Here is a 120,089-nt window from a genome sequence, read left to right as displayed (position 1 = left end):
CATCAATTAACAATAAATATGTTTTTTGCTACAAAAATTCTCATTATTTGCAAAAGTGCTCAGAAGCTCAGAACTATATTCCATTCATTTGTTGGGAGGTTTTACTAGAATGAGAAGTATTAAAATGGCCAATCCTGGTTGAAGAGTTACTCTGTCTATATCTAGCAGCACACACCAATTCTCCATGCCTCTCAGTTGCTCTGCTTTTTGGGGGACAGTCCTACATTTCAGAGCACAGTCTGCTGTCCTGGATTGTAGGTTAAATGTCCTGCATTTGGTTTTTCCATGTCGACCCAGAATACAATTTTTGCCTAATATAAGAAAACAAAATTCAAAGCAACTTTGTCATATTTACATTCATTACTTGTAATAGTTTTTGAGTTATTTGTATATATAATTGATAATAAAAGCAGTGTTTGCCAGTACTTTTTTCTATTCCCTGCACTGGGGGCTCTGACTGAAACCATGCAACACGAGGCAGCAGAGTGACAGACCTGACTCACTGGAGGAGACAGACCTTTGCAACATTGTTTAAAAAGTAACAAGCAGGAGTTCAGCAAATGCTGCTTTCAATTCCTTTTACAAATAACTTTTAAATCACTACATAAATAAATAAATTCATATGGGAAAGTTGCTTATTAGGCAAAAATGTATATTTGGGGTTGACATGTCCTTTAAGCCAGGCAATGGGAGGGAGAGAGCGTTTAGGGGTTGTTGAAGAGTATCTCAATTAATTACAAATTAGACTTGCATTTTATAGTGTGTATATATGCTGTATAGTGTGTATAAATGCTGTATATTGTGAGTTGGCCTCAGGTACAGTGACAGCACCCAGGGTGATTAGCAGAAAAGAAGATGGGGGGCTACTGGGGCATATTCAGGGGCACGGACCTTCCCTGCAGGAGCATATGCATGGAGCAAAACCCCAAGATGTACGGTATAACATCTAGACTAATCCTTTGCTGAGCTTTAGGTCTCTTTACTGTTATACTAAAGGATTGGGAGACACCTAGTGGCCTGATCCTGATATTATCAGAGCCATGGACTAAAAATGAGCGCTTTATCCATTACTCTCTTGTGATATTGATCAGAACTAGCGCCCTGAGAGCCCCAAAGAAACTGCTATTAAACTCTGTATGAAGGGGAAAAGGATTTCCCACCACAGCACTGATACAGAGAACTGAAGAGATTTAATGGCTAAAGGTGGCCATACACGCACCGATAATATCGTACGAAACCTCGTTATACATTGGATGATACAAAAGTGACCTTTTTATGACTTCTGAATATCTGTTTTCATTCTACAGCATCTTCTGTATCATGTGTCGTTAGGTGCAAATATAGAAACATTAATGTGAATGCCAGGGGTCTTCTGACGAGTGTGATGCCAAGTATGCATCTAGCATGCAGAGTAGGTATCTAGCATGCAGGCTCTAGCATGTAGATTGGGTATTTCTAGAAAGTTCACATTCTTCCCAATCCAAAATGGGTACATATGTATTTTTACCCCAAAACTACCAAACTGCAAAGCTTTGTTTTAGATGCAGGTACATTAGAGGGTTTCAAGATAACGCTGGATGGCTTTTAGCAAGTTAGAAAACACAGGGCTACTAAACCAGGGGCCGGCCTGTTTTTTTTTTTTTTTTTAAAAGATAGAGAGGACGTTTTTCCTCTTGGCAAATTAGACGGATAAGACTAGTGTCGGACTGGCCCACCAAGATAGCAGGAAAACTCCCGGAGGGCCCAGGTGTCAGTGAGCCCTCCTGCTCCTGATCATTCGACCTACTTCATGGTCATTTCCTATTTCTGAATGGGAATAAAGAGGAGAAATAGATGGAAGAATAGATGTTAGCATGTAAATAAAAGAGACTAGGAGAATAAAGAGGTTGGGTGAAGAAAGGGGGGAAAATAGTTTGGAGAGTGGGCCTATAGTCTAATGTTTTCTGGTGGCCCCTGGGGTCCCAGCCGACACTGGATAAGACAAATAAAAATTTCCACCTTCCCATCCCCTGGATCAGTTAGAAGTTAGGAAGAATTTCAAAAGGTTGAACTTGATGGAAGTGTGGATTTTATCATCCTTAGTTACTATATAAGTACCTCCCACCTCAGAGATATGATTTGTGACCTGTAGGAGGCCATTACACTGTATGTTCTCTTTTACAGGATATACCAAAGGAAAAAAAACTATGGCTAAAAATGTTTTTTGTTTTTTAATAGAAATTATATGCAATTTTTTCTGTCCCCAAAATGCTAGAAAAGAACCACAAACTTTTCATTTCAGTCTTTTTTTATTACTACAGATTTCTATGAAAATATAAAATACAAAATACTTATGCAGCTACAGTCCCAATAAAAAAATACTTATTTTACATTTATATACAAATATACAAATAATTATTTTTGTCGAAAAAGCATATATATTATTATTATCATTAAAATCAAATATCTTAAAGAGAAAAACTGATGAACAGAAGGTAGAGTATTTGTTAATCTGCTTATTTTACATATATACACACAAACAAGGGGGGGGGGGCATTTACAATGCCCCCCGGGCAGAAGTGAAAGAGTGCTAAGGGGTGCAGAAGCATAGAGACCTGCAGCAATTCAGGGAGAGAGAAGTGCCTGTTATTTGCACTTTACACACCACATTGCTTGTTGTAAATGACCCCTATATTCAGGATATTATCAGTTTTTACACTGCTTATATAATAAATTTGAAAGAGCAGCACCTACTGTTCCTGTTGTCCAACTGACTACAGTTAGCTGAAAATTAAGTTATTGAGAAAATGAAAGTCTTGTGATGCTGTTCTGCTTAGAAATGACCAATGAAACGTCAGAGGAGTCTTCTCTGCTCACTAACTTCATTTTCTGAGCAGAGCGACATCATAAGACTTTCCTATTCTCACGTAATTAATTTCCAGCTGATGATAGCCAGTTGCATGAAATGACCAGCAGGTGGTGCTGCCGTTTCGAATTCCTTATTTTAGTGTATACATTGATAATATCTTGAAAACTTTTTTGGGATGCCGCAGAGGAATGCATTTCCAGCCAACATGAGGAACTATGGGAAAGCAAGCAGGATCACAGTACCTTAAAATGATGCAGTAATGAAAAATAAATAAGGATTATTCAAGCTAGAGGGTAGAGGAGTTTAACCAAGATGTACACATTACTATGCAAAAGCAATAACTTATTTTGGGCAAGTAAAAAGTTGCTTACAGTATTACAAGGCGCTATGGGGGTAATGTAATAGAAAAATGAATATAATGTTTTGTTGGGAAATCAAGACACACTTGACTGTAGGTAGTAAAAAAAAAAAAATCACACAAAAGTTAAGTTTCCCTTTACAGCTTAACAGGTTTGCACACATTGGGAACAAATGAATGCTTTCCTATATGGGAGGGGCTCCTCATAGCCACTCACAGCGCAGTGTACAACTCGTTACAAACAATTAAACATGGAACAGTCATGGAATATAAATATAGTATTTACAATTTCATTGCGGAGACAAAGGCAGCCATTAAAGGAACAGTAACACCAAAAAATGAAAGTGTATAAAAGTAACTAAAATATAATGTGCTGCTGCCCTGCACTGGTAAAAGTTGTGTGTTTACTTCAGAAAGTCTACTATAATTTATATAAATAAGCTGCTGTGTAGCCATGGAGGCAGCCATTCAAAGGAGAAAAGGCACAGGCACATAGCAGATAACAGATAAAACACTATTGTATTCTACAGAGCTTATCTGTTATCTGCTATGTAACCTGTGCCTTTTCTCCTTTTTTCCAGCTTGAATGGCTGCCCCCGTGGCTACACAGCAGCTTATTATATAAATTATAGTAGTGTTACTGTAGCAAACACACCAGTTTTACCAGTGCAGGGCAACAGTGCATTATATTTTTATTACTTTAAAGCTCTTTCATTTTTTGGTGTTACTGTTCCTTTAAATGGGTTGTTCACCTTTGGGTTAACTTTTAGTATGATGTACAAAAGTTCTATTCTGAGATACTTTGCAATTGGTCTTCATTTTTTATTATTGGTGGTTTGAATTATATCACTTTTTCTGGTTGCTAGGTTCCAAATGACATTAGCAACCAGGGAGTAGTTTGAATGAGAGACTGATATATGACTAGGAGAGGGTCTGAATAAAAAGATAAGTAACAATAAAATTGTAGCCTCAAAGAGCAATTGTTTTTGGCTGCCGGGGTCAGTGACCCCCATTTGAATGCTGGAAAGAAGAGTCAGAAGATAAAAGCAAATAATTAAAAAATTATAAAATATAAAGATTAATTTTAAAGTTGCTTAGAATTGGCCATTCTATAACATACTAAAAGTTAACTAAAAGATGAACTACCCCTTTGAATGGTATTATCTAACAATAACCAACAATAAATTTAGAGAAACCTTACAATGTAATGCAAGGGGGGCCGCCGGCACAGCTACAGGCAAGGGGGGCCGCCGGCACAGCTACAGGCAAGGGGGGCCGCCGGCACAACTACAGGCAAGGGGGGCCGCCGGCACAGCTACAGGCAAGGGGGGCCGCCGGCACAGCTACAGGCAAGGGGGGCCGCCGGCACAGCTACAGGCAAGGGGGGCCGCCGGCACAACTACAGGCAAGGGGGGCCGCCGGCACAGCTACATCCAAGGGGGGCCGCCGGCACAGCTACAGGCAAGGGGGGCCGCCGGCACAGCTACAGGCAAGGGGGGCCGCCGGCACAACTACAGGCAAGGGGGGCCGCCGGCACAGCTACATCCAAGGGGGGCCGCCGGCACAGCTACAGGCAAGGGGGGCCGCCGGCACAGCTACAGGCAAGGGGGGCCGCCGGCACAGCTACAGGCAAGGGGGGCCGCCGGCACAGCTACAGGCAAGGGGGGCCGCAGCAGGGAGGAATGAATGCAGGGATATTAAGGAGCAGTCCTAATTGATGTATCTGGCACACAAAGCCACATCCTTCACCCCTTCTCTATGAATCACATGCCCCAGATGCACCAATAGGTTCTGCTACCCCTGCACATACATACTATAAATTACATTTTTGTTTACCGATAGATTGTTGACTTATTAAAACAGCCCTTTACAGAGACACTTGACTCATTCCCATAAGTGCCAGACCTCCAGTGGAGATTACAGTCTACAATTTCAAAGCCACACAAAAGTTCTAGTTTCATCAGGGTCCAAGCACTATATTTGCTTCTCTGCATGGAACCCTGGTCGGAACTAATCCCAGCGCTGCTCCGGTCACAGTGAAGTATATCAGTTAAAGAAGTACTGATTTGTTGATATACACACAGCGCCCCTTAGTGTTCTGGGTCGGAAACACCTCATTGGGAGGACAATTCCTCTCTTTGGTTTCCAACCAGTCCAAGACCTGATTTGTTCTATAAGGTTCTGCCCATTCTGAGCTGCACTTATAACACCAAGGCCCAACCCACAGTCAATAAGACTTTACAGAACCTATAAATGTAAATTGGTGTTCAGGCCAGGAAACCTTGCGTTATCCACCTGCAGCAGGCTGGCGTCCCGTGGGCAGTTGTAATGGCACACACACGTACTGACCACCATGACTGGTTTCTTAATGATCCGTTTCTGAGGGCACTCAAACTCCACGTGCATGGTCTTGGTGGTGTGAGGAGTGCAGCAGCGGCCGTCGCTACACTGCCCGCAGAACTTGGGCTTATACGGCTGGACGCTGCTGCAGTTCTTGTAGTGAAGGTGGATGGGTTTGGTCGTCTTTCTCATTCGCACACATCTCTTCCCTTTCTGAAGCCAAATAACAAGGATAATAAATAGTTTGTTCCTTTGCTTGGAATCATAAAGTCTTATATTTCTGAGACCTAACTGGGTGCATAAAGGGTGAAGTGGCCAACGAGGGTCGGGAGTAGGTATCACGTTATACATGGAGCAGCAGAAATGGGTCAGCAGGGGACAAGTAAGGATAAGTAAACCCTTAAAATAAGCCAATGGCAAATTGATAACGGTGCTATTCTAAGCACTTTTGCCATTTATGTTTATAATTTTTTATGAAGATATTAAGAGAATGTGCATTGATAATATGAATGAATGTTGTTACAACAGCGCCACCTACTGGCCTGTTTCCAACCATGATGTAGTTGAGGAAATTGTCAGGTTCTTCTGGTTGGAAAAAAACATTAGAAACCTCAGATAACTTTTCCCGCATCTTTTCTAACCAGAAGAACATCATCCCAACAGACCAGCAGGTGGCGCTGTTGTAGAGCTTGATAGTCTGAGCCAGTTTGCAATTGGTCTTTACTTTTTATTTTGAGTGGTTTTTATACTTATTTAGCAGCTATATGGCTGCTAAGGTCCTATTTACCCTAGCAACCAGGCTGTTGTTTGAATGAGAGACAGGAATATGAATGAAGGGGGGAAAGAAATAGAAAGCTAAGGAATAAAAAGGAGCAACAGGGTCAGTGACTCCCATTTGAAAGCTGGAAAGAGTCAGAAGAAGGCAAATGATTCAAAAACTATAAGAAATAAAAAATGAAGGCCAGTTGAAAGGTATTGGCCATACAAACATAACATACTAAAAGTTAACTTTAAGGTGAACTACCCTGCAAATATTTAAAATTAATGAATGTAAGTGCTTAGAATAGCACTCTTAATTTCACATTAACTTATTTTATAGGTTTACTTATCCTTTAAGCATCAGACAACTACAGCAGTAACACTAGCAAACAGTGAAATGGCAAGATTAAATAGGAACTAATAGGAGGGGGTCATTAGATAGGGGGACAATAGATAGGGGGACAATAGATGATAGGGGGGTCAATAGAGGATAGGGGGTCAATAGATTTCTGTACCTTCTCCATGTGCCACCCAGGCTCCTCCTCACAAGGCCTCACCATGCACAGGCGGATCTGTTTCTGCATCTCACAGCGAGGGTTGCGGTTGGTCACCCTAGAGGAGACGCCCATTCCGCACGTCTTGGAGCAAGCACTCCATTCTGTCGTCTGGGCAATGCACGTGAACATGTCCGAGGCATCGATCCCGAGAGTGGCCTCTGGTCTGTAGGCTGTATGGAACACAAATATCATTAGGTAAAGCAGCACTGGGTCGGCAGATGGAGCCAGGAATAAATGGGCATTTAGCTCTTCATATTTCCATTAGGCAAACCCACAGGGAAGATAAAAAGTGAAGGTATTCTGGCCCTGACGTATACAAACATGGAGTTAAAACATTTAGCCAGGACTAGGACAAGGAATTTCATAGAACTGGGACCAGGCTTCATCAGATTTTTGGTCTTTTACCCACTGTCTACATTTATAATGTCTCACCCACAATAAGCCTGGTGCTACAAAATGCACCCCCCCCCCATGGAGTGACCATTTGATTGGCTGGTTTGAAGGTCCTAGGACTTTGCATAATGAACAAATGTTTTTTTTACATTTCAAAACAGCCCAGCATTAGGGCTCATTTACAACAGCTGCACCAAACACAATTTATATCTAATTCACCAATATGGTGCAAAACCTGGTGCAGGTTAGGTGAATTATTAGTTGCAGGGGTGCCAAGGTGGGTGTCCTTAAGTTTGCTGTATAAATTAGAGAGGTTCTGTGAGACCCACTTGGCGCCTATAGGTGCAATATACAAAGGGAACCCCGAGTTACTGCCCATTCAGGTGTAAATGAAAGGGCTCCCTTGTGCCAGGCTGCACTGTGCCTTGATCCCCAACATTGTCTTTAGCCGCCCCCTAACACCATTCCTTCAGTATAAGGGCAACAAAGGGCAATGGTGCCTAAACCCCTTGGGATGGGGCAGACCCATATTTTTTGGGAAATAGTGACACCACTTTGTGTTACAAATAAGAAAAGATGCGAGACTCACCGGCCATGGCAAAGCCACCGATCGCCATCTCCTCTTTGGAATCACAAACCCACTTCTCGCAGCATTCGCCGGGCACCTTCACCCTCCTTGGGAAAGGGCAGTCGGGGCCAGGGAGCATCAAGTCGAGGTTACAGCGGGGCACGCAGCCAATGTGGCCGTTCAGGCAAGTACAATGGTATTTACAGCTGGGCTGGAAGGTCGCTCTGTTGCGATACACCACCCCATCAAAGATGCAGTTGTTGCCTTCCAGAGCTGATTTATAAGCAGAGAAACAAGCGCTTACTGAGAGGATAAACAGGGACAGACAGTGCATTCAGTTTCCCCCATGCCTGGGGTATAGTTTGATCCCAATATATACACTGTCTGTGCACCCTGTACCTCTCATGTGTATACATGGAAATATACAGAGAAGGCTTATTCTGTGCACATAGGCCCTGATATTCTATAGTTTAGCTAAGGGGAAATCCATTAGTGCTAACCCTATTCCAGGTATATATTCTCTTTATTAACCTGGCCACATGTTATAACATGGTATGACACGTTCCCACACCTTGTGTCTCAACCCTTTCTCCTTGTAGATTGTAAGCTCTTTTGGGCAGGGCTCTCTTCACCTCTTGTATCGGTTATTGATTGCTTTATATGTTACTCTGTATGTCCAATGTATGAAACCCACTTATTGTACAGCGCTGCAGGATATGTTGGTGCTTTACTTGTAGATTGTAAGCTCTTTTGGTCAGGGCCCTCTTCACCTCTTGTATCGGTTATCGATTGATTTATATGTTACTCTGTATGTCCAATGTATGAAACCCACTTATTGTACAGCGCTGCGGCATATGTTGGTGCTTTATAAATAAATGTTAATAATAAAAATAATAATATTAAAGTAGCAGAGTTTTCCCAGGCTTGTTGCCCATTGTGCCCAGCTTACCCATGCAGATGCCAGCCTCTGTCCTCGGGTCTGCATTGAATTCACAGTAAAGCCCTTTGTCCTCTTGGCAGGGGTGCATCTCAGAGCAGCTCTCTCCCTCCTGCCGGGCACACACTGGGCAGCAGGCACAACCATCTAGTACGAGTGGCACGGAGGGGGCGCAGCTGGGTGGTTCCTCAGGACACTGGTCACACTGGGACGGGCATCTCTGTGACGCCACCTGTACAATTCCATGAAACACAAATAAATAATATGCATAACAGCTGACCTGTAACGCTCAAGCTCTAATAGGATAAACTGTCATTGGGTACCAGAATCCCAGGGAGCAAATCAGCCTTGGCTTTGTGTTCTTTAAAGGGGAAATTCACCTAAATAACTTATTTGGGTCTTACAGGAGTAGGAAGTTATAAGGAGTTATATTTAAAAGCTGCTTCCCCTTGCCTTGCCCTTTGATGGGGGCCTGCAAACTGGTTGTTCATAAAAATGCCCCTGGCACAAGGGCAATCTGGTACCCCCCCGACACAATATTGGCACGGTTGGGTGATCTACAGGCTTCAGGGCAGTGTGTGCTCACTGTAAGCTCTTGAGTTGGAGGCAGTGCTAATATAGAGGTGCTGCCCATCAGAGCTGGCAGTGCCCCACAACAACAGCTGCCAACATAGAGAGACTACTCCTCTGCCAGGTCCAACAGGCTTGCAGTACTCAATGAAACAGTAAGTGGCTATGGTCAGGGGAGAGACATTATATGTTATAGGGTGGTGCCTCTCCTTCCACTTTAATTTTGAGTTGAGAGAACAGGTTTAGTTCCCCTTCAAACCCAGGTAGCAGTTTCAGGCTGAGAGACATATTACAAATATAAATCATTAAAAAATACAAAGAACCAAAGTACTAATTAACCAAGAGCAAAACAACTGTCTGTGCCTTCCTGCACTCCTGGTTCTGACTCTTGAAGTTATGATGCAGAAGTCAGTTCTCCTCCAGGTCTGCTACATTGTTTCAGCAGTCAGAACCAGCAATGCAGCGACTACAAACTGCCAGGCAGATACTGTGCAATTACATTGGCATAAAAATGCAAAACCACTGAAAATATTTCATTAACTTCAGAAAGTTGCTTAGAATTCCATGTTCTTAATGCAAAGATCCCCATTAAAAGGAACATGCAAGCTCATATAGAGAAAAGCAATAAAATGGCACTTACTTGTTGTAGGAGGAGGATGAAGCAGAGAGCCAGGCAGGGAGTCATGATTGCCAGAGCAGTGGTACAAGCAGGGAACTTCCACTCACTGTCAGTTTGTGTGAATGACACTCAGTGGCTCTGCCTGCCCATATATAGACTGGCTGCTAATCCTGCAGAAACCCTATTGGCTGAGGCTCCGGAACTGGGCGGTACCAAGTACATTTCTGCGGAGCTCATGGACCCAGCGTTTCCATTTGAGAGGTAATTGCGCTCAGTGGCCGCTAGATGGCGACATAACCCTCACCTGCTGAATGGTATTTGCGCTGCATTCATGGAAAGCGATTGCAGCCAAATAGCAGAGGAATTCTGTCTGTGATCATGAAAGCATTTTGTGTCAGAGGAACCAATTAGTCATGTACGTATGAGGAATGCAGCCCCAGACGTCTAGCAAAGTCTGAAGGGGATACACAGCCACAATGTGTACTGATGTCAGCTCTGCGGCCAGCTCTTACTGTAACCTTTATTCCTAAGCAAATGGACTGGCCAGGCTGCCCAACAAACCCTAGGGTGATATCTGCCTCGGCATGGTTTTCCCTGTATTAACCCTTTAGATTGTAAGCTCTTGTTAGTAGGGCCCTCTAGTCCTATTCTTAAGGTCCCCATACACGGGCCGATAGTAGCTGCTGATATGGGTCCCTTAGACAGAATCGGCAGCTTATCGGCCTGTGTAGGGGCAGGAACGAGGGGCATGCCCGACCAATATCTGCCTGAAATTGGCCAGATATCGATTGGCCAGGTTAAAAGATTTAGTCGGATCGGGGACCGTATCGGTTCATTGATGCGGTCCCGAACCAAGTGTGCCCATTGCTCCCTTTATAATTCAATTGTTTCGCCTACATTTTCCCAATATTGCCCACCCGTAGGTGGGGATATCGGGAGAAGATCCGGCGATCTTAACAAGAGATGTAGCGAACCATTCGCCGGCGAACTAATTGGCACGAACATCGGGTGTTCGCAAGTTTGGAAGTTCGCAAACTTTTCGCGATGTTCGCAATTTGGGTTCGCCTTAGGCGTTTTTCCGCTGCGTTAAAAAGCCTGACAAACAAATGCACCTCCTTGGCCTCCTGATCCCTTACTCACTGCAGATGATAAAACAATGCCAATTGCCCCATATTGTACAAATGAATAAACTTCCTATTCACAGCAAAGCCCAAGTCTGATTATTGCCCAAAAACATTCACAGGTTCTGGCAACTCATGTCATGGTGATCTAAACACCTAGCCCTGGATTTGTGGGAAGGCCACCAAGTAGTGTTGCCATCTTTTGTCAATGTTCTTACCAGTCAGGGTGGGGGCTGGGTCCATAATGGGGCGGTTCCTTGATGTCAGGGCAGGATTGTGATCTAATTGGGGGGCAGGGCATGATGGTGGACCACATTTAAGGGGATATAGGGAGCAAGGAAGGCTAGAAAATAAGCTTGTCGAAGGGATAGGAAGGGTGGAAGACAAGTTATTACAAATTTACCAGCAACTACAACTACTACTGGCCCCAGCCCTGGCTGCTATTTTATTGGTTAGGCTGGTGAAATACTGGCCAGGTGGCAACCCTACTACCAAGGCCTGGCCTCAGGGCTAGATTTAAAGAATTTGCACCACATGGCCTGATCAACCCCCCCTCTGCCCGTGACCAGATCTCCCTTGGCTGCCCAGTTGCAGTGCATACAGGTAGGGGAATGGGTTTTCCAGTGGGGCAGGCTAGGGTGGGAAAATTTGAATGGGATTCAGTGAGTTGGATGAGTGGGCAACTGGCACCAGGACCTGGGTCTTCCAGATAAGGCTTTTCATCAGAAGAATGATATTTATCATATACTGAAGCACAGTAATAAACGAATGGGGTTATGTAATAAAATATAACAAGTTATCCAGTACCAGTAACCCATAGTACCCAATCAGCATGTACCATTTACTGGTCACCTGTTTAAAAACAAACATCTTATTGGTTGCTATGGGTTATTGCAGCTGGGCAAACATAGTGCCTTTTATTTCTTATGGGGGTGAGATTTTCAGAACCTCCTAACTTACTATAGATGTACAAATAATTCCAATGATGTTACATTGTGCTGAAAATGTTTATCCCTTTTTGTGTTTTATATAAAAAAAATAGGAAAATTCAAAATTGATTAATTAAAAAAAATTAAATGTAGAACTTGAGAAACACAAAAAATACACAATTTTAACTTTCAGTCAGTTTGGGGGACGTATAAAATGAATCCTGATTCTGCAGGTCCCGTTGCCTGGCAGCCATCAGTATGAAGTGCCCATTGTTCAACGTTAGCCCTGGCACTAACAATTCCTAGAAGTCTGTGGAGCGAAACAATGAGCGAGATGTTTGTTCTCCGTCCGTTGGCTCTAAATTAATTGGCGCAACATGAAGAACGGCACCTGATCATTCTCTTCTTTCAACGAAACCAAGTTGGTCTTTATGTCGGCTCTGCGCAGTGGGAAGGGGGAACCTATTGTCAGGGACTATTGTTTCCCCATGGTAGGAAAGTACTCCTAGTAATCTCAGGCCCCAAAACTTCTGAATCTCAAAATGATCTTCATACTTTTGTGTCTTGGAGCAGAATAAACTTCTCATGTGCCCAAAAGTGCTACTGATGCCATAGATATCTACCAAACGTTTGCTAGAGCTGGGGCCTCTCATTGACTAAATGGAGCTACATCTTTCCTATTATTGCCCCTGTGTCCTCTAACCTGAAATGGTTGCTTCCAACCTTCAAAAACCTTCTCTGCTACACATCTTTCTGCAGCAAACTGTAACATCAGCCATCTTGGAACCTACTGTAAAGTCACAGATCATACCCTCAGAAATGCCATCACATTAGCTCTTAGTATCTCCTCTGTAATTACCTCCTCTAGCTACTGAGGTGGAGAATCTTGCTTTCTACTACATCTCCAAATTCACTCCTTGTACTGTTGTTGCTTTTCTCTTTCACGCCATACACACTGTCTCATCGTGATGCCTCTCACTTGTCCAACTTGCCCCATCACAAATGGCAGTTTTCTTTGCAACTAACAACTAAAAGCAATTTTCCTTGCTCCAAAAAGACCATTTTATCAAAATTTCTTTTGTCTCCACTGCCTCTAACAACGCTATCCATTTTGTCCATGTTAGTCATATTCCAGTATAGGGCTACAGAATATAGTATATTGAAAATATTTTATTCATTCTGGTTGAACAACAAAACCTGGAACTCATCATTTCCTTTGGAATTACAGTTTATGATTGGCCGTAGGCACCAGGTTCAAATGCAGCTGTTACTGCCCCAGTAGATGTTTTGTAGAGCTGTTTGATGCAAACTTGCCCTAGGGTAACATTGTTCCCCATAATCCTCCTTATCTCCTCCCTAAACTCTCATTTTAGGAAAAGGCATGGATCAGAATAACTTCAGCATAGATTAGCTTTACTTGCCTACTGAATGAGGGCATGACCTGGCACTCAAAGGGGCGGCAGTCAGTAATGGCAGGGAGGTGGGACAGATAAAAGAGAGACAACTCCCATGGAGACTGAAAGCAGTGCTTTATATAAATACATAAACAAACAATAACAAATAAACTTTGATGGCAGTTGGTAGAGACAGAACATGAAATAATACTTAGCATATGTATCCCCCAGGCACAGATTTAGGAGAGGGAATGTATGAGCCAGTGTGCCTCTCACATACCTTTCATCAGTTACTTACAAATTAAATATCTTAAATAACAGGAAATGCTGTTTATTCACAAGAGCGTTTGTTTCTTTGCTAAAATGAAAGGAATCTGTGGGCACATTAGTGAAACAAGTCATTTTCTGGCAGCAGGTAGCTCACATGGTGGGTTGGTTCTGGTAGGTACAAATGGTCAGGGAAGCAGGGCACGGGACTACTTACAATCAAATGGCAAGATTTTGTCCTTAGTGAGGAGTAGGGAGAAAGAAACAGATGCCACACAAGGTGGGGTGTAAAAAGTGCAAGAACCCATTTTTATAGGGTTCCATTAACTGTCTTGGCGCAGAATGGATCTGCCCCTGCATTGGTAAGGCACTTGCTACATGCCTGATTTTGGCTAGTATATTTTATACCTGAGCTTTAGTGCAGTGGCACACGGGGAGATTATTATTATTATAAATCTTTGTTACCGCAGGCAACTAATCTCGCCGTAATGCCATCCCACTGCCAAGAATGTAAATCGCCGGGGGAATGACATATTCGTTGCTTCAGTTTCCCAAAGTCGCCCTAAGTTTCCTTGAGAGGCAACTTCGGGCGACTTCAGTAAACAGAAGCGATGCATATTCTATCCTACCGGCGATTTACATTCAGCCAGTGGGATGTCATTACGGGGAGATTAGTCGCCTGCAACAGCAAAGATTTATCACTAGCAACTAATCTCCATGTCTTCGGGTGAAGACACACAGAGCTACTTAGTAGCAGCTACATGTTACAGCTACTAAACACCAGAAAATCCCCTGCCATAGACAATACTGAGAATTGCCTCTGGTAAAACACACCTAGAAACAATCATCAGTAAATGATCAACATTGCCTATTTTAGTAGCCACAACAAGTAGCCGCTACTAGTAGCTCCGTGTGTCTTCACCCTTACGCTTGTGCAACACTAGGCCAGGGCCACCATCAGGGGTCATGTGGGGTTTTAACACATAAGTAGATACGTTGGGTTTAGGTGCCAAGCCCCAAGGGAGTGGATTACACTATGTATACAAACGTGAGCAGGCACTTCATGATTACAATGTTCACAGGTACAATTAAAATAATATCCATAGTTTCCATGTCCTAGAAAAGCTTTAGTCTTAGCCTGAAAATGTCAATAAAGCTAAACTTACTTTTTTAACTGAACCTGTCAACATTGGAACATTTTGCATATATGATGGGGGTGGGGTGTTCTGTCAAGGGGCAAAGGTCAAGATGGTTGGCTTAATAGATTACATATCTACTACCTATGCCGGCGGAACCTGCTCGATTTAAAGATTGTAATTTAGGCTCTTATAGTTACCAGAAGTGTTTTTTTGCCGCCCCTGGCAGTTTGCGAGCTGCTGCCGCCTGAGGCAAGTACCTCAATTCACTTCATGGCAGCAGCTCCCCTGGATAGACTGGCCCATAGGGTTGCCACCTTTAAATAATATCCATACTAGCCGGGCACAAAAGGGGGCAGATTGGGACACTTGGACGTGGTGATGACATCATAGGGGTGGAGCAACGTCATCAAGGGGCCTGAACCGCATGATCCAACATGGAATCCGAAGAGGATTTGATGAGTATGAAAGCTAGAAAAGGAAAAAAGGGGTGGGCTTGGGTTGAATCAGAGGCGGGCTGGTTGACTAGTTATTACAAATTTAATGGTAAGTACATTGCCTGTAATTTTGTAATACCAGTCCTGGCCTTGGAGGGTATTTTTCGTACTAGACTGGTGGTAACTAGAGATGCAGCGAACTGTTCGCCGGCGAACTAATTTGCGCGAACATCGGGTGTTCGGAAGTTCGCGAACTTTTCGCGTATGTTCGCAATTTGGGTTCGCCGCGTTTTTTTTCCCGCTGCGTTTGTTCTCTGCGTTTTTTCTCGGCCTAAAAACGCCGCACAAGCCACACACAGCGTTTTTCAGCCTAGTACTGGTGTAAGCAAATCCTGTTTCCATGGTGCTAATAGTGCGAAATAGCAAAAAACGCTGCATATTTCCGCTAGGTCTGCCAGCTGCCTTTCAACAAAGTATTTTTCAGAGAAATTTTTGCCCTTTTGCCCTTGATCCCCCTCCTGCATGCCACTGTCCAGGTCGTGGCACCCTTTAAAAATCAGTTTTCTGGCCAGAAATGGCTTTTCTAGGTTTTAAAGTTCGCCTTCCCATTGAAGTCTATGGGGTTCGCAAATATTCGCGATTTTTTTTTCGAGGTTCGCTACATCCCTAGTGGTAACCCTACTATCCCACCAGGGTACAGAGACCAGACTTAAACTGGTACCCAAGGCTGTGAATGTTCCCTGGAGGGCCCAAGGTGCCCTAGTCTGGTACTGACCCTCAGTGTCAAAAGGAAGTGGATTGTGTAACAATCTAATGGAATAGTCTTTAATTTAGCTACTAAGCTGCACCAGTACCCATAGCAACCAGCCAGTAACCAGCCTGCAGAAAGTACTTACATCTACTGCAGATCTGAAAATAAAAGCAAAGATCTGAATGGTTGCTATTGGTTACTGCACTAGTGTACATATGTTAATAAATGAGCCCCATATTTAGAGCAGTAGGCTTCTGTGGCTGCTGGAAGTTGTAGTTCAGCTGACTGGTTTTCTGCATTGCGATTGTATGCACAATACTGATCCCCCGGTGTGTCCCCTAGGCAGAATGGGGCTTTTAGAAGGAGTAACATGCTTTCTTGTTGGACTCAGCATTCCAGCTGGGCTGATGTCATCAAATATTTCCTCCGTTTACGAAGCTCTTTCCCCGGCGCTTTAGTCATATTTCCCCTTTCATACACGTCCCATGCCAGGGATAACAAATCTCTTCAAGGAGTTTTTTGTTTCTTTGACTTTTCCACAACTTTCGGTAGGACAGGAAAAAGAAATGCCACTTTAGGGAAGCAGACGGGAGTTAGATTATCCAACGGCTTGGGTTCTGCAGGATGTCAGATGAACATGGTAATGTCACTTCTGTGCTCCGTGTGGAGCAATGCCGCTTTAAAGAGGCACTGTTACAAAGGCATATTTATTGGGCATGGGCCCGCTGTCAGGGCCATAACTGCCATTAGGTAAGGTGGCCTTTCCTCTGGTGGTAGCGAAGGGCCAGTTACCAGGGGTGGCCAGAACTAGGGGAAGGCAGAAGAGGCACGCAGGGTTCGAGGTCAGGCCCTGGGAAGAAAGGCCATTCTGAAATGTTAGCTTGATGCGCTTGGGTTGAATGGCAGGGCCCTATGATTTAAGTATGGATTTACTTCTCATTTAAATGGTTGTCTCACTCCTTTTGCTCAGCAGTTCCGTCACGCTTTATGGCTGAGATCTAATCTGTAACTCTGCAGAGTCGGAAAGATCCAACACAGAGAGACAAAGAATATAGTTAAGATTTAACCCCCAATAACTCTTAAAAGAAAAAAAAACCTGCAGTTTTACAAGCACTATACAATAATGAAGACACATTTAAAGTTTTTCTGCCGTCTTTAAGATCTAGCCTGTGTCATGGCATGTACATCAGCATCAGATTTATATTATAGCAGTGACAGCAGTGCCATTGAAATTAGGGGGGAAATCATATCAGAGCCCCCCATTAACTTTGGGAATAAGATATTTAATAACATGAATTGAAACTGCTTATTATTTAGTGTTTTGCTGGGTCCCCTATGCTCTTGGCCATCCAGTAGCCACTAGGGTTGATGCCATCTCTCTAAATTATTTTAGGTTTACTGGCAAGTACATTGCTGGTAAATTTGTAATACTGGTCTGGGTAAAATACCGGCCTGGTGGCAACTAGTGATGAGCGAATCTGTCCCGTTTTGCTTCGGCGAAATATTCGCGAATCTTTCAAAAGATTCGCGAAACTGCGAAAAATTTGCGAAACTGAAAATGTTGTGCGTCAAAAAAATTGTCGCCCGCAACTATTCTTTTGTCGCCCAGCTATTCTTTTGTCGCCCGCGGCTATTGTTTTGTCGCCCACGGCTATTCTTTTGTCGCACGGGGCTATTGTTTTGTTGCCCGGCTATTCTTTTGTCGCGTGAGGCTATCTTTTGTCGCCCGGCTATTGTTTTGTCCCGCGAGGCTATCTTTTGTTGCCCGGCTATTGTTTTGTCGCACGGGGCTATTCTTTTGTCGCCCGGCTATTGTTTTGTCGCACGGGGCTATTCTTTTGTCGCACGGGGCTATTCTTTTGTCGCCTGGCTATTGTTTTGTCGCGCGAGGCTATTCTTTTGTCGCCCGCGGCTATTCTTTTGTCGCCCGAGGCTATTGTTTTGTCGCCCGGCTATTCTTTTGTCGCGCGAGGCTATCTTTTGTCGCCCAGCTATTGTTTTGTCCCGCGAGGCTATCTTTTGTCGCCCGGCTATTGTTTTGTCGCACGGGGCTATTCTTTTGTCGCCCGGCTATTGTTTTGTCGCGCGAGGCTATTCTTTTGTCGCCCAGCTATTGTTTTGTCCCGCGAGGCTATCTTTTGTCGCCCGGCTATTGTTTTGTCGCACGGGGCTATTCTTTTGTCGCCCGGCTATTGTTTTGTCGCACGGGGCTATTCTTTTGTCGCCCCGGCTATTGTTTTGTCGCACGGGGCTATTCTTTTGTCGCCTGGCTATTGTTTTGTCGCGCGAGGCTATTCTTTTGTCGCCCGCGGCTATTCTTTTGTCGCCCGAGGCTATTGTTTTGTCGCCCGGCTATTCTTTTGTCGCGCGAGGCTATCTTTTGTCGCCCAGCTATTGTTTTGTCCCGCGAGGCTATCTTTTGTCGCCCGGCTATTGTTTTGTCGCACGGGGCTATTCTTTTGTCGCCCGGCTATTGTTTTGTCGCGCGAGGCTATTCTTTTGTCGCCCACAACTATTTTTGGACGTGCGGCAAATTTTTTCATCCGTTTCGCGAAACAATAAGCCAATGGTGAAACGCGGAAATTCGCCGCGAATCCATGCCTGGTGAAACATTTCGCCCATCACTAGTGGCAACCACTTGTAGCCACAGGGTATACTGCCTCTATAATTATGCCCCTGAACAGTGCGTATCTATATACTCTGTAAAGATCTTACATTTAAAAACAATCCCTCATTAATGAATCGCATTGCAAGTACATTTGGGCAGCTGCCATTATGACTTGATTGATGTAGAAAAGCCATTGTGGCGTCAGTAAATGATGTTCTACCCCTCACTGTTGCCATGCAGTAGCACAGGGTGCCCTAAGAAAGCACTGCAACTGCCAACATATACTTGCCTTCAGGGAGTGTAACAGGGAGTAGGAACAGAAACAGGCCATTGTGTTCCAGCCTTATGCCGAATATGATAACCATTGTATCCCGTACTTGGTCGCTCACAAACTGTGCTTGTGTTCTCATTCAGCGTGTCATTAAAAGAATGTGTATTTCGTTTTACTTGGCGCCCTGATTCCTACGTGCTGTAGGAGCTGGCAGAGCCAGATAAATAGTTGCATTATAATGAAATGGCTGTATTATTCGGCGCAGGCTGGGGACAGTTCAGCTTTATAGCGATTTCTAAATTGGATTCTCTGTAAAAGAGACAAATGGGATCTTACTACTGTTCCTTTAATACAACGTTGTTAGGGGGGATATTACTCCTACTCAACTGGTTGTTTGGATGGGCAAGGGTCCAATACAAGCCTAGCAATTTCTATTCCTTCCATGTATGCTCTGTTAAGTACATGCCCAGATACCAATGCTGGTTCTGATATATATATATATATACTCACTTATTTCTGTGCAAGATGTTAGGTTCCCTGAGTTTGGGGAATGATTATCCTGACTGACCTTCCATATGTCTACGTGCATTACCTGCCCTTTGCCTGCTAGCCCTCTTTACTACTTCTACTACTGCTGCCATTGCCACCTTCCCTGGCATCTACCTTGTCTTTAAAGGAGAAGGAAAGGCTAGTAAAGAGTTAATCTCAAGCTGCAGGCATACCTTCAGTTCTCTCAATAGTGCCCTTAAGTCTCCCCATATTTCTCCCTTTCAGATGATCAGAAGCCAAACAGGAAGCCAAACACTGAGCTGTGTAAAGAAAGTTCCCATAATGCCTCACTCCTGCACCAAGAGCGAGACTATGGGGCACATTTACTAATCCACGAATCCGAATCACGAATGGGAAAAAAATCGTATTGGAAATGAACATTTCGGAAGATCGCAAATATCACGAAAATGCTTACGAAAAAAACGTATTAGTCACGATAATATCGTATTGGCGATCCGAAATTCCCGAAATTTTCGTACCGAACAATTGTAAACAGCGGTAAAACCTTTCCGATTTTTTCGTGCAAACGTCCGAAAAAGTCGTGCGGCTTACGAAAAAGTCGTGCGCCGTACGAAAAAGCCGTGCGGACGCCCGAAAAAATCGGCGAAAATACGCTCGGAGCGTTCATGCTTTTGTAAATGTGCCCCTATGAGTTAGACTATGAGTCAGCTTCCTGCTGATTGGTTCAGATCCACATTCCTAAGGGGGGGGGGAGGGAGTTCTTAGCATTCTTGAGGGAGGGGGGAGCAGGAGAGAGGAGAGAGCTGCAAGTCTCTGGCAGAGGAAAACAGACACAAAATCTTTTGACAGAGGACTCAGTGCAGCATTACTATAAGTGCTTATGGCTGTATTTACATAGACCTTTCTGATAAAGATTACTTAGTTTTTACCTTTCCTTATCCTTAAATCTCTGCTATTTGCCTGCCAGTTAGCCATTGAATTCCATGTTTTTGCCATTCATCTGGTTCTATAATACCCAGGCATCCATGGTGCTCAACATTTGACTGCTCAAAACAAGGATCAGATCCATGTCATGGTGCCACCACAGCATCAGAAAGCCTATGAGGGGACTACTGAATACAAGGCTTTCTGGATTTCCTACGGCCTTTATACATTCTATATGGGACAACACTACCTTTCTAGTTCACCTGTTGGGCATTTGCTTGTGGCTGCTGAAGATAATTGGGCAGGGATTGTTTTTTTCCAGTAAATATCATTAAGGTGCTATGCTTCAGTGCTCCATGGCATGGAATGGGCTTAGCTATCAATGGGTGATCCATTATGGTCTTCAAGTGTGTATTTATATGTAGAAGTCCATAGAGTCCCGTTAAAACAGAAGGCGCCGGACAAACTGCTGTAAGTACAGGTATGGGATCCCTTATCCGGAAACCCGTTATCCAGAAAGTCCCGAAATTATGGAAAGCCCATCTCCCATAGACTCCATTATAAGCAAATAATTCTAATTTTTAAAAATTATTTCCTTTTTCTCTGTAATAATAAAACAGAACCTGTACTTGATCCCAACTAAGATATAATTACCCCTTATTGGGGGCAGAACAGCCCTATTGGGTTTATTTAATGGTTAAATGATTCCCTTTTCTCTGTAATAATAAAACAGTACCTGTACTTGATCCCAACTAAGATATAATTACCCCTTATTGGGGCAGAGCAGCCCTATTGGGTTTATTTAATGGTTAAATGATTCCCTTTTCTCTGTAATAATAAAACAGTACCTGTACTTGATCCCAACTAAGATATAATTACCCCTTATTGGGGGCAGAACAGTCCTATTGGGTTTATTTAATGGTTAAATGATTCCCTTTTCTCTGTAATAATAAAACAGTACCTGTACTTGATCCCAACTAAGATATAATTACCCCTTATTGGGGGCAAAACAATCCTATTTGGTTCATTCAATATTTAAATGATTTTTAGCAGACTTATGGAAAACCCCAGGTACCGAGCATTCTGGATAACAGGTTCCATACCTGTACTAAATATGCACTTTTAAAGCCCTGTTCTGCCTGCTCAGGAATCTGTATTCCTTAATACCATCCAGCACCCAATGGATAACGTTTATGCTGAATACAAGTGCAAACTGTCAATTTGATGCCTGCTTGGTTTGTTACCACGGCAACACAATAATGGCATAGTGTTTTTCCTTTTGCATCCTGTTCTGGCAGATATCTGACCCCGTCGGCCGCACATTTTCCTAATTATATTGCTTTGTGCTACTCTGTAATCCTAGCCGCTGATAAGGTGGGCGCTTTTTAAAAGCAAATTCTTTCTACATGAGGGATATTTTTCCCCTTGTCTACCACCGAGCCCAACTCCCTATAGTCTCCGACTGATGATAACCTCATAAAAGGGGAATTTCCAGGCCAGAAAGACAGTAGTCATAGAAATGCAAGAGAGAATTCCAAACAGATTTAGTTGTGTTTCCAGCCTGGGGAGTCTGCTTCAGTGTCTGTATAAATATTCCAACCCTTACAAGCCATCTTTGCGCCTCCTGGCAGGCCCGTTTGTTAAACACACGGAAACTTCCGGAAAGTGGGAGTATAGATGGAAAGAACATTGGATGTACCTGTGGGAATGAACTTGCATTGTTTCGCTTCGATTATAAAATTGCAGTATGTTCCATGATTTTAAAAACACATGCAGGCAATCAGTTCCCTCGGAGGAAGGAATATGCCGGAGAGAAGGGGGAGGGTTTGGATACGTTTATAAATGGAAAACATATGGCGGGACAATGGGCATGTTTACGGAAGGAATAATTAATGGCCATATTTTTTGCTGAAGCAATTTAATACTGTCTTTATTTCAGACAAGTTAATGTAATAACCCCTAGCACCTAATTAGAGGGGATGTTTACAAAGTGCCGGGCGGGGTGCAATGTATAGAAATGGGCACAAGTGCTGGGTTTTCCCCAAATTTCCACCCTGACGCATTTTGATCTATGGGCGCAGGTCTTTGCGAGTACTAAGGGGTGAGATTTTGTGCAAAGTGAATGAACCTGCTGATTGGTTGCTGTAGTTTATGAAACCTTAGTGGTATTTTCCATGAATACATTCTGTGCTGGCTGTTACCCCAGTGCCCCTGTCCCCTCCACAATCGCACCCCCCACACTGGTATGAGTTCCTGGTACCAGCACACAAACGGCATAGTTGCACAGCACGGATAGTGTTAGCCATTTCTGCATTTTAATTCCCAGGTTCCTTGGCAGTGACTGGCAACCAGGAGCATGTATCTGGCAGCTAGCCCTTAGTCCCGGCCCAGTGCACCTGCTTAAAGGAGAACGCAACCCAAACAAACATGATTTCAAGCAACTTTGCAATATACATCAGTTAAACAATATGCAGCCTTTTCATGATGTTTAATGTAATAATCTGGTTTGGAACAGTTCCCTAAGCCCCTCCCCCTGTTCCCCTGCTGATCTGGCTGGCTACTTTGTGACTTAAAGGAACAGTAACACCAAAAAATGAAAGCCTCAGAAAGTTTATATAGACAAAGCTGTGTAGCCCCGGGGGCAGCCATTCCTGCACTGGTACAGCTGGGGTGTTTGCTACAGAAACCCTACTATAGTTTATATAAATACCCCGCTGTGTAGCCCCGGGGGCAGCCATTCCTGCACTGGTACAGCTGGTGTGTTTGCTACAGAAACCCTACTATAGTTTATATAAACAAAGCTGCTGTGTAGCCATGGGGGCAGCCGTTCAAAGGAGAAAAGGCACAGGCACATAGCAGATAACAGATAAAACACTATTGTATTCTACAGAGCTTATCTGTTATCTGCTGTGTAACCTGTGCCTTTTCTCCATCTTGAATGGCTGCCCCCGGGGCTACACAGCAGCTTATTTATATAAACTATAGTAGAATTACTGTAGCAAACATACAACTTTTACCAGTGCAGGGCAACAGTACATTATATTTTAATTACATTAAAAAACTTTAATTTTTTGGTGTTACTGTTCCTTTAAATAAATGTAACCGTAGTCGCCTGTCCTCAGCCTGCCTTCAGCCTGCCTCCTCCCAATCCCACAATTCCCTGCTGCACACGTGATGTCAATAAGGAAAGGAACATCCCAGTGCAATGCATTGTGGGTTATGTAGTTCCCGCGTTCTGTCTGTAAGCTGGGGAGAAGTTTTAGTCCCTCCTCCCCTGCCAGGATTTCAAATGATACAGAAAGAACAGTTTTTCAGCTGGATTTCAGCATATAAAATGGTATTTATTCCTACTGTTTGAAGGAACAGATTACAGGGATAGGGAAATTAGGGGTTTCTGTGCTGTGTGGGGCTCTTTAACAAACTTTGGTTCGGAAGCTGGAGTTCCCCTTTCAATCTTGCTAAGACTCACCATGGAACCTAAGAAAGGAAATGGCAAAGGCAAACATGGCAGCTGCCAATCTCTTCACACAGCTCTGCAGTTGGCACAGGTAACAGTTTGCTGGGGGGGTTATGGGTGCTAGGGTTGGTATGGGTGCTAGGGTTGGTGTGGGTGCCAGGGTTGGTATGGGTGCCAGGGTTGGTATGGGTGCCAGTGTTGGTATGGGTGCTAGGGGTTGGTATGGGTGCCAGGGTTGGTATGGGTGCTAGGGTCGGTATGGGTGCCAGGGTTGGTATGGGTGCCAGGGTTGGTATGGGTGCTAGGGGTTTGTATGGGTGCTAGGGTTGGTATGGGTGCCAGGGTTGGTATGGGTGCTAGGGGTGGTATGGGTGCCAGGGTTGGTATGGGTGCTAGGGTTGGTATGGGTGCCAGGGTTGGTATGGGTGCTAGGGTTGGTATGGGTGCCAGGGTTGGTATGGGTGCTAGGGTTGGTATGGGTGCTAGGGTTGGTATGGGTACCAGGGTTGGTATGGGTGCTAGGGTTGGCATGGGTGCCAGGGTTGGTATGGGTGCTAGGGAGGGGTTGGTGGGTTACAGTTAAAATATTTCAGGTGCAAGTGTGGCTAATGACAAATTTACCAGCATGTATGTTGCCAGTATGTAGGCCCCTTGGTATCCATCTGTTAGGTCCATGGCCATCTTTATGGTACCATACCGGATTGGCATAATCCTGTTATATTTCAGCCACCTGCAACAAATGGATTTATTTTATTTACTTGTCTCTTACCCGCCCTCTCACGTAGGCTGCAATTTTATTTGCAACAGACTCCCTGCTGGGTTCCTATGTGGGGATTTTTACACATCATCAGTGCAACAAGTTATAAAACAATGGAGTGTTTGTGCAAGGCAGAATCTCAAGCACAGTCAGAAACACTAGGGAAAACAATGTAAGAGAGAAATAAATACCTCTTATTATTTCCATTAGACGACAGAACAGTAAGAAAGGGGAAGGTTTAGTGGATTCTCCTGCTGCAAACTGGCAGCGCTAAAAAGCCCAAGCAGTTCCGATAGGGTGACGTCCATGGCACCTTGCCTGGCTACACTTGACGACATGGCTTTTATAAAACTTTTCCTATTGGTGTGCCTAAAACAAAATGTTCCCAGTAAAATATGTACCAATTTGTACTTTAAGTAGACATCTGTTGCGCACTTCTAATTTACAGAGCAGAAGCTCTTATTTTGTACATGCCAAGAGAGACTATAACAAAACCCTCTTGGTACAGACATCCTGGCATATCCTAAAGCAAAGGAATGGTGTGCTAGAAACAGAACATATCATCTGGTAATCACCAGACAAAGCCCTGGGTGCCAATGCCACTTTAGTCTGACTGTAGGTGGAGCAGTGTCGGACTGGCCCACCAGGATACCAGGAAAACTCCCAGTGAGCCCAGGTGTCAGTGGGCCCTCCTGCTCCTGACCATTTGGCCTACTTCATGGTCATTCCCTATTTCTGAATGGGAACAAAGAGGAGAAATAGATGGAAGGATAGATGCTAGCATGTAAATAAAAGAGACTAGTGGTTGAGTGAGAAATGGAGGAAAAATAGTTTGGAGAGTGGGCCGATTGTCTAAGGTTTTCTGGTGGGCCCCTGGGGTCCCAGTCCGACACTGGGGTGAAGCATACCATCTAATATCCCTTCCCCCCGACTTGCATGTACAGTTGGATCATTTACACCAAAGCTTATTATCCTATACATTTGTTTGTTGGCCTTTAAAAGAATCACCATAGGAACATATAAATCACCTTTTGGGAGTTGAACCCCAGACTCCAGTGCTGTGAGACATGCCAACCATTGACCGTTCAAATTCTCTAACTGACTAACTTCATGCTTAGGTTCCTGCAATAATCATTAATTGTGATGCGCCTAACCAGGATTCAGCCCAAACCAGTACTTTTTGCTGGATTTGTCTAAATTTGGCTAAATTCCAAAATTAAGGGGTTGGTGCATCCCTACTAGTCAGGTTGTCCATGATAGTTTAGGCACTCAAAGCATTCCACAACGGGCCACACAAGTAAAAAACAAAAACAACAACAAAAAAATCCTAATTCAAACCTACATTAAAATAGTCAGCATCTCCATTTGCCCTACGTGTTTTGTGTCTAAAGGACACTCAGTCATTATCCCCCTGTGAAGATGAGGAAAATGAAAAGTTGAACTTCAGTCCAAGGGGAGGTTGTAGGGACCAATGCACTTTTATTCCATCTTTTGTTCCATCTGGTGTATTGTGTAGGGTTGTAGCATGTGTTCCTAGTCACATGGAGTAAATAAGATGTGCTCTCTGGTTCAAACCAAGACCTAAGGCATAGGCTACTGGGGAAATGAAAAGCCCACTTGACTCTTAGGGGGACTGGGCACCATTATAAAAGTTATAACTGTGACAGGCTTTCCATTGCAGACAATGCTGACAATCACAGTTCATTGACTTATTTTGACTTCACCTCAAATGAAGAATCAACCTATTGCGTTGAAAGAAGCCCCATCTTCTCTGTCCTCAGGAAATGTTTATGCCCATTCTGCAGTCAGTCAGGCACCTACAGCAGTGATCCCCAACCAGTGGCTCAGGGGCAACATGTTGCTCCCCAACCCCTTGGGTGTTGCTCTCAGTGCCCCCAAACCAGGGAGTTATTTTTGAATTCCTGACTTGGGGGCAAGTTTGGGTTGAATAAAAACAAGATTTCCTACCAAATAAAGCCCCTGTAAGCTGATAGGGTGCATAGGGGCCCCTAATAGCCAATCACAGCCCTTATTTGGCACCTACATGAACTTTTATGGTGCTTGTGTTGCTCTCCAAGTCTTTTTACATTTGACTGTGGCTCACGGGTAAGAAAGGTTGGGGATCCCTGACCTAGAGTATAAAGACACATATTCCGCTATCGAACAATGACCTCAAAGATTACAGAACCCCAAAATTACTGTTCCACCTTCTGCTTTTCCTACTTCAGCCTCATTTGAACACTATTTACATATAGACAGATTGTACAAAGTTTGATGGGTACCCTATGTATTTGCTAAGGTTCTCCTTGTTGTTACGAATGACAATACAGACACATTTTTGTAGGGTACAGTCTGACATTCAATAAAAAAAGAATTCCCTCCTTTTTATTGTCGCTGTGTGACTTATGAATGGCTGAATGTATTATTCTCATGCTTGATTCTTCCAAACTTGTATCCATTTTATACTGGCAGTAGTAGCCCTTAGGGGTAATTTCCTTAGACCCAGGGCAGAAGCGAAAGAGCTCTAAGGGCGCAGCCACAGATGAACACAGGCCAAGAATCCACCCCCTCACTCCGAAACAGCTTATTGAGGGGCCAGAACCAAGTACAGTTGCCCTTTTGAATTGGCTTTTTTGCACTTTTGTAAATATCCCTTTTAATGGATGCTCTGGTTTACTAGACCTCAGCAAGCTTACCTGTTTTTGTACATTACCTAGTCTGTGTTCTCTCACTTGGTGGCTGTGCATTTGTGTAGCACTATCCTGTAAGTGCATTAGAATATATATATTTTTCATTTGATGCCATTTACTTCAATACTCTATGTCAGTGGGATCTAACCTAGGGACCTTTAATAAACTTAGAGCTGAAATATGAAAACAAACCTTATTGTTTAACTGCCCTTTGGTTTTATGACTATTAATTCCAGTGAATGCAAGTTCTCTGCATGTAAAGGAAACACGGTTGGGATAACACTGATCCGCAACCATCCTTCCCTGTTGCTGAGGTTTCCCAGTTTTTATATTCTAAAGCGTGATTGTAAAATTCCAAATATCGTGATTTTGATAAGAAATTGCTTCACAGGTACGTGCCATATGCGTCGGTGTGTGCGTATTTTGCAGGATGAAAATTTCACAGCCGTATGCCAACACATATTTCATGGCAGCTCTGATGAAAGAAAAAAACCTGGTCCTGAATGTCCCTTTGTTTGAGTTCCGTCATGTTACTCTCTTATAAACACACTGTCAAAGTTATCGACTCAGAAACGGATCACATTACCCCCAAACTGCGTCTGAAGTGAGACGGTGAGACCGGAAGCCCACGCCATAAATGATGTGGAATTGGAGATCTTTACAATATCAGGGAGATTACCTGGACAACGGGGTTTAAACTGGTGGCACTTCCTGAGTCACCCGACTGGAATTATGAGGCCTAAATGTTATATCCTCCCCATTACTGCTCCTGCACAGAACATAACCAGTCTCAACAAAGGTACCCTAGTAATCAAATAACCACTCTAAACAATGAATGTTGTGGCAAATGTGAGGTCACAGCTTTTAAGAGTTAGTCCCCTCCACTAAATGTGGCCCAGTTAACATACATGTAAGTTTTAAGCGTATCCACCAAGGTCTTCAGACCCCCATGCCCTGCTCTCCCTGGTTTCTCTCTTCTTATCGCACCCCATGGTGGTCCATACCACAGGTTCCATGCAAGCCTGACCATACGATCACAGCCTACTAGCCTGGTCATAGCCCCACCCTATGTATGTTTAGCAACTTTTGTTTGTGACCTCTGGCCTTTTGAAGAAGACTGAAACCTGTATAACTTAAAAAAGGTGGTTGGGAGGGTGGGAAAAACCACAAAAGTATAAAAGTTATCTGGCCCCTTCCCTCCCATCCTTAACTTTAAAGCCCCTGATATCCCACCCCTTGGGCCGGGGGAGTAGAGGGGGGTGCAGCTCACTGGAGCGTTTAGCGGCGCCCCCCTGGCAGTCCATTTTTTTTAAAATGGCGGCCTTCTTTTATTTCTGAAGCCTTTGCTTGTCTCTTGGTTCATAAAGGATGAGATCCAGCTAGAATCTACGATTTGGTTCCGGATTCGGCCAAGATTTAGCCTTTTTCAGCAGGATTCGGCTGAACCGAATTCTTAAAATCACGTGACTTTTCATTTCATAAACACGGAAGTTGAAAATTTTTCACTGTGCACACAGCGGGCGGTTTCATATTTCTGCAACCTTGCTATGAGCTAGGGGGGCAGCCAAATGTTTGACCAAAAAGGGGGGCCTTTGTGAGCCAGTAACACCTTCATAAAGCCAAGGGGGACACACCCTACACTAAATTCTAATTATTTTTATTAAACAAAATATAAAGGTATAACAGTACTGAACTTTAGCTTATGGGCAATATGGTGGCTTAATGGTTTGCAATGCTGGTTCTAGCTGATTGTAGCCCTGAGCTGTGGCTCCTCATCTGCCGATGCAACATGAGTTGGCCATGGTACATTGATGAGTATTCCAAACTTGCCTGATCCGACCAATATCCATAGCATCTGTATAACCGCAGGTATGGGAGAGCCACTGTAGAGTAAACCTCATTTTTGGACAGTGTTACTGGTAGGTATATGGCCAGTGTAAAATATATTTTATTGCTAATACATTTTTCAATACCCAATATTTAACACCAGGTATAAGCAAAACCTGCAGTATGCAAACAAGCAGTATAGTTGAAGTATACAGAATAGTGTCTGATTAAACTGAAGGTTTATTTTTTAATTGTATTTTGAATTTGCCTATTTTGCATTGGGCATGTACAGGTATGGGATCCCTTATCCGGAAACCCGTTAACCAGAAAGCTCCGAATTATGGAAAGCTCGTCTCCCATAGACTCCATTTTAATCAAATAATTCAGAATTTTAAAAATGATTTATTTTTTCCCTGTCGTAATAAAACAGTACCTGTACTTGATCCCAACTAAGATATAATTACCCCTTATTGGGGGCAGAACAGCCCTATTGGGTTTATTTAATGGTTAAATGATTCCCTTTTCTCTGTAATAATAAAACAGTACCTGTACTTGATCCCAACTAAGATATAATTACCCCTTATTGGGGGCAGAACAGCCCTATTGGGTTTATTTAATGGTTAAATAATTCCCTTTTCTCTGTAATAATAAAACAGTACCTGTACTTGATCCCAACTAAGATATAATTACCCCTTATTGGGGGCAGAACAGCCCTATTGGGTTTATTTAATGGTTAAATGATTCCCTTTTCTCTGTAATAATAAAACAGTACCTGTACTTGATCCCAACTAAGATATAATTACCCCTTATTGGGGCAGAACAGCCCTATTGGATTTATTTAATGGTTAAATGATTCCCTTTTCTCTGTAATAATAAAACAGTACCTTGTAATTGATCCCAACTAAGATAGAAATAATCCTTATTGGGTGCAAAACAATCATATTGGGTTTAATTAATGTTTTATTGATTTTTTAGTAGACTTTAGGTATGAAGATCCAAATTACAGAAAGACCCCTTATCTGGAATCCCCTTGGTCCCGAGCATTCTGGATAATGGGTCCTATACCTGTACCTTTATACAAAGAGATGTTTTTCGGTTGTAAATATGTTTCTCATAACTGCTTTTCTCCATGTTGTGCCTCAGCTGCCTTTGAGGCTGTTACACGTCCGAGTTCTGCACCTAAGTACACAAAGGTGTCTGAATGATTTAGCCAGAGCTACTTCTGGCCACTTTGTCTAAACATCTTGACCAGTCTTGGCCCAGTCGGTGTGTCATTACCGCAAACCCAGCAACCAGAAAAAATACACAGTACCAAGGCATTCTTCCAGGCACAAAGCTGTACAGAACCTGCATGTAGAAGAGCGCCCAGCTAGGAAATACTGATTACTTAGTGAAACATTGATGAATAGGGCCAGGCTACTATAAATATACATTTTTATCCCAGGTATGTGGACCTTTTAATGACCTAAAGACTAAATATAAACTAAGCAGATGACTTCCCCACATTAGAGAAATTCCCGTCAAACAGGATCATGTAGCGTGCATTTAGGTTAGCGAGAGGAACACAGAGTTCCTTACAGTATGCCAGACTGTAAAAATAGGGTTACTTTTATATAGGAAATCATTGATGTTTCTGCGTTGTGTGAGAGGAGCAATGTAATACCTTCACCTCTCCTTCAATGATCCCAGATGCTTTTATTTTTAGATGTTGTTATATTTTCCTTAAAGGGCCACTATGCACTTAACATTCTCCTACAATATGGCTCCTCTCAAGGCAGGTACCATTCACAGTTTTATCTTTAGATATTTTTGACTTTCTCTGCTGCCAGTTATGTCCCTTCCAGATCCTAACACCATAGAAGGGCTAAAAAAGTTGATAGGTTTGTGGCCAGCCAGCCTTAGGTAAAGGTCCCCATACACGTGAAGATTCGCTCGCTTGGCGAGGTCGCCAAGCGAGCGGATCTTCACCCGATATCCCCACCTACAGGTGGGCGATATAGTAACATAGTAACATAGTAACATAGTAAGTTGGGTTGAAAAAAGACATACGTCCATCAAGTTCAACCAAATGCCTATATATAACCTGCCTAACTACTACTTGGCTGGCCACAAACCTATCAACTTTTTTAGCCCTTCTATGGTGTTAGGATCTGGAAGGGACATAACTGGCAGCAGAGAAAGTCAAAAATATCTGGGGAACGTGTAGGCTAATTCGGGCCCAAACGATTGAATTATAATGGCGGCGATGGGGCAGCCGGTTTGGGGACCACATCAACGAGTCAATGTGGCCCCCGATCTGACAGAATCTTTTAACCTGCCTGATCGATATATGCCCAATTTCAGGCCAGATATCGCTCGGGTATGACACCTTTATGGAAACCAAGGACCCTAGTTGCAAACTTTGGCTGCCCTGGAATTTGTAAGTCCTGACCACCTACTGCTAGTCCAGGACTGCAATGTACCACCATCTGTTACAAGGGAGCTGCTGTCCTGCACACATGTCCATTAAGGGGCTCCAGTGAGAAGCACATAAACTTGTAAATCCTGGTCATCTAAAGCTGGTCCAGGAGTGCAAAGCATTAGAGTCACTGGGCGCACTCCAAGGCTTTCCTTTTCATTTAAAGCTGAAGCTAATGAGCTGGGCCAGGATGGATGTTATGGTTTTATAGGTGTTGGACATCCTGGGTCGATAGAGTGTGTTATGATAGTGTTGGAACCACCTTTATTATTTATTTAGCTATATGTTTTTGTAGCCTAAAATTCAGTATATAAGTAAGACCTGATAGGACCTGATAGGACAATTATTTTGGAATTTTGAGAAAAAACAGGATTTGTATTGTGCCATTTCCAAGTATCTCATAAAACATCACCATGGGGCATGAATGGTTACATTTCAGATGATTGGAGTACATAGCGTGGTATCAGTATTATGTAAACTATGTTGATTTTTGTTCTGCAACCTGTAGCTTCTCTTTGGGAGAGTCCAGCATATTTAATTAGTTAGATAAACAAGGCGAGGGCTTAAGGGACTTATAAAGTTGCAAATTGTGAGATAATTCTCTTTTTTATGCAAGACATTACTTCATTTGATTAGTAGCCACTGAGTTACACAGCTTGTTATCCACAAAAAAATCACCAAAAATCCCAGGGATGTTATTTCTACCTGCAGGTCACTAATAAAGGGCCAAGGACAGACCGTTGCAATACTCTACTTCAAACATTGGTCCCCTTAGAAAATGATTAATCTTTGCTATTTCTCCTTCAGCCAGTTCTCTCTCCAATAACAAATATTATGTTGTAGGCTAATATTGCTTTTTTTAACCAGTAACCGTCTGTGTGGCACTTTGTCAAAATCATTAACAAAGTCAAATTTGATCACATCCACTGCCATCCCAGAGTCTAAGTTCCTGCTCACCTCCTCTTAGATGGCTATTAAATTAGTCTGGCAACCAACTGACCTCCCATTTATATGAAAGGGGCCCCACCCCTTCTTGCTTCATGTTTTTTTTTTACTATTTACATATTTAAAAAAAACATTTAGGTTTTTTTTTTTCTACTCCTTGCTCTAATATACTTTTCCACCTCTATTTTAGCTTGTCTGAATTTCAGTTGTTTTAGACTTAATTCTACTAGATACTGTACACCACAGCCAAGCAACCATGCCAATAACCTGCTAGTATCCAAAAGAGAAAGGAAGAAGATGCAAGACACCTTACACAGAGGTGAGAGTGGGTGATTTTAGTACATAGTAATATAGTAACATAGTAAGTTAGGTTGAAAAAAGACATACGTCCATCACATTCAACCATAATGCCTATATATAACCTGCCTAACTGCCAGTTGATCCAGAGGAAGGCAATAAACCCCATCTGAAGCCTCTCAGATTTGCTGAAGAGTACCTCCTCACTCCCATACATTTGAATGACTGAATCTGAATATATACTTATAAACGGGGTTTCTTTTCTCAGGCCAATATTTCCAACATGACAGAATGCATGCACTGTACAAAGCCTCACCCTAATGCCACTATTTATTTTATTACAGATAAGTTAAATCACAATTAAGTGGTGTTTTGAGCACTAGACAAGTTTTAGAGTGTGGCTAATAATTGCTGTGAGGCACAGAAGAGTTTTCTTGGCACGGCCAGTACCATTAGGCTTCTCCCAAAGAGTGATAATTGATGTTTTTCCCGTTGGCTAGACCTGGCAAATCTTTTTCCTCTAAGTAACCCTTGGATTCACTCCCAGTACCTCATCATGGCAGGAAAATGTTTCGAAGTGACAGACAGTAAATGATGAAACACAACATGTAAGAGAAAAACATTATTCTAACAACTAGTTAGAAATAGTTTTTAAGCATAAGGAGAATAACCCCTAAAATATGCTTTGATATTTGAACAGGGTCTCTTACAGAACCACTTGCTATGGAACAGTCCTGTGTCATAGTTACAGTGTTAATTTGGGTTTAAAAAAGCCAGCAGTCCCCCAAGTTTAACCCCTCCAAATCAGTTTTCAAGCTATAAAGCTGTTTTTAAACTGCTCATATAATAGATTTTGAAACAAAAGCACCAACTGATTCAGTTGGAAGAACATGTCAGAAGGAAAACAGAGATTTGTTCTGATGTTGCATTGATTAGGAAAGACATGGGAATGGTCTGATCTCTTTCCTGAGCAGAGAATCATCAGCTCAGTTCAGAGAGTGGGCTGGGACATAAAGGGGGTGGGGTACTGATGTAAAAGGGCAGAGTTATAATGCATAGATGGTCGAAGAGCAGGTTGTGGAGTGGATCCAGAAAGATAAAATGTAAGATGATATAGATTGGGGGGGAATAGGGGTGGGCCAAGGTCAAATCTTAAGGGTTTTAGAAATTTGCAATATCGGCCCTGGCCTTGGCAGGTTTTTTACCAATAAAATACAGGCAACCCTACATGCTTCTTATATGCCTTAGTCTTCTGGCCTAGCTAAACAAGTAAATGCAACACTTCAAAAATTGCCAAGGTCTTTATGGGAACAGAATGTGCAGGGCTCTACTATTGGATTTAGCCTTGTCCCCAGCCCAAGCATAATGTGTCCCCTTCTTGGCCAGCAGGCCTATTATAATTTATGTTTTTTTTTACCAAACTTTCAGTCATGACCTTAAAGTTTACTCTGTACATAACAGTCTATATTTAAATCACTCAATCCAAGCAACTATTCACAAAATCCTCACAACCTGTATCCTTCAACCAGGAGATGTGTTGCTCAGTAATAACCAGAGATGGAGGAACCCACTGGAACTATGCTTATATGGGCCATTTCAGGTCCTGTTGATCTCACCCACACCTGTTAATCTGGAGCAAAATGTTCTACTCGGTGTATCCTTCACATTGTACGAAAGGCTCTTTTTTACATTTTTGTGCCTGCATACACCATTGCTAGTATTTCATTCACCCCATTTGTACATGGCGGCATAATTATCAATATTTTTTATTTTAGTGGTTTCAGAGTGTTTTTTTTGAATGGACTAATTTCCATTAAAACCAACAAATGTCTAGTTGCTTATTAAAAGAACTAAATTGAAAAAACATGAACAAATAAAAATGGCAAAGAAAACGGCAAACACGTTGAATTTTTCATTTTCATAGTTTTCGTGGGTTTAAAATGAAAAAAAAAAACCTGAAAACCTCTAAAACCATGAATTAAATACAGTTTATTACAATTTGCCTAGAACTTAACCAAATGGAACTACATGACCTGAACAAATTTTAGAAGTGTCTTTTTTTGGTTTTTTTTTTTGCTTAAAAAAACACAAATTTTTCACATTTTCCTGTAATTAGTAAAATCCAAAATCTTTAGCGCTAACAGCCACGAGTGTTAGTAAATGGGCCCCTTAGTGTAGGGGATGGCATAGCGCACAGTAAGAAGTAGAGTGTTGGATCATTTCCCTTTTTTGGTTTTGTATCACATTTAGGGGCCCATTTACTTACTCACGAACTGGCTGAATGCGTCTGCGCCATTGCGTTTTTTGGAGCTGCGTTGAATGAGAGCTTGCCATTGCCCTATGGGAGATTTTTCGAGCCCTATAGATTGCGACTTTTTTTGCCATTCCGAGGTTGCGAGATCATGAGCCGATTTTTTGTGGAGCTGGACTTGCCAGAGTGCCATTGAGCCCGACTTTTTGCCATTGAGCCCAGCTTTCGCCGCCAGAGCCGAAGAGATTGGATGCAGAGTGCCATTCAGAGCTTGCAGTATTGAGAGACTTTCCTTGGGCCAGGTTGGAGCTGCAGAGTGCCATTGAGCCCTATGGGAGACTTTCCTTGGGCCGGGTTGGAGCTGCAGAGTGCCATTGAGTCCTATGGGAGACTTTCCTTGGGCCGGGTTGGAGCTGCAGAGTGCCATTGAGCCCTATGGGAGACTTTCCTTGGGCCGGGTTGGAGCTGCAGAGTGCCATTGAGTCCTATGGGAGGCTTCCAAAATCATGCTAAGTCTGAAAGTTTCGCCCGCCGCTTACGAGTGCTCAATACGAAAAAGTCGCGACAAGATACGAGCGCATCGTAATGGCTACGAAAAACTTGCATTTTTTCGCGCAAATCGTATTGGTAACGAAAAAGTCGCAACAATTTCCGCAAAGTCGTAAAGGCGCCGAAAATTCGCAAAAAATACGAAAAAGTCGCAAAATGTTCGTTTTCCAATCGGAATTTTCCCAATTCGGATTTGAATTCGTGTCTTAGTAAATGTGCCCCTTAGACTTAGTTCTCATTGCTTTTGCTATCAGAGTTGGGCCAATGACCTCTGGCACCAAAAACTGCTTATCACTCAGAGGCTCACTGGAACCCCTAAACCCCTTGGCCCCTCCAGAAGTTGTAGGAGCTACTTCCTCTGTAGTAAAACCCCAGCAAATTATTTCCCATTTGCCTACTGGGGGCACAGCGGAATGCTGGGCAAGTGGAATGCTGGGCGCTTTTTAGTTTCAAATCATGCAGGGTCCCTCTCTTTTTTATTATTTACCTGATGGGAAGCTTTTCTTTGCAAGTATTAGGCACTGGGGAGTTGTTTGCATGAGGGGCAGGTATGACCCATTTTTTGCCACTGAGACTTATTACTAGAAGCAGAGTGTTTTTTTACTCACATTTACACACTAGTTCTCATTATCTAGTAGAATTAAGTCTAAAACAACTGGACTTTTCTGAGTTTTTCTTGAAAACGTTTCACCACTCATCCGAGTGGCTTCTTCAGTTCAAATGACTGGTAGGGAATTCCCCGGTATTTAAACTCTTGATGGTAGTAGAGTCACAGACATCCAATCACAATGGTTCCATTGAACTTGTTCAGTTAGGTGTTGGCTGAAACTGACAGGTGTAAGAAGGTATGATCCAATCACAATGGTACCAAGATTCTCATTGATGAAGGTGTTAATCCTTCAAAGTACATGACTGGAAGTGTGAACTGTTGTGAAACTGCCGGGGTAAGGATGTCAACGCGCCATTGTATGTTGGTGACAAGCGGTGTCTCAGGCCCCCTCCTCTGTGTAGGGATGGTTTTTCCAGGTTGGCATAAATGGCCTCTTTCACACCTCTTTCAAACCATCTGTCCTCTCGGTCCAAAATATGCATGTTACTGTCCTCAAAAGAGTGACCTTTTTCTTTCACACTTCCAGTCATGTACTTTGAAGGATTAACACCTTCATCAATGAGAATCTTGGTACCATTGTGATTGGATCATACCTTCTTACACCTGTAAGTTTCAGCTAAAACCTAACTGAACAAGTTCAATGGAACCATTGTGATTGGATGTCTGTGACTCTACTACCATCAAGAGTTTAAATACCGGGGAATTCCCTACCAGTCATTTGAACTGAAGAAGCCACTCGGATGAGTGGTGAAACGTTTTCAAGAAAAACTCAGAAAAGTCCAGTTGTTTTAGACTTAATCCTACTAGATACTGTATATCATGACCTGGATGAATGAGAATCTTCATAGACACTAGTTCTCATTGCTTTTGCTATCAGAGTTGGGCCAATGACCTCTGGCACCAAAAACTCATTCAGAGGCTCACTGGACCCCCTATACCCCTTGGCCCCTCCAGAAGTTGTAGGAGCTACTTCCTCTGTAGTAAAACCCCAGCAAATTATTTGCCTTCCCATTTGCCTACTGGGGGCACAGCGGAATGCTGGGCGCTTTTTCAAATCATGCAGGGTCCCTCTCTTTTTTTCTCCTATTTACCTAATGGGAAGCTTTTCTTTGTAAGTATTAGGCACTGGGGAGTTGTTTGCATGAGGGGCAGGTTTGACCCACTTTTTGCCACTGAGACTCATTACTGGTGAGCGTGGTATTGGGTCACTGTATGGAATATGTGTGGGTTTGGTGGGATTTCACACATTGATGGCAGGATCTTTTAGCCACTTTTTTAGATAGTGATATCTGAATTATAGTGGTTCAGGAATCTAGTATATAATCCAGCATTCCACGTGTGTTATAACCCAGTAGTGCAATTGTTTACGGACTTTTTTCCTCCCTTGGGAGTTTGATCCCCCTTACCAGATACCCCGGTTAATTTTTACATTTTTATTTTTTCAGTTTTTCTGTTATTACGCCTGCTCATGGTGTGCATTTTATCTATACTGAATAAAAGTTACATTTTAATGAGGAACTTAGTCTTGGACATCCAAGAAGGGAGGTGCATCTTTATGGTCCTACTTTTTCTGTAAAATAATAGGTTCATATAATTATGATCTTGCACACCTTCTTTGATTCATTTTAGGCTTTGACATCGTGGTGGTACTTGTATAGAATGCTGGGCAAGACCTGAATTTATATTAGGAGAGAATTCTACAATCAAACCATTTATGAATTTCTCTCCTCTTCAGATAACGAAAAGATTTCCGAGAAGCAGCAACACAACATCAGGTTCATGGTCCAGACATTTCAGCGTGTCGTTTTAGTTTGCACTTCAGTGCGATTCGAATTTGGTGCCATTTCTGACCTACGTGTTAGTCTCTACACACTGTTAAATGGAATGACCCAGGCTGGAAGGCAGAACAGTACAATATGTTGTTTGAAGAGAAGCGAGCCATTCACGGGCAGTTTCTCCCTCGCCGCGCCGCCGCAGACTACGCATTTCCTCTTTTCACTGTTGGTTGAGAGCCGAGGTGTTTGCATGCAAAGGTCAACTCACACCATGAGAAATGTACAGGAGGAGCCCTAATGTACATAACAAATATCACTGTACAGGGCACCCAAGGCTTGTCCTGGCCAGGGGATCACATGGTATAGCAGGGGGCAGGGGGGCATCAGTCCCATTGCTGCTGCTCCTTGTAGTGCAAATGAATGCATTCCTCATTCATCTCAGCCCATCGGCCCCGCTGTGGAATTCCTGCAATGCCAATAATCCAGGGAGCACAGATTGGGCTTCTGTGACGCAGCAGAATTGGGCTCTGGAGCCGGTTCTCTCTGGATCCCACACTGCTGATATTTAATGGACAAGCAAAAGTGTGTAACTCTCTTGCATCAACCCCATAACGTCTTCGCTCCTCTAATTAACGGGAATCTGTATGCAAAAAGTGTTTTCTTTTATGCATTATGGATAAATATGCCATTATAATTAACATTCCAGTATACAGCAGCTGAACATTTTCAATAGTTTTTTTGTATTCTTTTAACTAAACATTGATTATCATGAAATATTTTATATGTTATTTATTATATTTATTATAAAACAATAACAATCTTTTGTCTTTTCCACCCAATTTCCTCACCTTTGATTCTGTTACATCTCAGGCAACTCTATATATTTGTATTCAGCAGAGGGAAGGAGACTCTTTATATAGGACACACCAGCTTATTCTCCCCAGTGGCTGATAGAGCAATAATACTAAAACATAACTTTTAATTACTTGCAATAAAAACATCCCATTTTAAAACACATAACATATCAGACTAATTAAAAACAAATGGAAATCCCTTATCTGGGGAATACTATCACACATTCAAGCATGGTGGAAGCGGTGTTCGATTCCTGGCACCTTCTAGGCTCTCGGCCCCCTGGGTGCCAACAAGCAGCACCTCCCCGGGGACAAAGCTGAAGTTAAAACTATGTATCAAGTCGAAAGGCTTCCTGCTACAAAGTTGAGCTTTTACAGAGTGGATGTAGCATGCATAGGTATGGGATCTGTTATCCGGAAACCAGTTATCCAGAAAGTTTCGACTTATGGGAAGGTCATCTCCCATAGACTCCATTATAAGCAAATAATTCTAATTTTAAAAATGATTCCCTTTACTCTGTAATAATAAAACAGTACCTGTACTTGATCCCAACTAAGATATAATTACCCCTTATTGGGGGCAGAACAGCCCTATTGGGTTTATTTAATGGTTAAATGATTCCCTTTTCTCTGTAATAATAAAACAGTACCTGTACTTGATCCCAACTAAGATATAATTACCCCTTATTGGGGGCAGAACAGTCCTATTGGGTTTATTTAATGGTTAAATGATTCCCTTTTCTCTGTAATAATAAAACAGTACCTGTACTTGATCCCAACTAAGATATAATTACCCCTTATTGGGGGCAGAACAGCCCTATTGGGTTTATTTAATGGTTAAATGATTCCCTTTTCTCTGTAATAATAAAACAGTACCTGTACTTGATCCCAACTAAGATATAATTACCCCTTATTGGGGGCAGAACAGTCCTATTGGGTTTATTTAATGGTTAAATGATTCCCTTTTCTCTGTAATAATAAAACAGTACCTGTACTTGATCCCAACTAAGATATAATTACCCCTTATTGGGGGCAGAACAGCCCTATTGGGTTTATTTAATGGTTAAATGATTCCCTTTTCTCTGTAATAATAAAACAGTACCTGTACTTGATCCCAACTAAGATATAATTACCCCTTATTGGGGGCAGAACAGCCCTATTGGGTTTATTTAATGGTTAAATGATTCCCTTTTCTCTGTAATAATAAAACAGTACCTGTACTTGATCCCAACTAAGATATAATTACCCCTTATTGGGGCAGAACAGCCCTATTGGGTTTATTTAATGGTTAAATGATTCCCTTTTCTCTGTGAATCATTTTATTATTACCGCAATTTTGTCCTCAGGTAAGTGCTGCTTGTTGGCTCCCGGGGCCCCTGGGGTGTCGAGAATCAACTGCTGGGAGTGCAAGTAACTTTAAAGGAAAACTATACCCCCAAACAATATAGGTCTCTATAAAAATATTTTGCATAAACAGCTCATATGTAAAACCCTGCTTCATCTAAATAAACCATTTTCATAAAAATATACTTTTTAGTAGTATGTGCCATTGGGTAATCCTAAATAGAAAACTGCCATTTTAAGTACTAAGGGCCGCCCCCTGGGATCATAGGATTCACAGTGCACACAAACAAGCCAAGGCACACATACATGCTAGGCCTCATCAGCCAATGAATAGGCAGAGTTCTGCCTTTTACTCCCACACTACTTCCTGTTACAGTTAGAGCTGCATCACTTCCTGTCAGCTGATCTCTGAGGGAGCACACAGCCAATCACTAAATGGCGGCTCAAGGGAAAGGATATAAAAGGGCAATATTTACTGATATATATATTCCAGTTTGGCGAGATTCTTTAATAGGCCACTTTATTAACTATCTGTTGTGTAAGTATTCATTCTGGGGGTATAGTTTTCCTTTAACGAAAGTGCTTTTATACACTGTGGGGAAATGGCAAGGACCCCAACTGCACTTGCAGACATACAAGAGCCCTGTTGACTCTAGGGTTCCGCTACTTAGTCATGAGCCAAAACTGATTGGTGCCAAGGGAAATTAAAGGCCAACTGATGGGGAAATTGCATCCATCACAATTTGTGAGCAATTTTCCCACTGTGGGAAAAAAAATAGCAACTCATGTCTGAAAACTGCCTATTGCACTATGCGCTGCATTTGTAAATTAGGTCTACTGTATGTATTAAAGCTCTGCGGTCCTCTGCTTTTTTACCCCAGACAAATACCTAAAAAACCTTATTACACAATTATTTTATACCACCCTAGGCCTGTATAACCTTATAAATGCAGTGGGACAAATTCATTGTAAAAAGTGGTGTAAAATACTGCGTCCAGCAGCCAATCAGCAATGCTCTTTAGGACTTTTTTCAAGCTAACACCTATTTTTGTGCCATTGCATATATTAATTACAAAGCTATATAAATACATGATGTACCAGGACATTCACTCGGATACGTTTGATGTTATACTCCATTCTCTCACACAAATGTATGCCACAGAACGTTCCTACTTTGCACTTGCTTCCATTCTAATATCCTTTATCAGTCCTCTTGTGCCCTCTTTGGGTTATTCCAGGAAATACACCTTTGTGGCACAGTGGCTGGATTTTTTTTTTAGAAAGTGTGATAACTAAAGGCCATGTGACAGCCTGTCCTGCATCAATGAACAAATCAGAACGAGTCAAGGTACATTTGGTGACAATGTTTTACAGTTATCAGCAAATAAGGAACAGACAGTGATGGTGTTCTGCTGTAGGGACTCGCCAAGTAGTTCCTGTGATAGGACATTAACGCGTCAGCTGGTGCAAAGTTTAACATTCACCTCCAGGTTCCATGCCCAATTGTACTTTCCGGTGCAATATAACAACATTCTGTTTTTTTTTTGTTCCTGACTACTTCGAACACCGAAGACTTCTCTTCATTTTGGAAGTGAGTTCCTAAGTGTCATCTTTGATCTACACAAGGCTCTACAAACCTGCCACCAAAATGATATCCAAACTGAATGTGACAAAAGGTCATTGGCAGAAACCAATGAATACAATTTTGTAACTATGCCCTTTAGCCTTCATGGTGTGCCAGATACTTTTCAGCACTGCACCTTAAGTTCCTCAGTTTTTGCCACTTTTTGCATTGTACAGGTTTCTCTTGTTGTCATTATCTACTTTAGAAGATCTGCAAGTGTCAGTTCCGGAACTGTAGGTGGGCTTTGTGGAGAGGAGGGGCCTGGTAAGGGAAGCTCAGGTGAATTTAAAGTTGAGAAACCTTCCTCAGGTGGCAGTGCCCTGTAGGTTACCATGGGTGGAAAAAAGCTGCTCCTGGTAACTTAGTGTCAAAAATCAGTTTTTTAAATTATGCTCTCTGCGCTAGTAATGCAGCCCCCCTTGACCCTCTATGACACACAAAAAAAGAGGGGGCCGCATCAACTTGGCCGGCTCAGGGCAGCAAGGACTGCTGATTGGTTGGAACCTCAACTGCTCGTCTCTAGTGATGAGCAAATCTGTCCTGTTTTGCTTCACCACAAAACTCACAAAACTGTGCAAAAATTAGGAAACAACGAAAAAATCTCGAAACACAGCTACCGTGGAACTTTTTTGAGGCAGCTGCAACTTTTTTGATGCAACCACAATGTATTTGATGTGATTGCAACTTTCTCCTCACTCTGCAAATTTTTTTGCTTTGCTCATTTTGGAGCACTCGGGTAGAGTCATTTTTTTAATCCTTGTTCATTGTTATTGTAGTTTAAAGCAATACCAACACTACTAGTACAAAGTTCAGCAGTAAGAAGCTAACGAGACATGAGGGTGGCAGGGGTGGAGGCTAGAGATTCCGATTCCATTTTGTAGCAATAGTAAATCGATTTGCAAACTAGTATTCCATATTCTATATGAATATCCATATAAATCCATATGAATACTAAGGGGCACATTTACTAATCCACAAACGTCCGAAAAAAGCGCCCGAATGTGTTTTTTTCGTAATGATCGGTATTTTGCGATTTTTTCGTAAATTATCGTGACTTTTTCGAGCTCTCAATACGAAAGTTGCGACAATTCGCGAAAGTCGTAATGGCTATGAAAAAGTTGCGACAATTCACGAAAGTTATAACGGCAATGAAAAAGTCGCGACAATTCTCGAAAGTTATAATGGCAATGAAAAAGTTGCAACAATTCTCAAAAGTCATAATGGCAATGAAAAAGTCGCGACAATTTACGGGAAAGTCGTAACGGCGACGAAAAAAATCCAAATTTTTCTCATTCGGATTCGTGGATTAGTAAATCAGCCCCTAAGTAAGGCTTAAGTAGAAATTGTAGCCCTGTTAACTTGGCGATAAAAACATTAAAGGACATGTGAAGTCTATGTCTTTGGGGGTGCCAAAATGTTAGACACCCCCAGTGAAATTAATCACTAAGATCTTTTGACCAGGTCGGAGCTCCTGTTAGGAGAGAACTATATAAAAACTGAAAACTAATTTACTTACATTTGTACCACCATAAGCTAATTGTATGGGGGTGGACTAAGCCCTGTAATTGGAACCAATACCCTGGTCAGGACACATTTGAAAAATATGACCAGAGATAAATAGTTAGGACCACTGTATGGGGTTTACCTTGACACGGTATGGTGGCTAGTCAATTTTATGATCATAATTTTGTAACTAATAACCCCTGTTTTCTGAAAATACATGCACTGACATAGATACTAAATTATATATGAAACAGGGGAATGTTCATTGGTCAATATCCCTCTCTCTTTTGTATGTTTACTTCCAGCATCCCAGGAATGCCTTGTGCAAATTCCTGCAAGTTTTACTCTACTCCCCTTGTGGGACTGGCAGTCGCCAAGTTAATGAAGGTAAGGAGATGCCACTGCATCGCTTTCAGTGTTTTCCACGGGCTGGTGCAGTTTTCAAGAAACACCTGAGAAAAAAATAGGCATCTCTTTCACGGGGGGGGGGGGGGGCTAACATTTTGTTATGAATTGAGAAAGCCAGTCAGACGTCTAACGAAATGTCTTCAGGGAAAACACAGCAAGTCCAGTTGATTGGACTTATTACTAAAGATACAGTATACTGCAAGAACGTTCACAGACGTATATACAATTAAAAGTAAAAACAAGAAATTAAATATAAGATGCATAAAATAAAATGACTACAGTTGTATAAAACGAATCAATACAATATAAAAAAAAAAAACTTTATTTCACATTATGATTAGAGGTCATAATCCCTTAAGCATTTGCTTCACTGCACAATGAGCCTTTTATGGTCAAAATCAATGGGGTAACTATCATACAGTTGACCCCGTGGTCGTTGGGGTGCTGAGTACAAAGGGGCCCCCATTGTGGGGTCTGCTGTATGGTAGACAGAAACAGGAGCTCGTCTCTGGCCAGTCCTACACTAACTCACCCCCGGTCTGGCCGGTCCCACGCTCCCTCACCCCCGGTCTGGCCGGTCCCACGCTCGCTCACCCCCGGTCTGGCCGGTCCCACGCTCGCTCACCCCCAGTCTGGCCGGTCCCACGCTCGCTCACCCCCGGTCTGGCAAGTCCTACGCTCGCTCACCCCCGGTCTGGCAAGTCCTACACTCACTCACCCCCGGTCTGGCAAGTCCTACACTCACTCACCCCCGGTCTGGCCGGTCCCACGCTCGCTCACCCCCGGTCTGGCCTGTCCTACGCTCGCTCACCCCCGGTCTGGCCTGTCCTACGCTCGCTCACCCCCGGTCTGGCAAGTCCTACGCTCGCTCACCCCCGGTCTGGCAAGTCCTACGCTCGCTCACCCCCGGTCTGGCCTGTCCTACACTCACTCACCCCCGGTCTGGCCTGTCCTACACTCACTCACCCCCGGTCTGGCCAGTCCTACACTCACTCACCCCCGGTCTGGCCTGTCCTACACTCACTCACCCCCGGTCTGGCCTGTCCTACACTCACTCACCCCCGGTCTGGCCAGTCCTACACTCACTCACCCCCGGTCTGGCCAGTCCTACACTCACTCACCCCCGGTCTGGCCTGTCCCACACTCACTCACCCCCGGTCTGGCCTGTCCTACGCTCGCTCACCCCCGGTCTGGCCAGTCCTACACTCACTCACCCCCGGTCTGGCCAGTCCTACACTCACTCACCCCCGGTCTGGCCTGTCCTACACTCACTCACCCCCGGTCTGGCCAGTCCTACACTCACTCACCCCCGGTCTGGCCAGTCCTACACTCACTCACCCCCGGTCTGGCCAGTCCTACACTCACTCACCCCCGGTCTGGCCTGTCCTACTCTCACTCACCCCCGGTCTGGCCTGTCCTACACTCACTCACCCCCGGTCTGGCCTGTCCTACACTCACTCACCCCCGGTCTGGCCTGTCCTACACTCACTCACCCCCGGTCTGGCCAGTCCTACACTCACTCACCCCCGGTCTGGCCTGTCCTACACTCACTCACCCCCGGTCTGGCCTGTCCTACACTCACTCACCCCCGGTCTGGCCAGTCCTACACTCACTCACCCCCGGTCTGGCCTGTCCTACACTCACTCACCCCTGGTCTGGCTTGTCCTTCGCTCACTCACCCCGGGTCTGGCCTGTCCTACACTCACTCACCCCCGGTCTGGCCTGTCCTACACTCACTCACCCCCCGGTCTGGCTTGTCCTTCGCTCACTCACCCCCGGTCTGGCCAGTCCTACACTCACTCACCCCCCGGTCTGGCTTGTCCTTCGCTCACTCACCCCCAGTCTGGCCAGTCCCACACTCACGCACCCCCGGTCTGGCCGGTCCCACGCTCACTCACCCCGGTCTGGCCTGTCCTACACTCACTCACCCCCGGTCTGGCCTGTCCTACACTCACTCACCCCCGGTCTGGCCAGTCCTACACTCACTCACCCCCGGTCTGGCCTGTCCTACACTCACTCACCCCCGGTCTGGCCTGTCCTACACTCACTCACCCCCGGTCTGGCCTGTCCTACACTCACTTTTATATGATTCAGACTAAAAATTCTACTGCTTCATTATACATTTTATACAGGGACTAAGTTTTACCTGCAACTTGCTTGCTTTCAAGGTTAAAGACCCCAAATGGTTGCCCTTTTATTGGCACCACTGGGATCACCTGACTGTAGAGGAATTTTGTGGTCACACCTGGTTTAAAATTTAGTGGGGAGCACAACTTCACCTTTTTAGCTATGGTCTACTGTATGGCAGCTCCCCCAACCCAGCGGGCGATTCAATCTTTGCCTCAATTGCTGGGTGCGGTGGTGCGGCAGGGGGTGGGAGAGTGGTTGAGTGCACACCGGGCTCCTATGTTTACAGTACACCACTGGTCAGTACTACTAATGCAGAATTAAATATATTTCAAAACAATAAAAAAAGGTATAGCGAGATCAGAAATCAAAATCCCTAATCCCCTTAACTGCACAATGAGCCTTATATTGGTGAGATCAGTCACGGACATGCAGCAAAAAAACATTACATATACAGTCATTAAAATTTCAATGAAAATCACTCAAAGCAATAAAAACACTTTAGTGCACAGTAAAACCTGTGCACAGAAGCCCACACTTACAAGTGTAGAGCACTAATCAAATAACTTTTTATGGTAAAAAACTAATTTTTGTCTATGTGCAAAAAGCAAAAATACTGCTATTGGGTACTTTTGAGTTTACAGAAAGCTCCAATGAATGCAATATGCATGGGAAGTTTGAGGGTGATTAGAGTGATTCGGTGGTTAGAGATAAAGAGGGAGCAATGGCAGCCATCTTTGTTACCTGGACATTGTGGTCATTGGCTCATTGGACAAATGGGTCACCAGAAACCAATATCGACGCTGCTCTTCTCTTTGCCTATAGGGATCTCGAGTCAAGCACAGTGTTTAATCTGTATAGCAGCTCAGAGCACAGAATCTATGATCTATTGCATGTTGGTGCTGGTACCCACAGTTGGTAGATTATTTTTTATTTTTGTCTGGTTCCCCCATGTGGATTAACTCTGAGAATAGAAATTCATTTATTTTTTTAGCTTTGTGTTTGGCATTCCTGCCAGCCCTGAGCAATCTCCTTCTCTGGGTACGAGTCAGGTCTTGTGGGTCTTTTTCCAGAAGTGCCTTGGCATCTTCTGAAGGTTGGTCAGATTTAGGCTCCCCCAACACTGGCTGATCTATGGAAAAAAAAACATTAATTTAAAAACATTAATGTCAGTCTAAAGCTGCAGTGCATGAGTCCAATGAGTCAGTTCCACTTACTGTAAAGCCATGTGTGCAAATGTTAGGCACCCCCCCAGTGATTGTAATCAATTACCTGATACCCCAGGCTGGTGCCCCTGTCAGCAGAAAACTGCCCCAGCCCGGGGTTCCTGCAAGCAAGTGATCCTCCTTCTTCCCTTCTCTCTTCATGTATGCATGTGCAGTAGAGAGAAAAAGGTGGCTTTTTTGTTACAGTTTGGCCTTTTACTCTACTGCAGATGTGCAACCGTAGAAGCAGGAAGAGGATCACCCCCCTCCAGTGATTGAACCTTTCCTTCTCTTTTTATATTCATTATTTTCCTGCTGGATTTTAATACAGGGCCACAAGTGTTATGCAGAATGCAGATAAACCCATTCCCCACAGAATTTATCTTTAAAGGACATGTAAAGGTAAATATAAAGTGCTGCCTGGCACAAGGGCCACTATTAATTATTGCCAGCGCACATACCTTCAGTGCTTTTCTTAAAGGAACAGAAACACCATGACTATGGCTAATTAAACAGGGTCCACTTTTTGACCCTTTCATAGCATTCCATGTTTTTAAAAACATATTATATGAACATCTACATTTTCTTTTTTACCCTATTCTGTCCTACACTTTCTGTCTCTGTTTCTGTCTCCCTTTCCCCCCCAATTACTCTTCCAATTAATCCACCATCCTCCAACTATCCTTCTCTATTTTCCCCTCCTACTCCTTTACCCTATTATTGTAGCTTCTGCTTGTAGCTGTTTGATTACTTTTGGTTATGAACGTAGCAGATTACAGCCCAACTAGAAACACTAAACTCTATTTCTACCAATCTGCATGTAGCAGCTCCCTAGCTCTTTCTACAACATTACAGTATGTACAGTAGAGTCATGGTTGTTTCAGTATCGGGGCCCATCACTAAGATTTTGTAAAATGACAGGATTTTCATTCCTCTGTAGGATATTGTACTACAAAGCAGACAAATAAATCCTATTCGGTCCAATTAGCAAACTGGAAGGGATGCTAAGATATAAATGGGAGAGTTTAATACATATTTTTGAAACATATTTTTTGAAACATATTAAAATTTTGCACATGCTTGTATGCTCACTTTATGGCTCTTATGTGATGGACAGAGTTAAGAGCCCTTACTTACTATTATATGTGCAACTGTGTATTAGTATAACAGAGTCAGACTAGGCCAGCACAGTACAGAGAAAAAAAACCAGTAGGCCATGGCTCTCGTGGGCCCCACCAACCCTATCCCTGCTGGCGCTCCCTGCTCATCCCTTTCTCTGATCACGCTGAAGATAAGTATAATGTACCTGTGCTCAGGGTGGAAGGGGGTTGGTGGGGGCAGCAGAACCGGTGGGCCTTGCATACCACAGTCTGACCCTGATTACAAACCCATAGCAACCACCTTGCTTTCATTATTTTGACCCTGCACTAGACTTATGGCAGCCTTGAGTTGATTGGCTGAAGATGATTACTGCTCTCATGTAATGTTTCTCACAATTTTTCTGTAGTTATAGAAGTGCCCAATGGGAATCTCTTACCTTTCTGCAAGTTGCTCCTTCCAGGATCCTCATTAATAATGGCAATATCCTGTTTCCAGTGGGACCAGTTCACCTCATCAACCCTTAAATAAGGAAGAGAAGATATCAGACAAGTACAGACTGATCTTGTTTTTAAAAATTTAAATTTAGGCAATGGCAGTGCAGATATATATACTGGGATCTATTTACCGAATGATATGAATGTCTCCTACATGAACACCATGGGGCACCACGGTAATATCATTGGGTCCCAAGACTTACACAACGTATGTAACTTATGAGAAAACTTACGTTACTTATGTAACAACTCACTTTACGTAAGAAACGTACATAACTTATGTATCAAGCAATGACAGCTCAGAGCAGTGTGAGAGAGGCAGGTAGGTGGGTAGGGTTTAACTTAGAACAAACTCCACCGGCCCTCAAAGAATTCCACTGCCCCCAATAAAGTGACTGACTAATTTTTTTTTTTTTTATATGAACTACTGATGACTAATTATGTAATTTATGTAAGTTATTCAAAAATTAAAGTTGCAAAGAATTTTATGTAACATGGGTGTCAAGCAATAAGAAGGCAGAGGGCAGGTAGGTGGGTATGCCATTCTCCATTGCCTCCCAATAAACTGACAAATTAGCAAATTAATAATGGAACTATATATATGAACCACTTATTATATAGTAACATCAGCAGTTTACATTGGGATCTATTTACTTCATGACATGAACATCTCCTATATGAACTTTCCAGCAGTGGAATGACTGGTTATTGGGCCCCACAGCAACATCATTGGGCCCCTAAACTTTGGGAACAAGGCATTTTCTATAAAAATATATTGCAACAGCTTATCAGTCCCACTGGCCCCATATAGTTCCTGGGCCCCAAGCAGTTGCAGTGTCTGTTTCCTCTATAGTTACACCCCTGGTTTACAGTAAAATGATTGGTGAGTTTGCACCATAGTAGCTGTAGATGAAAAATACATCCAACAAGTTTATCCTTTTGTCCTTGCAAGTCCTACCTAACTGCTAGTAGATCTTTTGTGTAGCACAAAATTTTGGGCTGACAGCCCTTCTTGCCATATACAATATTTGTCAGGTACAGTTTGTGGGCATTACCTAAAACACCAGCGTTCATCTTGGTCCCCATTCGGTTTCTTTCCAATAGTTACCATTTCTCCAGAGCGGAAGGATTTCTTTATAAAGGCTGGAAGATACCTCTCTATATCTAGGATTGTGATAGCCCACTGGCATAACAAAAAAGGATTAGGATACTGCAGAGAAATATGTGTTGAGATTCACATATTGTAGTGTTGGAGAAAGGGTGTTTATGCAAAATTATCTGATGTGGTCCTCGTGTATGGGTGAAAGATATATATGAGTCTATTTACCTGCAGTTGCCAGATCTGCTTGCTTTCCTTGGACACCTCCCCAACGGTCTCTCCCATTAAAGCGATTAACATGTTAAGGAGGAGAATAAAGGTGATGATGAGGTATGTCACCAACAGAATGATGAAGACTGCAGGGTACTTGGCATGGCTGAGCATCTCCAGGTCTCCCATTCCAATGGCCAATGTAAAAAGGTCTAGCAGTAATATACTGAATGTGGTGCTGTGTTGGCAGGAAGGATTTTCTGAGACAGTACAGTTTTCTTGTCCAACATTGCATATCTCGTCCTCAGTGCAGGGATACAGCAAGGATACCAAAGCTGAGGGGAAAAAGCTTACAGTGTCTTTACTGCATATGACATGAGCCATGTTACATTTTGCTGGCTCTAGACTGGACCAACCGCTTTTCCTGTTATGACCTGTTATTACCAAAGTCTGTCTACATATTGTTGTTATATTGGATCCAAATGTCATATAAGGATGTATTTGCAATCACAGATGCAATGTGCAAAGTGTAAAAAAAAGTGCAATATGCCATTTTTTTGCACTTTGCATATTGTGACTGGGTATGCAGAAATAGCCACAAGCCTCAGTATTCTGTTACCCTAATACAGTTTCACTAATACTTTATTAGCGAATGTTGGGCAGGGGAGGCACGTAGGCATCCATCCTCCTGTTCCCTACCCCATGTATCTTGAACATCATTCAGAAATGCAAGCAGCAGAAGACACAGTCCCGCATAAGGGCTCTGTCCTTACTGGCTGCCCTTAGGGGGGTTAAGACAGGGATAGTGGTGCCTCCAGACACTGCGATCGTCAGAGACCCCTATAGTCAGGAATGACCCCTATAGTTTTCAAATGTGTCACATGGTAAAACCCCCAAGACATGAGCATTACCTATCTAGGGACGCAAAAAACATTTTCTGTATTTGATCCAAATCACAGTATTTTTGCAAGATTTATTAATTAAGATTGATGAATGTTTAGGTGACAATTGAATGACAATATTTAGTTAACCAATACCATTTTTAAATTTCTTTTCAAATTTTAACCTGTAAATTAGGGGTTGCCTCACTTTGATATTAGGTCTATCTCTATAAAAATATACTGCATAAAACAGCCCATATGTTAAACACTACATTATCTAATCAAACCATTTTCATAAATATATACTTTTCTAGTAGCACATTGTATAATCTTAAATAGAAAAGCTGCCATTTTTAGTACTAAGGGCCGCCCCTGGCTCATATTATGCACACATTATGCTCGCACACAAACCAAGGTTCTTACATACATGCTAGGCTACATCAGCCAGAGAATGAACCAGATATAAAGCAAGGTACAAAGCACAGGCTGGGCAAAGATCCCCTGCTGTAAGTGTCTAGTGTATATAAAAGGAGATTTGATAAATGGCTCCTTAGAACTGTAAGCCAAATCATCCAATTTTAAAGTTTTAAATCAGTTAATAAACTAACTAAATATAATCTACATTCAATTTGTTTTCTATCACTTCAGAATCTATAAACTAACAACACTATGTTTTAAAACTAACCTATACTGTGTATTGTGTTAGGCACCCCTTAGTGAATATAATTGCTAACCATAGACCCTGGGTTGGCTCGGGGTATGTGTCCATAACAACCACACCACTATTGATTGCATAAAGTTTTGGGCCGGGCGGCCCTTTGAAAAACTAGGATGTCCAGTTTAAAAGCAGTTGGCGGCAAACCTAGCTCTATCTATAGTCTGCCATATGAATAAGTCTAATTCTTTAATTAGATGTATGGGATCTATTATACAGAAACCAGTTATGCTCTGAAATATAGCAATGCTAATTTAGAAAAACAATTCCACATTTTTTATTGATTTGCTTTTTTTCTGTAATAATAAGAAATTAACTGTACTTCATGATAACAAACCATATTGATAGATAGGATTTTAATATATACATGTTTTCTTATAATTTTTTTTTTTTTTAATATATACTTGTTTTTTTTATTGCCTGGATTATTATTTGAGTTTACAAGGCTCTCAACAGTTGAGACCCGATCAGGCCTAAGGAAAACCAAACTGTGTGGGTAAAACCTGAGCAGGTGGCAACCCTAGTAAAGATCCCTAATTTTAAGATAAAGTTCTGATTTTACTTTACTACACAAGCGCCCTGTCAAGCACACCAAAGGGTCATCGGGGCATTGGGAAACTGTGGAACAGTTGGGGCAATGTGGCACAATGTGCAATTGTGGGTCCATAAGCAACAAACAGGATAAAGCTCAAATTAAAGATGGAGCTTAAGTGTCTGCACACAGAAGTAAATCAACAGAATAATGACTTTGTCAGTCAGAAAATGCTTTATCCTGAAATCATTGTCGCTACAGGAGTTTACCAGGTGGCCCAGAAAGCCGGCTTGTGGGATTATAGTAACTGTATGGAGCTGCCCTTACCTGATGCAAATCCAACCATGAAGAGCAGGTACACCAGCAGGAAGCGAAATAAATCTTTAAACAAGATCTGAAATGTACAATAGGCTGTGTCAGACAGGATTGTATGTTCTATTAGCTGCCAATTCAGTGGGACTTGGGGTGTAAGGAACAGTTAAAAATGCAGTCTCCTTTTATCTAAAATGATAAAGGCTCAGCAATAATAAAACTAATAAAATAAAAATAATAAAAAAGATATTTTGCCTGCATTTTCCTGCTTCCAGACAGCATCTGAATGGTCAGTGTTTGCCCATCCCTATGTACAGCACAGGAAAAAATCAGGTAATGACAGTATGACTGAAGCTTTCTGGGGGAGGTGTAGAAAGTCTTTAAAACTAGGTTATTTGTGCTCAGTTTGGTTGACTTTGGCTAAAGTAAATAAACCTGTCCAGACTCGGGGGGCTCATAAGTGACATAACCAGAAAACTTTGCTGGTGGGGTGAGGGTTACCACAGTCCCCAAATGTTACACTACAAGGGTCCATTAAGGTTATTTTAAATGTTCAGAGTCCCATGTGATACACATACAGGGGATCATTAGCTAACCTAAATGCAAGCATCTGCACTATTGGGTGGGTACAATATGTGTTAAATTGCATACTGTACTACAGATTAACAAAGACAGTCCTGTGATACAGTATGAGCACCCTCCTTTCACTTAACAAGGAATAGGATCCTGACCTTCTGAAGCATAACGCTGTACATCCCAGTGAGCTTCAAGCCTCTTGTAAAGTATAAGGCATTAATCCACCCCAAGACCAAGGCAATCACCATAACGGCCAGGTAAGCTTCAATACCAGCAAGGTACAGAATCGCTGTGAGAAGGAGCAGCACAGAGTAGATAAAGCTGGGGACAGGAAATGAAAAAAAAAGTTGAAGTACAGAATAAATACAGTTTGCAGTTTTCCCTACTAATATACTTACCCTCAACACCATCTAGCTGGGGCTTTTAGGATGAGGTAAGTTATTTTCATTGGGGAGGTCTGTTTAGCATGAGATCTGATACTTACTAAAGCAGCTGAAAGCATCCGTCAGTAAATAGAGCGTTTACTCCAGGGTACTTCCTCATATAAAGATCTTTTGTCTAGGCAATTAATAAGAAGTAAAATAAATAAATAAGAAGATTGAAATGATATAGAGATTTTCATAAATTGTCTGCATAACTTAATAGCAGAACAAAGTGCTCAGTATAGGAAAAGAACAGATGACGGTCATTGAATAACCATCTGACTGAACTTACATTGCCAATGAAGAAGGCTATCCCAGTCAGCAGAATAATGATCTCTCCTACAAGCCTCAAGCGATCCGTTGTTGTTCTGTAAGGGTAAGGGGGCTGTAAGAACAAGAAATGGATGATTTACTATTTTATTAAGTAAATTGTATCAGTCCACTGACATAAATCTGCTTGGATATTAAACTAATACTACTTCTCCATATTTGTCCTTAGGATAATGACGCAAAAGGTGTTTTCCCACTGCATTAAAGTCACTTGACTTCAAGTGATTTAGAAGTTTTAGTATAGTTTTTACCCATCCTCACACAAATTCTTGTTCCCAGGACATCTAGCAGCTATGATGTATGTGGCCCCTCAAGCTTTGTGGTGGTTTAGTGACCCAAAATATATTTTCTGTTTGAAGTTTCAACAGCATATTTATTTGCCCCTTTTTGTCTGTTTTTTCAGTCTGGTTACCAAAAATTGATATTTTGGTTCAGATTTGTGTGATATAATTGTGTAAATACTTGTCAGATAAGGTTTGAGCTCACAGCTGCATAACTACCCTAAATATGTCCCAAGGCATCTTTAGATTCAACTTCTGATGTGCTGCTGGCTATGGAACCCCAATGTGTTCTTGTACCGAGAAATCTAATTTCACCAGAGCAATTATTGTGGTATTAAGAAAAACTTCTTTAGAATGTTGATCAGCTCCTATTAAACTCATATCCACTTGGGATCCAGTTTCACCAGAGGAAAGATTGTGTCTCACCTTTAAAGTTAGGACGTTATATTATATGTGTGGGTAAATCCTTTTCAGATGCTGTTCCTGCTGATCAAGGTTTGGGTGGTGGTGTTTTGTATATTTCTGGTGAATTTATATTGAATTGTGGCCATTACAAAAGTCCACTATCATTGTACTGTTTACTTTGTTTTCATTTTTCCATATTTTTAGTGCGCATTTTTAGTAGGCAGCCCTTTGCCTTGCTCTGCTTATTCATTGAATAACTATAAACCGCATTGTGAAGGAAACTTGGCAGCTTATTGGTCTGAGCTTCAAATGAAGACCAGTCTTTATTAAAAAAAAATATTCCAGCTTAGGTGCTTGGGATGGCAAACATATTAGGCTACAGCGTACATAGTTGACACCTTGCCATTAAAATTAAAGGACAAGATTAAAGGTGAATGAAAGTTAAAATCACTGGGGAAGGGGGGAGCAAATGTTAGGCACCCCCAATGATTGTAATAACTTACCTGATACCCCAAACCAGTGCTTAGTAAGCAGAAAACTGAACCAGCCCAGGGAACAAGCAACACTAAGAGATAATTTTCTTCCATTTCTTCGTTCTTCAATACCCCTGTGGCTTTCCTTCTCCTTTAAGCATAATAAGATAAGCCTACTTACGCTCAGTTAAGATGCTCTAAAGATTCTCCTGAATAGGTTAACTTTATCTTGCAGAACTACAATCTGTTTGAAAATATTGCCTGGTACTAGAAGATGAAGTTCTCATAATATCTTATCTCTTCCTCAGACCATGATCATGGGCAATGGCAAGTAGCAGGAAAACTGGTGCATATAACAATAGTTGGGTGATTCCACTCTGAAAATAAACTGTGCATGTACAGACATAGCTATGAATAAGGAAATATGGTGTCCATAAGTGCAATGAGGGAGATATATTTGCTGAACGGAATGGAATAAAAGTCTGCAGGCTCCACACCAGTAGAGAGTATATCCTGTGTTCCGCAGGCTAGGGCACAAGGGAAGTGTTATCCACGGATGATTTTCTCAATATCCCTCATAGCAGGCTCACCTCTAAATTTTTGTGGTTACCACTAACATTTTTAACCTCTGTTGTTGCTATCCTTCATAGCAGGGCCCGATTTGGTTGCTTCTTCACTGGCTAAACCAGCAGAAACTATTCCTGTGTGCAATGAGCATTAGAGCTGTGTCACACAGTGCACATGTGATTCGGGCACTTTGGCACTATTGCCAAAGCCTGTCTGCAATTGACTTACACACACACTTTCAGACAAATACAAAACCATGCAATGTGAGGGCTATTTTTGGTGTCTAAATTGGTGCCTCATTGAGCTACTAAAAATTGCAGTCACTAAAAAGTTTAAAATTACCATGTGTGTCATTCCCAAAATGCTGTATCCGAAGTCCACAAATGAATACATACCAATACTTGTATATTAATACAGTCTTTTAATTTCCTAATGATCCCTCAAATTTTCCTACCAGTTTGAAAAGCAGACAATGAAACCAGCACTTACCGTGCCTTTCATGGGTCGGTAATAGGCAATTAATGTGAAGATGATCATCATAATGAGGTAGGCAATGAAACTGAGGTAGAAAGAAACAGCACCAAACTTCTTCCACTTGTCATTTAATAATTCGTTAATGGGCTCCACTGCCAGCATCTCATGGCGGTTCTGCAATGGGAACATAAACATGAAAGAGAGACATGAATTTTATTAAACTTCTGTTTTAGTGAGCTCATAAGCACAAGGGACTTCCCCAAAACCTGTATAATACAGAAGATAAACTTCATTATTTACAGTTATAAGCAAAAAGCTTTTTTATGCAAACATTTTGTGAAATTATGTTTTTAATTAGCAAGGGGTGGTTCAGTAGTGATGTAAACATCTCCCTGATGTGTTAAGGAAGCAGTGGCCTACAGTGCAATTTCTGCTATAGGGCAAATTGAGGAAAGTGGGTGGCATCTGACCTGAAAACACATGCAATATATAGTAATACTGTACAACTGAAGTTACTCTTTTATGATGATAAACAACATTTTATGACATGTATTTATCAAAAGTTTTTAGTATTTTGTGTATAGACACATTCATGTACAGGGACTATTCATGTGTTTTTGTATCATTTTTACTCAGTTTGTCCTTAAGGAAATAAAGGAATACATCACTGATGTACTAAAGGTCGATAAAACGTGCGTTGAAAATTTTATCGCGTCTAATTTTCCGCGTCTTAATGCACGATTCACTAAAAGCATACTTGTGTTAATTTACGCACGATACGGATTGCGTTATTTTAGTCGCGGAACGTGCGCTAATCAACGCACTGTGTACAAATAGTCGCCGCGTGTGAAAAAACGCACGCCATGTTAGCCATACATGCCAATATTTTCGGAAAATTACTGTACTGAAAATGACCATTTCCCTGCAAACTGGCGGCTGCATCACTCTGGGGCCAACACTGACTTGAATAAATCCCACTGCAAAGTCCATATTGTGTTGCCAAAAGCTCATGAACTGTAGTTTTCTATAATTACCGCCTGCCCCAAGTAGGTGTTAATTTCCGCACAGACTAATGCGATATTTAGCGCGTCTAAGTGTTTGTGAATCATGTGTTAGTGTTATTTCGGCCTGCAAATTAACGCGAATCGCGCGTTAATTTTTGTGTCTATTTTAACGCAAAAAATTGTGCGATAAAACTTATCACCATTAGTGAATCAGCCCTCATGTGTTAGAGAGCAGTGAAAATAGAACAAGTTAAAAACTATTGTTAAAGGGCCAGGGGCCGACTGGTTAGTAGGCTTTCTCACATGCCCACTCTTGAGGAGCAAAGGTGGCAGGGGTGACAATGTCTCAGCAAGGCTCACTGTGATAGGCTATGCTATAACTGCCTATGTTGTTTATATAGCTAGCATAGGCTATGGCTATCAAAATAGACACCTCTCCTTTCCTTTTCCCCTGGAAAGATTTACTTTGAAAGTGCTGCTATCAGCAATAATGAGTAAGACTCTTAACAGCTATCTTCAAATACAGCAGCTAAACCAAGCATTATTCAGCAACTGTTTTGCTTCTTTTGTTATGCGAGTAAATCCTCCTTTAGTTATATTGACAAAGGGAGTCTACCCCCAAAATATACTTGGCTGGTAAACTCCATTCTGATACCTGCTCTACCACATCATTACTGATACAAATTCCTTCAAATTAATACAAAATACATGTGTTCTGACCTTAGCTGTACTCTTGTAAACCAAGATTTTCAGTACTGAATCCAACATGGACAAGTCATAAAGTGAAGAATACACAGGGCCATATTTCCAATCCCGGAACTTCCGTGAGAGGTGTCGAGCTTCTTCATCTTTCATTTCAAGTTGGATGATGTGCTGGAATACCTAAGAGAGACAATGGCAATTATTTTCCCACAGAGATATGTGTTCTGTATAAACTAATACAGAAAATATTAGAAGGCAAGCTACATCATCATATTCATAGTAAGTGCTTAATAAAAAAAGAACTATTATATTCATTTTGTTCCACACAACGAAATATAGAAATGTTCTGTGTCAGATGAGATGGGATATGCTGCATAATGGAAGGTAAAAGAATTAAAGAGTTAAGCTAGAGTTCCAAACATGTAGGCTAGTCATCTCTCTCCCCTTTTTATTTGGTCATTCCAATTAGAATCATCTCACTCCCTTAACTAAAATGTATTATTATTCATCAGCTCATTTGTGATAGTTGAACATTTCTACACTTCCAAGCACATCTTATAAAGAGTAAGCAAAATAGTTGGGGCAGCCCACAAGCTATATAAACATTTGAAGGCGCAGTACACCCCCCTTGGTTAACAATGAATTGGGCTTGTGACAACCCCAATTACCCAATGTTTTAGTAACAAAAACACAATAGCATGTTATTTCTTGAGCTAAATGGCAAACAAGGGAAAATGGAGATATTCCATGTTTGGTCCTTACATGGTAGATAATTAGATACCAATATACATCTCCTCTTTCACCCTTTGTCGTGACTGTTTTGTTTGTAGTAATCCATTATGCAGGGGGGTTATCTGTGCACTGGAAATTTGGTAACATCTAAAGAGTTGCAACCTTGACACACGTAACCATTTCTTGGACCAAAAGTGTGTTTTGCCTACTCTTAGGGGCATATACAACACTTTCCCTCAGCTGGGCCCTTTACTTCAAAATCCAAACATGTTGCAGTAAAAATCATTAGCCAAGCAAATATACACCGGTGCCACTGTGTAGATGGGACTGAATGGATGTCTGAGTATTTTCTCCCTGTAGTTTGCTAGTATAGGTGCTACATATGATACTTTATTTTTGTTCACATTGTACTGTTCCCACTACTTGTAAACACACTTGATTCCCTTATGGAATTCTCCTTTACTGGGGCCTGGTGCCCAGGATCTCCAGCAGCAGCCTCCATGTACAACAAATGAAGTGCAAAATCCATGTGCTCCCGCCTATTTTATTAAACATGGGCAGGTATTTGTAATAACAACCCTGGGCTCATAGGGAAAACATCCCATCCAGGGGCACACGTTACAGATACAAGCACTTCCAACCAGAGGAATTCCTTAACCAGTAGGGGAATTTAAACCTATGGGTCCCCATGCACACATAACACAAGTAAGTATACTAACGCACTCACCCCAATATTTCCCAGTTTGGCTGCCATCATGAGAGGTGTCATGTCTTCTTTGTTGAGAATGGCTTCCAAGCTCTCGACTTCTTGCTTCTCCTAAAAAAAAATATATATATATAAAAAAACGTATAAAAAAAAGAGTTACACAAGGAAACTTCGAGCGACTTTGAAAAACAAAGCACCCTGTATGCTTTCCAACCAGCGATTTACTTTATCGCATTTTGGGAAGATTTGTTGCCTGTGGGTGACTAATCTACCTGTGAACCTAGGGGGCCAAGAACAATAAAGTGGTGTCTAGTCTGAGGTGATGTTTGGACCAGGCCCTTATTTGCACCCGAGATACCCCCAGGTGCTCTGTGCTTAAAGTAAACAAAGCAGTAAATTGCAGCTCAAGAAGGGCTTCTTGTTTGGCATATGGAATTTACAGCATCTGTGTCCCTTTAATAATGGAAGGATGCTATTAAAGAACGACTGAAATCCTCTATGAAAAAATTGTTATATAGCTCTTACAGATTAAAATAAGGGTTTTGGTTTATTCAAAAGACATCGCTAGACCCAGTTGGAAGCCAATTATCTGACATATATCTGAATATGGTGGGAGCTGAGGTTCCACAACACATGAAGAGCTGCAGTTTAGACAACCCTGAAACATTAATTTTACTTTCAAAAGCATAATCACTTACCTCTATTTTTTCCGGGTTGGCTGCTGTCATGAGAGACGGCATGCTGTTGTTGTTGGGTATAGCACGTTTAGCGCACAACTTTGCATATTTAATAATCAAAAGATCATACATCTCGGTGACAAATTTGGTGTTTTCCGGTGAATTGTCTGCTATGGTGACCAAGGCGTGCAGAACTGTATTACCACGGGAATCCTGACGACATAAATCTGCCTTATTATGAGAATTCTCTGTCAAATACTTGACTATCTCAGGCTGGTTGGTGCAAGCAGCAAGGGACAGGGGAAGTTCACCTAGAACAGCAAACAAAAAGATCTATAAAGTTGCATGAAAATGTATTCTTCCTTCCCTCTTATGTCCAGATGAAATGTTCTCATTTTGGTTACTGGTGAAGAAATACGTCATACCATCATATGTATAAGAACAGAGTATTGCATTGCAGACTTTAGTAGACTTAGGGGGTGGCCATACTACCTTTGATCAACCAGAATCCTCACCCATGTTCCGTTGAGCCCATATATTTTTAGAGTCTGTAATTTGGCACTGTCTCACCTAAATCAGAAGCACTGGTGGGCCTCAACTACAGCAGTGATAAAAATGCATTACATTCAAGGCACACCACTTAAATCATGTTTGTTTTAAACTACATAATGTTATTAGACCAGGTTATCTTAAGGGCAGTGATACCTGGGACATTTTGGCTGTAGCCTGCTTAATCAGAACTTATAAAGTAGCCCCATTTGGTACATACCCAGTGCTGCCAATGATGTCACTGATCTGTGCCAGCCAGTACTGTCAGCTCCATTTTACCTGGGCTGGCAAGCCACGAACCAGCTCAGGTGGACCCAGTGCTGCCACCTAACCAGTAAGATACCAGCCAAGGTTAGAGCCGGTATTGCAAATTTACAGGCACTGTATTTACTGGTAAATTCCCAGTGGTTCATCCCCAGGCCTTCCGCACTCTATTACCTTTCCACTGCCAACTAAATCCACCCCCTCAGAGTCAATCAGACCCCCATGTAGCCCCAATGAAGGTTTTTTTCTACTTTATGAAATGCCAATTGCAATTTTCTCTACAAAGTATATAAGTTTTATTATGGTTGTGTTGTGTAATCTTTATAAAAAAAACTGCTGCCAGTTTCTTTCCGTGTTGTCAGGAACCATTACACAAGCACTCTCATGAGCCACAAGAGGAGGATCCCATTTTTGGAACTTTTATTGTAATTATATAAATAATTACTGGCTGCACTAAAACCAGGAAGGTGTAAAAGAAGGTATAATTATAATTTGTTTGTGGTTCCCAGGAAAGGTTTAGGACATAAAGCTAACAGGAAGATGTTGATAACAAGCAAGAAAAGCTGTAGATAAAAGATGGAACTGCCTTACCAAAGTAGAAGTATCCTCCTTCATCCTTGGGTTGAAAGAAATGCCCTTTGGCCTGAGCATGAACATCAGCCCCATTCTGTACCAGCAACTCAACATAATGCTTACAGCGCCTCTCAATGGCTATGTGCAGAGCGGTTTGGCCTGAAACAACACAACATTATATACTGGCCAGCTGTTCAGTTATTAAAATAAACATTAAATGTGTTCTATAACTTTCATTTGAGTAAAACAAAATCTCTTCCACGGCACTTACAAAATGACTGCATGCTAGGTATGCAGGTAAAAAATTACTATTTGTCATGCAAGTTTATCTATAGGGGTTCAATATTATCTAGGGATGTAATTTCTGCATCAGTACTACAAGTAAGACAGCATCCAAACAAATAACCAGATTGATCTTCACACAAAATAAACCATCATAAAAATGACCTTCATATTGTGTGTGTGTTTTTTAAGCTTAATTATAAAAGATATTTAGAAAAGGTTAGAGCAAGGATGCAGGAGTCTCAGCCAATGTGTCACTTCACATCTCAAGGTCTGAATGAATATGAATTCAACAGGTACCCACCATAATAATCCTCATCTATGAATGGTAAATTGATAAATTCCTCCAGATCATCAGTTTCTTCAGCAATGTTGATAAGAATTGGGATGGTGTCATTTTTGCCATCTGTAAGGTTCATTAGAGCTTTGGACAAACATGTTTTCCCTGTTGTCTCTTCTATAAAATGAAGAAACTAGGGGTTTGAAAAAGATCTGCGTAGATGTATATGGAAACACACACATAATATTAATGTACAAATGACACAAACACATAGTCCAAGAGATTTTATGGCTGGGCACAACAGGTGAAATGAACTGCAACCGAACTTGCTATTCAAGGCACAGAGAGAAGGCCAATAAGGCAGTATTTGTTGCTGCAAGGGGCCCTTTATCAAGAGATAGAGCCCAAATCATGTAGTATAAATTAACACTTTTGCAGCAGCCAGTACTGCCTCAATTAATTTATTTCAGTGGCTTGTATAACTATATAAATTTGCTTGTATTACTACAACTATGTTGGGTTGCACACTGGGTTTGAGAGCCTATTGTATTCTGCACAAGGAGAAAGGAATGCTATTCTGGGGGCTGTTTAGAGTAATTTTAGGGGATTTTAAAATAAAAGGCTTATTTATTCTTTAAGGAGGTTTACAGCAGAGCACTAGCTCTTTGGCCAATTTCCATCTACAGTGAGTGCAGGCATACCGAGTCAGACCAGGAGGGAGCAGGGCTTTGTCAGGATTGCTAGACAGAGGAGCTGAGTATTAGGAGCTCACTCTATGAGTGAGAGTTTGGGTAGATAGCAAGGTCAGTCCGAGTTCCAACAAGCAGTAAGAGTTTGGGGTACAGCCCGTGTTGAGTTTGCGCCAGGTAGGAATCTGTGAGTGTTCAGGTATAGGTGAGTAGAGAGCCTACGGGTGAAGCTTGGGCACTGTTTGTGAGGACACCTCAGAGAAAGGGGGCATTTCTAGAGAGAGTAGAACCCCCTGGAAGGGCTAACGGCACTCTGCCTGTTTATCCCTATGTGACAGGGGTCCTGGAGGCTACCATGAGGAATGCTGAGTGTGAGAGTAAGAGAGAGCGAATGAGACAGAGGAATCACGGTGAGCATGCTGAAGAGAAAAAGAGAGACTTCCACGCTGAGAAATTTGTGTATTATGTATTGCTAGTTCATTTGTCTCCAGTCTGCCCCCAGTACCACCTGTGAGAAGCCTACAATAAAGTCTTCTGTAGTTTAATGCAATATTTGTATCAAGACTACCTCTTACAGTAAAGGGTTGTGTTGGTCCCAACCTGACAATATGAGTCCCGTTTACCAACTTTACACACATGGGCTGTTCTTCCTGCATCTCCCATAGAACGCAGGAAGAAACGCAGCAGATTCTTTAACTTGCATTCCACCTGTATTCATCGCTTACACACACCTGAATGAGTGCAGAGAATGAAACATCCTTGTGTAATAGTCCCTAAACTGGCAGCTTCCCTAAAAAAATACTATTTCCCTACATGCTGTAAGTAGCACACTTCCTAAACTACAGTGAGATGAGAGAAGCATTTATGATGGCTGGCATGTCTTTATCATGCATTCTCTTTCTCAGTACAGGTATGGGATCCATTATCTGGAAACCCGTTATCCATAAAGCTCCGAATTACGGAAAGCCTGTCTCCCATAGACTCCATTTTAATCAAATAATTCTGATTTTTAAAATTGATTTCCTTTTTCTCTGTAAAAGCAAAACAGTGCCTTGTACTTGATCCCAGCTAAGATATAATTACCCCTTATTGGGGGCAGAACAGCCCTATTGGGTTTATTTAATGGTTAAATGATTCCCTTTTCTCTGTAATAATAAAACAGTACCTGTACTTGATCCCAACTAAGATATAATTACCCCTTATTGGGGGCAGAACAGCCCTATTGGGTTTATTTAATGGTTAAATGATTCCCTTTTCTCTGTAATAATAAAACAGTACCTGTACTTGATCCCAACTAAGATATAATTAATCCTTATTGGAGCCAAAACAATCCTATTGGGTTTAATTAACGTTTTTTTGTTTTTTTTAGTAGACTTAAGGTATGCAGATCCAAATTATGGAAAGACCCCTTATCTGGAATACCCTTGGTCCCAAGCATTCTGGATAATGGGTCCTATACCTGTACAATAATGCATTAATGTAAGGTAGAGTATGTCTTGTACAGAAAGGTGCTTTGTCTAAGGCTATAAAGCAGTTAGGAAGCAATTAATGACCGCAGTCATGCTATGGAAGGAAGGAAAATAAAAATGCTTTTAGTGTATTACTGCACATTTTTGAAGTATTCTACCTCTAAAGCAGAACTCTAGTTTCAAATAATCAAAATTAATGTATCTGAGTGCATGTTGTGACTTCCAGAAAGTAGCAATTGTTTGTGCTCCACTAGTTGCCGAACTACCATCTAAAACAAGTGACCTGTACAGGGTAATGGGAACTGTAGTTCTGCAATAGCTGAAGGTTGTAAATATGTATAAGTCTGTCATACACTGGACTTGCTGCACTTGTCCATTATAATGTAAACGTTTGCAGGCTTCTAACACCCCGGTGTGTCCTTAATAGATGATCCAAATAGCACAAAATACCGGCACAACAGGATTTGTTTTAATCCTTAATAGATGATAACATTTCCTCTGTAGGGAAGTTAAGATGTTAAAGCTGGCCATACACGTGGCGATCTCACGATGTTTCGTACGACCGTCGGTCGCACGAAACATCGTCAGATCCGCCACACACCATTCAGGGCTGAATCGGCAGGTAAGGAGGTAGAAACAATAGGATTTCTACCTCCTTCTGCCGATTCAGCTCTGAAGGGAGAATTTTGGTCAGGCGCCTTCTATGGCGCCCGATCAAAATTTTCTAACTTGGCCGATCGGCGAGCCGACCGATTTCAGCAGCTTCCTGCGATATCGGTCGGCTCGCTGACATGCCATACACGCACCGATTATCGTACGAAACGAGGTTTCGTACGATAATATCGGTGCGTGTATGGCCACCTTTATGTACAAAGCAGAGCACCCATTCTGCCTCTCACCTAGAAATTCTTCATCAGTCAGCAGCCTATCCTCATACATCAAGAAAGGCAGGAGTCCCTCCAGCTCTGCTGCACTGCCTCTTGAGACAATATTAAAGAGGAGTTTCCTATCAAACATTTTAATGCCTGGAGGGAGGTCCGGATATGGGGCGTCGGGCCTAGAACACAAAAAGCAGCAAGAAAAAAGTAATTAATGATAGTTACAAATTACATTACATTGTTGCAAACACTGCTAAACAGATTTGTAGACTCGGCTTCCTAACAACATATTTTGTGGAAACTTGTGGGCTACACGCACAACTAGGTTGCCCACTGTGGCCCTATCTGACAATGTGGCCTATAAACAAATACTGATAAATTGGCATATACATTGTGTATCAGTATATACTGCACTTTCCCATCTTTTATCTTGGGCCACCATTTTGTAATGTTCTGTGTGTCAAACATGGATCACCTGACAGGAAATAATGCAGGTTTGACTGTGACAGGAAAAGCTGTGTGAAAAAAAAGACACAGCTCTGCCCATTGATTGACTGAGGTAACCTAGCAACATGGACAAGTGTGAGGAAAGGAATTTAGTAGTTAAATGGCAGTAACAGCCACAGCAAACAGACAGTGGTTTCAATGCCTGGAATATGAATATGATAAATGCCTAATTTTCTTTCCCTTAAGATGGGTGCCAACATTCAAATATCTTTGTGTAACCATATATACAGACCTCTCATAAAATAGTTTTCACTTTCGAGCCTCTGCTTTGTCCTGCACAACCTGCCTCTGTCATTACGGGGTAGAATTAACTTACCGTATATACTCGAGTATAAGCCGATCCGAATATAAGCCGAGGTACCTAATTTTACCTAAGAAAACTGGAAAAACTTATTGACTTGAGTATACGCCTAGGGTGGGAAATGCAACCGCTACTGCTAAGTTTCAATAATCAAACAAATAACAGATAAATAAATAGATAACTTAAGGGAAAGAAAAATGCTACAGCAGCAGACAAAAGAAAGTTTGGGAAGGCTAAGGAAGCTGCCATACTAATTATCAAGTACTTGGACCCCAGTGTCCCAGAGTCCCACCACAGTACTACAATAGTAGTTACAAGGGCAAAATAATTCATTTATTATCCTATCCATAAAATTGTCAGTTATTCAGCTTGTTTCCTTCTTACTTCCTGCAATGGGTTGTATGGGGGTGCTATGTTTTACCAAAAAAAACTACATACATCCCACTGAAATAAAATATGCATCCTTCATTTCAGGAACTGGGCAACACCTATATAAGATATACCAAAAATATAGTAAATATTAGCTGTAGGGATGTGGTGGTTTGCCCATGACCACATACTATGGAACCTACATAAGGGATAGTGTTTCTCTGCAGTCAGTGTATCCCAGTAATGTCAGATGATCCCTGGCCATATTTTACTTGGAACATCTTAATGAGAAGTCAGAAGAAGGGAATACATGATCGAGCACTAGCTGCAGGCTGGTTTCTAGGTTCATACCTCCCTCCCTCCACTTGTGTGCATACTTGCCCTTGCGCCTCTGCCCCCCCCATGCCTGGACACACCTCCCCCCTGAGACCTCCCTCCCTCACTCCACTTGTGAGCATACCTGCCTCTGCCGCTGACTCTGACAGACTTTGACTCTGAACTCGCGCACATCCCCTTGATGCCGGACATAAGTGCGTGCCTGCCGCAGACTCTTGCAGATGATTACTCTTGCACGCTAAACGAGCGTCTGACACAAGTGAGTGAGGGCGCATTTGCACGCCGGTATGCACGGCCACGCGCACCTCCCCTCGATGCCGGACACAAGTGAGTGAGTGCGTCCCTGCCGCAGACCCTTACAAACTCTTACTGTGGCATGCTGAATGAGCCCCGGACACAATTGAGTGAGTGCGCGCGCCCGGATATGCACGGCCACACGTCCATCCACGGGGAGATGCGCGCAGCGAGCCAGAGTCATCCCGAGTGCGCGCAATGGCAGGTATGCAGACACATATACTCGAGTATAAGCCGAGGGTTACTTTTTTAGCACATTTTCAGTGCTGAAAAACTCGGCTTATACTCGAGTATATACGGTAATAAAAATGATATATCTCCCCAAATGTATTTTACACAATGCCAATGATATTTTTAAGAAAATCTCCCCTGTGGTGCGTTTTTATTAACGCCGAAGACAAGCATCACCGGTAATGTTGCCTATAGCAACAATCAGATCTTTGCTTTTGTTTTATAACTTGTAGGTGACTGTTCAAATCTAATTGCTGATTGGTTGCTATGGGCAACAGCACCAGTGATAATTGTCTGCAATGTTAATTAATACACCCCTTTGTGTATAATAATAAAGACCAATGGATCACTAGGGAGGAGTAGGTGGACTTGCCTTCCAATGATACTACCTATCTTCCCCTATGTTGTATAGGGTTGTATTTTCTCCACCAGTGTTTTGTATGCAGGCTGAGAGAAGTGGATCCACTCTCATTCACAGCTCTACATCCATGCATTTCGGGTTGATCTCCACTCCGTGTAGCTGCACTTAGGCAAACGCTGTGTCTGTTAGTGCAGCTATGTGGAGTTGTGGATGAAAAACAGACCTTTGTGTGTCTTTAGCCTTTGGCTCCAGCATGTATAACTTCAGTATACAAAGTATTAATAATAAATGATCAAGAAAGAAAAGCTTTAACATCATCAATAGCCACTACTTACTCGTGACTGTACTTACTCTGTAATGTGAGAGGGTACTTTCACAAAAACTTTATCCATGGGTACTATTACACGTTCTTCCATTATAGAGTCCATGGGTATTGATCGTTTATGCAGATTTGGGGACCCACTGGGGCCTGTGCCTTTCTCATTTTCATTTAGGGTTCGGTGAAGTAATAATGGGAGGTTTTCATTATTTGTAGAGCCACCATTCCCATGTGAACCATGCTCAGAGGCAACGGGTTTAAGGAGGTGCAAGGAATCTGCCATGTTTTACACCTGGTACTTGGGGAGAAATAAGGAAATATTACAAATATTATATGTAGCATTATGCAAACCAAGCACAAAGAATAGTATGTAATAAAAAATATTTATCTACATGTATAATATTGATCAGGACAGCATTATTGTGCTTTTTCATTCTCTAAAGTTTCAGCTTCCCAACTTGTCTTTTTCTCTCAAACAAGGGTCTAACAAGCAGTATATCTGACTATTCATAATTACACAATTATTATGCATCAATAGACTCCAATTTGTTTAGGTTTTCAGTGTTCTTGTGGCCCTGGGCCCAAAGGAGCAAAGCCAATTAACTGAAACATTAATAAAACACACATATTACGGGCATCCATGCAACCTCTAGCTGTGCACACAGGCAACAGGTCTTCTGTCCAACTACACTGACAATGCTTCCGCCACAAAGCAGATAAGAGGAGGATAAACCTTGTCCCAAATAATAATACAATAAGGCATCTAGGTGTAGATTATATGGGATGGTAATAAGGGGGGCCTGGTTATTCTTTGCATTTTGTTTGTGTTGGAGGAGGTTGTTGTGGTGTTGTATCCCTGTGTCATGAAATCACTCCTGAGTTCTCTTAGATATTTATCCCTGTCATTATGGTCTGAAGAAATATGATGATATCTTATTGCCAGTATATGATTGACCTCCTTATATATTTGGCCTGGAAGTTGCTGAGCTATGTGCATCTGTAGGTGTTTGGTAAATAGAGGTAGCAAGGTTAATACCATTTATTTTGATAGTGGTGTCCAGGATATTGATTTTTATTTTTGAGTAACTTAATTTAAGCTTTACAGTGGGTTAGAAAGAGTTGTAAAAACAAATTAAACATTTAAGTGTTGGAAGAAACACACCTGGCACCATGGGGTAACCGATTCTCAATTCTAAGAAATTAATTTCAGTCACTTTGTATTTTCTTACTTTCTTAAAAAAGGCATCCAACCCTTTCTGAAAATGATCAAAGGTATCTGCCAGTAAAACTGCCTTGGGGAGTGAATTCCACAACTTTACAGCTCTCACTGTAAAAACTATTTTCAGATTTTAATGGTGTAAAGATATGGCAAGAAATGCAGTATTTTACATACTGAACTTACTGTACCAATCCAGAGGTTCAGCAGCCCTATACCAGTAATGATCAGGCCTTCAAAGTTATCCACTGGAGGTTTCCATCTTGGCTTCTGTTATGCCACGTTTTGTGTGCCAGTGGCACTGCACATGCTCAGTGTGGTCTGTGAAGATTAGGGGTTAAGCAAAAAATTAGATTTGTCTTTCATAGAAAATGTTATTACAAGGCCGATGCGCTAAATGCACTGGTGTATTCACAGCTGCTGTTCAATCAGAATTAATCAATAATGAACCTTGTATCTGACCTTTTTATTGTATATATTTTATTTTCACAAACCAGTCCCTAAGCTTGGGTAACTGACAGCAACCCAGTGTGTGTGCTATGGATTAGCAGAAAAGATGGGGAGCTAATGGGGCATCTTCAGACGCACAGATCTTCCCTGTTAAAGGGCTGTGGTCTCCTTGGACTGGAACAGAGCCCCAAAACATAATGTTTAGCATTTCTAGCCTACTTATTTCTTAATCTTTAGTTCTCCTGTTTTTCTTTTGCACCAAGTCCCTAAGTGTGCGGTACTCTTTCTCTCTCTCATATATATTATATATATATATATATAAATATATACATACATACACACACACACACACAATCTCTCATATATTATATATTTATTATATATACACATAAACAATATAACATATCCCAACTTCTGCCAACCTTTCCCAATAACTGACACTGCCTTCATTAGCTTAGTTGCTTTTCTATATTTCTATAACTTTCTCTATATTTGGAGTAGCAACCAACATGTGTTTATGATAAAAGGCATCAGAAGAACTATATTAAATGACCATGTAACCAACATCAAAGAAACTTACCTAATATATATTTGTAAATAATTCCCTTTGAGAGATGTTGCATTGAGCATTACATTTAGCAGGTGTTAGTAGCATACATACAATGAAAGTATTCTCAGAATGCTTTAATGCATAAATTTCACCAATATTTTGGCTCCTGCTTGGGGCCTTTTTCAAGATTAAATAATACAAAGTGAAACATCACAATACCATGTAACAATTATTAACAACCAATGTACTCACTTGCCTATTAACTATATATGTGCCAACTATTTATACATAATATATTGCCAGTGAATCTGAATAGTTATATGAAACAATGCCTTTCATAAAGTAATGCAGTGTATGTTCAAATCTTCTTGTCAGCATATACATAAGCAACAAATATTGGATTTTAAATAACAGTATATACCTGCATTGGAACAGGACAAGGCAAACGATTGGTTAACACAATTGAAAGGATAAGGTTGAAAATGACTGAATTACTCATATATAAAAAATCGAAGTTTTTCCAGGTTTCCCAGGATTACAGAGGGAATAAGGAGTATAAATGGCAGACAGCAACATTCAGAGCACCAAGAAGAAATGGGGAACTACACCGATCTTAGCACACAATTGAAAAAGGAACACAGGATCCAATGGAAGAAGACACACGGGAAATTATGCCACCACAAAAACCGGTAGTGCCATTTTTTAGCAAAAAGCGCGTGGGGAGAAGGTCAAGGAGCAACACCCGCAGAAGTCACAGAAAGGCCTCCTTAACAACATGTGCCCAGAAGAGGACATAATACATAATATATCAAGCTACACATTATCAGAAGGAGAACGCAACCTGTTGAACAAAGGTATGGGATTTGTTCCTACTATATTTGGTGACACTTTTACCAGTAGGGTTAAAATATATAAGTTGGGGAGGGATCTTAGACTTAAAGAGCATTACATCAAAACTGGAGAGATAAAACAGCAAAATATACACTGCCCTTTTAGGGTAAAAAGCATATGATCCCCACACTACTAGCCTTAGTATAATTACCTTTAACAGGATGACTCTTTTAGAGACACACGAAGCAATAGAAACAACAGCACCAGCGAAGAAAAATGTAACTAAACATAAAAAGGTGGCTGTAACCTCTTTAAGAAATAATCAGGACATTATAATTCAAAGGGCAGACAAGGGAGCAATGATAAATACAAGAAGGAGATTATTAATCAATTTATGGATAAGGCATGTTGTAACAAACTTAATAAGGATTCCCACCTCCACATATAAACAGGAATTATATGATATAATTCATGTGGGTAAGAATAACAGGTGGATTAGTGAAAAACAAGTCAAATTTTTATTGATTGAATTTCCTATAAAACCTGTGTTCTATACACTTCCAAAGATCCAAATAACCCCCAGGGCGGCCAATCATCTCAGCCATTGGATCTTTATTGCAATGTTTTGCACAGTACTTGGATTTTTACTTCTTTACCTACCTTATAGACACCATGAAACGGTTCATAATGGTGGAGAAGATAAGGAAATAGATGATCAGGATTTTTTGTTTGTTTCTCTAGGTGTTACCAGTCTTTATACCAGTATGCCCTACACCAGGGATCCCCAACCTTTTTTTACCTGTGAGCAACATTTCAATGAAAAAAGGGTGGGGAGCAACACAAGCACAAAATCTTTCCAAGTAGGTGACCAATAAGGACTTAGAATGGTCAATCAGTAGCCCAATGTGGACTGGCAGACTACTAGAGGTACTGCTAAGCAGTACAGATGGCCTTTATGCCTTCGAAACATGCCTCCAAATAAGAAATTCAAAAATGGGCACCAACTTTGAGGCCACTGGGAGCAACATCAAAGGGGTTGGGGAGCAACATGTTGCTCAGGAGCCACTGGTTGGGGATCACTGCCCTACACAGAAGGACTAACTGCAGTAAAGGAGCTAATTACAGGTAATCCATTATACCAATGTCCACCAGTGGATTACTTTTAATTGCTTGCTGCACAAGAATTGTTTTAAATTAGAGGACTTTTTTTTCTCCAGTTTAAAGGGGTGGCAATGGGTAGTAACATCCTATGCCATGTATTTTTTTTTAAAGGAGTTTATTTAGAAGCATGTGGCATTTGAAGCATATGGCAACTATTATAAGACGTACAGCAATGATACTTTTTTTTTTTGTGGTATGGAGGTGAGAATGCATTATTAGAATTTGTAGAAAGGCAGAAAAAAACATTGAGGCAATTGAATTCACTGTCCAATATGGTAAATCAGAACTACATTTTCTGACAGGTTAAAAGGTTGCATCGAACTATAACTGTCACCATCCTAGTGAGTAAATACAACAAAACCATACAGACATGGCTAACCCCCAAACCCGACATGCTGACATGTGTATATTTAAAAAGAAGTTTTGAACATGCACTGCATTACTATGTTAAAGGCATTGGTTGATATAACTATACAGATTTAATGGAATTATTATGTTGGCACATGTATACTTAATAGGCATGCAAGGAGATTGGCCGTTAATAATTGTCACATGGTATAAATGGTATCTTACATTTTGTATTATTTAATCTTGAAAAAGGCCCCTAGCAGGAGCCGAAACATTGGTTAAATGTATGGAATAGAGCACTTTGAGAAACACAGATATTGGGAGTGCTGACCACTTTCATTGTGTGTGTGTGTGTGTATATATATATATATATATATATATATATATATATATATAATTTATTATAAATGTGATTGTATTGATAAGTCTGTAGGTCTGTATAGGTATGTGTACATATATGCAATAGGGCACTAGGGACATTTGTCTTTAATCATGTAACAATATAATTATAATCTCTTTTTCTAGATGCTCTGGAGAGCAGAATAAATCCTGTAACAATTGGGATACCTTTCCTGCAGTTGGGGATGGATTGGGGTTGGATTGTTCTGTGGGCTTCTTTGTTTTTTATGTTTCTGAAATTTAGTTTGGAAATCTGGATCAACATCCTTTCTGTGGGAGAGCAGAGTCAGGTTTTGACATTGGCTGGATACAGGGCTGTAGAGTAAGGAAGGTCTAGATAAGAGGGTGGAATTACCTTAGTATATTCATTTGCGTGTTAAGCTTTTTAGGAAATATGTATTGGAAAATGTTTACTCTAATGTTTCTCTTCCCCTTTAGCAGAAAAAGGATTTTGCAATAACCCAACAGGAACTAGTTTAATATGTATCAGAACTAAAAGATTACCCTAAAGAATGTTTTGACAATGCTCGGCTTTCTTGAAATGGGAAATTGTCTGTGATTTCTATTAATTTCACTATCATGCGTTAGAACTTGTGGATAGTGAGAAATTAGAAGTCCTTAGGGTGGGAGGAGGTCACTGCAGATCTGATGAAAGGGCAAGGGTGCTCATGCTTCAGACAGAAGTGCTAAACACGTCCCCAGGGGTAGTAAAAAGCAACTCATGGTAACTAAAGTTGAAATTCCAGTTTCTAAACTGGAAATTCTGCTCTTGTAGTGTAGGGAGTGCAATTGTTCCTTCTGCTCTAGTAAAGCTGCCCCCTCACTCATATAGGAACATAAAAAAGGTAAGCGGGCGGGGGGGGGGGGGTGCATGGGGGCAGACTTCATAAGATCCAGTTTAATTTTCCATGTGAGAATGTGGATCCATAGAGATCCAAATGTGAAAGATACAACAGCATAAGGGCTAATGATAATCTGTAGAGTACTCAAAGACAAAATATGCCCCATCCCCATGTAAAACAATATAGAGAAGCAGACCCTGCCACTGCTAGGAATTACAGTGGGGCCAAAAAAAATAATTCCTATATAATTGCTATTTAGGCTTTGGCTAAGGCTATAAAGGGTTTGATATGGGACCCAGTCATTTCTGTTTACATCAGAGTTCCTTGCATTCATTCTCATCACTGTAAATGAGCATTTATTCATATGGGTGGGAGATAAAAACAACTGAAACAAAGTAAACAACTAAAATATATTTCAGGTGTGTGAAGTCTGTTGACTAAATACTGTCTGCTCATGATGCAGTTTTGTAAATCCTGTAAAAAACCCAATTTTGTGTTTTTCAGGGGACCAGAAAAAAATGGTGTAAAATCAGGGAAATGCATTATGCAATATATATTCATGGGACCACAAAAACAAAATACACATGCCTGTCTATTTCCACTCTTAACTAAAGGGCAGAGATTAAAAAGGTAAATGTTATTGTGAGCACAGAACCTTCCTTCTATGAACACTTTTCATTGCTATATTGTTTCCCCTAAAGAGTTCCATATGAGGGCATAGCGTATTAGGCACACCGGATATAGAACAAGGCATAGGCAGGGTAGGCACAGTTGTACTTGGGTCACTCTGGTGCCCAGTGTATTTTGTTATAATACACAAGAGCCATAAATATCCTATAAAATATATCTTTATGAAAAGTGCTTAGTGGTGGCCTCAATTATATTTTGAATGTTTGTCATTTGTGTCACATGTAATATAGTTGTAATACATATTATTTATTTATTATAGCACTTGCCCTCCCTGTGTGTAATTTTGTATTTTGTAAGATTGTACAGCACTGCATACCCTGTAAAGTAAAGTTATACATACATACATACATACATACATACATACGGAGATAAGACATCTCAGTGTTCCACAACCTGTATAAAAGCACTAAGCCTTCAGCCTCATACTATATGTGCCCATGGGACACCACAGGGTTTTCTACTATCCTTATGACAGGTACATTATTTCCAATATAATTGCCACAGCACTTAATTCTCTTTCTGCCTGCTGGACTCTACAGCTAAAAGCCATACCCCTTCCCACTACAGACTTTTCTATTTGCGTTTACCTGCATACAGGCAGAGAGGAATGTCCGCTGAATGGGTCGGTTTCAGGGCAGACTTAAACAGATGCCCCAGTGGGTCTTCAGCCCTGTGTTGTGCTTCTTACAACCAGCCTCTTGGGCTCTCAGGTCAATGAGATTACTTCAAGTGCATGTGTGCCACGCACGGCTCAGAATTTCCCTGTCTGGTCATAGGCACAAAAATGCTGATCACTATTGGCTAATTGTGCACTTCCCTGAGATGGCCCTGAGGCAAGAGGAACCCAAGCACACACATTCTTTACTAGTGAAGACGTGTTTGTGTGGGAGTGTCGCTCTGTATGCATGTGTTTGTATGAGCGCATGTGGGTGTGCCAGTCTCGGTGTGTATATGTGTGTGTATACACACTGCTGTATGTTATACAGTGAGTATAAATGGAATATTAAGTAAGTGTAGGTTATATGATTTCATTTGTAGGAACTGATATCCAACAATTTTATGGGCAGGTGTTAGAATAGATGCTGGTATTAATACATTGGCCCTGCTCTGCCTCTCCATATATTTGTTTTCATACAGGTTGGTGAGTACTGCCATATTATTTCCATTAGAAGGTACAGTATGAGGGTGTAACTTTTTCTGCACTCATTGTATTTTTATTCTGCACTTTGTTATATTTACACATAAGGGTTGGAGCTGCCGTATGTTTTAGTATCCAATATGCAGTCCTCCAGCATACATAAGGGCTCATTTACTAATGTAGGTGCTAAACTGCACTGGTGCAGTTACCCATAGCAACAAATCAGCTCATTACTTGTGTAGTCTAAATTTCACTAGCCTGTTCAAAGTAGATTAGTGACTGGTTACTATTGGTAACTGCACTGGTGCAATGTATGTTTATTAATCAGCCCTCAGAAATTCGTAACACAGCCTCTGATTTGTTGTTTTCATAGGTTCCAGAGTTACTCAAGTTATTCTACTAGTGATATAAATGATAGGCCTTACATTCTCTATAACTGTGGGAAAGTTCCTATTCAGTAGTGGGTATAAATTAATCTTTAAAGAGAGGGGTCTCTGTCTCTGGGTGGAAAGGAGCATTGATGGTGCTAAGAAGGGGCCGTCAGGAAGTGAATGGGATTGTGGGTGTAAAAAAGAATAGGCAGAAAGAAGAGTAGAAAGTAGTATAAAAGGAGTATAAACATGGAAATGTTATTGATTTAAGTCACATTTATTATATTTGAATTGTTGTTATATGTTTACATCTTTATCATTGTCTGTGACATTTTACATCCCAACCTGGACATTCTTATTGTCTTCAAGGGTAATGTATGGTGTGAAAGGGAAGGGGATAGTGGATGGTATGGGAATTAGGGGTTAGAAGACCTTTGTAACAACCATTTCAGCATTCATTTTCCTTACCATGGTCTACTAAACCACTGTAATTTTGCACGAAACCCATTTTGCAAGCTGTACATTCAGCATGTTTGTGAGTTTGAGTAAGATTGTGGGGACCATCTTGGAAAAGTTTCTTGGCTCTTCCTGCTCCTCACTGCTACACATGCACATGTACAAAAAGAGCCTGACCGCTAAGCAGAGAGGAGTCAGGTACCCAGTGTCACCACGGAAATCAAATGCTGTGGTTTCTATTGGTGTGGCAAGCTATTAAGGGTTATCCATGACACGAGTATACCATGTGACCATGTCATCGGCTCATCAATTAAACTGAATTCTTAACACACACTAAACAGGTAAAACAGGTGTGGGCTCTTGTTTCTCGTTTTGCTACAAAAGCTTCTTGCATAATATGTTTAGGAAGACTGGAAATGTAAACTCTGAAAACAAATGAATGTATAATGCCTCAGAGCTCTCGTCTATGAACTTGCATTTCAATTTACTTTTGCTAGTCTTCAAGATATTGGCACTTTTAAACTGCTTATAAAATGCATTTGAAACAACTGCACCACTGGCTGGTACCTTTGGGCAAATGGCTACAGTAGCCTGAAGATAAATTTCCCCCCAAAAAATGAACATTTTTTTTTTCTGGTTGGAAGCGAACAGAGACTCTGCTCACTAACTGGCTACAGTCAACTGAAAATTCAATCGGCCAAAATCACCAGCAGGCACGGCTATTGTTTCAAGTTTGTTATATTAGCACTGAAAGCTGGAAAGAAATCATTGTAAATTGCAAAAGTGTTTAGAAAAGGACTCATTTGTTATAAGGGTTTACATTTCCGTTAAGATCTTGTATTCTAACAATCTTACTTATAACAATAATACTTTTATAATTAAGTATTTTATATAATACAGTTGTTAAATAAGGCAATCGGACAACATAAAAATAAACACTTTTTGAAATAAGCTATTTCACACCACTACTGGATACTATTTTTCTGGTGTAAATCCTTTTACACGTCACAATAAATAAGCTGAGAGCTGGGTATACTTGCTGTGCCAGTTTACATCAATGGGAAGTGGCGTAGGTGGCTGTAGGTGTTTCTTGCCCAGTGAAAATATGCTGCCAGAAACCTTCCTGCATTCTTCCAACTCTGTATCAGCTTGTACAGTAAAGGCCATACGTGCACAGTGGTACAATAAGTTCCAAGCACAATATCCTCACATCCTACATACATTATACAGAGGGTACTGACTGCTGCAATATGATGTAATATGTTTAGCCACTAGAGCTCTCATTACTTTAGACCTGTGTAGGAGTTACAGTAGTTAAAAAGAATCATTTAATAAAGGTTGTTGCTAGATCCTGAGAGTTCAACTCCTTAATGTGGTAACCCATGTTAACATGGTGGCAGCAGGGAACAGAACCTTGGAGTGAATAGCTGACTGGAATCACTTGGAGTGAAAGTGGAATTAAAGCAGCACCCTGCAGCTGTGACTGGAGGAACAATCACTGCTAATATTCATACAATATGGCGAGTGGACTGAACCCCCTAAGAGACTAAATGTAACTTTTCCCAACCTGTCGCAAGCTTGGAAACACTGGAAAGAGGAGTGTGACCTATATGTGGATTTCACAGTAGCACCCATTGACGAGAACCACAAAATAAAACTTTCATTATTTTGATCCTGATTTAGAAAACTCACTGAAATTGACGTGGCAATTACCCAGTCGCCATGTCATAGCCCTGCCCAGTGATGACACTGCCCGTCTCTTCCCCGTTCCTGTGACAGCACTGTAAAAATGCTGGCAGAGGTGCAACCCTAGCAGACATATAATATGGGTATTTGATAAGTACTGCGATCCAAAAAAGGTTGAAACTGTGGAAAAATATACATTATTTTCAAAGAATCAGAAGCCTGGGGAAAATATTGACACATACAGTATGTCAAAGAACTGAAAATACTAGCAGCCACTTGTGAATTTGGGGATATATGAGGCTCTCTCATAATAGAATAGAATTCTCAGAGTAGAATGTGGAATTAGAGACTCACACCTGAGAGAGAGACTGCTTAGGGAAGAAGACCTGGGAAATGTCTCCAGATCTGCAGAGCCTCTGAGCTGATAGTCTGAAAATGATTGAGGGATTATCTGATAGTATGGTAATGACTAAAGGTCCCCATATAGAGCAGATCTGCTTGCTTGGCGATGTCGCCAAGCGAGCGGATCTTCACCCGATATCCCCACCTACAGGTGGGCGATATTGGGGAGTGTTAAGTAAAAAAAAAAATAATATGACAGTTTGGCCCTGGGGCCAAACGATCAGATTATGTGGGTGGCAATGGGGCAGTCGGTTCGGGGACTGCAACAACGAGCCGATGCAGTCCTCGATCCGACTGAATTTTCTAACCTGGCCGATCGATATCTGCCCAATTTTAGCCCAGATATCGGTCGGGCAGGCCCCTCGTTTCTGCCCCTACACGGGGCGATAAGCTGCCGAATCGGTCCAAGGGACCCATATCGGCAGCTACTATCGGCCTGTGTATGGGGACCTTAAGGGAAATACTGTGTAAATGCTGTGGTAAAAGACATGAAAGAGACAAAGAGAAATGTCCTGCTTATGGTCAGACCTGCAGGCTTTGTGGCAAAAGATATCATTTCTCAGCCACAGATCAGTAAACACAGTGACACAGAAGTCAGACAGAGCAGAGGACATAAATTGGCTGCAACTAGAATCGGCAGCAGAGCGTGTAAATGTGGTAAAACTACCAATACATATTGACTCAAAGCAACTTTTTGCCACCTTTCTTCTAGATAAAAAGCCTATTAAGTTTCAGCAGGAGAGTGGGGCAGGCTGTAATGTTATTCCCTTCCATCTGCTTAACAAAGAGGTTGAACTACAGCACACTGACCATGTACTTATGATGGACAATAAAAGTATTCTGAAACCTATGGGTAAATGCAGACTAAAACTTTGCTACCCATGCAATAAAAACAGTTACAGGCTGGAGTTTACAGTTGTAAAAAACAGTGATCATATTCCGCTGTTCAGGCTATGGACTTAAAGTGATACTGACACGAAAAAAACAACTTTTTAAAATATGAATGTACATAAAAAGTTCCCTATAGGTCATGTTGACCATTCTTTGCTGATAGAGCTGCTTGTGTAAGTAATTGTTACTTGAAGTTCCTAAACCTGACTGTTTTGCCAACCTGACTGTCCCTTCCCAACCTGTCAGTTATAGCTTCTAATGGTAACGGCCTCCTGTGGCACAAATATGGCCGCCCCCTCATAGAGGAACATGGGGGATCAGATAGGTCAAAGCAATGGGACAAATACTTTTATGGCAAAATAATAAATAGCATGCAAAGACATTGCTATGATAGATGTAAAAAAAGGTTTCATTTCTGGTGTCAGTATTTTTTTAATAAAAGTGCAGTTTTGCAATATAATGGCTTTACAGGGCTCTGCAAGTCTCCAGGAAAGCTAGACTGTGATTTGGATTTACAGATAATAAAAGCACACTATGCAGGGTAATAGGTTTTACTTGCAGTGATCATAATGTTATACTATGGCAAGTCATTTTTGTGCACCATTACCTGTACCAAGGCAAGTACTGAAAGGCACCTTACCTTTAAAGTTCCCTGTTAGCTCCATTCTCCTTGTCTCTGATAAAAAAAAATCTCTGATCACTCCTGTGATGATGTCTCTTGCGCTCCACTGATTGTTTTGCTCCATAAGCTATGGAGAGCAAGAGACACCTTCACAGGACTGCAGTGATCAGGATAACTACTCAAACCCAGGGCAGAAGCAAGAAAGAAGCCTGACTTTAACCTTAAGCAAATGTATAAACCAAACAGGTAGGGACATCCTGGCAATAACCTGGGACAATGTAACAATGTCACAACAAAGTAATACAATAAAATATTGCACAGTACGACTGGTAGTGAGTATTATTGTTTCACTACTCCCACAACACAGTGAAACAAGAGATAAAAATAATATAAAGAACAACACAGAACTAAAAACACAATAAAATGACTCAAATTACTAAAACTACTAAGCTATACCATGACTAATGCAGCGTTGAGCCCGTTGTACCCCTTTACCCTCCCCCTGTGCCCACAATAAAGCACGGACAACTTAATTGGGGAGAGAAGGCCGCAGTTGTTTATTGCAAATTAACATAATCAGCAATTATATAGATATAAACAACCATAACTTTTATTAACCATTTTTAAATCCAAACATTAAATAACAGTCAAATAACTTATATCCTCCAAAGAGGTCTGACCCTGAGCCCAGGCCCGGAGCCTGTGTCCTGTCTACTATCGAAGTCCCATTCTGGATTATCCATCTCCCTGGGGACCCCAGGCCTACCCAGTTACCCACTCACCTTCCAACTGTACCTTTTTAATTTCCTCTGGGGCTCAAAGTCAACCCCACAGATCACATCCAGGGTGTTCCTCCTTTTCTCTTGCTGAACTATCAACTAAGATCCGGTGGGGGGGAGGGAAAGGGCTGTCCTCCTAGCTTAGTCATGCCCTTCTTCCCTTCCGTTTTACTCGGGTCATTGGGTTCCCAGAAGTAAAACAAACTTTATTTCACATTAAAATTAGTAGTCATAATAGTTTACATTCTAAACTCTGTAGAATGGGGCATTATCTGTTGTCTGCTAATTAACCTGTGCCTTTTCTCCTTTGAATGGCTGCCCCATGGCGACACAGCAGCTTATTTATATAAACTATAGTAGGGTTTCTGTAGCAAACACCCCAGCTGTACCAGTGCAGGAATGGCTGCCCCCGGGGCTACACAGCGGGGTATTTATATAAACTATAGTAGGGTTTCTGTAGCAAACACCCCAGCTGTACCAGTGCAGGAATGGCTGCCCCCGGGGCACCACAGCGGGGTATTTATATAAACTATAGTAGGGTTTCTGTAGCAAACACCCCAGCTGTACCAGTGCAGGAATGGCTGCCCCCGGGGCTACACAGCAGGGTATTTATATAAACTATAGTAGGGTTTCTGTAGCAAACACCCCAGCTGTACCAGTGCAGGAATGGCTGCCCCCGGGGCACCACAGCAGGGTATTTATATAAACTATAGTAGGGTTTCTGTAGCAAACACCCCAGCTGTATCAGTGCAGGAATGGCTGCCCCCAGGGCACCACAGCGGGGTATTTATATAAACTATAGTAGGGTTTCTGTAGCAAACACCCCAGCTGTACCAGTGCAGGAATGGCTGCCCCCGGGGCACCACAGCGGGGTATTTATATAAACTATAGTAGGGTTTCTGTAGCAAACACCCCAGCTGTACCAGTGCAGGAATGGCTGCCCCCGGGGCTACACAGCAGGGTATTTATATAAACTATAGTAGGGTTTCTGTAGCAAACACCCCAGCTGTACCAGTGCAGGAATGGCTGCCCCCGGGGCTACACAGCGGGGTATTTATATAAACTATAGTAGGGTTTCTGTAGCAAACACCCCAGTTGTACCAGTGCAGGAATGGCTGCCCCCGGGGCTACACAGCGGGGTATTTATATAAACTATAGTAGGGTTTCTGTAGCAAACACCCCAGCTGTACCAGTGCAGGAATGGCTGCCCCCGGGGCACCACAGCAGGGTATTTATATAAACTATAGTAGGGTTTCTGTAGCAAACACCCCAGCTGTATCAGTGCAGGAATGGCTGCCCCCAGGGCTACACAGCAGGGTATTTATATAAACTATAGTAGGGTTTCTGTAGCAAACACACCAGCTGTACCAGTGCAGGAATGGCTGCCCCCGGGGCTACACAGCGGGGTATTTATATAAACTATAGTAGGGTTTCTGTAGCAAACACCCCAGCTGTACCAGTGCAGGAATGGCTGCCCCCGGGGCTACACAGCGGGGTATTTATATAAACTATAGTAGGGTTTCTGTAGCAAACACACCACCTTTTATGGCCCAAATCATAAAGATATAAATTGAAGAGGAAATAGGGGTAGCCATCATTGTTACTTGGACACTGCTGTCATTAGCTCATGGGACAATTTTATTCAGGTTAGCCTGAGTGAAATAACTGATAATACAATTAGCATTGAGAAGAGTCAAAAAATACAATATGACACAATGCTAAAGCAAAGCAGTTAGTACTATGGTGCAATATTCTGTGATCTTGGACTTTTCTGCTTTTTATTTCTCCGTTTATCAGTCTGGGCTTGTCGGTCTTCTTCAAGAAGCACCAAGGTCTCTTCAGAAGTTTGGGCAGCTTCAAGCTCTCCCAAAGCAGTCTGATCTATGGAAAAGAAATAAAAATGTCGGTCTAAAGCTACAGTGCATGTGTCCAATGATTCAGTTCCACTTACTGTAAGGAGGTAAAACAAAGAATTATTTTATTAATGTAAATAGCAGTGTGCAGGACCAGCCAGCAGTAGGTGCGAAGTCCACCCGCAGAGCCTATATAAGGCAGTGCATTAGCTGTGCCCTTCCTGGTTTGGCCTGATAAGATCTTTAGACAGACGTCACTGAGTTAAAACAGGTGGGCAGCCTGTACCTTACTAGGGTAAACAGAGAGGTAGAAGGTAAAACTAGCTTGTTCTAGGAATGAGAGCTAGACAGGTTTACTAGCAATGACAGCTCAGGTCCCCTGGAGGAGTCAGTATTTAGGGTAGAGTTGTAGGATTAGGATTGTGACAAAGCTGTAGAGAGACAGGTCGATGAAGCTTGGGCACTGTAAGGAGAGAGGGGTCCTGGAGGCATCAGAGAGGCATGGTGTGTGGGTCTTGGGCACTGTAAGAGGAGAGGGGCCCTGGAGGCATCAGAGAGGCATGGTGTGTGAGTCTTGGGCACTGTAAGAGGAGAGGGGCCCTGGAGGCATCAGAGAGGCATGGTGTGTGAGTCTTGGGCACTGTAAGAGGAGAGGGGTCGTGGAGGCATCAGAGAGGCATGGTGTGTGAGGCTTGGGCACTGTAAGAGGAGAGGGGCCATGGAGGCATCAGAGAGGCATGGTGTGTGAGGCTTGGGCACTGTAAGAGGAGAGGGGTCCTGGAGGCATCAAAGAGGCATGGTGTGTGAGTCTTGGGCACTGTAAGGGGAGAGGGGGCGTGGAGGCATCAGAGAGGCATGGTGTGTGAGTCTTGGGCACTGTAAGGGGAGAGGGGTCGTGGAGGCATCAGAGAGGCATGGTGTGTGAGTCTTGGGCACTGTAAGGAGAGAGGGGTCCTGGAGGCATCAGAGAGTCAGTTCTGGTTCAACACACATTATGTGGTCATGGCTACTCTGCTCAACAATGGCCAACACTGGTCCCGGGAAGAAATGGTAATAGTACAAGGTACCAACTTTACACGTGTGCTTGATAAATGTAGAAGTCCCATACAGCTGCTAAATCCTTAATGGGAGAGAACTGCACAACTGTTAATTATTTTGCTGCTGGATTTGAATACAGGTTCGCAGGTTTAATGCAGCAGATGGGATAATAAGCCCATTCCCCATGGAATTTATAATAATCTATTCTCTTTAAAGGAAAAGTAAAGGTAAATATAAAGTGCTGCCTGTAACAGTGGCCACTATATCTTATTGTCAGTACAATTTAGCACTCATACCCTTTAATATATTAACCAATCACATTCACTTGCTTCATGTGTGGTTACATCATGCCTCTTTCCCAACATTCTGTGCCCTCTTGATGTATCTCTCTTTAGCTTTAATGCATGGGCAACATTTGTTCTCAGTTCAGCCTGCTGTGTGTGCATGGTGAGCTGTAATTTTTATAAACCGCCAATAAAACTGTATGGTCAGAGGGCAGGAAGCTTCCCACACAGTATTCAAAATGGCGACCATGATTAATTAGGCAAGAGGAACAAGCAAGTCTTGGGGCAGCTTAGAGAACAACTTCCTATTGTCTCTTACTTTATTATGGTAGATTCTGCTTGTAGCTTGTTCATTATTGTCTGTGAGGCAAGATTCTATGTGGGAAGCTTCATGCCCTCTGACTGTCCAGTTTTATTGGCTGTTTATAAAAGTTACAGCCCAAATGGAACCACTGAATTCTTTCTATTTCTGCTCCACTATGTGCAAAAGCAAACTAGCTCCTTCTATTAAGAACATTAGTCATATACTTATGCTCACAGATCCAGCTTGCAGTTGTCTGAGTATCGGGCCTCATCACCTCAAGATTTAGAACAATGACTGGATTTTCATTCCTCTGTAGGATACTGAATTAGAAAGCAGAGATATGAATCCATTTTGGCTTCATTTAGCCAAATGGAAGGGGAGCTAAGAGTGGGAGACTTCAATATTATACTTTTTGAAACACATTAAAATGTCTTGTGCTAGTTTTTATGCTCACTTTAAAGGTGGCCACACACGTGGCGATTTTAGATCTTTTGTGCGACCGTCGGTCGCACAAAAGATCGTACAATGTGCCACTAACCGTTCAGGGCTGAAACGGCAGATAAGGAGGTAGAAACAATAGGAATTCTACCTCCTTCTGCCGATTCAGCCCCGAAGACAGATTTTGCTCAGGTGCCTTCTATGGCGCCCAATCAAAATCTTTAAACTGGCCCGATCGCGAGTTGACCGATATCAGCAGCCTCCTGCGATATTGGTTGACTCACCGACTTGCCATACACGCACCGAATATCGTACCAATCGAGGTTTCGTACGATATTATCGGTGCGTGTATGGCCAGCTTAAGGCTCTTAAGTGGTAAGCAGAGCTAAGAGCCCTTATATACTATTATATGAGCTGCTATAACAAACCCATAGCTGCATTCTACCAGCACTAGATTTATACCAGCTACATGTAGATTGGTTGCAGCTGATTATTGCTCTGATGCAATGTCCCCACTATATATTTAGTTATAGAAGTGCCCAATGGGAATCTCTTACCTTTCTGCAAGTCACTCCTTCCAGGATCCTCATTAATAATGCCAACATCCCGTTTCCAGTGGGACCAGTTCACCTCATCAATTCTTAAATAAGGAAAACAAGATATAAGACAAGGAGTAACTGATCTTGTTTTCAAACAACTGAGAGAATGAGAATCTGTATAACTTGCTTGTTACATAGTCGGTAACGATAGCAACAATGGGCTAGCACTCTCAAAAACTCCAATGTACAGGCCAAGTATAAAAAAGTAAAAAAATGTCAGGGGTCCTCTGAAAAGTTGCCCCAACTTGCATGGAATTAACAAAGTAAGTGGCATGTAGAGGCCCCAAAATAAAAATTATATGCCAATTTAGCAGTGGGGGTTCCAATTTGAGCTTTAAAAACTTGAATATTTAAAATTTATAAAAGGGGACCTGTCACCCTAAGAAATAATTCCAAATTCTTTTCTATCAGGTTAGCCAAGCATAATGCACTTACACTGAATAAATGATTTAAATCTTGTTTCCTTCAGTCTTGGAATTACACAACTAAAGCAGCAGGTGGGTGCCATTTTGTTAGTAAGGAAAGCTTTGCATCATGCCAAAATCTTGTGTATGTGCCAAAATGGTGGGCCTGATACCCATGCACTGGCTACACAATAAGACAGTAAGGAGGGAGGGGGAAAGTGAGGAGTGCAGAAACACCTACGAAGTCCTGATCGTAAAGTGAAAGTAATTCAGCTGGGATTTTAAATGCCTTTATATTGGGTATGGATGTGTTAATAAAAAAAGGAATTTGGATTTTAATGTTTAATTTAAACAGGACTTTTATTATACAGATGTTTATGTCTGGGTGAGGGGTCCCCTAAGTGCAAAAAACCAAAAGCCTCAAAAATGGACACATATTTTAATAGTTTGCCATACCCCCCAACTGTCCCGCTTTTCGCGGGACAGTCCCGGTTTTTACAGCGCATCCCGCTGTCCCGGATTGTTCAATGAATGTCCCGCATTACGGAAATGCAGAACATTCAAACTATCAAGGCCAGCAGGATGCGCTGGCTGCAGCCGAGCACTCCGGCTCCGTCTAGTCCTGTGGCTCCTCTGCTTCTTATTCTGCTCCTCGTACGGAGGCGACAGGCCCTTTTATAAGGTTGCACTCGTGCGTACGTGTGACGTCACGCGTATGCACGGGGCGCAACCTTATAAAAGGGCCTGTCGCCGCCGTAGAAAGGAGCAGGAGCCACAAGAAGCAGCGTCTATGGGGGGCACTGTGTATGGGGGGCATTTACTATTGGAGGTACTCTCTATGGCGGCAATTGGGGGCTACTGTGTATGGGGGGAATTTTCTATTGGAGGTACTCTCTATGGGGGCAATTGGGGGCTACTGTGTATGGGGGGCTACTGTGTATGGGGGGCTACTGTGTATGGGGGCACTGTGTAAGGAGGGCTACTGTGTATGGGGGGCACTGTGTATGGGTGCACTGTGTATGGGGGGTTCTGTGTATGGGGGAAATTGGGGACACTTTCTATGGGGGCATTGTGTATGGAGGGTACTTTCTATGGGGGCACTGTGTATGGGGGCTACTGTCTAAGGGGAAATTGAGGGCACGGTCTATGGGGTCAATTGGGGGCACTGTCTATGGGGGTACTGTCTATGGGGGCAAATGGGGCACTGTGTATGGGGGGCACTGTCTATGGGAGTGCTGTCTATTGGGCCATTGGGGGCACTATTTTAACTATTTTAAAAATAAATTTAAAAAATGGGGTGTGGTAATTAGGGCGTGGCCACAAAGTGGGCGTGGTCAATATATATATTTTTTTTGTCCCTCTCTTTTAATTTTTCAAATGTTGGGAGGTATGAGTTTGCTATTATAAAGGCAAAACTTATATGTATATTAGAAACATAAAAAGGCAATAAAATACAAAGAACCATGAATAACCTGTAAAATATATTCTTATAACCGATTCAGGGAGGCCCATTTATCAATATTCTCATTTTCATGACTCAGACTCACTTTCTCTAAAACCACGAATGCCAAGATTTTTTAAAGGCCTTTTAAGGAAAGCATGAATGGAAAAAAACATGGGCAAAATGCAAAAACTGCCACTTTTTGGAATTGTTGCACAAGGGGAAAGCATACAAAACTTGAAAACCTCTAATACCAAAGAAAGATCTTCCAGCTGAAAAAATGACAGTTGCAATCGACTTCTACACGACCTTGACAGATTTTAGTTGTCATATTTTTTCTTTCAGATTTGTCACAGTTATGTCACATAATAAATGGCAAAAAAATTTAATTTTTCCCCCCCCAAAAAATTCATGCAGCTTAGTTCCCATTAAGTACAAGGCACTGTTTTATTATTACAGAGAATGGAATCATTTAACCATGAAATAAACCCAATAGGGCTGTTCTGCCCCCAATAAGGGGTAATTATATCTTAGTTGGGACCAAGTACAGGTACTGTTTTATTATTACAGAGAAAAGGGAATCATTTAACCATTAAATAAACCCAATAGGGCTGTTCTGCCCCCAATAAGGGGTAATTATATCTTAGTTGGGATCAAGTACATGTACTGTTTTATTATTACAGAGAAAAGGGAATCATTTAACCATTAAATAAACCCAATAGGGCTGTTCTGCCCCAATAAGGGGTAATTATATCTTAGTTGGGATCAAGTACAGGTATTGTTTTATTATTACAGAGAAAAGGGAATCATTTAACCATGAAATAAACCCAATAGGGCTGTTCTGCCCCAATAAGGGGTAATTATATCTTAGTTGGGATCAAGTACAGGTACTGTTTTATTATTACAGAGAAAAGGGAATCATTTAACCATGAAATAAACCCAATAGGGCTGTTCTGCCCCCAATAAGGGGTAATTATATCTTAGTTGGGATCAAGTACAGGTACTGTTTTATTATTACAGAGAAAAGGGAATCATTTAACCATGAAATAAACCCAATAGGGCTGTTCTGCCCCAATAAGGGGTAATTATATCTTAGTTGGGATCAAGTACAGGTATTGTTTTATTATTACAGAGAAAAGGGAATCATTTAACCATTAAATAAACCCAATAGGGCTGTTCTGCCCCCAATAAGGGGTAATTATATCTTAGTTGGGATCAAGTACATGTACTGTTTTATTATTACAGAGAAAAGGGAATCATTTAACCATTAAATAAACCCAATAGGGCTGTTCTGCCCCAATAAGGGGTAATTATATCTTAGTTGGGATCAAGTACAGGTATTGTTTTATTATTACAGAGAAAAGGGAATCATTTAACCATGAAATAAACCCAATAGGGCTGTTCTGCCCCAATAAGGGGTAATTATATCTTAGTTGGGATCAAGTACAGGTACTGTTTTATTATTACAGAGAAAAGGGAATCATTTAACCATGAAATAAACCCAATAGGGCTGTTCTGCCCCCAATAAGGGGTAATTATATCTTAGTTGGGATCAAGTACAGGTATTGTTTTATTATTACAGAGAAAAGGGAATCATTTAACCATGAAATAAACCCAATAGGGCTGTTCTGCCCCAATAAGGGGTAATTATATCTTAGTTGGGATCAAGTACAGGTATTGTTTTATTATTACAGAGAAAAGGGAATCATTTAACCATTAAATAAACCCAATAGGGCTGTTCTGCCCCCAATAAGGGGTAATTATATCTTAGTTGGGATCAAGTACAGGTACTGTTTTATTATTACAGAGAAAAGGGAATCATTTAACCATTAAATAAACCCAATAGGATTGTTCTGCCCCCAATAAGGGGTAATTATATCTTAGTTGGGATCAAGTACAGGTACTGTTTTATTATTACAGAGAAAAGGGAATCATTTAACCATGAAATAAACCCAATAGGGCTGTTCTGCCCCAATAAGGGGTAATTATATCTTAGTTGGGATCAAGTACAGGTACTGTTTTATTATTACAGAGAAAAAGGAATCATTTAATCAATAAATAAACCCAATAGGATTGTTCTGCCCCCAATAAGGGGTAATTATATATATATATATATATATATATATATATATATATATATATATATTATTACAGAGAAAAAGGAAATCATTTTTAAAAGTTTGAATTATTTAATTAAAATGGGACTATGGGAGGTGACCTTCCGGATAACGGGTTTCCGGATAAAAATATTCCATACCTGTATTATTAAAAAAAAAAGTCACCTTGAAGATCCATGACCTGTATAAAATCACTTGACCTGTATTTTAAAGATGTCATTAAAGGAGCATACGTTTGCCAGGTACAGTTTGTGGGCATTACCTAAAACACCAGCGTTCATCTGGATCCCCATTCAGTTTCTTTCCAACAGGTACCATTTCTCCAGAGGATTTCTTCATGAAGGCTGGAAGATGCTTCTCTGCATTTAGGATTGTGATAGCCCACTGGCATAACAAATAAAGATTAGGATACTGAAGAGAAATGTGTTGAGATTCACATTGTTGTGTTGTAGTGTAGAGTTAAACGGTGTTTATGTCAAATTAACTGATATGGTCCCTGTGTGTTTATAAAGTTCACAAATGAAGTATGGAAGGCTTGATCTTATTTCCAACCCTTAACTTTAGTGTAGTGTATAACAACCACACTGAACTAGTTCAGTTCCCTCAGGACTGCCCAGGCCTACTCTGTACCTCTTCTTTCCCTGACACCAACACTGCCAGACTGGCCCACCTTCTGTTTCCTTTTATTATTACACACTCTCCCAGTGGCTAGCTTTATAAGTTGTTGCCACCTACTGGCTGGTTCTGCCCATTGCTACTTATATGTGTACTAAGCCTTTAATTTTACCCCCTTACATGTGGGTGAAAGATATATAGGGAGTCATAAGGTTAATATGCCCCTATGGCTTTAAACCCTACCATTTTCTTCTTTCTGCTGTTACTGGGCAAAGACCCATGTATCTAGTTTACAATTTGCATTCTATGCCTTATTGGTTCATAGGTTGATCACTCCTTTTGCACTAATATAGTGTTTAGCAAAGGGATGGATCACCCTCTTTGGCTGCATCTGTTGACTCAGGTGGAAGTTCCACTGAGCCTGGGATCAACAGAGCCCCAGTAAAGCCAATCTACCTTAGAGAAACACCTTACTCTAGAGAAAGTTGGGGAACAGCGACCCTGTGAACGAGAAATAGCTAGATAGCAAGCATCCTAAGAGCACTTTCTAGGAAAATGAGGTAGAAAGGCATAGGTAGAAAGAGCAGTTTCTGGCTCCAACCACGAGAGGTTAGCTGGGAAGTACCCTTCCGTACATTGTTGCCTTAGCATAGGGCCACAGTTAAGATGTAGGATTCAGGCTCGTTTTAATCCCTGATCCATAGTCGGCTGTTTGGGATCCTTAACAGCTAAGGTCTACAACCTGAGGACCTGAGGTATTTGTCTAGACTGCCCTCCATAGTGGTGCCATTCTGTCAGGTGTCTTTTCCCTGCCCAGACTCAGAGGGTGGGATAAACCGGTGGGCATCCTCTCTTTCTATCCTCAGAGTGTTAAACTGCTATCTCCTCTGTGTGAGTATTATCTACAACCCCGTGTACTAATTGTCTTGGACAATAAACAAGTTAAGCTCTGGTTTACCACAAAGAACCTTCTGGTGTCCATTCTTTATATTATGTGAGTTTTAGTTGCACTACACCCCTAAGGATATTTCCACATAGCGAAAGCCCATCTGATATGTAGATTCCTATGTACCCCATGCTCTAAAGCCAATCTAGCTGGCGTTGCCTGTTTTACAGCCAAATAGGGGTTACAGATATATATCAGTCTATTTACCTGCAGTTGCCAGATCTGCTTGCTTTCCTTGGACACCTCCCCAACGGTCTCTCCCATTAAAGCGATTAACATGTTAAGGAGGAGAATAAAGGTGATGATGAGGTATGTCACCAACAGAATGATGAAGACTGCAGGGTACTTGGCATGGCTGAACATCTCCAGGTCTCCCATCCCAATGGTCAGTGTAAAGAGGTCTAACAGTAACTTGCCGAATGTGGTGCTGTGTCGACAGAAAGGATTTTCTGGGACAGTACAGTTTTCTTGTCCATTATTGCATATTCCCTCGTTGGTGCATGGATTCAGCAAGGATAGCAAAGCTGAGGGGAAAAAAGATTGCAGTGTCTTTACAGCATACCTGGCTCATTTCACATTTTACTGTAGTCAGCTCTAAGCTGGACCAACCATTTTTTTGTTGTGACCCCTTATTCCCAAAGTCTGTCCATATGTTGTTAAATAGGCTCCAAATGTATGTTTTTAAACAGGCCGCCTACAAGTAGTTTTCAAATGTATGACTTGGTAAAATCCCCAGTGCATGATCATTACCTATTTATGTATGCAAAGAACATCAAGTCTGTATTTCGTTCAGAATCCATCAAATCATTGCTTTCTGCAGTATCTGCATTCTAGTGAATACTTGTTTGGTCAGCAACGTAATAGGGCAATTTTTGTTTTTTGTTTACCGATGATGCAGTTTTTTTGATTCATATAAGCCAAAGCTGCTGTTGCTATTTGGTCTGTAACCCTTTCTTGGTACATTCACCTAATATTGGCTTTATTTCACAGGAGATATGTGTTCTCAGAGTAATATTGATACTGGGAACTGGGAACAGCGCAGTGGCTCCACCTAGTGGACACTGAGGAACACACCTCTAGGGGATTTCCACTAGGAATTAATCACACACGGTTTGCAGCAGTATTAAACTTTATATAACTTTTGAAACAGAAAGTAGAACAGCTTAGGGAGGACTGATAATCCTGTCCTGAGGAACTTGTGTGGGCTATCCACGGCTGGCACAGTCTCTGTACTTGCCCAGCCCCAACTTGGATCCGGATAGACCCCCAACCCTGTTATCAGTTCAGTCCCCTCCCCAAGAGCTCTTAAATCCCCCCAGGTAGCGCTACCTGCCCCAGAGTATCTTCCCCGTTGAAAAGGGTGGCTGCTCCCATGTAGCAGGTAACCGGGCAATACCTGTTCACTCAGGGGACACACACAGAGAGTTCCACAGAGGACTTTATACTCCCTGGTAGTCCAGCAGACTTTTATGCTTTCTAGTCTGAACTCACACAGTTTGTGCTGACTGCTCACTCTGGGTCTCCCTCTGTACTGGCAAACAACAGCAGGCGCTCCCTTTATAAACTGCTGGGCCCGCCCCTAGATTTTTGGCTCCAAAACTTAGGCACACCTCTCCCAGACGTGCACTGGGGCAGCCAGCCAACCGGATTCCTCCCCAGGCTGTAGCTAGGCTGGGTGAGATCACAGACTGAGAAACAGGGGACAGGGTACTCTGATCCCCTTCAGGTCATATCCCAAAATTTAGCATCCGATGTATCCCTAACTTTCATAATTAATTTGTAATTAAAGGGAAACTATACTCTTGAACATTGCAGATCTCTATAAAAATATATTGCATAAAACAACCTATATGCTAGACACAGCTTCATCAAAATTAACCATTTTCATAGCATGTAGCTATTGGATAATCTTAAATAGAAAATATACAATTTTAATACTATGGGCCGCCCCCTAGTTCATAGATTCACTATGCTCACACACAAACCAAGGGCACACATACACGCTAAGGTACATTTTTTTTTTTTGCGCTATTGTGCGCTAGTGTTTATGTCAGGAGATTTGATAAATGCCTCCTTATGACGTAAGCCAAATCATCCAATTAGAAAGCCTAATTTTCATATCCGGTAATAAACAGAAAACAATATTGTACAATCTGTTGTTTGTATTCCATCACTTCAAAATTCTGAATTCTTCAACTATTAACAGCACTATGTTTTGTAACTTAACTTTTTTGTCTTGCTAAATAAAACTATAGGGCCAGCCTGGGGTACAGTTGCAATTTTACTTTACTGCGCACGTGCCCTGTCTAGGGGGTATTGGCAAATGATGGTGGAGTGGCGCAATGTGCAATTGTGAGTCCATAAGCAAGGAACAGGATAATGCTAAAATTCAGGATGCGACTAAACTGTCTTTAAAAGAATAAAACCGATGGTAGAATTTGTTTTGCTTGCTACAGGGCTTCATATACTGCTGCTTTGGTATTTACAGGGAATTGTATGGAACTGAAATTAACTTCACTACAGGAGTTTACTGAGTACCCCAAAACACCTTCTTGTAGGATTGTAGTAGGGTTGCCATCTGACTTGGTATTTTGTCTCTAATTGATAAAATTCCAGCAAAGGCCATTATCACAAATTTACTGGCAGAGTACTTTGTCCATTTATGGGCCAGCCCAGTCCTTGCAACATCATGACGCTACCCACACAATGGCACAACCACACCCCTGAACTTCACATCTCCCCCCCTAGCCCTAGTCGCTCAAGTCATTGGCCAGTAAAGCCTAGAAGAACAAGTGTCGACCCTACATAATAGTTACCTTATGGAGCTCAGGATTCTATGTTCTATCAGCTGCCAATTCAGTGGGACTTGGGGCATAAGGAACAGTTAAAAAATACTCCCTTTTCTTACTGAAGAAAACACTATATAATTATTACGGTTTAGGAATAATAAACATATTTCTGAATCTCACCACTGCTGGAAAATGCTTCCCCCTCTTCCAGACTGATTTTGCTTTAATGTTGCCTATCCCTATGTACAGAAATTCCACAGACCCACCGCACAGTGAACTCACTGCATACATTTATTAATGGGCTTCTGAAGAATTCATTTTTTTATAATGAAGCACAGGAGTAGGGATAAATTATTGGATGGGTATAATTAAGTCTTAATGTAGATGCTGGAAGGCCATTAAAAGGTTCTGCATAGTGCTAGTACAAGCATATTGTGTCATTACTACATTCATATAGAACGTGCAAACATATACGGAAGTGCTGTACATAAGGCTACCTAACAAATGACACAATAGGCTTACGGTATGTTGCACTATAAAATATTTAGGCCTTGAGAAGTCAAGCCCAATGCGAGGCCCTTGAAATCTTGCATGTTGGCCATAACCAACGCCACCTCAAACTGAACCTAACAAAAACTGAACTAATGATCTTTCCGCCTAAACCTGGTCCTACTCCCCCCTTTTCTATCTCTATTGAAGGCACCCACATCAACCCTGTCAGTTCCATGCGTTGCTTGGGGGTGATCTTTGACTCCAGTCTCTCCTTCTCTGACCATATACTAACACCACTGTCAAAACCTTTCACTTCTTCTTACGCAATATTGCCAAAATCCGTCCCTTTCTTTCTACTGTAACAGCTAGGCTGCTCATGCACGCGCTCATCCTATCCCGACTTGACTACTGTAACCTGCTGCTAACCAGCCTCCCTAACTCCCAACTTTCCCCTCTACAGTCTATATTAAACACTGCTGCCAGAATTCTCCTCCTCTCATCCAGGAGAGTTCAGGCCCTTCCCCTGCTAAAGTCCTTATCGTGGCTTCCTATTAAACAAAGAATAGTGTACAAACTCCTTCTCTTAACCTTCAAAGCCCTCCATTCCTCTGCCCCTCACTACATCTCTTTCCTTGTGTCTCCGTATGTTCCCGGCCGACTCCTTCGTTCCTTGCAGAGCAATCGTTTGGTTGCGCCCCCCACTACTACTGCTGTTTCCCGCCTTAAACCTTTCTACCTTGCTGCCCCTTATATTTGGAATGCCCTCCCCGATTTCCTCCGGAGAGAATCCTCCCCCAGTCTTTTTAAATCTAAACTTAAAGACTACCTTTTGGAGCACTCACCCAGCACCTGATCTGGGAACTGGCACTTATATTTGTAGTGTCACCCACTGTGACCTACAGCACTTATATTTGCCTATTTGTATCTGTTAGTTACCCTCCCATATAGATTGTAAGCTCTACGGGGCAGGGACCTCGTTCATCTTGTTTCTGACTATTATTGCAACTGTACCTTGTATTTATTTGTATTTATTGTTGTACTTTGTATTTATCCATTATCTTTAACCCCCTGTTTGTATTAATGTATTCTACTGTACAGCGCTGCGTACATAAGTAGCGCTTTATAAATAAAGATATACATACATACATACATATGCTAGATACCAGAGGATCAAGCAACAGTATGACTTGGCCTATTTATGACCAACTAAAACAAAGGAATAAAGAACAATTAAGAAATAAAATATAATTAAAAGGTTCTGAGATAGATATGACCTTCTGAAGCATAATGTTGTACATCCCAGTGAGCTTCAAGCCTCTTGTAAAGTATAAAGCATTTATCCAGCCCATAACCAAGGCAATCACCATAACGGCCAGGTAAGCTTCAATACCAGCAAGGTACAGAGCCATTGTGAGAAGGACCAGCACAGAGTAGATCAAGCTGGGGAGTAAAAAAAAAAAAAAAAAATACAGAGAAATAAAATGTATTTAGCAATATTGCCTCAATACCATCTAGCTGGGGACATAGCTATTGGGTCGAGTGAATATAATTTCATCAGGGAGGTCAGTTTAGCAAGATATCTGACTACTGAACAGAACCAACACATCCTTCTTATCATTAAATGTTCGGTACTTACTAAAGCAGCGGGAAACATCCAACAGTAAACCGAGACTTTAGCCTCTTTATTACGTCGATTATCTAGATAAATAATATCAGAAGACTTGAATGACATACAGATTTGCAGGTTCTGCATCATACACTGTACAGGAAATATTGAATTAATACATTTAAATACAAATAACATCAAAAAGATTTGTCCAACGGCTCATGTTATATTCCCATGTAATCATCAAGGATCTACTGGAGAGATAAACAGTGTAATGTCATTTTAACTTTTGTTTGAGATGTATAGCCCTATATGTTTCGGACCTCTAGGGTCCTTCCTCTGGTGCACCATAGGAAGGACCCTAGAGCTCCCAAACATGTAGTGCTATGCATCTCAAATAAAAGTTAAAACTATGTTACAGTGTCTGAACATGAACACCTTACCTTCCTCCTAAGACCTTGGGTACCTGGCTGGCTTGGCCTGGCTCTGGAACCAAGAGTCCTATATCTGAAAAGGGAGTACTGGATGGGCAGCCTGCCAGTGGGACACCATGGGGGGCCAAGGGAGGAACTTCAACCTATTATGTATTTGGGAGTAATGTGCCACAATCACAGTTTCCCCTTATATGTAACAATATAGGTAAGATGCACACTTTCTTCTCGTTAAAACACTTGAATATACTGTAAGTCACATGCATACAAGTGGAAGTGTGCAAAGTTAGCTGGTTGATTGGTACAGGTATAGGATCTATCATCCAGAATTCCACATTATTTTTATAATTTAGATACCGTTGCTTAAGTTTGCTAAAAATCATTGAAATATTAAATAAACCCAACTGGATTGTTTTGCCACCAACATGGATTCATGCAGCTTAGTTAGGATCAAGTACAAGGTTCTGTGAAACTCATTTTTAAAAAGTTATTTGCTTAAAGTGGACTGTATGGGTGATAGACTTTATCTAATTTGGAGCTTTCTGGATAATGGTTTTCTGGATAAGGGATCCCATACCTGCCACATACAGTCACTGCATCTATGGTTGTGAGTCAGCAAATAACCCAGTAGGCTCCACCGCTGATATCAATTTCCCTTGGGCCTGAAGATATCTGCAGTGAGAGACCATGGGTGCAGTGAAAGTATATAGGGTTTAGCTCATAACACGTATGGAGACAGTGTATGGCATTTTACTCTTCCATGAAAATGTTTGTGGTTGGGGCCTGTTATACAAAAACCTGCAAATTGTGTATTGATATAGTAGAAATATTCCTTTCTGGTTAGCCTTCCAGCTTCCATATATTATACTGCACCAATACACTGTCATTCATGAGTTATAAGGAAAAAGTATGTACCAGAGGCACATAATAACAGGCAATGCTGGGAGAAGGAGAGAAAATACAAAGTTTATTTAGTTTGGTGTAGGTAGAAATATATACCCATATTGGATGTTTGCAAAAATAAATTATTTTGTGGTAAGCTGAACTCTTTCTGTTTTATTCTATTCTAATCACTGCTTGGTTGTTAAGGCATACAAGACCCTAGCTACCAGGTAGATGCTGAAATTCCAAACTGGAGAGCTGCTAAACAAAAAGCTAAATAACTGAAATACCACACCAAATAAAAAATTAAAACAAATGGCAAATTTTCTCAGAATATCATTGTCTACGTCATATACTGTCTACTTACATTGCCAATAAAGAAGACTATCCCAGTCAGCAGAATAATGATCTCTCCTACAAGCCTCAAGCGATCCGTTGTTGTTCTGTAAGGGTAAGGGGGCTGTAAGAACAAAAAAGGGATGATTTACTATTTTATTTAGTAAATGGTAAAAATCCAGGGACATAAATCTGCTTTCATATGATACTTAAGACTATTCCTTCATGCTTCTCCGTAGATTAATGGCACACAAGCTGTTTTCACACCATGTAAAAAAAAAAACTCCAGGTGACAACACGCTTATATTTTTCTTTGCCCGAGTGAGTTCAACCAATTTAGAAGTTTTAGCATTTTTATTTACCCACATCAGTTTTTTCAATTTGGGAATTTTAGAGTTTTTTTCAATTCAGATAAACTCAAATGTAACCAAACTCGAATGTTTGCTTATCTATTAAAAAATGTGAACACATAAAACTCAATTGCATTAAACCATGTAAAAAACCCGAAAGCATTGAATTCACTAAATATCGAACATTCAAATAAATTAAATCAAATAATTCAAGTTTTTGCTCAAAAATTCTAATTGTGGAAAAAAAAAACAAATTTGAACATTGATAAATCAGTCCCTTATACTCACAGCTGCATAACTACCCTAAAAAGTTCCAAAACTTCTTGAATATCATCAAGTTTTGATGCGCTGCTGTCTATTAAATGCCAAGGTTTTTTTTGTACCAACTCCTTAATGAGAAATACAAGGTAGTATTTATGTTATAAAATGTAAATGTCACACTCCTATAAATCTTATATTATTATAGAAAAGGGTCACCTTCTTTAGAATGTTGATAATTTAATATTTTACCTCAGAGGTACCCACTTACAGATTAGGGATCCAGTGTCACTAGAGTAATTATTGTGCCTCATGTAGTATTTTGTTATATATGTGGGTAAATCCTTTTCAGATACTGTTCCTGCTTGTCCCTTAAGGGATTAGATTTAAGATGGCCATACACGTGGCGATCTGACGATGTTTCGTACGACCATCGGTTGCACGAAACATCGTCAGATCCGCCACACACCATTCAGGGCTGAATCGGCAGGTAAGGAGGTAGAAACAATAGGATTTCTACCTCCTTCTGCCGATTCAGCTCTGAAGGGAGAGTTTTGGTCAGGTGCCTTCTATGGCGCCCGATCAAAATTTTCAAACTGGTCCGATCGGCGAGTCGTCCGATATCAGCAGCTTCCTCGCCGACATACCATACACGCACCGAATATCGTACGAAACAAGGTTTCGTACGATATTATCGGTGCGTGTATGGCCACCTTAAAGCTTTGGGTGGTGTGGTTGGTCCTTTAGTGAAATAATGGCATAATACAGTTACTGATGTTTGTATATCTATGGTAAATTTGTATTGAATTGTGGCCTGCTATCATTGCAGTATTTACATACTTTTCATTATCCCTTTTTTATGTGTATTTCTGTTTTTTTATCAGCTAGGCAGCTATTTGCCTTCCTCTACTTCCAACTTCTTTGTCGAACAATGATCAACCACATTGTGAAGGAAACTTACCAGCTAAGTTCGTCTGATCTATGAAATATTGCTTTGGATGGTGAACATATATGTTAGCATAAAGCTCCATGTACTATAAAATTATTATTCTTTGGTTTTTCTGGCTGTTGTTGATGCATACTATTGCTTTACCAAAATAGATGTGGGATCCTATGGGAGCACATGTGATACCAGGGCATTCCAAAATTCTGCAATGGGACGCAAGTTATCTATTCAGTCTCTATTTCTTATTTAGTCCAATCCATTACCTGACGCATCAGATAGGCCATAGGTATTTTAGGGAATTATGCCATTGAACCAGTGGTGCCAAACCAAGATAGTTGCCATAGTGTAAACAACACACAGGGAGTGAAAAATAAATAAATAAAACAAAGCAGAGAATGAAGCCAGCACTTACCTTGCCCTTCATGGGTTGGTAATATGCAACTAATGTGAAGACGATCATCATACTGACGTAGGCAAGGAAACCAAGGAAGAAAGAAACAGCACCAAACTTCTTCCACTTGTCTTTTAATATTTCATTTATGGGCTCCACTGCCAGCATCTCATGGCGGTTCTGCAATGTGATCATAAACATGAGAGCGTTAGGACATTACCGTGAAGCAACCTGCCCTTGGGTTTTATTACTTTTTCCTTGAAGCGAGCTCCCATCACCAATTGTAATAAGAAAATTCCCAAAATTGGGTGGCATCAGACTTTGATGCGCTCTTGAAAACGCACACAATAGTACTGCTGTACAATTCAACCAAATCTTTTATGATTATTAACAACATAGGCAAATTCATATGCAGTGACTAAGCATTTATTTGTATTTGTATATTCTTTTACCCAACTTGTCAATTATACCTTAAGAAAATAAAGGATTACAGCAACAGATTACAGACCACAAATTATTTATAGAGTATGCTTAAAAGGCAAGGGCCCCACTGGTGACTAGGCCTTCTGACATAGTCCACTGTTAAGACTGGCGAGCAAAGGTGGCTAGGGCGATAATGTCCCAGCAAAGCACAATATGGCCTTCTATGGTGCTTTATATAGCCAGCACAGCCTATGGCCAGTAATGCAAATATGCCAAAAGCAAGAACAGAGTCTATACATGCTGAATGCAAAAGTGGGGTGCTCCAAATATTTATTCAAGGTGCAGTTACATTCACATGTAGCTCAAATATTTCAGGACTAGTTCAGTCCTTCTTCAAGTGAGTCCTGAAATGTTTGAGCCACATTTGAATGTAACTGCAGGTACAGACTCTGTTTTTGTTTGGTATGGTGTATTACACTATACCAGGGAGCCACCTGGATATGCCACATTTTTCTGTATACAAAGACCACAATGGAAATGCAGTTGCTGCTAGCAGCAATGGGTAAGACTCTTCCCAGCTGTTTTCAAGTACAGGTGCTATACCAAGCATTGTTCAGAAACTTTTTTTGCTTTCTCCCCAAAATGGCACAGTACATGGCGTAAGCTTCCCCTGGCCTATTTGCATGTGTTGTGCAGTCACTTGTTTCTTTTATACTGTGAATGGGACTCGTCATATATCCAGAGACCTGGCACCACTGTTTTCTGTGTTATATGAAAGGGAACAAAGGTCCGATCCAACAAAAACAGAGTGGTGGGGAATCTTTAAGGCATCTTTGCGTTCATACCAAATGCAATGTGTGTGTGCAGCATTTGGAAATGTTTCTGCCTACCACAGTATAGTATAGTACAAACTGACCATATTTTTAATGTTTGTTGGTTTGTACTTGGCAGTTAAACTCAGTTCTTAAAGGGCAATGCCTTCACTGCCACATAAATACTGATTCAAATTAATAAAAAGATACATGTGTTCTGACCTCAGCTGTACTCTTATAAACCAGGGTTTCCAGTACTGAATCCAACATAGACATGTCATAAAGTGAAGAATACACAGGGCCATATTTCCAACCCTGGAACTTCCGTGAGAGGTGACAAGCTTCTTCATCTTTTATTTCACGTTGGATGATGTGCTGGAATATCTAAGAAATAGAGACAACAGCAATTATTTTCCTGCAGAGAGATACGTTTCTGAAAAAAACGACTACAAAGGATATTAGAAAGGCAAAGTGAAGTCTAAACCCAATCTACATCATTATATTCATAGTTGGCACATAACAAAAAGATCTCTGCTACACTCATTTTGTCCCACACAAAGTAATACAAAAGGTTAAAAGGAAATTAATATATTAAATATGTGCTTTCTCTATTGGACCCCAAATACTTTTAAAGCAAAAACACAAAATGTACTAAAAAAGAGTGGGTGCAAGACTCAGTGGGGCTCATTTATAAACTTTGCGCAGTGCAGAATTATGCGCACAGTGAACATATTTGCCCTTCCCATGTTTATATTTATAAAGCTGGACAAGATTGATGCATTTATTAACATGATTGCAAATTTTTATTCCCAATGTGATTGCCCTTTTTGAGCTTTTTTAAACACGGCAAATATTTATGCGCACACTCTGCGTACGTGTTACGCCGCAAATCAGGGAGCACATACCAGTCTGAATATCCCCTCCCTGAGGTGTGATAGTAGAGGTGCTACTTATGACACATATAAAATACCTCACTCACATTGTCCCCATTCCCTGACTAAAGACTTGATTCCCTTATGGCAGGGGTCCCTATTGTAAAAGCATCCAAATGCACTTACCCCTATTTTTCCCAGTTTAGCTGCCATCATGAGAGGTGTCATTTCTTTCATGTTGGAAATATCTTCCAAGCTCAGAGCTTCCTGCGTCTTCTAAAAAAACAGTGTTTGTAAGAATCAATATGTCTACTTGAGCAGTAAAGTAGATATAACTCTTAAGCACTTTTTTATTACAACAGAGATTTAATAAACTCATTCTTAGCTTATCTTCCTAAACCAACTATCTGGAGGTCACTGGTCGCTGCTACAGCATCAGTCCACAAAAGACTTAGGCACGAAGGCTGCTGGGAGCCAGCCCACGACCTACAGTATACAAATGTTTAGGGTGATGACACACTGAGCTATCAGCAGAGCAAATCAGCCGCACTCCAATTCTTGATACAGTACCTTGAAAACCCCCTCTTTATAAAGCTGGCCATACACATTCAGATTTCAGTGTTCTTCCGACGAACGTTCGGATATTGGTCATACGTTTAAATGCAATGATCTAAAACTAACATTGGGGGACCCCTTATGTATGTATAAGGCCTGTTCTGAAGAAGATGAATAAAATAATAAAGTTATACATACATACATACAATAAAATACTGGTGAAAATACTGCCTGTTGCTGTTCCTGATTAACTAAAATTGAAACAAACCCTGACACCTATCCATTATATTTTTATACTTCTATAAATAATATTATACAAAATTACTTACCTCTGTTCTTTCCGGTGTGGCTGCCATGTTGTTATTAGGGACGGTCTCGGAACTACGTTTAGCACACAACTTTGCATATTTAATGATCAATAAGTCATACATCTCAGTGACAAATTTGGTGTTTTCCGGTGAATTGTCTGCAATAGCGACCAAGGCGTGCAGAACTGTATTACCACGGGAATCCTGACGACATAAATCTGCCTTACTATAAACATTCTCTGTCAAATAGTCCACAATATCAGGCTGGTTGGTGCAAGCGGCAAGGGACAGGGGAAGTTCACCTAGAACAGCAAACACAAACACCTATAAAGTTGCATGGAAAGTATTCTTTCCTCTCTGCTTTGCAGAAACATTCTCATTTTGGTACCAGGTGCAGTACCATAGGTGTAGCACACAGACTTGCTAAGTATAAGAAAAGAGAATTCATGTTACCAGGGCCGGAACAAGGGGTAGGCAGAAGAGGCAGCTGCCTAGGGCGCATCAACTGGGGGGCGCCTGGGGTTGGTATTACAATGTATTTGCATGTAAATGTGTGATTACCAGTGGTTTTACCCCTGGCCTGCCCTAATTTTGGCTCCAGCCTTCCCTACAGCTTGACCTCTAATCCTTTATACCTTGCCACTAGCCACCAAATCCCCTGCTTGATACAACAAATTTTCATCATCACCTCACCCTCTTTTATGCCTGGCCCCACCCCTCATGTCACCGCCTTTAATTTAATGGACCAGTAACACCAAAAAATACGTTTTATCACATTATTTGCAGGGTCGGACTGGGGAGTGAAGGGCCCTCCAGGGCCCATGTCCCAGGGGCCTGCAGGTGCCCCCAGCCAGGCGCTTCCCCTAACCCCCCCCCCGAAGGGGCCCCCCTAACCCCCCTCACAGGGCCCCCCACCCAACGTCCTCCTCCAAGCGCATAAATTTGATGCATCAGGGGAGGAGCGGTCGGGGGGGGAGCGCCGGCAAGGGTCTGGGCCACCGGGACATACTAGAGCCGGGGGCCAACCGGGATTTTTCCTGGTGTCCCGGCGGCCCAGTCCGACCCTGATTATGTGTCTGTTGAGCCAAACAATCGAATTAGCCTGTTACTGCCCAGCCAAGGAGGGCATATCGGGAAAGATTTGCTTGTTTGGCAATCTGGCCATATAAGCGGTTCTTAGCGTGCATGGCCAGCTTTGTGAATTTGATATCCTTTCAGCTCAAGTATATCTCCTATAATATTTCTTACTCTGTAAAGTGCCCTCATGTGTATAATGTAAGCTTTATTGTAAGAACAGGGTTCAGTTATAAGCCATTGCCAGTTTCGATTTCAAGCAAAAATTTTTTGGTAGAGCTGTTGTTGACAAAGGTGTTTTAGTAAGGATCTTAAAAATATATGAGAAACTGAACCCGCTGAATAGAACAGAACTTCCAATGACATTGTAGGAGCCACCTCTTTTAATTGTGCAATTTCTGGCCAGAAATGTGGCCCAGATATATACAGGTATCGGACCCCTTATCTGGAAATCCATTATCCAGAAAGTTTTAAATTACGGAAAGGCAATCTCCCATAGACTCCATTATAATAATATAATAATTCCAATTTTTAAAAATAAAAAAACACCATTCTAAAACCATTCTCTATCTGACTATTGAGAATTATTTGATTAATGTGCCTAATGATGGATACTAATCCTTGTTCTTACAAATGGGATATACATGTAATCCTACATATCTCTTTTTAATTATTCACAATTAACCATTTAATTTACCTGACTGGATGTATATTGTGATTGGCCAATAACAGAGCAATCCTATTGGCTACTAAATACTGTGCTTTTGAAAGTGTTATGCAGCCTATGATTAAGTACCCCTAAGGTACGAAACGCATAAGTCTTTATTTTTGTTTTATGTATGGATTAAATAAACTTTAAAGCTTTTTATTTACTATAAGCTGCCTTTTGACTTTCTGTGGATCACCAGAGTGCCAGCCTGCTTTTTCTATTTGTGATTTCCTACATGGCTCCCTAAGCTGAAGGTCTGGGGCATGGGCACCTGGACCCACCTTTACCAGGGGTAAGATTATACAATTCTTGCTATAACTGTAAATAACCCTGTTCAGTACCATTGGATTGTTACTCATTTAGTCACTGTGTTCTTCCAGTTAGACAGACAGACCCTAACGTGTAGACACACACTGCATTTTTTTCATTTTCTATATTTTGTGTCAGGCACCAAGACCAATATATGACAGTAGGTACTCTCATTAACCACAAGAGGATCAGTTCCTATTGGTCCCAATGGAGGGCAGTTGTCAGTGGTGTCCCCTGTTTCCCTCTGTTAGATAGCAGTTATTCTCATTTTAATTCATTTAAATATTGCAGATATTTCTAGGTATGTATACCATGGATAGATATAAATTGGACAGGCTGTAATTCTTGGGACCTTAATATATTTTTTTTAAATAATTACTGGGTACACTAATATCAATCAGGGATTTTTTACAAGGTGTTATTAATTGTTCGTTTAACAATACTTCCCAGGAGAGGGTTAAGTTAAAACTAACAGTAAGTTAACCGTTAACAGTTGATAACGAGCAAGAAAAGCTTTAGATGGAGCTGCCTTACCAAAGTAGAAGTATCCCCCTTCATCCTTGGGTTGAAAGAAACTCCCTTTGGCCTGAGCATGAACATCAGCCCCATTCTGTACCAGCAACTCCACATAATCCTTACAGCGCCTCTCAATGGCTATGTGCAGAGCGGTTTGGCCTGAAACAACACAACATTATATACTGACCAACTGTTCCGTAATTAAAAAAACATTAAATGCATTCCATAGATTTCATTTCTGAGTAAAAAGATTGTGTGCTAGAGGCTAGTTACTGGGGTTCAGTGTTTCTATCTTATCTAGGCATGAGATTTTTATTTTTACATCAGAACAACAGGTATGGCAGCTCCTACACAAATAACCAGATTGATCTTCTAATATTGATTTTCACACAAAATCTTACTTCTAAACAGGATTTATTTTTAATTAGGCACAAAATGGTGCAACAAACACCAAATTAGGCTGCACCTCTGGATCCGTAGAACTTGACTTTTATTCAACATTCATTGCAGAGACTGAAAGGATACGCCCACCGTGTTTCAAACCAATCAGGTCCTTAATCATGGTGCAAACTTAATGAATATTGATTAAACAGGTACCCACCTTTATAATACTTATCTATGAACGGTAAATTCATAAATTCCTTCAGATCGCCTGTCATATTAGCAATGTCGAGTAGAATTGGGATGGTGTTATTTTCGCCATCTTTCAGGCTCATCAGAGCTTTACACAAACAAGTCTTCCCTGTAGGAATTTCTATAAAATGGAAACAGAGGCATTTGATAAAGATATGCATGTACCTAGAAATATCCCAAAGCACACACATATAATAATAATAATAGTGATTTACACTTGCACAAACATGTAATCCAAGAGAGTTCATGGCTAGACGCAATAGGTGAAATTAACTGAATGGGACAGATAATGAATTGTTTCACTAAGACTTAGGCCACACTAGTAACTTAGTTGCCTAATATACCCCTGTCACAGGTAATTTGGGCTAACATGCTGCATCTACATGCACAGGGGCAGGCTGTAGCTATGCAAACCTCTGTATGGAATGCAAACCACTATGTATATAAAGTTGCTTTAAAAGTGCCTCTTTTAGCTAGCACTCACAATTAATATAGATTGCAACCTAGGCCAATCACCTGTTGTTCACACCCAGCTCAAATAACAAAATATATTTTATTTCACAATTTCATGAATTCGCCAATTCATTTCCCCCATACCATTAATTCATTCCCCATATTAGAAATCATTTCATAAATATGTAACCCTTTCTTGGCTGTAACCAAGCCAACATCATGGCTATTGTAGGTTTAGAGCATGGGGTAAACGCGATTCAATCCTTCAGGATGGGCCTTCGCTAAGTGGAAGTGACCAAATGGAGCTATGGTATAGTGCAACTACAACTCACTGTGTGCAGAGCAAAGTAACAAATGGGCTCCAGAAGGTTCTTGCATTTGAACAATAGAACTGGTTTATTGCCAGAGACAATCAATATGCAGGGTTATAGCAATACTCACACAGAGGAGATAAAATTGCACAACAGGTAGAAAAATATGGTGTCCACTGGCTTTGCCCACCTCAGCAGAGGGTGGGCAAGGTAAGGACCACCAACCAGCACGGCCTCCCTGTGGAGAGTAGCCTGGCCCAGTATGTGTGTCTTCAGGGTGTCCCTTAGCAACCAAGGATCCCTCACAGCCGAATATGGATCAGGGATAGGAACTGACCTGATACCTGCCTCTTAACTGTGGTCCTGCACTAAGGCTACAGTGCCTGTGGGAAGAATACTTCCAGCTAATCTCTCCTGGTTGGAGCCGAAACTGCTCTTTCTAACTAATCTCACTATCTCACTTTCCTAGAAAGCACACTTTCTATTCCTAATTCTCGGGGTCCCTGTTCCCCGACTTCACTAGAGTTAGATGCAGCCTCTAGGGCACTCCTTTTACTGGGGCCCTGTTGATCAACAGGAGTGGTCAAAGGAGTGGTCTCCCTGTAAACCAATAAGTCCTATGCAAAACTATAAACTGATACATGGGTCTTTGCCCAGTAACAGCTGTGAGAGATGCAATGGAAAAGGTCATTGTTTGGTGTATTCCCACCAGTGTTAAGGCCAAATGGCCCAAGGTAAAATACCTGGTTTTACAGCAGGTAATGCTGTGTTGGAGGAAATCTCCCATTAAGGTTTGTTTTGGCCAGCTGTAGGGAGCTGCCTCATTAGGCTGCAGGTGAGCAGCCAATAAAAGGGCTGTGTGATTTACACAGGGTTGGAGTTGGAATTGAACCTTGACTGAGTGAAGGTGACTCTCAGAGCAGGGCACAGAGCAGGAGGGCTGCCTGTGTTAGGAACTCCCAGAGGAGCTGGGGGTGCCACTTGCCACTGCAGGGAGCAGAGGGAGTTCTTACCAAACGGATGAGTGCTGAGAGGGCTCAGCAAGGCTTACTGTGAAGCCTGAGTGTTCCAGAGTGTGGAACCAACCCTGGAAGGTGAGAACCCTGAAGGAGGGATATATCATAACACTGAACTGTTTATGAACTTATGTCTTTATGTTTCTGTTGGGAAGAACTGGCCCTGAAGACTTGGTGTCCCTGTCTCTATGCTCCAGATCCTCTGCATGCCTGCCTGCCTACCATTGCTAATTCCCCCAAAATTGCATGTACAGGCATTCAGCATGTCACACAGCATAAAGCAAGGAAGCTGTAGGATTTAAAGCCATAGGGGCATGTTAACCATATGGGTCCCTACAAATATATTTATACTTATCAGTTCATCAATTACTATTTTATTGCACCATTAAAGTCAACTGAAGGGAGTTCCACATCGGTCTTAAATGCATAGGCAATTTTCATTTCACTGCACCAAAAACTTTCTGAATATGTCAGTTCAGCAACTACACTTTCCATCCACTTTCTATATGTATGTTATAGTTCAAATACTTTGTGGTTTACCACAGAGACTTGGCCATGCAAATAATTCCCAAATCCCTCAGTCTTTATTCCCCAACAGTCAGTTTGATTTAAAAGCCCATCTGGGCTGACATTCATAAAATGTGATGGAAGTCGTAATTTATACCGATAACCAGGGCACCTCCCCCCAATACTTATCTCCCCCCCAATGCTGGGCATACTCTGTATGGTATATGAACCCCTGGGATACCCAGGGTAATGAGTAATTGCTAAGATAACCGCATCTTTGCTCATGTGTTAATATGTAGGCCCACAGTCAGTAATGTAAACAGAGGTCCTATATAGTAATATAATAATATTGTCAAAATGTACCCATATAAACCAACTAGATATTTGCTTTCACTATCCTAACTGGATTAGGCCAGTAAAACCTTGTTATAGTGGAATGACAGTACATAACACTAGAAATATTGCTGGAATGATGACTAGTGTCAGGTCTCCAGGCATCTGTTTTATTACTACAGAGAAAAGGGAATCATTTAACCATGAAATAAACCCAATAGGGCTGTTCTGCCCCAATAAGGGGTAATTATATCTTAGTTGGGATCAAGTACAGGTACTGTTTTATTATTACAGAGAAAAGGGAATCATTTAACCATTAAATAAACCCAATAGGACTGTTCTGCCCCCAATAAGGGGTAATTATATCTTAGTTGGGATCAAGTACAGGTACTGTTTTATTATTACAGAGAAAAGGGAATCATTTAACCATGAAATAAACCCAATAGGGCTGTTCTGCCCCCAATAAGGGGTAATTATATCTTAGTTGGGATCAAGTACAGGTACTGTTTTATTATTACAGAGAAAAAGGAACCATTTAACCATTAAATAAACCCAATAGGGCTGTTCTGCCCCCAATAAGGGGTAATTATATCTTAGTTGGGATCAAGTACAGGTACTGTTTTATTATTACAGAGAAAAGGGAATCATTTAACCATTAAATAAACCCAATAGGACTGTTCTGCCCCCAATAACGATTAATTATATCTTAGTTGGGATCAAGTACAGGTACTGTTTTATTATTACAGAGAAAAAGGAATCATTTAACCATTAAATAAACCCAATAGGGCTGTTCTGCCCCCAATAAGGGGTAATTATATCTTAGTTGGGATCAAGTACAGGTACTGTTTTATTATTACAGAGAAAAAGGAACCATTTAACCATTAAATAAACCCAATAGGGCTGTTCTGCCCCCAATAAGGGGTAATTATATCTTAGTTGGGATCAAGTACAGGTACTGTTTTATTATTACAGAGAAAAGGGAATCATTTAACCATTAAATAAACCCAATAGGGCTGTTCTGCCCCCAATAAGGGGTAATTATATCTTAGTTGGGATCAATTACAAGGTACTGTTTTATTACTACAGAGAAAAAGGAAATCGGTTTTAAAATTCTGAATTATTTGATTAAAATGGAGTCTATGGGAGACGGGCTTTCCATAATTCAGAGCTTTCTGGATAATGGGTTTCCGGATAAGGGATCCCATCATGTATTGTAAAGTAGAACATTCTACCTCTAAAGCAAACTGTCCTCCTCAATTTGCCTCTGGTTTAAAATAATCAAATTAAAGCTATCTGAGACCACGTTGTGACTTCTAAAAATCAGGAATCATTTATGCTCCGCTAGTTGCAGAACTACCATCAAGAACAGGTGACCTGCCCGAGGGTAATGGGAACTGTAGTTCTGCAATAGCTGAAGGTCATGGATAGGTTATGTATGTGTCCCTTAAATAGCAGCCTTGCTGCACTAGTCCTATAATGTAAAGGTATACATGCCTCTGGCACAAATCAGATAAGGTTTGATCCCTCCCTGTTGTGTCCATATTAGATGATGTTATCCATATTAGATGATAACATTTCCTCTGTAGGGAAGTTGAGATGTACAAAGCCGAACACCCAGGCTGCTAATTCTGCCTCTTACCTAGAAATTCCTTATCTGTCAGCCGCTTCTTCTTCTGCAACAAGAAAGGCAGGAGTCCCACCAGTTCTGCAGTGCTGTCTCTTGAGACAATATCGAAAAGGAGTTTCCTATCAAAATTTATTATGGTGGGGGGGAGGCCAGGACATGTGGCGTTGAGCCTAGAACACCTAGGAAAAAACCCATTAAAGATACACTACTAAACAGTCTGCCCCTTCAAAACAAAGAGATGTAGACTCTGCTTCCTAACAACCATTAGGTTACCCAATATGGCCCTATCTGATAAAGTGGCCTATCAGAGAATATTACTAAATTGGCCTATACATAGGGGCTGATTTACTTACCCACGAACGGGTCGAATGGAGTCCGATTGCGTTTTTTTCGTAATGATCGGTACTTTGCGACTTTTTCGTATGTTTTGCGATTTTTTCGGATTCTTTACGAATTTTTCGGATCCAATACGATTTTTGCGTAAAAACGCGAGTTTTCCTATCCATTACGAAAGTTGCGTAAAAAGTTGCGCATTTTGCGTAGCGTTAAAACTTACGCGAAAAGTTGCGCATTTTTCGTAGCGTTAAGTTTTAACGCTACGAAAAATGCGCAACTTTTCGCGTAAGTTTTAACGCTACGCAAAATGCGCAACTTTTTACACAACTTTCGTAATGGATACGAAAAACTCGCGTTTTTACGCAAAAATCGTATTGGATCCGAAAAATTCGTAAAGAATCCGAAAAAATCGCAAAACATACGAAAAAGTCGCAAAATGTTCGTTTTCAAGTCGGAACTTTTCCAATTCGGGTCGGATTCGTGGGTTAGTAAATCAGCCCCATAGTGTATCAGTATACACTGCACTTTTCCATCTTTTCTCTTGAGCCACCATTTTGTGATGGTCTCTGTGTCACTCACTAATCACCTGACAGGAAATAATGTAGGTTATAACAATGTCAGGAAGAAGTATGGGAGAAAAGACACACCTCTGTTCATTCATTGGCTGAGGTAACCTAGCAGCATGTGTCCCCTTGGTTTGTGTGAGAAAATTGACAAGCCTGAGGGAAAGGAATTTAGTGCTTAAAATGGCAGTCTTATATTGGAATTATCCAGGCGCAAATACTATTACACATATTTTTTAAAGGCTTTAAAGGAAAACTATACCTACAGAATGAATACTTAACCATCAGATAGTTTATATTATGTTAAGTGACCTATTAAAGAATCCAAATTGGAATATATATATCAGTAAATATTGCCCTTTTACATCCTTTTCCTTGAGCCGCCATTCAGTGATGGGCTGTGTGCTCCCTCATTATTATTATTATTATTATTATTATTAACATTTATTTATAAAGCGCCAACATATCCCGCAGCGCTGTACAATAAGTGGGTTACATACATTGGACATACAGAGTAACATATAAAGCAATCAGTAACCGATACAAGAGGTGAAGAGGGCCCTGCCCAAAAGAGCTTACAATCTACAAGAGATCAGCTGACAGGAAATAATGCAGCTCTGATATATATATTCCAGTTTGGCGAGATTCTGTAATAGGCCACTTAACATAATATAAACTGTCTGTTGGTTAAGTATTCGTTTTGGGGGTATAGTTTCCCTTTAAAAGAAAACATTCCTTCATGCGGGATTGTTGTACAAATGTGGCCAAAGTATGACTCCAGCTCAGAGTGCATCACTGATCTGCAGTTTATATTTAGACATAAACTATCAGCAGGGCATGTGTTTCAAAGCTACATGGGAACCTGGTGCTCACTGCTTAGCAAGGAAATTTCCATCATTTCCATAAATGTCAGCAGGTGTGGACCAAACCCTGGCATTCCAAGTTCACAGAAGCCCAAACATTCCCACACAGGCCAGAATCTACAGATTGCCAGTGTGTAGGCCTGGATGGTCAGCCCTGCAACATTGGCGTGAACCTGCAGCATCCAGCCACCGTGCAGACAAGGGTCAGAACCACCAGAACAGGCACTTTAAAGGAGAAGGAAAGGCTAGTAAAGAGTTAATCTCAAGCTGCAGGCATACCTTCAGTTCTCTCAATAGTGCCCTTAAGTCTCGCCATATTTCTCCTGTTCAGAAGATCAGAAGCCAAACAGGAAGAAAACCCGCTGAGCTGTGTAAAGAAAGTTCCCATAATGCCTCACTCCTGCCCCAAGAGCAAGACCGGTGTACATGCTCAGTTAGTTAGACTATGAGGAAGCTTCTTGCTGATTGGCTCAGATCCACATTCCTAAGGAAGGGGGGGGGGAGTTCTAAGCATTCTTGAGGGAGGGGGGAGCAGGAGAGAGCAGAGAATAGAAAGCTGCGTGTCTGCGGCAGAGGAAAACAGACACAGCAAATCTTTTGACAGAGAACTCAGTCTCTGCAGTGCAGCGTTTCTGTGAGTGCTTATGGCTGTATTTACATAGACCTTACATAAAGCTTACTGAGTTTTTACCTTTCTTTCTCCTTTAAGGGGCAAGAGGGGAAACAAATATGAATTTTAGATTTAGATTGCACAGGAGGAAGGGTGGTTAAAGAGACAATGTAGTGCACCTTTATTTTTATTTGCATCGCTCATTTACTCTATTCACACTTCTTAGTTTAAATTGGCTCCAGCTTGTATAACTTTCTAATATACCATGAACATGTCAATTTTATGCTATAATATAATATATTCATGCTAAATGACAAAAAAAGAGATGTTTAATGTTGCAGAAAAAAATCATTTTAGGCACTACTTACTCATGACTGTATTCCGTAGGGCGAGAGGGTGGTTTTTCAAAAGAATAGTCCATAGGTACATCTATTTTGTACATGGGTATTGGCTCCATGAGTATTAATGGTTTATACAGCATTGGGGACCCACTGGGGCCTGTACCTGTCTCATTTTCATTTTGGTGAGATGATAACAGGACATTGTCATTATTTTTAGATCCACCATTCCCATGGGAATCCTGCACAAAGGCATTAGGTTTAGGGGAGAGTTGCAAGGCGTCTTCCATATTTTACACCTGGTACATGGGGAGAAATAAGAAAATATTACAAATATTATAAGTGGCATTATTGAAATAAAGAGCAAGGATTAGTATGTCATGAAATTATTCATTTACATTATAATAGCACAAATCTATATTATTGGTCAGGACAGCATTATTGTGCTTTTTCATTCCCGCTTTGTAATTTTGTCTCCCAAACAAGGGGCTTACCAGGGTCGAGTTCACCTTGTGGCCCCCAGGCCCAAAGGATCAAGACCAAGTTAACTAATTAACTAATTAATCACATTCAGTAGACCTAAAAATTATTGTGTTGCTTATCTATGAGAACAGCACTGTGTATGTGGAAGGGCCAGATCTGACATATCACCAGCAGCCTGGATAACATCTAAATGATTATGTTGTACAAAGAAGCAAATAGAACTACTGGTAGGTTGAAGAAAGTGAAATTCCTCGATGGGCAGAAATTGTTTTTAATTGCTGGTGGGGGAGCAATAACCCCATGGGAAAATCATTACATTGCTACCTGCATGATGACGGTGGCATTACATCCTATGGCACCACTGACATCCCTCCACACCCATTTTGTCCAGCTTTATAATCTGCCAAAGGTGGCAGCCAGGGGTGTTCCTGGTCCTGAGCTGCCTGAGGAGGCTCCTGTGATGTTGTCCCCCTCGGCCCCACATGCTTACCTTTACAGCACCGGAGGGGGTCCAGGGGGGCCACATCGCTAGTGTAGAGAGTGCAATTGCACCTATTTTAAAAAAATTGGCTCTTAAAGTTACCAGGAGAGTGCCTTTTTTCTGCCCCTTGGCAGCAGTGTCCCTGGTGGCAACGCAAGGCTGCATTAAAAGACATGTAAACCCGAAAAATAATTTTTTGCCTAATAAAAGAAAACATAAGTCTAAGCAACTTTCCAATATCAATTTGATTAAAATTGTCAGTGCTTTAAAAGTTATTTATAAATGTAATTGCTATTGATAGCAGCATTTGCTGAACTCCTGGTTCTTACTTTTTAAACAATGTTGCAAAGGTCAGTCTCCTCCAGCAAGTCAGGTCTGTCAGGCTGCTGCCTTGTGTTACTTTGTTTTGAATGCCAGAGCCCCCAGGGCAAGGAATAGAAAAGGACTGACAAACACTGCTTCTAACAGCAATTATATGTAAAGTAACTCAAAAACCATTACAATGTAACTGTAGTCTATTATTCTAGATGCTCTAGGAAGTAGACTAAATCATGTAACAAAAGGGATAAGTTTCCTGCAAAGAAAAGATGGTGCTATGTGCATGGATTGTTCTGTGGTCTTCCCTGATTCCATTTTTCTGATATTTTATTTTGGAAATCTGGATCAACGAACATACAGGGCTGAAGAGCTTAGTACCGCAGTATATTCTTTAGGGTGTTAGGCTTTCGAAAAAAAAATGGAGTTGAAACAGTGAATAAATTACTGCACTATCTAGAAAGCATTTTTATAAGAAAATGTTTACATTTTTTTCTCGTTCCCTTTAGTGGTCAAGGATTTTGAAACCACACAACAGGAATACAGTAGTTTAATATGTATCAGTACTATAAGATCGCCATAAATAATAATTTTTGACAAAGCTCGACTTTCTTTAAATTTGAAATTGTTTGTGATTTTTGTGATTATTTCACTGTGACTCATTATCACTTGCAGGGGCGTATTTATATATAGGCACCCTAGTGCCTGTGCCTAGGGCGGCAGCTTTAGGGGGACGCCCATTCAGTGCTCATGTCACCCAAAACATTTTTAAAATAAAAAACCTCCCCAGCCACCACAAGATAAAATGTATGGAAATCTGGCAACAGAGCCGGGGGGCAGGGTTAAGGATCTACAGGGCGGCTAGAGGCTGGAAGTAACCCCACTTCCGCAACCTGAGGGTTGCATTTACCACCCTAGGCACTGGACCTAAATACCACCCTGATTACTTGCAGATAGTGAGAAATCTGTGCTGCAGCAATGATACTGGCAGCTAGGATCGGCCCGTGTATGGCCACCTTTACTCCTTTCCACTAAGGACTTTCCCATTGGTGTTTACCTGCACACAGGCGGAGAGAAGTGTCCTTTTAATGGGTCAGTTTGGGGCAGAGAATAACAGATGCCACGTTGGATCCCCAGCCTTGCTTCTGACTACAGCCTCCTGTGGCTCTCGGGTCAAGTTGGATGATTTCAGGTGCATTTGCGCTCAGAATTTAAACGGCAGAACACTTCCCTGTCTGGTCATAGGCACAAAAATGCTGATCACTATTGGCTAGTTGTGCACTTCCCTGAGATGGCCCTGAGGCAAGTGGAACCCAAGCACACATTCTTTACTAGAAAGACTGGCTTTCTCATCCAAGCCACCCACCCATGCCTAGAGCTCCCCCACCTCTGCACCCTAGGCCATTGTCTCTTCTGCCTACCCCCTGGTGCCAGCCCTAGTGTCAATCTGTATGCACATGTTTGTAAGTCTGTGAGTACATGTAGGTGTGCCAGTCTCAATATATATGTGCACACAGTTGTGTGTGTATTGATTTTGGTATTAATACTTTGGTACATTTGGCAAAAGAGCCTTGGCCCTACTCTGCCTGTATTCATTCAGGTTGGTGGGCGCTGCCATACTATTCCTTTAGAAAGTACAGTACGTGAGTGTAGTAGCTTATTCTGCACTTATTGCACTTTTATTCTGCAATAAGGGTTGGAGCTGCCATATATTTTCGTATCCAATGTGCAGTCCTCCAGGCTCATTTACTAATGTATGTGCTAAAGTGCGCTGGTACAGTTACCCATAGCAACCAGTCAAATCACAACTTGCATTTTGCAAGGGCCTGTCCCGCTCTTGATAGGTTTGTAGTTGAGACCGAGGAAGGAAGCTAGTGTTCATGCAAGCAATTAGACCAGGTCACCGTATCCAGAGGGTTAAACAGTCCTAAGGTCATATTACAGGCGCAGGTTGGTTTAAGCAGCAAAACAGGATAGTCAAAATCAGGCATCAAGGTGAAATACCAGGAAATCAGTCCAGTAAACAATTTAGGATGCAGGAGCTTACAATAAAAGTCCTATACTCAAGCATTGAACCTGGATCCTCAGCACATACTTATTTTTAATTTTTGCACCAAGCGCAATTATGTCAAGCAGTGTCGTGTAACTATGTGCCAGCACAATAACATTGTGCCCATGGGTGCCTTAGGCATTGAGGCGGGGCAGACAACTACTTTCACTTTCCATTCAGCAATCACTTTCCCTTTCCCTCCTTACCATCTAACTGTGCACCCTGTGCATGGGCATGGGCATCAGGTCCCCCATTCTGGCACATACACCCCAAGTTTTGGGGCGATACAAAGCTTTCCTTACTAACAGTGTCCACAAAATTGCAGCTGCCTGCTTGCTGTGATTGTTTAATTCCAAGCCTGAAAAAAAAAACAAGTGCGAGTGAAGTTTATTTTGTTTAACAAACGCAACAGAAAAGAATTTGGAATTATTTTTCAAGGTGACATGTCCCCTTTCAGTACTACAAGAGGTAGCCCTATGCATTTCATCTTATGTTAACACTTAGGGGTCTATTCTTCAAATCACGATCGCTCCGAATACAACTAATTTATATATCTTCGTACTTTGCGTATTTTCACCAATTTTTTAGTTATTTTGCACAACTTTTTCGTACTGTGCAGCAAAAATTATGCGACAAAATCGTATCACAATGAGTACAAAAGTTTCAGATTCATTCAAGCTTCTTATCGTGACTTTCCTTGAGCCAGGTTGGAGCTGCAGAGTGCCATTGAGCCCTATGGGAGACTTTCCTTGGGCCGGGTTGGAGCTGCAGAGTGCCATTGAGCCCTATGGGAGGCTTTCCTTGGGCCGGGTTGGAGCTTCAGAGTGCCATTGAGCCCTATGGGAGACTTTCCTTGGGCCGGGTTGGAGCTGCAGAGTGCCATTGAACCCTATGGGAGACTTTCCTTGGGCCGGGTTGGAGCTGCAGAGTGCCATTGAGCCCTATGGGAGGCTTTCCTCGGGCCGGGTTGGAGCTTCAGAGTGCCATTGAGCCCTATTGGAGACTTTCCTCGGGCCGGGTTGGAGCTGCAGAGTGCCATTGAGCCCTATGGGAGACTTTCCTCGGGCCGGGTTGGAGCTGCAGAGTGCCATTGAGCCCTATGGGAGACTTTCCTTGGGCCGGGTTGGAGCTGCAGAGTGCCATTGAGCCCTATGGGAGACTTGCCTTGGACCAGGTTGAAGCTGCAGAGTGCTATTGAGCCCTATGGGAGACTTTCCTTGGGCCGGGTTGGAGCTGCAGAGTGCTATTGAGCCCTATGGGAGACTTTCCTTGGGCCAGGTTGGAGCTGCAGAGTGCCATTGAGCCCTATGGGAGGCTTCCCAAATCATGCACTGAAGGTTCAAAGTCGATAGGTTTTCCCGCTGTTTACGATCGTTCGGTACGAAAATTTCGCCAATACGATATTATCATGACTAATACAATTTTTTCGTAAGCATTTTCGTGATATTTGCGATCTTAAGAAATTATCGAGTCCAATCTGAATTTATCCCATTCGGGATTCGAACTTGTGATTTCATGAATCTGGCCCTTAGTTATAGGCTCATGACTAAGTATTAATATGACATGAAACACATAAGGCTACCTCTGTTTGCCTGTTTAGAGGACTACTCATTGAGTGCCCACTCACACACATATGGTTTAAAGTCCACCATCTTGGCACTGCACAGTAAACAACCTTTTCAATATGGTTACCTTACCATGGTCTACTAAACCACTGTATTCATTTTGTGCAAAACCCTTTTGGCAATGACACACAATTACCCACGCACCATCAGCTCATTTTTTATACTGTGTCAGACAACCCACACTAGAAATCTGGTGGAACAGGTGTGGGCTCATGTTTGTTGCTTTGTTAGAAAAGCTTATTGCACACATTGTAAAGTAACACTGCTAAAGTAACCCTGAAAACAAATTTGCTCAGAGCAGTCTCTTCTAAGAAATTTGCTTTTTTTCTAGTCTTCAAGATACTAGCACTCTTTAAAATAAATTGGAGACAACGACCTGCTGGTAACTTTGGTTAACATTTTGTATGAGATATTCTGAGACAATTTGCAATTGATCTTCATTTTTTATTACTGGTAGTTTTTTAATTATTTCACTTTTTGTTCGGCAGCTCCCCAGTTTGGAATTTCAGCAGTTATGTGGCTGCTAGGGTCTAAATTACCTTAGTTACCAGGCAATGGTTTGAGAGAGTGACAGATATATGAATAGTAGAGGGACTGAATAGAAAGATAAGTAATAAAAAGTAAAAATAACAATAATATTGTAGCCTCAATGAGCAATAGTTTTGTGGCTGCCGGGGTCAGTGACCCCCATTTGAAAGCTGTAAAGGGGCAGAAGAGGAAGGCACATAATTCAAAAACTATAAAAGATAAAAAAATGAAGGCCAATTGAAAAACTAGAAAAAAATCGAAAACCAAAAAGAGTTTAGACGAATGCTTTTAAGGATATACATTTCGTATAATGCTCTTAAACATGGGCTTTGCCCTTTGAGATGCAGGTTTGAGCACATCTCAATGCATTAGTTCATTCACTCCATTATATTCTGCCTGGTTGTTCGGGTTTACTAGTGTTTTTTTAGACACAGCATGCTGCATTTTGTTGGGGTGACGTGCATTCAGAAACCAATAGAATAGAGGGTTTTGTTTGGTAAGTAAGTAGTAAGTAAGTAGATACAATATACTTACAAGTATACAGTGGGACGAAATATCATTTTTTTTTAAACACTTAGCTGTGTTTAAAAAAAAAACAAACCCCATATAAAAGCAATATATGCATTTTTTTCCACGCTCAGCGTGCGTTTGTAAACACATAACAATGCCTGTGGGGTAAGAGCCCTTTTTATTTGTATTAGAACAATCTCACTTAACATGGTTTCCAGTTCATTACAGGCTCTTATAAAATTATTGTTTCTAAAAGTATTATTGTTCTAAAATAACTTACCATTAAATATGGTAATTGGACATCTCAATACGCACTTTTTAAAAAAACAAAAGGCCATTTTTTTTACACCACTACTGGATACTGTTTTTCTGGTGTAAATAATTTGAAACCACTATAAATAAGCTGAGAACTGTGAGCATTTGCTGTGGCAGGCAGTTTCGGTTTACATCAATAGAAAGTACTGTGGGCGGTTGTAGGTTTTTCTTTCCAAGCTAAAATATACTGCCAAATACCTTCCTGCATTCTCCCGACTCTCTGTATCAGCTTGTACAGTAAAGGCCATACATGCCCAATGGTATAATAAGTTCCAAGGACAATATCCCCACATCCTACATACATTATACAGTGAGAGGCAGAGGGTACTGACACTACAGATACATTAAATACACTGAATTACTCTTCAAATACATTATATACAGTGGGAGGCAATGGATCCTGCTATACCCTTACCCTTCCAAGAAAAGAGTTACCTGAAGGCCAGCGTTGATTTCATCATCTACAGGTCAAAATTAACAAAGAAATCATCTGTGCTGTTCAATATGCACCCATGACCTACATCAGGGATCCCCAACCATTTATACCCGTGAGCCACATTTTCATGCAAATAGTGTTGGGGAGCAACACAAGCATGAAAACGGTTCCTGGGGGTGCCAATGAGAGCTATAATTGGCTATTAAAAAGCCCCTATGTGGACTGGCAGCCTACAGAAGGCTCTGTTTGGCATTACACTTGGTTTTTATTCAACCAAAACTTGCCTCCAAGCCAGGAATTCAAAAATAACTACCTGCATTGAGGCCATTGGGAGCAACATCCAAGGGGTTGGTGAGCAACATGTTGCCCCCAAGCCACTGGTTGGGGATCACTAGTCTGCATAGTGGAGAATAGCACCCAGCAGTAAAAAAATCTGTCCTATAGGACAGCACCACATCAAAACAGTGAACAAGGTTATCCTACATTGGGCCAGTATAATACCTCTAATCCAGTGATCCCCAACCAGTGGCTCAGGGGCAAAATGTTGCTCCCCAACCCCTTGGATGTTGCTCTCAGTGCCCCCAAACCAGGGAGTTATTTTTGAATTCCTGACTTGGGGGCAAGTTTTGGTTGAATAAAAACAAGATTTCCTACCAAATAAAGCCCCCTGTAAGCTGATAGGGTGCATAGAGGCTGCCTAATAGCCAATCACAGCCCTTATTTGGCTCCTCCATGAACATTTATGGTGCTTGTGTTGCTCCCCAAGTCTTTTTATATTTGACTGTGGCTCACGAGTAAGAAAGGTTGGGGATCCCAGCTCTAATCCCTCTGGTATATCAGGCACTAGTGAATACTGTAGAACTGTTGCCCCTGATAAGTCAGGTGAAGTGTGGCATTTGTGTTCATATGGCATTTGTTTAAATAATTGATCTTTGTTTAGTGAAATTGAATAGTTCTACTGCCCCTTTTATGTTCATAGGCTCCTATGTTTTACCTTTTCCTCTGTTTGTGGAAAAAGAGCCTACGGGTTCTCAAGTTATGTGAATGGTCCTGAGATCTTTCCCTGATACGTAGTAAATGGAAGCAACTCGTTTCAAACTTTCAGATGTCCCTGCACACCTCCTAGTTAGACAGGATGCCTGCAAAGGTAGCACTAAAGCTCTGTTTGACATCCCATGGGCTAACAGGTGTTGCATTAAAAAGACCTTTAACATTATGTCGGATCTTTCAATGGTGCTTGACAACAACACCAGTCATGTGATGAAGCTTATAAAATTGTTGACCATCAACTTGATCAGTTATAGTTATACAGCACGGCTTAGGGTGTCATTTATCAATGGTCGAGTTTGATTTGAGTTTTTTTGCTCTTAAAAAACTCTAGTTGTGGTTCAAACACTCGAATGTCTGCTATTTATTAAGTGCAAAAACAGAAAGAGATAGAAATATATTGCCC

At 41.5% G+C, this 120,089-nt stretch overlaps 3 protein-coding genes across 11 annotated transcripts; all 3 read right to left on the bottom strand.

Annotated features, from left to right (window-relative positions):
* Positions 1 to 5,057: 5,057 nt before the first annotated feature.
* On the bottom strand, positions 5,058 to 10,056 carry ccn3 (cellular communication network factor 3). Its single transcript, XM_002937973.5, has 5 exons — positions 9,971 to 10,056; positions 8,773 to 8,992; positions 7,845 to 8,096; positions 6,821 to 7,032; positions 5,058 to 5,759 (listed from the first exon to the last, which is right to left on the bottom strand). The coding sequence occupies exons 1-5, from the start codon at positions 10,013 to 10,015 to the stop codon at positions 5,454 to 5,456; spliced, it is 1,035 nt and encodes a 344-aa protein (XP_002938019.1). The 5' UTR covers positions 10,016 to 10,056; the 3' UTR covers positions 5,058 to 5,453.
* A 35,807-nt stretch (positions 10,057 to 45,863) lies between these two features.
* On the bottom strand, positions 45,864 to 74,648 carry trpv4l.4 (transient receptor potential cation channel, subfamily V, member 4 like, gene 4). 9 transcript variants are annotated; one of them, XM_031903774.1, is made up of 18 exons: positions 74,448 to 74,648; positions 68,767 to 68,910; positions 67,406 to 67,671; positions 64,677 to 64,834; positions 61,644 to 61,796; positions 61,076 to 61,216; positions 59,693 to 59,982; positions 59,016 to 59,105; positions 57,575 to 57,736; positions 55,866 to 56,024; positions 53,613 to 53,705; positions 53,383 to 53,456; positions 53,054 to 53,219; positions 52,338 to 52,404; positions 49,901 to 50,217; positions 49,629 to 49,756; positions 48,516 to 48,598; positions 45,864 to 46,905 (listed from the first exon to the last, which is right to left on the bottom strand). In XM_031903774.1, exons 3-18 carry the CDS (start codon positions 67,654 to 67,656, stop codon positions 46,697 to 46,699), a joined length of 2,541 nt encoding a protein of 846 aa, XP_031759634.1. In that variant the 5' UTR covers positions 67,657 to 67,671; positions 68,767 to 68,910; positions 74,448 to 74,648; the 3' UTR covers positions 45,864 to 46,696. The 9 variants fall into 9 exon arrangements, with proteins under 9 accessions (XP_031759634.1, XP_031759629.1, XP_031759635.1 ...); XM_031903769.1 differs by having other exon boundaries at positions 68,776 to 68,910; XM_031903775.1 differs by having other exon boundaries at positions 68,781 to 68,910.
* Positions 74,649 to 81,822: 7,174 nt separating this feature from the next.
* trpv4l.3 (transient receptor potential cation channel, subfamily V, member 4 like, gene 3) lies at positions 81,823 to 114,407 on the bottom strand. Its single transcript, XM_031904605.1, has 16 exons — positions 114,230 to 114,407; positions 111,924 to 112,192; positions 109,196 to 109,362; positions 104,905 to 105,057; positions 104,322 to 104,462; positions 101,717 to 101,997; positions 101,019 to 101,108; positions 100,183 to 100,344; positions 98,747 to 98,905; positions 96,812 to 96,904; positions 95,162 to 95,223; positions 94,726 to 94,965; positions 90,452 to 90,806; positions 88,946 to 89,067; positions 84,680 to 84,762; positions 81,823 to 82,086 (listed from the first exon to the last, which is right to left on the bottom strand). Exons 2-16 carry the CDS (start codon positions 112,181 to 112,183, stop codon positions 81,944 to 81,946), a joined length of 2,511 nt encoding a protein of 836 aa, XP_031760465.1. The 5' UTR covers positions 112,184 to 112,192; positions 114,230 to 114,407; the 3' UTR covers positions 81,823 to 81,943.
* Between the last annotated feature and the right edge of the window lie 5,682 nt (positions 114,408 to 120,089).

The sequence above is a fragment of the Xenopus tropicalis genome, chromosome 6, assembly GCF_000004195.4.
Source record: "Xenopus tropicalis strain Nigerian chromosome 6, UCB_Xtro_10.0, whole genome shotgun sequence".
Classification (NCBI taxonomy): domain Eukaryota; kingdom Metazoa; phylum Chordata; class Amphibia; order Anura; family Pipidae; genus Xenopus; species Xenopus tropicalis.
This window is presented reverse-complemented; position numbering and strand designations above follow the sequence as displayed.

Coding starts and splice junctions, on each gene's coding strand:
- trpv4l.4 (XM_031903774.1), bottom strand. CDS start 67,656: ATGGCAGATTCCTTGCACCTCCTTAAACCCGTTGCCTCTGAGCATGGT. Junction 53,457..53,612: donor TAGCCTTCTTCATTGGCAAT/GTAAGTTCAGTC, acceptor TTAATTGCCTAG/ACAAAAGATCTTTATATGAG. Junction 48,599..49,628: donor GATGAACGCTGGTGTTTTAG/GTAATGCCCACA, acceptor TCCTTATTTAAG/GGTTGATGAGGTGAACTGGT.
- trpv4l.3 (XM_031904605.1), bottom strand. CDS start 112,183: ATGGAAGACGCCTTGCAACTCTCCCCTAAACCTAATGCCTTTGTGCAG. Junction 96,905..98,746: donor ACCAACCCATGAAGGGCAAG/GTAAGTGCTGGC, acceptor TTGTTCTTACAG/CCCCCTTACCCTTACAGAAC. Junction 94,966..95,161: donor GGATGTTTCCCGCTGCTTTA/GTAAGTACCGAA, acceptor TTTACTCCCCAG/CTTGATCTACTCTGTGCTGG.
- ccn3 (XM_002937973.5), bottom strand. CDS start 10,015: ATGACTCCCTGCCTGGCTCTCTGCTTCATCCTCCTCCTACAACAA. Junction 8,993..9,970: donor TCATCCTCCTCCTACAACAA/GTAAGTGCCATT, acceptor GGAATTGTACAG/GTGGCGTCACAGAGATGCCC. Junction 8,097..8,772: donor AGAGGCTGGCATCTGCATGG/GTAAGCTGGGCA, acceptor CTTATAAATCAG/CTCTGGAAGGCAACAACTGC.